The sequence below is a fragment of the Athene noctua genome, chromosome 6, assembly GCF_965140245.1.
Source record: "Athene noctua chromosome 6, bAthNoc1.hap1.1, whole genome shotgun sequence".
NCBI lineage: Eukaryota > Metazoa > Chordata > Aves > Strigiformes > Strigidae > Athene > Athene noctua.
The window spans coordinates 27,544,726-27,658,404 of NC_134042.1; the positions used below are offsets into that span (position 1 = coordinate 27,544,726).

The following is a 113,679-nucleotide window of genomic DNA, read 5'->3' on the forward strand; positions in this document are numbered from 1 at the left end:
AGTTGTGGTTTGGAGTCAGAGGCAGCCTCGGAATCTCATATGGCATGCAAGCACTGGGGATTTTTACCTTTGGGACTGTCTGTGGCTGAAAAAGTCCGTACTTTTAAAAAAAGAGGACATTGATTTCTTGCCTGGGCAACATCTATGAGCTTTTTATAAGCATCCACAATGTTCATGGTAAATTGGGAGGAGGGATGTGTTCTTTACCTGTGTGTACAATTCTGTGCTAGCAGACCATATATATTCAAGTGGACACAGAACATCTGTCAGCAGTGGCAATTGCACTGCCCTGGTTGCTTATTTAAACAGTACTGTTAGAAGTGTTTAACATTTGAGGGGAGCCTTCTATAAAAGCAGATGCCAGAGGTGATATACATGTCTGGACTGGGGTGGGGCAGGGCACGTATACACCAGGCACAGTTTGAGGGTACCAAGGAATTTTCATTCTGGGGCTCTCTGGTTGGCCTAAATTCTGGCTGTTCCTTTGAAGAGACATTTTGGAAAGGGGAAAGATTTTAGACTGTGTGCGCCACAGCAGTAGCAAATTAAAAACAGCAAACCATCTAACCCTCCAACAAACAACTTGCTTGTGAAAAAAAGAGCATCTTTCCCCCCCCCCCCCCCCTTTATTTTTTACAATGTTTTGAGATTACTATTTTTAAAGTCTTGGCATATGAGCCTGGGTTACGTTCAGGTCACTGTGCAGAAACAGGTGCAGAACACCCCAAAGCACTTCACAAACCACAACAGACAAGAGGTCCTCAGGATGTATCAGCTCACAAATGAATGGGCCCAATATGCAGGCATCCACAGATATTGCTCCTGCCCTGACCCAGAAACCATCTCTCAGAAACTCCAGTAAGGGAAAAGAGCTGAATGGAGACATCAGTCCCTCTGAAAATGGACTTAGCACCCTCTTTCCTTGTATTTGCCCACCCTCAGCAGGCTGGCTGGGAGCCTTGCAGTTTGCATTAGAAACCAATAGCCAGGATCTGCCAATTGAACTTACAGGTCTGGCAGACACAGTTTCAGTTGCAGGACTCTGGATCACAGCTCTGAGGAACAAAAGTCTAAGTGTATCTCTGAGCATTTCTTCTCTCAGCAGCTTCCCTTCTTGATGGATTTTCTTTCTAAAGAAACTTTCATGGTTTCCTCCTACAGGGGAAACCTCATTTTTCAGGCCAGTGGGGAAGGCTGAGGTCCTAAGATAGCTAAAGCTAGATTAGAAAACATCTCCCCATTTCCATTCCCCCTTTCACCTGCTCTTTGTCTTGCTTTCCCAGCTCAACCACCCAGCATTCAAATACAGAGCAGTTCCTCCACCCTATCCTTCTCTTCTGCACCAACTGTCCAGCCATTTTGGAGAGTGTGGCCTTCGTGTCATCAAAGTAACTCCCAGAAGGAACATGACACTGCCAACAAGACCAAGAAATGTTCCAGAAGAGATCCCCAAGGGCTTCCAGACCCTAAGCCACAGGGTTTGGCACTCAGCCCTCAGCATGCATAGTCTCTGACCCCCAGTTACTTTTGTGTTAGCCTGGGAGCAGAAGAGTGGGTGCTGACAGTTTCTCTCTTGGCTTTGGGCGGGCCAGGGTGCCTTTCAGCTGCACTTGCAGGATTTCACCACCATGTTGGAGAGCTGCTCCACTTTGGGGGTCCTCCCGACATAGTACAAGATGGTGAGTGGCTCCAGGTCCTGGGGGACACAGCAGGGTGAAGCAGATGCCTCAGGGTTCAGCGTGTTGTATAAGCCCAGCACCTGCAAAAACAAAGTAAATGTGGTGACAAAGTCAGGAATACATTTAAGCTGGTTGAGGACAGGAAGGAACTGCAAAGCCAACAGGTCTCTAGGTGTCTGGACTATGCTCATCAGAGTATTTCCCTGAGGTAATACGCCCCTGTCACTTCCTGATCATGGATTGCTTCTAAAGGGTCTTGCCTGCACTGGCCTGGCTCTTAAGACTTTTTTTTTAAATTGTAGTAGCCATGCGCTGTGGCTGATGCCTAAGGATTGAAGGAGTGCAAGTAGTTGTCTCCTTTCATCTCTAATTTGGTATAGTGGATAGTGTCACAATTTTTGCTTTTTAATAAGGCAACTGGGTGTAACCAGCCTGGGGCCATGTTGTTTTGGGTTCCATTAAAGAAACCAGAAGAAAGAACATCCCTGCTGCTTATTTCAACCAACATCTCTAGATAGCACTGGATAGATGCCAATCCTCTCGAGTATCCACAATTCCCTCCCAGCTTTGAACTGTCTGATGCCTTCTCCCTCCACTCCATCCTCCAAGTCATTACACTGTAATGCTGGAGCCAGCAGAGTATCCTGTGGGACCCCACTGGATTCCTCCTCCCAGCTGGCCCCAGCCCACATATGACTGTACACTTCAGCCATGTAACCGCTACAGAACAGTTGCCATGTTTCTTGCCAGAGGTGGCTGCTTCTCAGTGGTAAGCAACTTCTTGAGTTGTGGGGCCAAAACATGATCTCACCTGCACTACTGTGGTCTCATTAGTGCTTATCTGGTATAAACGACAGGGTCTGGCGCATTGTCTTTTAAGTACTTTACAGTCAGTCTTTGGGGATGAGGTGCTAAGGAAACATCCTGTTCTATCATCCAGATCCATGTAATCACAGTCGTTCTGGTAGCAGCTCCCTGGGATACTGAACAAAGTACTCCTGACTGTACCACAGGGGTACCATGTGAGAGCTCTGGGGCCGCTTTTCTCAACAGACAGTAGGTTAAACAGACTGATGAGTAATCTTCTTTTCACCATGTTTTGCCTAGGTGATGCTGGCAAGCTATCAGCAGCTATATCATTCTAAATGTTTCTTGAATCACCCAGCTGACCTTAAAGCTTAATCATCTCCTTTCTTGCTCAAGAAAAAAATATTAGGAACCATTCTAAAATCTCCTTTCTCTCACACTGATTCAGTCCAGTTATCTACTAGAGCGCTTCTCAGGACAACCAGATGGTAAAGTTACATGCCTATTACCCTTTCAAAGCTGTTTGATCCCCATCTGTTCACTCCTTCACTCCCATAGATCGATTGTTCCCACTGATATCAGTCCTTGAGCTTCAGCAAGCCTTGCTGCTGTGCAGACTCTCAATGTTAGCATCTTCTTTGTAATATCATCTTTACCTAGTTATCTATTCTTCAGCCAGATCTGCTTTTTCCAGGAATGTTTTTAGTGAAACCTGATGCTAAGTTGTTAGTAAGCTGTTGCATTGTCTGGATTGCTGCCTTTACTCTTCTGTGGACAGAAGCACGAATTTTCCTCCACCTTTTCTTGCTTCAGAAAATGTCTGCCTGCTCCTTAGTCTGTCTTCTCCCCTTGGTACTTTCCCATGCCTGTGCTTTTCTATTGCTTTTATTTTCTTCCACTCTAGACAGTAGCTAGGTTGAGGTAGTATTCTTCCCAAAGGCTGCCTAGTGTGCTCACGTTAGAGATTATGTGTAAGTTACCTAAAGACATTTGCCTTCTGCCAGTTTCTACACATGAATCTCACTGCCTAATGGGTTTCCCCCTGCCATAGGTGGGCTAGGATTTATACCGCTGGAAAGTATGCCTGTGCAGAAAGGAGAGTTTACTGCATTGGCTGTGTTCACTTCTGGACAGCGACACGGATTTCCCTTCTCTTTCGGGCTGCCCCTGTGGTAGCAGACGGCAGCTGCGTGCCATGGCACAACAGTTTTGCATGACAACCTGGCACAGAGCGTAGAAAAATCCTCTGTCCAGTGCAAACTGCAGGAGAAATTTAGGCAGAAGATAATTACCAGAGTTAATGTTTGATGTAAACAATTCAGTTAATACTCTGGCCACTACCAAATAAGTACCCTAAAATGGTCAGTCCTGCTGTTTCACATCTTATCCAAGAGACAGCAGCATCCTTCTCCTCAACATCTGGCTATTAGCATGGACTCAGTTTTGACTCCAAAGGAAGTGCATTTTCCCTGCTGAACCACCTAGACTCTTTTCTGCAGTTTTCCTGGACAGTTTTTAAAAGCATTGATCTAAACAGCTTTTGGTGCTTTGAAGAGACCTGATATGATCACAGACTTAGGGAGAAAGGGGGAGTCACAGCCACAAGCCCTAACAGGATCATATACGAGATGTACCGTGCTGTGAGTGGTGTCTGCGCTGCGGAGGTATGGACAAGGGCCCGAACAAAAGTTAGCAAAGTAGCCCTTAGGCTCGTGGACCCATTTCCAGCCAAGGTCCTGTCGAAAGTCGATGTACAGAGGACGCACGCAGCAATTCTCCTCCAGGTTCCTGAAACACAGTATTGAAACACGGTGAATCTAAAGAGGGGCCTTATATGCAATGGTGTGATGCAGCCTCCTGTTTGCCTGTGCCAAGTGCAGAGGAGCAGCACAGGCGAGCAGTGGTGGGCAGCTCAGGCCTGGCACTGCTCATGCCTGCTGGCAGGCAGCCTAACCACTGGCCCAGGGAGGTAGCACCCAGCTGCTCTCTGGCACCTGGAGATAGCAGGGGGCTGCTGCAGGTCCCTGCCCAGGCTGTGCTGCAGGAAGCTGCTTGCAAGTCCCCCTCTAGCCAGTGGCTCAGCCAGAAGCACATAGTGACTCTACTGAGCTGGCCAGCATCCCCTTCTTGGACACCACAGGGAACAACTGGCTGAGCTGTGCTCTTCATGTGGCTCCTGTAGCACCACGGTGACCCACAACCCCCTTGGAGGGTTCTGCCTTTCCCGGTGGCGTGAGTCTTGCCAGGCTTGCCCACCTCAGGCACGGAACCTGGTCACTCCAGGCAGGATTCTCATTTACCGGAAGCAGTAGTTGGTATCCAGGGCTCGTTTCTTTCTCTGGCCTCCCGATGCCGGGCTCTCCAGCCGATGTGGGGGTAACATCATCAAGATGAGATGGGGATTATGCAAGTCTTTCTGCTTCTTCAGGCGCCCCAAGTCCCCACGGCCATAGTCATCTTCACTGTCAATGCCTTCAGAGAAAAACAGGATCCACAAAGAAGAAATCAGTGGGAAAGTGGACAAGACTTTCCAGTGCATTTAACACTCTCATGTCTACCCTTGAACCAGGGTGAAAGGGGTTCAGGCACCATGTCCATTTACTCTGGGACGTCCTCCCTCACGGGGTTCCCTTTACTCCTGGTGAATCTGACTGCTGCAGGCCTGAAATAGAGGCTTAAGGGCCACCTGTTTTACCATTTGCAAACTGCTGGTGGGGCCATTAATCCATCCCGCTCACTCCTGGCTTTGGTCCCAGGACAGGCAGAAAGATGAATGGTTTAAAGAAGATGTCAGATCATTGGCACTCTGCAGAACAGCCTCAGAAATGGAGCCTGTGGGGGCCAGTGGCTGCAGCCCAGGGCTGCAAGCCAGGAGGTTCCTAGTTCTTAGGCCAGCCAAGCCACTGACTCTCTGGGCCACCTCACACAGGATGCCTGATTTCCTTGTGTTTCTTTCAGTCACCCTAACTGGAAAGCAGAGGCTCTGTGGAAATCTGAGAAGGCATCAAGCTGAACTTCCCAGAGAGACATTGAAATACAAAATTATTCCTTTCTGCAGACATTTGTGCAAACCCACACAGCCTTCACTTACTTTCTTCCATTTCTAACCTATGTACAAAGTGGATATAGCCATTATGCAAATCAGCATGCAAACCCAGGTGTGTATGCTTTAAGACAAATGTTATGCAACGTAAAATGCTCAAATATGCAAAGCAAGACCTCATTTCTTCTTTAAATGCTCAGGCTTTCCCCTCCCCTATAGCCTCCCTTAACCCAGCTCTTTATCACCTTTGAACTTGATCTCCAAGACTTCGTGCAAATTCTCCAAGATGTCCCCGTTGGGCTGAAAAGTATGGCAAGGACAGTGTATGCTAATTTCCAGGCCAAGGTTGGACTCTGCAAAGAAGATGACTCTGTGAGAAACAGTCTTCCTCAGCTGGGACAGCTCCTGGTGCAGGGGAGTTCCACTGAGGACACGTACTGTGGTAACTTCTAGACTGTGGGTTGGTCTCAAAGTCAGGGATGCTATCAGAGTTGGGGAACAGAGATGCTTTAGAAAAGGAGAATGGGAAACAGAACCTTGTGGCTTCAGCTGTGCCAAAAGCCTTAGTCTTACTGAAGGGAGCTTCCTGGGCAGGTAAGAAGGGTGCTCCTGGTTATATTTTTTAGGCTATTCAGCATCCAAAAGCATTTGTGAAATTTAAGGAGCTCCACTGGAAAACAAGTATTTTGAAGAGCCTGCTTGTGGTGTCTGTGTTAAATCAGTTTTGCCATTCTCAGTACCTGTGTACTTATCTGGCTTCTGGTAGTGTCTGAAGGAGAGATCTGAAAATGAGCAAGTTGGATATGGACAAGTAATTTCATTGGAAGCATTTTTCTCAGCAGCTGCAACCTCCTGTTCTCTTGAACTGCTAGCAGTCTAAGTCACACAGACTTTACAGAGGCAAGTCTATTTTCATAACTTCCTGGACCAGTCATGCTGTGTGGGCCTGACTAAGAGAACATAAGAATCTTAGGAAAGCTCCTTTTTTATGTTGTGTCATGAATTAAAACATCTGGCTCCCTGGGGCATTGACAAGGTGCCTAGCACCTTTTTTTCCTAAGTACTGTATCCTCTGTGATGTCTTGTCAGCTAGCATGCCTGCATAGAGCTTGCTGCAGTTCCAGCCCTGAACTCCAGCCATCAGGACACAACTTCGGTTGAAATAGGAGGAGCCTACAAACTCACAGCTTACCCTTCCAGGGAAGGGCTGCTTGCCAGTACCTGCATTTCAGTTTTCAGTGGCACCTAGCTTCTATCTGTGAGGCTGATCCAGCTGTGAGTCACAGTGCCTATGCTCCAGCTGTGAATGGAGTCAGTGTTCTTGCTGGGAGCTGCCCCATAACTATCTGTTGAGCTGCCCTGGGATGGCAGAGGTATGTTCTCTGCAGTGCTAAAGCCTCCATCTGTCTAGGTGTGTCAGCCTCTGGTATTTCCCCACCTTTATACCTGACAAGCTGTAAACAGCTGAAGAAATCAGATCCTTGCTGGTTTTCTTCCCTATTAGATTTGCTCTAGTCCATGTGAATATTAAGCCAGAGCAATCCTCATTTTCTATGTCTTGCAGATTATAGTTTAGACAAGCAGAGGGGTCCCCTCTGGGCTTAGACTCAAAGAACCAAAAGAAGCTCCAGCATCTCTCAGTGAAAACAATTTCCTCCTTCAGAGGATGAATGCTCACTCTGACTCAGCCCAAAGAGCTACACAGCGGGGACTCCAGGACAGAGCTAGGAATCTAGCAGATGTCACACACTGAGGTAGCTCTCTGGGGGGGAGGCTTGTTCTCAAACTGAAAGAAGCTGTCCTCTATGTAAGTCGAGCTCCTGCAAGAAGGGGAGCAGAGAGAGGCTTCTGTCAACACTGATCCACATTTCTATGGATGCCTTGACACCCGGTCCAGCCAAGACCCCTACCTCTGTGCAGAAGCCACTCACGCACAGTCTCGGTGACATCGAAGGACAGCCACTCAGGGGAGCCCCGTGTCTGCACATTCCTGCCACTGAGGTAGCGCTGCTTTGCTATATGCTCATCCGGCCGAAGGATCTGTGTCAGAAGGAGTGGTAGAGAGAATCAGCCAGTGCCATGCATAAAGAAGGGATAGGTTTGGGCCTTTTTTCTTCCACAGCTTGCTAAAAACTGATCCCAGCAGGTGAGACACCAGGAACACCCTGGCACAGGTGATAAGGACATGCTTCACAACCAACCTGAACTCCAGAGATCTACACAGTGCTTATTTTTGTGTCTAAGCAGCCCACCTCTCTCAATTCATCCCTGTTTTAGGGCACATATCTAGAGGCAGGATCTAATTGATCTAATGGGTGGTTTTGTTTCTGTATACACCGGCGGCGTATGGGTCTGGATTTCAGAGTAGAACCAGCGTAGGCAATAGAGCATCTTGCCACAGGTCCCTTGCCCAGCAACCCTACTGAGTCCTACACTGTGGTGTTTTCATTTGTCCTACACTCTTCAATTTCCATCAAAACACACCAGGGCTGATCCAGTTTAGAGACCTCTCCCCCTGCTCTGACATCTCTTCCCACTTCTAAAGATCCCCAGCCTGTGCACAGCGTTCCAGATCAAAAGCTGAATTCTGTGAAGACCTCAAGAGCTACCAGCCACGGGGCAATTTTAGCTGTGCTTTTACTGCAAAGTGCACAGACATCAGCCTGTGGGGATGCACTGCCTGGATGCTTAACTGTACAATTAGCTGGGTGGTTCGGCCCAGCCTAAGGCCACTTCCAAACCTGAACCAGACCTTATCCTGCCAGGGGAGTCCATGGGTTCAAAGCAAACTCCAAATAAGCCCGTGAATTAATAGTGCCACGAGTTGTGCCCCTGAGGAGCTGCTGCTGAAGGGAACATTGAAAGCAAGCATTATTTTTCTAGTAAATCAGTGACAAGACAGAGAGCTCCACCCTTTGGATTAGCACCAACTGTACTGCAATAGTCAAAGGAACAAAACTGCCAGGGGACCTAGCATGCTGATGTGAGAAGGGTCAGGGCTGCTCCCCTTACAATCCCCTTCTCAGTGCAGCAAAGAGCTGCAGTGGGCACCATACCAGGGTGGCCAAAGTAGCCAGCCAATGTGAGTGGGGAAAGGACAGCAGCACGCTCTAAAAGGAATGAAAGGTGACTGTATCATCATGTATGCTGGAAGAAGCCTGGGGTACAGCATGAGATTTCTCTTTCTCTCTCTCCTGTAGCCCTGCACATACCAATTGAGGTAACAATTAAACAGCCAAGCTATTCTGGGCTCAGGCACAGGGAAAGGCGAGAAGAATACTCACCTGGAAGAGCTCAATGCGCTGCTCGCTGCGTTTGGAGCTCGGGTTGGGCACACGCAGCACCCGAAACTCAGCCCGGAACAAGTTGGTGCTGTTCTTCTCTGCCGAGGACACATTAAAGCGGAACACATTGGAGGTGACACCTTTTGGACAAATGCCCAACTCATCTAGAAGAAAGAAAGATGGAAAGACTGAGAACCACCAAGTTATAGGGATGGGATCTCAAATAGTTTCAGAAAAAACTTTCCAGCAGAGGCCTGTCATTCAGACATCTTGCTATCTGTGAAGCATGGCTATCTAGCTAAAGGTAACACAGGATGACTTCACTCAAATTTGGTCTACATGGCAACATTTTGCAAAATCTTCCCACTGCTGCCACCACTGTTTCAATGCTACAAGCCAGAGAATCAGTACAGATCAACCACAGTAATTTTAGTATTATCTCTTCTAACTCTGCTCATCAAATGTTGCTAATGCTCACGAGTCTGCTGCATCCCAAATGACACCCCCAGCCAAGGCAATGGGGCAACCTCATTTGCAGCTAGTGGGGCCAATTCCCAGTAGTGGTGATGGTGTGACTCTCCTCATGCTGGAGCTATGAAGCTGCACAGATGATCCCACTGCTGTTGTATCTTAGTTTTACAAACCCTGACTGTCTCCCAGGATGAAAGCCAGCCAAGTCCCCACGAAGTATGAGGTGTGGAAGACTTTATGGAGCAGTGACTATTCAGTGTGTACTGAAAGAACTGGGGTTTAAGATCAATTCTCACTCATGACCTGGAGAAGGAATTCATGAATAGTACAAGGACAGAGTAATAGTGCTGAGAGGCCTGCGGGGATCAGACAGATGGGCAGGAAATAACACAGCAATTCTCTGCCTTGATGTGTGCCTGCTGAACGGAAAAATCCTTTTCACAGGTGCCCCGAAAGGGAGCAGGTAAAAGCAATGAGGTCCAAAACAGAGTCCTCAAGAAAAAACAAGCCTCTTTTCAATGGGATCATTTTGGTCCCGTGGAAAAATCTTTGTTATTGCTATTGTTCCTCTCCTATTGACTTCTGTTAGCCTTTGAGGCTCTAGCATCATTAAGGCTTCATGCAGACAAGACACAGCAGCTCCTGCTCTACATCCACATGCAAGTTTGTTTGCAGCCCTACAGAGTCTCTCACATGACATCTGACTGTTGTCCAGTGCAGCACAGGGCTCTTGTGTCAGCTATTGTTTTTAAACAGAAACAGAAAACTATCACCTGTTCCCAGCCACAGTTCCAGGCTGTGACAAACAGGCTAGAAGCCCTAGCTGAAGCAACCTTTGAATAAAGATTCCTAAAGTCTGCCCTTCACACCACCACTGCTCTCTCCCCAGGGAAACAACTTCAGTAGGTGGGCTGGTGTGAAATGGTGCCTCAACGCAGAGGTTCACCTCCCATGCCAGATTCTGCTTTGAGCAACACTGATGCACTTCTTGAGTCATATTCATGAAGGTGAAGTAAGCCGGTTTACAAGGATGTGTTCTTAGGGTGCTGAAGTTTGTTCTTAGGGTAAGCTAATGACCAGATGCTCACATTGGGCTTTAATTGTAGGGGGTTTTGTCATTTGTACTATGGAATGGAAAAACTTTCCCATACAGGGAGTCTCTGGCTGCTATTGAAGAACTGGATGTCCAATAATCCCAGGAGACCAGGCCCTCTTGCAGCCATGAGCTGCTGTGCTCAGCCCAACAACCCTGCAGAGCAAACAGTACACCGAGCCACACAAGGACACCCACTGTGGGCATTCCACCACTCTGATCAGTTCTAGGTTTTATGCCACAGAAAAGCACAGCAGAAAACCTGAGCTCTGATCTCATTAAATGTTCCCAAGGCATCTTCCTAGCTGAAGTCCAACTCTGATAACTGTTCTGTCTCCTAGACCTAAGCAGATACTGTGTTTTAATATCCCCTTAAACTGTTTTGCACTCTTGGCCCTATTAATAGTGCTGTTAACAGCCTGCCCTTCCATTTCAGACCTGCCTGCCTGTCCACGAGGGGTGTCCCAGTAGTCATCAGAAATGCCTTTCTAGATCGGACCAGTGGTCAGTGTAGCCCAGTATCTGTTTCCAACAGTACTGCTTTATCTAGCAATCTATTTAGAGACTGCAGATCTGGTCCTACAGCACAGTGCAAACAAGACAAAATAATTTATTGTTTATCATCTCCTTAAGATTTTTGGCTAAGTTAAGCAGCCGTGGTGGTTAGAGATTACTGTATCTACTATATTTTGCCTGCTGTCTCCACATTGCTTTCTACCTACTTACTTCACACAAGGTCCTGATGTCTTGGGAGACCTTCCTAGGGGAAACAGTTAAGCTGCATTCTGTGTTTTCACTCTGAACACTCTGAGATTGAAACCCGTTTCTCATAGCAGAGTGTCCAGGATACAGGTCTCACTCCCAGGAAGCTGACTGCTTTGGGGCAAAGCACTTTTTGCAAGAGGTCTGAGGTGAGGTGATTTTTCAGAGAGCTTGGTCCAGTCCCAGGTCAGATGTGTTAATCACACTGGAATCCAGACATGTCCACCTACCTGCACAGAACAAAGCCTGGAGGCAATATTCCTGCAAGCTCTTCCAGTCCACAATACAGTGGTTGTAACCACACCAGGAGACAGGGAATCTGTGACGCCCTGTGCACCCATGCCAGGCTGTGTCTGACATGACAGGATGCATCCTCATGATCAGACCCTGCTACAACTGTGGGGCCCAGACAGCCCAGAACTGTTGACTGTACAAATGATGAGACAAGTAGCCTCTTAGAGTGCACAACGTGATACACAGAGCAGATTCTTTTGGGAGCTTCCTTCTTCCTAACGCTGCTCTCCACGAGGTGCAGGTTCTCCATGTGCTGCCGACCCTATGCAAGCCCCAAGGCAGCTGATGGCTGTGTGGTTAGAGTTTGAGGTTGAGGAAGGGCAGGCTGTCTGTCAGCAGGTATTGTCTCAGTCCATATTATACCACTAGTACTTCAAGGTGCTTCACACCAAAGCTGCATAACTTTGGAGAAAAAAACCTGATCCTTCTGTAACTCTGCAGATGGCAGGTGTGGAAGAAAAGATTCTTGGCCCCAGTGACCCATGGCTTTAATTGCTTTGTCTCTCAAGCTGGCTTGGAAAATGGCATCTGTTTTTCCTCAGGAAGGTAAGCAAATCCATTTGCAGGACCACTGCAGATGTTCTCTGAGCTTGAATCTAACCAAGTCAGTGCTTAAGGGGGTCTGAACCCCCACAAGTTTTAGAAGATCCCTGAAGTGAATGGCTGGTCAAGAGCAAATTATTCTCTGAAAGTTAAGTCCCTTATAATTCAGGTTATGTGCCTGAGGTGCAGCAGAAAGACAATTCTATGAGTCAACAAACAGCTCAGAGTAGACATGGGGAACCTGGTCCTGAATATTCTTCCTTCCTAGAAGGATGGGGCTCTCCCTGCTGCTATTTTTGCTCCTCAGCTCTCCTCACTTTTGGGCCTTAAGCCTTTGAGAACAGTGAGTTCTGAGCCAACAAGCCACTTAACTAATAGTTTGGAGCTAGAACAGTTCGTGTGCATGCACACAGATTTCAGACTTGTCTGTATCATCCTCGCAGTTCCCTCAATGGAGCAGTCCTCCCTTTCCCCCCCCAGAGGAGACTGGCTTTGGCTCAGAGTATGCTCTGAGATCACCACCTGGCACAGAGACAAAGTCATGGGAAAATTGAACATCAGCCACTCCTGAAGACACAGGGCCAAATTCAGCCATGGTGTAACCAATGAAATTCCCCAGGTTTCAAAAGAAGTGTGCCTCTTGACACCACACTCTGTCTTGATCTAGTATCTCCCAGTGTGACCCAGTTCCAAAGTTCCCTCTTTCTCTGGGTAGTGGCATCTACGCTGCCCATTCCCAGGAGTTCAATTTCAGCACTGCTTGGTCTTTTGAACCCACTGCTCAGCACCTTGCCTCAGCATCCTACAGGAACATGGGACAGGTTCATTCATTTCCATCGGAATTTTCCCCAACTGAGTCCCTCCTCACTGCTCCTTCTCATGCACCACATGTCTTCATTCCTCTTTCCCCCCTATTTGATCCAAATCCACTCCTCTGACTTCATTTCCCGCTGTTGTGCTTTCCCAGTTTCCTTCCCCAAAATGCACCAGTTCCTAGTGTGGCTGTACTATTTTGCACAGACACTTGGTTTCTCCATATATTTTTAGAATTTCACAAGCAACACTTCAGTAGGTCAAAAATGTTGAAATACGGGCAAGCTGCTATACCGTGGGCACTTACTGTTCCTCAAGTCTTAGTGTTTCCTGAGCTAAGAGCTAATCATATAACCATATGGAGTGCAGTTTGCCAGAGATTTAGTGAAATTTGTTGCATTACCACATTGTAGCTCTTATTCCAGCTCATCATATGTCAAGATTAACGTAAACCTGGCAGAATAACTGCATTCTGAGGCTGTCTGCACCAAGTCACAGCTCCTCCCCAGAACTGCTGGTGTTCAAAATTGCGTCCCCAAGACTGCACTACATCACGGGAGGACACCCTGAATGGAGGTATGACTGCACACCCAGCATCTTCCAGTCCTAAGGAATCTTAAGCACAGACCAAAAGGACTGCTTGTGCCTACATGTGCTCAGCATCTGCAGTCTGCTTGGGGTTCATGTCTGCTCAGTCTCTGTCTTTGCATCTGCATCTGCTCAGCTTCTGCACCTGAATCTGTTTAGTGTCCACATCTGGGCCTGCTCATCATCTGCTCTGCACCTGCTCAACATCTGTCACATTTTCTTCAATGCCTGTGTTCCCTTGGGGGTCCCTCCGCATCACTGTCGGCTTTGCACCTGCTCAGCATCCCCCTTATCTTCCACTCGCTCTCTGCACCCTCGCGCTACCCGAGTAACCCCCCCGCCACTGTCCTCCAGGCAGCCGTCTCTTCTGCAAGCGCCTCTCCACCTTCTCTACAGCCACCGCGGGGGCTGCACAGGCCAAACAGGTTGCCTGTATCTCTGCGGCAGACGCCGGAGCTTCAGCAGGGAGGAGTCCGGCTGGCCATCTGCTCGCCACCCAAACGCGAGAGCTGTGCCTTCTCCTAGCCCGGCTGCCTCCTCTCCTGCCGCCTTCCCACCTCCCGCCTTCCCCCAGCTCTCAGGGCTCCCGACACGGGCCGGGCTCGCTATTCCCGGCTGGGCCCTGGGCCGATGGTGCTCCCGGACCCGCAACCCACCCCTCCAGCGCCCACCTCCTCCACCTGCGGCGGCGCCGCCCGCCGCCAAGCCCCGCGCCGCCCCGTCGGTGCTCCGAGCGCTCGCCACCCCGCGTCCCCCCCGGCCCCCGGCGTGCGCCCCCGGCGCGGGCAGGCGAGGACGCGTGTGTTTCCCCCCCGACACACCCGCCCTCCGCCGCGGCGGCCCCCGCCCCGCCGGGACAGCGGCCCCACCGGTGGGGGCCCGGCACCCCTCGGCCCCGGCCAGCCGCCCCTCCTCTGCGCCCGGGGGCCCGGCAGGCTGCGCCGCGGGCGCGGCACCCCGGGCCGCACGGGGGGAGCCCAGCACTTACTGTGCTCGGGGAGGCCCTGGATCATGTCAAATTTATGGATCTCTTTGGCATAGTACTCGGACTCGGTGTTGTCCTGAGAGCAGCTCTCCTCCTTCTCCTCCTCCATCTCCTCCAGCAGCTCCCGCGTGCTGTTATAGAGGGCCAGGATCTGGTAGGGCACATGGGCCGGCCCCACGGTCTCCGGGGGGCTGGTGAGCCGCAGCTTGCTCAGGATCTGCCCCCGGATGGCTTCCACCCTCTTTTTCTTGATGTGGTCCAGGTCCAAGGTGGTGCAGGAGGACAGCGCGAGGCTCACGGTGGCGAAGCTCAGCAGGGAGAGCAGCACCAGAGCCCTTTGCACGTACATCTTCATGTGCGAACGGGCGGCAGCGGGGGCCCCCGGGAGAGACCCCCGGGCGGCGGCGAGCGAGCGCGGGGGACCGGGCGGTGTGCTGGCGGCAGCCTCTCCAGATCCCGCAGGCTGAGGCTTGGCGAGGAGGTGCATGAACTCACTGCGCCGTGCGCGACTCAGGACTTCCAGGAAGAGCTGGCAGCGCTCCGCAAGGAGAAGCGGCAGGCGCCGTGCCTCGCCGCGCCGGGCTCCTTCCCCATGCGCCGCCCCGCGTCCCGCGGAGCCGGGGGCGCCCCGCCGCGCCGCGCCGCCGCACGTGTCAGCGGCCCGCGCCGCCCCGCCGCCGCGGGGGGAGCGCGCCGCCCGCCCCTCTCGCTGCACCATTCATGCCCCCGCCGGGCCCCGCGCCCTACATCGCCCGGTGCCCGACCCACGGCCCGGCGGCCGGGAGCGCGGCGCTGCGACGCTCCCCGCCCAGCCGGTAGCGGCGCCGCCGGGCCGCCCGCTGACCCCCGCGGGCTCCGCTGGCCGCCGTGCCCCGGCCGCGCCGCCCCTCCCGCGCGCACTGCCTCTCCCTCGGCCTCGCCGCTGAAATTTTATACCTCCCTCCCATGACGTCCCCGGGACGGGGCTCGGGCGGGGGAGGGAGCTCCAAGCCCGGCCTTCACCCGCAGCACCGCGCTAATGGCTTCAGCAGCCGCGCAGCCACCGCCGCCCGCCTCCGCCGCGCCCCCCCCCCCCCGCCGGGCCTCGCCGCCGCCCCCCGCGCGGCCGCCGGCGCCGGGCCCCTCTCGCCCCGGGCCGGGCCCCTCCGCGGCGGGGCGGTCCCGCGCGCCCTCCGACGTGGCCTCCGCGCGGCCGCGGCGCGCGGGTGCCCCCTGCTGGCGCCGGGCGGGCAGCGGCGGGCGCGGGGCGGCGGCGGCGGCGGCCGGGCCCTTCGCGGTGGTCCGCCGCGCGCTGGCGGGCGGCGCGGGGAGGCCCCTCCCGTTTCCAGCTGCGAAATCGCATTAAAAGCGGCTAAAAATACCCCGAATACTTTCCTGATGTGGTTTCTTTCCGAGAGAGGGAGGGAGGGGCCGGCCGGCCGGGCCGCCGGCGGGGGCCGGGCGCCACGCTGCGGGCGCGGGGCTGCGGCGGCCCCGGCGGGGCCCGGGCTGGCGGCGGGGCTGGCGGGCCCTCCGAGGTCCCGGGGGCCGCGGGAAGGTAGCGGCCAGGCGGGGTGAAGCCCTGCGGCCCTGAAGGCAGGTGGCCGCTGGAGCGCAGAGGAGTCTCCTGCCATGGCAGCCCTCGCTGAGGGGACGGGGCCGCTTCGGGCACCCGCTGCCCTCGAAGGGGCTGGGGCCACACGCAGGAGACAGAACACCGGCCCCACTTGAGCCCCTCGTCATCCATGACCTGGGCCTGGGCAGGCTCCTCTCCTGAGCCGTGCCCCAACCCCAGCCACCCCACATCAGCCTCTGCCCCCTGCCCTGGGCCGGGCCAGTGCCCACTGCCCTGAAGCCCAGAGGCTGCTGGCCCCTGGAGCGAGCACCCTTCTCTTGCCCTCACCTGGGCCCTGCCCCAGGTACGCAGAGGCTCCCCACCCCACCACCCAGCGCTTCTTCCTGCAGAGGGGGAGGCAGACACCCCTGGACTGAGGTGGGATGGCAGCATCGTGCCTTCCTGACCTGCCCACAGCGCTGGCTGCTCTGCCAAAGAAGGCAGCGGCCTGGCTGTGCTGGTGGGATGATGCAGCAGGGGCAGCTGCTGCGGGGTGTGCGAGGCGGGAGCAGGGCAGAGCTCTCTGCAAGTCCTGGGGGCTTCGTGCTCTGGGAGAGGTGGGTCCCAGGGGTGCGTGGGCCCAGCGCCTGGAGGGGTGGTGTCTGGCAGCAGCACAGCTGATCTGTGGCTGGAAACAGCGGGCATGGCTGTGGGGAGCCTTCTCTCGCCCACATGCTTGGGCGGCTGGGGCTGGGAGAGCATGGCCAGCTCAGAGGCGAGAGGCTCACCAAAGACACAGAGTGTGGAAGAGGTTCAGAGGAAACCCATGGGGCAGCTGGAGGTGCTGGGCGCCCAGTGAGCTCATTCCCTGCAGCTCTGAGGAGACCGATACGTGGGCTGCTCACAGTTTGTCTGTGCTTTGCTTGGGAAACAGGAATTAGAGTTCCTTGCTGGAGCAGAGAAAGGTGTAACAAGATCACGTGGCTCTAAGATAACGTCAGGAGAATCGCGACTTGGGGTAAGGTGCATAGTCTGAGGCTGCTGTTAACGATCCATGGAATATTTTTATGTGGATTGGGATGGAGGTTTCTAGAGCTCCCCAAACACTTCTGAAATGAATTCTGGATGGTTTTCTGCTCTGGGACCTCCTCTACCCCGTGTTGGGTTGGAGGTCACGCTAAATGCAGTAGAACTGATTGCTTTGGACTTCAGTAATCCATTTGCTACAGTGCCGCATGGCGAGTTATTACTTAAGATGGAGATAAGTACAGGAATTATAAGAGATTGCTAGAGGAGTTCTTCAGCGGCTGGTCCTGGGCCCAGTTTTCATTAATGATCTTGGCATGCCAAAATGAATGTGCTAATGAAATCGGCTGCTTATCCAAAGCTAGGAGGCATTGTCAATACAAGGGAGGACTGGGATATCCTATAGAAGGAGGTAGGCAATTCTGATGGCTGAGACAGTAGAAATGGCATGAAATGCAATAGTACAAAATGTAAGGTTATGTTGTTAATGGCTGAGAGCAGAATTTTCTGTTACAACTTGACAAGTTGACTTACCACTTGGAAATAATAGCGGAGAAGGATGTAGGTGTGGTGCCGGTTCCAGTATTGTGCCACTCACTTTCTGCTCTGGGTGTTGCTCTCTTTGGGTTGAGAAGACGGGGGGGAAGCTCTGTGGTCTGATGTGCACTGGAACCGCCGATGGTGGCTGCAAGCAGCCATCGCTTACAGGTTGCACATCTCAGACATGCTGGAATCCAGCTAGGCTGAGGGAGAGCCCAACAAGGCTACTGAACATCTGAGTATTGTAGGAAATATTTCACACTTGGCAACCCTGACTGGGATTTGACAGTCTGAGCTGGGGCTGATGTAACCTGAACAGCGTCTGCTCTCATGGAGATCAAGACAGGCAAATGCGTGGGCCTTTTCTGCCTATCAAAGCCCCTTCCACCTTCCAGAGGAAGGAACCTCTTGTTTGAAGCTTATCAATTGTTAGGAGATTTTGTCCTGGAACCTGCAGAAATAACAGAATATTTACAGTTGTTTCCCTCCTCCAAAAAACCTTAGAGATGGAGTAAATACTTTGAGGTATGTGGAGAAAAAAATTGCAAACAAATCAGAATCTGGTGCTTGGAGCTGCTGGTGTGCTGCTAATGTGGAGCAGGCTATGGCAGCAGTCTTTGCCGAGTGCTTTGCTTCCTAGTGGAAGCTTAATTTTTTCAGTGAATTGGCCCATATCAAAATCGGGAATGTGGCTGGCCACCTGATGTGAGAACCGGCTGAGGAAGAAAGGCACAGCGCTGTGTTACTGGTTGCTACTGGAATTGCCCTGCGTCTCATAAATCCTGCTGCTGCCAGAGAGCTGCCTAACAAAACCTTTGGCTGCTCAGAATAAGGTGGTCATTGTTCTCTCCCACAGTCGTGCCGCCATGTGGGCTTTCCACCATAGCTGTAGCTTTAACTATGCGTGTGTGCCCTTGCTCTAAAGGTGGTCTAGGACCAGAAGCATGTGAGACCGCTCAAGTGTGATTGCTTTCCCAGACTCTCCTGGCTTTCTCTTGGGTAGGAGGAGGACCAGACACAAGCTCTATTCATAGATCCAGTCAAGGAGTATCAACAGCAAAGAGCGCTGGTGGGGGACTCTGTTAGTCCTATTCTGCGTGATTGGGTTTGGGTTGAAACCAGATGGAGGAGTCCATGCTTAGGTGTGAGAACTTGTCCGTGAAAGGAATGCTTGCGTAGTTCTTACTTGATGTTCAGATGAGAGGGGGTAGCAGCAGTGTGATATATAGTGAGGACTGAGGACAGAACTGAACAAGTAAGGCAGACTGCAAGCTGAGAATACACCTGAAACCGTACACTGGGAAAGAGAAACCCTCACACAACAGACTTGAACTAGACAGGTATCAAGCACAGAAAATAGCTTTAGACAGCCACAGCAGCACCAGACATTTGTCCTGTTAACTGTGCCTCCTTGGTCAAGTGGGGCCCAGGATCAAATGTTGCCTGCAGCATCACTGGTAGAGCAGAGGAGAATTAAGCTGTTCATAAAAGGTAACCCCAACATTTAAAGCAAGCAAGATCCATTTTAGCCACAACATGAAACAATGGCTGAAAACTTTCTCCCCTGTTGCTCTTCCGAAGCAGGCAAAAATATGTTAGGGTGAGTGACAAACCCCATTCTGATGAGTGGAGGAATCCAGAGGGACTCAAGACAGGACAGATTTTAGGTTACATTCTCCCTGCATGTCTGCTCTTCTCTCTCATTGAGAATCTGTGAAGTCAGAAGTCAAAGTTCTGAGGCAAGGTTTAATTCCCCAAGTGCTTAGATGTTTTCTTTCCTGCATGTGGACTCTACCCTCCTTCAATTGGCCCGAGACTCCTGTCACTGGGGTGGGCAGCAAGCAGCACAGCATTTCTTGGGGAGAGCTGGGATGTGCTGGTGGCATGGGGGATGGAGACTGGGGGAAATTGTGAGGAGGGGCTTGGGGGGACAGTTCCAGATGGGTGAACCCAGGGCTTTGTGTTCTGTCCATCCAGGGCACCCTGTTCTGTTCCTACCTGGCCTCTGGCAGAAACACCCCTCCAGCTTGCTGTTTGGGGCCACAGCTGGCACTGCACTCCTACCCAAGGATCCCCACCCCAGGGATGCCCTCCTGCTTTAGCAGATGTTTCTCTGGACGCTATCACGCTCCTCTTAGGATTCTCTTCTGACCAAGAAGGTCAGCGGTAAGTGTATGCTTGTACTCGGACATCCTGCATTAGCTACTGCAACCTTGGGGCTACAGTCCCCTCCTTCTCCTGGTGTCTGTGTAGCTGCACTGTTGCGGCAGCTTTTTGGAGGAGCGGACGGGCAGTGGGAAATGCAGGGCCATACTCCCGTGGCCCCAGTGGTGGAGCATGGGCCTTGGTAAAAACTGCCATCTCTAGTTCATGAATACTCAAATCTGTAATTAAAAGAGAAGGGCAAAGTATCTGGAAGATCATACTTTCATAGAACATAACCAGCCTGGCTTCAAAAAAGGAAAATCACATCTCACTTACTGAATTCCTTGAACATGTCAAGGTTTGTAAAGGGAGATAATATCTTTTATTAGACCAATTGATACAGCTGGAAAAAACAGACAAGCTTTCAGGCACAGAAACACTTCTTGTATGTTTTTTTCCAACTATATCAGTTGGTCTAATAAAAAGTTATTACCTCTGCCCACAAATCTTACTTTACTTAATCCTTAGATCATCACAGTCACAGCACAACTACTTGAAAATGTCAGTAAGGAGTGGAAAAAAGGAGAATTATTTGACACAATTTATTTTAGACTTCTTAAAGTTCTTCAGCCAGACCATGAGTTTTCCTACAGCCAAACAGGTACAGAGTGAGATCTGGTGCCTTTAGAAAAAGGTATTCCTGGAAGGCTTGAAACTTTAGGGTTATATAGTCAATTTTCATCATGGCAAAGTGTTAACAGTGTACTTTGTGGTGGTACAGTTCTTGACTATAGCAGCAGAATAAATGGATGACAATTATTTAGGCTAATGAGGATGGGGGAAGATTGTAAGGAATGTCAGATACTGGAAAAATATAGGCAAATGGACAAAGCGTCAGAGAACTGAGTGTTTATTTAACATGTGGAGCAAAAACAAGAGAAACAAAGAAATTAACTCAACAATCAGAATCCAATAGAACTGTTAAGCAGGTATTCTTTTATTGGCAGTGCTGGGATCACCCTGGGGATTCTCCACCATAAGGGCTCCCAAGAATTAGCAAGGGACATCAGTTTACATACACACAATCCTACATATTCATTAGATTTCCTAGAAAGGGGTGTCTTATGATAATGAGTTCCCAGAGTTCATTTGCATAATCCGAGCATGCGTAGTGAAAATAGGGTGAGGGTCTTCGGTGGTTGGGGGAGGAAGTAAGTAGTCTTCTTCACAGTGTTCACTAGTTGACCCTCTTTCCAGAGCGTGCGCTGTGAAGTAAAAGTCCAGGTGCCTTCTAAGTCAGCAAAATCAGTTTCCCTATAATAGGGTCTCCGTGTCTCTGTGTTAGAGCCCCCCCTTATCTCATTCTAGGAGCTGCCCAAGTGTCCACTGAAGGCCTTGAGTCTGCTATCAGTGATTTACATAGGGAGCCTAACGACTGCTTCAATCTTACCTGAACGGACAAAGGGACCTAAGGAAAAAGTTGAGGAGTCAGGAGTCCTTGAGAAACAAATGAAGCAAAACAGAAGCAAAGCTTTCATACATCACAGTTTAGTCTTAATAATTGTTAGAAATTCATTTGTTTGAGCCCTTTCATTCCCTTTCAAAGATCTATTTACAATTAATCTGTCCAGCCAAGAAAGGGAGCAGGGGTGGTTTTATGCAGCTCAGTGGAAATCTCTGCAGAAGACATGCATGTGTGTAATGGTGGTTGCACTTACAATTTGATCCTTGGGACTGTCTCCTCCACTGAGTGCTTGGGGACCCGCTGCTCTGTCTGGAAAGCAGTGTTAGAGAGCTAGGGAGAACTGGGAAGAGCATCAGAAGCCATCAGGAGACTTGACAAAGCCCTCTGTGAGGTGACAGATCTCCAAGGCTCGGATTAACTGCCTTAGTGGGAACTTAAAAGGTGTATACAGTAAAGCGCCGGAGAAGGCAGAGCGGCAGGCTGGTTTTAACCTGCCCCCACTGCATGTAAAACTGAGAACGCGTAAAAACAGTACTCGCATGACGTATTGAGCTGAGCAATTGTAGCACCGCTGTCGCCGTTAGTCAGGCCAAGATTTTAAGCTTGCTAAGGGGGCTGGGTTTTTATTTATATTTATATGGCTACCAGGAGCACCCCGCGTCGAGATTCATGGCGGGCTGTCTGGCAGCAGCACCCGCCCGTGCTGAGCCAGGCGTTACCCGGCTTGCGGCCGCCGGCTGCCCCGGCCGCCGGCAGCGGGGCCGCCCCGGCGGGGCTGGCAGGGCCCGGGGCCGGGCAGGGCAGGGCCCGGTCGCTGGGGGGGGCCGTGGGCCCCGCGGGGACGGCCCCGGGCCGGGGGCAGTGACAAGAGGGCCGGCGTGGGCGCGGGCCGGGGACCAGCGGCGCGGCCGCGGCGGGCGGCGGTTGCCGGGGCGGCGGGGGCGGGCTGTCTGCCGGAAGCACCGGCACCGGCGGCGGCGGATGGAGCCTGAGCCGGAGCGAGCGGAGGCGCCGCGGCGGGGGGGCGTCGCCGGGGTGAGCGGCGCGGGCCGCGGCGCGGCCGCTCTGCCGGCCGCGGCGCGAGCGGGCCGGGAACGGCCGCGGGGCGCGAGCGGCCGCCTCGGGGCCGGGGCCGGCGCAGGCCGCGGCCCCTCCGAGCCCTGCCACCGCGGGCCGTTCGCACGCCAGCGGCACCGTCTCGGCGGAGGGGGCCGGGCTCGGGGTCCGCAGCCGCCGGCGCACGACGGCGGAGGCGGAGAAATGGCGTCGCCCGCGCCGCCGGAGGCCTGCCCGGGCTCTCCGTGGGCACCGCCGCAGCGTTAGGCTGCCGCGGGACACCGTGCAGCGGGAAGGGCCGAGCAGCCCGCCGGTGAGATGCGGGAGCCTGAGCCACGCACCGGCCCGGGGTTAATCCCTGCAGCCGGTGATGCGTTTGCACTGTGTGGGGGAAGGTGTGTGGCCGCCGGGCGTAGGGTCACTGCCCCGCTGCCTCTTGCATTGTTTCCGCCTGCTCTGAAGCAGCTTTCCTCAGTAACCGTGTGCCCTCTGCTCCTTCGCCTTTCACCCTGCGCTACAGGTACTAAAGATGGGCCGCCGAGCCCGCCAGGACTTCTTTCCAGATGAAAATCTCAGCAGGAAGAATTCCTCGTCTGCTTCTCTTGGAGAGGTGGGTGTCCTGTCAGGAAACCAGTCTGTAAGCCTGCTGGTGTCTCCAGGGGAGGAATTTTCGTTTCTTCTGAGACTCTTTCCCACATGGTATGCTCTGTCCTTTGAAGTTTATCCTTAGAGTTGGGACTCAGGTGATTGCCCTGTCCCTTTCCTGGTGTTGCCCTCTGCATGATAGGTAGTTTTCACACAGGGTCACACCTGGGGCTATGGTTTCTTACGTGTGAGGAGGTATGGAGAGTAGCATCAATCAGGACTTGGGGCCTCTCCCTCCTGTACATGCCTGTCTTCCATGGGAATTAAAATATGAGCAGGCACATAATTCTGTGACCAGTTTCACCACCATCTATGGTAGGTAGCAAGACAGAGTACAGGTAAGCGGATACCTTACATTTGCACTTTGCTTTTGCTAGAGTACAGTATCTGAGATAGTCAGTATGAAGTTTATATAGTGGCACTTTTTCCTTTCCTCCATGCACAGGCTACAGAGGTCATGCTGGGAGCTAGTTTTGCAGCATCTGAGACTTTGTCTTGTGAGTAATAATACGCAAACTCAGTTATCCCTTGGCTTTTGAGAAAAACTTCTGTTCAGAGTCTGCACTGTCAGTACATCTTCAAAAAGCAGAAGATGGTCTGGAACCCTTCTTTCACAGGAGAGTAAGGCAACAACCTCCAATACGCAGAAAGATGAGATCTTAACCCTTTCAATTCACCTGCTGGCTTAGGGCTGCAGAATGCTCAAATTCTACGTGGAAGTTTGCTCTCTGATATTAGTGTGGCTTCTCCACAGGCATATCCTTCTGGAAGGACCACCTATCAAGAAATGACATACAGATTTTGCTCCCTGACACTTTCAGATGGACAAAAGGGCCATCAGACTTGCATCTTACTGACAGTGATACTTGCTTAAAAGAGATGACACTTAGCTTTTTGTGCTGCCAGTAGTGGTCTCCAGCATACCATACTCCTGGCTTCTTTAAATTGCAGAACTGCTTTGCCCTGTTGGCCACCCTGGCACCAACTGTGCTTCAAGCTACTGTACTCAGAGCCCGGGGACCTTCTGTCTTGGGATGGGCTACTCCTTGATCCTGTGTGCCGTGACAAAATTACTATTACCATGAGTAGTTATGTCCCAACCCATCTGTGCTGAAACACTATTTTGTGGGGGATATTTTCTTGGAGTCCCTGTGGTGCTGTTGAAAATACACTGTTACGGCTTACAATAACACCTTGTAGAACAGGTTTTTTTTCTGGAGAAAGTATACTCTTTTCTCTTAATAGGCACAATGGAGAATCATCGTCAGCCTATACAGTCCCCCATCCCTGGGTATGCTTACAGGAGTTCGGGAGGGCTTCCATGAGAGAGTTTGCAGAAGGCATAATTTAAGAAGTTGAAATAACCATGGGCCTCATAGGTAAAGAAGGTCTTAAAGAAACCAGCTGGTGGTTTAAGTGGGTGTAATTGTTGGTTAGCCTCCAGATTAGGGTGGCTCACTGTCAGATTGTTCTCTTACTGGAACTGGCCGTCCTAGTTCATGGACTGATTCCCTGGTTAGAAAGAGACCAGGGTGTGATGTAGGGGCACAGCTGACTGACTGTAACTTACTGCAGTTGTACTTGGTGTGTCTCATATCACAGCCATTGTAATAGCTGGGAAGGGATCATAAAGGCTCCAGTCCTTGGGCACTCCTGAAGAGGACTAAGAAATAGTTATGATCTTCAGTTTGAAAGCAGTGAGCTTTTCAGCAGCAGAAGGGTGAGGCCTTCCACGCCTTACAAGATTCAGATATGTTATTACTGGATCTTAACCACCAGGAAGAACTGTTTGTGTCAATATTCTCCCTTCAGACAGTTCTTTGTTGCTGAATGTTGCTGTTAACTGAAAACCTTGGAGCTACTGGAGAAGAGACAAAATCCACTGTAAATAATCCTCAGCCTTTTCTTTTGCTCCAGAATTAGAGTCTTCTCATACACGATCATATTTGATACCGAAGTGAGCATTTAATATAACTAATACTGTTTTTTCCTTCACCCTAGATTGGCAATCACCTTTCACTTTTCTGGAAGCCTGGCCTTGGCTTGCCTCCAAGTGGTGGGGTCAGCTGTTACAATGGATGTCTCATTCAGCCATCTGGTCATCTTGAAAACTTTTCAAGGAACCTTCCCAAAAGAAACGCAAAATAAAAAACCCCAGTGCTTTTTTCTGGAACTGGCAGTAGTGGAGGAGGCCTCATGTAATTAATTTCAGCACAGGAGGTTTTATTCTTATTACTGGTTTTGAAGACAGAGGGGTTTGTCTTAGACCTTTACCATATTCACACCTTCGTGTGCAGTTTCACATTCAGGATGTTTTTTTTTTAATTCCTTGTCAATCCACCCAGTTTCCACCCAGCTCAAATTTCTGGTATGAACATACTATTTGTGCTACTGTTCAGATCTTTTCATGACACTGAGAACCATCCAGGATCTGTTTTTTAGTCAGAGCAGCTTCCTTGAAGGAAGCAAAAGGTACTTCTCTATGTTTCAACATTTGGGCTTATTACAAGGAAATTCACTGTGAACAACTTATTTAGCATAATTAAAAAGTCTTTGTTTTGAAGTCAATGGGCAAATCATCTGACTTGGAGCATAGATTTTATCAGATTACTGCTGATTTTTCCTTGACCTGGACTCTGTCTTCCAAGAGAGACTCCGAACAATGGTATATCTCCTCAACTGTGTGTCTTCTCTCACAAATGTCTTACTAAAACCTCCTTCCCTAGGGCACAACTGTAATCTCTTGTGCCTTGTAGCCTAACATACTTCCCCCAAGCTATATGAAAACAGCATGATATCTTAGTATATTTTCAGTGCCTGTTGCGTGTATGTATTTCCCACAAGAAGTCTCTTAACTGCAGTGGTCTATCTGTAATTCCTCTGCTCAAATCTCTATTAATTCCCATGCCTGTGTGGAAATATCTGTGTTACTTTCAAATTTAGACCTCTGATTTGTCTCCTCAAGGGTCTCACTAAGGGTCACAAAGCTCACAGTCTGCCATCTGACATGCAGAACATTCCTGCCTTTTCCGAAGTACAAGTACTAACAAACAACACTGCAGCTTTGTATTATTTCATGAGGCAAGAAGGAACATGATTATTTGCTGTAATTGGTGCAGTCAGCATCCTCCTACAGCAATGGCTGTGCATGTTCCTGGCCTTTAGAGCTCTTTGGCAAATCGGCAGGCGCTTCCTGGGCACCCAGGGGAATATGCTGTAAATGGGAATTCCTAGAGATAGATCTGCTTGCTGCATGCCAGAATTCTGCATTTCAAACATTCATTTTCAGAGGGGTAATGTATCCATTTTTCCATTGGGACGCCTTTCCCATCCCCTGGCTTGATGTGTTACTTTTTACTCATCTTGATGCTATCAAGTTTCTGACAAAATGGGACAAACTCAAGCTGGTCATGTTATTTGTATAATGGGAGGGGCAGATCATATAATGAGATCTGTTGAAGACCTTTGCTGTCCTATCCTACCAGGACTTCTGGACACTTTTATAGAATAAAAGTCAAACCTTTTGTCTGGCTCTACATCACTGCATCCAACAGCCTGAGTACTGGCTTCATGACATCCACCAAAAGAAGCTGTTTGGACAGGTTCGGAGCTCTTGAGGAGATTGATTTAGAAAGATGAGTGGAAAAGACTTTTTTTTGGAAATATATCAGGAAATTTTTCCTTTTCTGTGTTTCCTCTAGGCAAGAGTGAACAAATTGCTGTTCCATAAGAAATCGGTATGAAAAAATATTGTAGTGTTATCCTGCTCCCACAGTCTGTTTTCTCTTCATCCAGTGACAGGATTCCCTCGAGACCTTGTTCAAGACTTCCCTGGTTTCTGCCTCTTACAATCTCAATATGATGTTGTTGGTATCTATCTCTCTGACAGCACTTGGTAGATCCTTTGAGTGGAGACTGCTTTAATAGGCAATATGTCAGCCTAAAGGCTGAGGGTTTTCCAGGCTATGTTGAGAATATTTCCACACAGGTTGGATGGGATCAGTTTCATTTTATATCAGGGTTTGCCCCCAAATCATCTAATTTCTGTGCGTGTTCTCTTCCTCGCATTTCACCAAAGCCTGCAGAAAGGCTCTGTGCTTCTTCTTCTGAAAGTATGTTCTTTTGTTGTCCTACCTGGTATTTGTAAGTTTGCCTATGTAGTTGTGGTCCTTGGGTGATAATTAAAAAGTGAGCATTTCTGTGCTGTAAAAAATAACTTGTTTGGGATAAATTAATGTAGTCAGACAAAAGCTTGGGCCACCTCCACTGTATATGAGAAGGATGTTCCCGCAGGTGAATTTTGCAAAGCAGTTATTTGGACTTCCACCACCCAGCTTACAAACACTCCTGGTAGTGATTCTTTAGGCTGACATGCAGGCATCAGTTAAATAGGACTTGGTTATCTAACCCAAGTGAATAAACAACTGCAAATCAATTGCTGAGGGTGCAATCCACATGGAAGATTGCTCAAAGAAGTGGTTATTTAAATGCTTTTTCAACATATGTTGTCCCGCTGGATTTCCTTCCATGCTGCTGTGAGTCTTGTACCACTTGAGATCCATACATCTAGAGGAGCTTAAGTCATGTTGGGACCCACAGAAGCCTTCCTGCTCTTGGGTATTGGAACAAGTGGGTCCCTGACTGACAGGTACACACTTCCAACAGATTTTACCATTGTGCAAATTTGATTCCATTTATGCTGCTCAGTGATGAGGACACTGCTGTACCCCAGCTGCCCTAACCTGCATGTAGCCTCCATCTGCTCATGTCATGGTAAGACCATAAGACCAGATGATAGCACAGGCACTAAGTGGACTCAGATACCAAACCACTTTAATCAGAGATAGATGCAACTTCTGAATCACATGGCTTCCCTGTTCCACAGGAGAGATGATGCAGTCCAGAAGAAAATTCCGGTGGGTTAGTGTAGTGTTTCCAGCCATCCTGTGTGTACTCCTGGTGCAGGGTCATGGGATACCCTAGACCCTCCCCTGAGTGATTATGAACACTGTCATTTCTAGGATAATATAAAGATTACTGGGATCTTAATTGCCTCCTTCTTGCATTTGGTTCTTAACAACTGGCTGTTGCCACCGCTGGTGCTGGCAGTCTGCTCATCAGAAAGGTTCTCAACCAGTTTTCAGCTTTCACAGTGATTAACAGGTTGCTTTCCTTGAGTTACTCATCTACCCCATTGGGGAGTTAGAAGTTGTCTCTCACACCAAGCTACTCCCTTATAGTATAAGGTTACTCAGAGTTCATCTACTAAAGCTAATGCTCTTGTCAGCTATTCCTATCTTGTGCTAACTGCTACAGCTCCTGCTTGCAGAGGAGGATCTGAGTTTGCCTTGAGAAACAGTAGCTCCTGAAAAAAGGGCTGCAGCCTGCTACAATATATAACCCCTAGTATGACTGGTCCAACATAATTTCTGGTCTCTGACGTTGTTGCAGAGCCTATCCATACAAATCTCTTCGCATCCTGCACACTTGAGTAATTTGGGTTTTCTCATGCTATAGGGAGAAGGAACTAAGTCTATTCTCTTTTTGGTCTCGTTTTTTTTGTCTTTAGTATGTGTTTCAAGGTCTGATTGCTGGCAGACTTTCCTGCCACTGCAGTCAGATAGACCTGCTTTATATATCACACTTGGTATATGCATAAATGACTCTGGATATAAAATTTTACAACGCTGGCATCAACTTCGTTCAAGTGAATAAGGTTGCAAGGTGCTGCAGGACAGCCATTCATGTCAATCTTCAAGCTATTTTATGCAGGATTCCATAGTTCTTCCTTTTAACTTCTCTCTCTCTTTTTCCCTCCTGATCCTTCTAGGATGAAGACCCTGAGGAAAAGGTTGACCATGTAAGACTAGAGGCTTTCTAGGCAGATGCTGGCTCCTCTGAAGGGGACTTGTAGGACTAACCTATTCATGTGTCTGGAGACTACCTTAAGAGGGTACTCTTTTGTTGGAGAATAAGACAGAGTTTGCCTCAGATGCAGTGCCTTTCCTGCATCCTCTGTTGCTATTGCTGATGGGTTTTTTTATTACCTTTGTAACAGCTGCTCTTATCAGCTGCTGCATCTTGTTCTGAGGTCACATGTATGTGTGGCCATTGGAAGATACTCTTATTTTCATTTAAGAGTCAGGGCAGCAATTAGCTAATAGAGTACAAAACCTAACTGAGCCTAGATTTGCTGTCCAATATGGTTAGTTTGCTCCAATAACATGAAAACTTGTCTTCAGGGGTTATGAAGTCTTGCTGGTACCCCAGAGGAGAAGGCCAGCCAGTAGTAACAAGGATGTGTGCCTTTGTATTTTCTATGTCTCTTTATTGCACCAGCACTGGAATGCTCCTGTCTATGGTTAATAGGATGGCATAGTGCTTCTTACCAGGCTCCTGTTATACAGAGAAAAGGAATACACGTATCCTTTCTCATCCTGCAGCAAAGCTAAAATACATCTTGGCATTCATTTGGCATTAGAAGCTAGGGTGGTGCTGTTCAGAGCAACCTGAGAACTAGTACCTGTTTCTGTTAAAGTCTTTAGGCTAACTGTCTTGTACTCTTCCTAACCATGGAATTGGTGCTGCCCAATTTTTCCTGGATACAGTTGCTCTCTGTATGTGTTAGACAATTAAAGCACCGTCTCCCATACTTTTAATTCTTTCTGCTGAAGCACCAGCCCAGTACTAGTAGCATAGTAGATTAATTTGTGAACTTTAAAGCCCCGAAAATAAACTCTTACCACCCATCTCATTAATTCTGGCCTCAGAAGGGTATGCTCATCACGAGGAGTCAAGACTATTCAGATTAGCTCAGTTTTCTCTTAGTAGTACTAGAGATGGTACTGTAGGAAGGATCTACTGGGTTTATTAGTCAGTGATGGATGGTTCAGGACTGTGCCCAGAGCATTCCAGAGACCTCCCACTGATGGGCATAGTTTTGGGGACTGATTACTAATAGAGATTTTTCCTGATAATTGATCTAAACTTGCCTCCTGCCACCTCACTGGAACCAGTCCTTACACTCATTTCACTGGAACTGATTCCACCTCCATACAGTGCCCTAAATCATTGATTCCTAAGGTCTGCTGTACTGTGGTGGCTGGTCACGTGCCACAGGCACTTTCTTGCTCCTGGCTGCTAAATTTCATTAAAATAACTAAACTGATGTGACTCTTCCACATGAGCAATTGTTGTTGCTTCAGGGATATTATGCAATGGTGCCTGGCAAGGAGATTTTCCTTAGTATGAAATGATCCCTGCTTTGAAACCCCTCTTGTTTGGATAATTTCTGCACCCTTATTTAAGAGCATAAGCCTGAATAATCACAGTCACACTTTATAGTATTTTTCCATTTGTAAATGCCAGTGAAGGGTGACAAAAGGGTGACAAAATGGTTAATCGAGCGTTGAGAAATCTAACTGATCAGTAAACTGCTTGTAACTTAAAATACCATATACTTGCAAACTTCTGTTAATTGTATTGTAAGTCTCTTCCAAACCAATTATTAGTGGAACTTTATATTATAAAGTGTGATCCAAAACTTGTTGTGGTATATCCCTCCCTTAGTCATGCCTGGCCAAGCTGAAATACTTGGCTTCTTGAATCATTTGTCTGAAGTTGGCCCCTTCGTCCCCCTGATGGCTCATGTAACCCTTCTCTGAACTCCCTTTGGGCTGTGCTGAGTGTTACAATCTGAACTCTTCCTGGATTTAGTCCCTTTCCTTTTGCTGTGCTTAAGGTACTTTGTGGCTGCCTGGATACTAGCAAAGAGCCCCATCAGGGCTGTCGATGTGCAGGTACCTGCTGAAGTCCTGCCCTCCAGCCATCTGCCTGCTCTGAGACTTGTTTTGCATCCCCTGGCAAACCACTCATCCTGGATCTGAATTTTTGCCAGTTGAATCACTCATTTGGCTGCACCTTCCAAGGCTGCCTGGGACATTTAGCCAAAGGCTGTAAGGCTGATCAATGGTATAATAAAGGGTGTATCCTAATATCTCAGTTAATTTGCAGAGGCAGAATAGGCAGGAAGAGTTATGAACATGACTGTGAGCCAAGATTCTGCTGGGTTGGCTTCCTGGCTTTGCCATGGATTTGTTTTGGGGCCTTGGAGAAGTCTCTCTTCTAGTTAGCTTTAGTCCCTCTCTGAAAGGACAGCTAGAGCTTTATGCAGAAGAACTGTGGGGATTCCCTATATGTAGATCCACAGGGGGATTTAGATGTCTTATCCTCATAGTAAAATCCACAGTCTGTATTACGTGCCTGTGTAGTATGTAGACAATCTCAGGATGGGCCTTGTGGATCTACTGAGGTGGTAAAGAGTGGCTGGGGACTGCAGTGTGTATGAAACCCTGTCCTTCCGTGGAGTTCTGGCCCCATTCTGAGAACTCTGGGGGTGCATGTTCCTGCACTAGTAGTGAGTGATCCTCATCACCATCCTGTGTTTTGTAGCCTCAGCAGTGGAGCAGGGCTTTTCCTTGCCTTTGGGGACCTCCAGGGATGGTGGTGTTCATTTTGATGTTGAAGCCACACACTCTATACAGAAACTTAAAGATTAAACCCACCATCACTTTTCCAAGCTGGAAGATACTGATTTTATTGTCCTCTTCCTCCTCCTGAAAGATGTATCAAGTAATGTTTCCCACGTCCCTAGAGAATATTGTATGTAATGACAAATCTACGAGCTGTTCTGAGTCTGAGAAGGCTCTCAGTCCTTTCTCCTTAAGCCACTCTGCTTTGCAAATGGTGCTGAAAAAAATGGGCCACAGGAAAGGACTTTCTAACTGAAAGCAACAACATTTGAGTGGGAAGACGTCTGTTCCAGTCCTAATGAGTCCAGCTGGGACCTTGTTCTCTAGTGCTTTGGTAGACATGCCATAGGTAGTCCTTCATGGACTAAGGGGGGGAAAGCACCTGATTTCTGACTCTTAGCTAGGTGGCTTTACACTATTCAAAGTTCAAGTGATGACGTGTTGCTTTAAGGAAAGGGGATCTGAGGATCTGACCTTTCCAGAGGCAACCGAGTCCTTCTGTAATTCTAGTTCCCAGTGCTTTTAAAACAATCCAGGTGGAAAAATGGACTGTTGATTTTTAGGGTAAGACAACATGTCGGGAGCAATTGTTTGTTGGAAGAACGACTATCAAAAAAAATTAACTACCTGAAATATGAAGCCAATTGTGAACTTACGTTTCTAGGTTGGCCAGTTTGGTTGGGTTGTTTGAGTGAGTGTATTTGCATCCTAAAATATAGTGTAGAATGATGCAGAGATCCCCTGGTGAGAAGCAACGTGCACTCTACCCGGGGAGGTACCAGCTTGGTTACCAGAAGTATCTAAAGCTAGACCATTTCCAGACTCGAGCTGACTCACATGGATCCTGCTTGCAGGTGTGTCTGCACCTGTGGTGTAGACATGGCCTGGGGCTTGATATGATCAGGGCCTTTAATCAGAGCGGTATTTTCCTGACCCAGTTCTTACCCTCGCACAGTGGCTGGCACCCAGCTCCAAACTCTCATTCCATTGTCTGGTCTGGATTTGTGCAGCAGCCACCCCCACCAAGTGCTCTTCCTCACATCCCCTGAAACTTAGAAACATGCAACTGAGGAGCCCAGCACTGTCTGCACTCAGATGGATGCTTTCTGGGGGACCTTATTTGTGTAAAAATAATCATGGTGGTTTAGGTACTGTCCAGCCACTCTTAGGTCAGTGAGTTCATGACCCAAGAAGTGTAGAATTGTGATGCAGTCCTGTATAGCTCTTTTTGTATCTACAACTTGCATTGCACTAAGATCTAGAGAGTGTTGGGGTGTGGCTGGGACAAAGACTTCCTATTCCCAAAGACCTTACAGTCTGCCTGTATTGTTTTTTTCTAGCATCCTGTTCTCCCCTGTGATCTTCAGCTTGTAGAAGAGACCTCACCAGGGGCTACTTGCATTCTGTATACGGCATGTTGCCAGGATTTTGCCTTCTTAGGCATGCAATTGGGAGTGAGGTGGACTGCCATTAGATAGCCCATCTCTGAGAACCTGGGAGGGTTCTCTGAGGCAGAATTTCCCATAGCTATTGCATATTGTGAATGCTCTACCAGTCGTGTGTTTGTTCTGGTCTGAGCTGAATTTGGCCCTCCATGTCTCAGAGTATCTGTCATCTGTTTGGATTCTTGCATTGTGCTAATAAACACCCTCCACCCTCCACCAAAAGGAACCAGCATCCAAGGAGGCAGTGGCTTTTTTACCTGCTTCCATGTTACAGGGATTGCTTTTTTCACAGTGGTCTTCTGGTTGCTTGTAGAAATGCTGGACTCCCAGCGTGTTCCCGGGGACCGCTCAGCTGGAAATTGGCCAGATTCTCCAGGAGGAATCTAAAAAATGCAGCTGAACTTTTGTTCCCTAATTAGGCCAACTTCCCCAGAGTGAGCCCCAGCACTGCATGGCCTGGAGCTCCCCAAGGCCTTGTGCTGCCTCTCTCTCGTGCACCCCGAGCGGCTGGCCAGCAGGGCAGTTATTTTCAGCTTTCTGAGGTTATCTACTAGCCTTTTGATGACATCCACTGTAATAGCATTTCTAGTCAGCCATGTTTCCCAGCCTTTCTAGTAGTACCCTCCCTTCTTAGCTACCTTGATGTGGATTAGGGACAATCCCATCAAAAATAGTTTTATTAAAAGTTTTCCTTTTCCACACATTTATTTTATGTTTTGAGTGCTCCTGGACCCACCTGAAGGCACTAAAAGAACTATAGGAGTGGTGGAGATAGATGGGAACATGTCTAACAGTATGTAGCACAAGGTAGTAGCGAACTGCTTGAGAGATGTTGATACTGAGGGGGGCTGGAGGGACACTGCCCTGGAACAGTGGATTGTGAGAGGATTCTACCTGGTAACATCTTGCTCAGAGAATCAGATCGTTGTGTGCTGCTTCACTATTTTTCATGCAGGGGAGACCAGTAACTCTTGAGACAGGTTAAAGTGCCAAATACTGCAGTATGACAGCTTTCCTAGCAGGTGCACATGTAAGCTGACTAGGTAGTTGACCATTGTTTTAGGGAACAACTTCTTGATAGCTGTTTAACAATATGAGCTGCTCCTTTACCTGCTGTGATAGATGACAGAGTATATTTAAAGCTCCCTAAGAACTTTTTCTGTCTCAATAGCACTTTCCCTAGAAAAAGGAAGGTCAGTGACCATAAAGAAGGACGGTCTGTGGATGAAATGGAAATCCGGTATTTTCCACTAGGTATTTAAGACATGCAGAAGTCCTTAGAGGGGATTCATTAAAATCAGATGCACTACTTGAACTGTCTGTGGATGTGATGAAGTGGACTAGCAGAGATGGTCTATTCTTTGCAAAAAGCTGAGGTTTGCATAGATGTGGGAGCTGAGCCCTTTTTGATATCACATATGTTCTGAGATTGCTATAGACTGTTAGTGTTATGTGGCTGCTTGGAAACAGTGGGGCTATTTGACTTACAGCTCCTTAACCGGCAGCAGTCAAAACTAATTCATCAGGCCTGTTTGTGGAGATTTGCTTTTCCTCAGTCAGAGGAGCCTCAGGCAACTTGCTGGAGAAGAGGAAACTCAGGATTGGCCATACCTCTTTTTTCCGCTTCATGGTCAATACCATGGCACATACATACTGTATAAAATCTCACAGTGCTTGTATATTGGGCAGAACGTAGATCACACACACATTTTACAAGATGTATTACATGACAGAAAAATTGTGTGTCCTGTTGCATGCTTGAGTCTCTGCTTCCCTGCACAGAGTGCTTGCATATTTCCAGACCTGCCTGAGAATCTGAGGGACCCAACATGTCTGTAATCTCCCTGTGTTGTGCTAGGTCCTAAAGGAAAGCTGAGGGTCTGCCTCAGCATCCAGAGACACACGGGGTAGTTGCTTCCATGAGGGAAGCAACATCCAACTAGCACCTTCAAAACTGCAGACATGATCTGACAAGTGGCCTCAAAATTTCTGCCTTGCTAGGGAAGCCAAATCAGAATTCTACATCTGTCTGATAAGAAAGGGCCTAACTACTGCTTTAATGCAGGAGAGATGGAATTCAGGCCAATCATTTTTCAAAGATAAAAATAAAATACTGATTATGGTGGTAGTATGAAAGTGTTGGTAAGAAAGGCAGCCTCAGAAGTACTGGAAAAGTACCATCATAAAAATCGTGAACTGAATTTCTGAGAAAAAATCAAATTAAGTCCTGGACTGTGGCAACATTCCTTGAAAAAGTGAACAATCTGCAGAAACTAATGTAGAGGAAATCTTTTGGAGATAAATAACTGACAAAACTGAAGTGGAAAAGCAAACCGCAGCAAGCAAGTGGTCACAAATGCTGTGAAAGTGACTGAGCAGCAAGAGCTGAGAGAGAACGCTGTTGTCAGGAGCTGGTGGAATCTGTGTTTTGGACACCAAACCATTTGAGTGTGTATCTTAGCTTTTCATTTGGAAACGTACATAAAAATCATGCACAAGTATTACACAGTAAGTACCAACAAGTTGAGATCCCAGAAAGCCTCCAGTCTTTTTCACCAAAAAGGTGTGTTACGGAGCACATTTGCTCCATTACAGAAGAACAATGTCTTCTGTTTCTGCTTTGCTCTCTCTGGGGTTGATGTTCTTCCCACTTTCTGCTTCAAGCTCTTACAGCTGCAGCATCCATACCTGTCACCATATTATGGCAATGCACACACTGCATTCTCAATTGTAAATTACGCCGAGGTTTTGGAAATGTGAAAGTATATGAAGGTAGGTTTATTTACCTGACAAAAGTGCATGTGGCATGTGAGTTTATTATGGCACTTTCAAGGCAATTAACAGAGAAAAGCTATTTATTCTCAGCTGACAGTTAACGTTGCCTTTCCTGTTGCTAGTGCTCCTGTGGGCAGTTCAGAAAGAATTACCTGATTTATTGCAAGAGGAATAAAAGACCTGTAGGTATGTGTGAGGTGTTTGTCAGGGTCTGACAGACATTCAGGGTTGCCTGCTGTGTATGATCAATGGGAGGACGTTATAACATTGGCAAGACATTGGAATCAAACCCCTAGATGCCATGGAGTCATGCCCTGTGCAAGGCAATCATTCTCATCACCCTCTGATCTGGAGTGCCCAACTTGAGATATCTTGGGTCTGAAGGCTAGTTTTGATGATGAGGCAATTAAATTCCAGGTGCATTGGAAGCTCTGGAGATGCTGCATTTTCCCTCAGCCTTATGGCTCAGGTTCTTTGGTGACATTGTGTAACTCTGTGCACCTCTGTGAGGAGTTGTGAGGCTGTGTGTTGGGAACATGGCCTGCTGGCTATCTGGAAGATGGTGTGAGTGGAAGAGGGAGGAGGATTGTTTGCATGGGAAGGATCCATGTGGGAGGGAGTGTGTTTTTGAGGTAGGGGTGTGTGTAATGGGAATAGGGATGTTTATGTGGGCATGCACGCCCATATGTGGTGTGTTTTTCCCCTTTTTCCTGGGCTCTGGGTGTGTCCAGATCAACTGAATTCAAAATGCTCCTTTTTTGGCACTATAGCCTCTTCTCTGGTTTGGCATCTTAAGAATCTGGGGGAATCATTTAAAGATCAGAAAACTCCATTCACTTGGGCCCCTGAAGGCTTCACATTCTGTGACATGGTCATTCCAGTCGACTGAGCTCTGTCCCCTGCGGATGAGCCCATATAAGGAGGCTGTTTCCTGCATTTCATGCTCCCTGCCTGTCCCTCTGCCCTCCTGTGCTCCCTTTGCCGAAGAAAGCTGGTATTTTGGGACTGCAGCTCCTGCCTCATTCCTGCTCCCTGTTTATTTTTGGAGGATGACTATTTTTGCTCCTATCAGGGAGCTATGCAGGGTCGTGCCCCCTCCCTGCAGCAGGCAGAGGCTGCCCCTGGCAGGGTCTCTTCATTTCCCACACTCACAAACAATGCTTCTGCTTCAAGAAATAAACATGGGAGACCCCTACAATCAGGGGTTAGCTCAACCCCTTCCTCATCTGTGGCAGGAGGTAATTTGACTTTGGCTGAGGGCTGACCCCACCACACATGCAAGGTCCCCTCTGTCAAGTCAAAAATCCTCAGGAGTCACACAGCTCATTCCCGTTCTTAATAATAGCTGTGGGAGCCACCTGTCCGCCCACCCTTGCTCCAACTTAGGCTCCTTTGCAGTTAACCATTTTTCCCTGTTTTGGGACATCTTTTACCCAATCATCCTTTCTCGTGATGGACCCTTCACAGGTCCCTGTAACCCATCTTCCCTCACTGGGCACCATCAACTGGGAGCTATATAAACTGAAATTCATCCACTGGGTTCACCTTGCTCCTCTGCTTTCACCAGTGCCTGTCATACAAAACACTGAAGGCAGTGTGGTACGCGGTGCGAACAGAGCCCAAAACTGCAAAAGGCAACAGTCAGCTCCCACATGCTGGGAATTCATGGCCCCATTCTTTGAAAATTCCCATTGTAAGCCCCAAGCTGAATTCCTGTTTTCTCTTGCCGTGAGGCAGAGTGCCACACAAGACAATGCAAGAAAATAGCAGGGAGTGTCTTTAAACTCCAGATTAACTTCCCCTTCAGCATTTCAGTGGTGGCAGTGGTGGGATTCATCTCAACTAACTTTAGAGGTGTTTGGTATGTCTGACTGTATCTGAACTTGGCATCTAGCCTCTTATTCTAGGCAGTGGACAAAAGCAGACACTTTTTAGGAAAAATTCCTCATCTAAAGCAAGATATCTAAAATGTGCTGACTTGTACATTAGGAAAGATGTAACATGTCATACTTCCCACTGAAATGTGGGCAGCAGTGATGATCAGGTTCCCAGTGAACCATCTTTTGCCAGGAGAGTGCTTCTTCTGTGGATCAGTCTGCTACTGTACTGTGTGTCCTGGACAAGTCAAAGGCACACAACCTGAAACTTGTCAAGATACCAAGTAGAGTGATAGATCTTTTGCTTACAGAAACACTTAAACCTGTTCTGCAGTATTTGTCTTCCTTTTATTTTATGAATAAGCAGCATTTTAAACACTATGTCTCCATGTGTTATTTGGTAAAGTGTTACATTAGTATGTGTGGACCTGGTGTGTCAATTGTCTTGACTTTGCCTTGACTGGAGCTGGCTGTAATGTGTCTCTTCTCTTTTTTAAAGGGTCCACCACCTAAGCCCCCACGCCGGCAAGGAGGCTGGGCAGATGATCCTGTACTGGCACCTACCAAGTGAGTCTTCAACTCTTTCCTTAATAAGAGGGACTTAGGCATGGATTAAGTGAACATCACTAGTTTGGCTTTGTTGTCACAGACTTTGAAACAGTTTTTTCTGGATCTTATAGATGGCCTGTGTCTCTTATATAATTGTAACTCCTTCAAACCATTTGAAGTATTGCTCTTCCTTGGTTCTGCAGGCTAATGCTCTTTATAAATTGGCCTGGCAGGGCTCAGAACTGTGTACATGTCACTGCCTGCCAGAGGTAGTGTATTCCTTACTTGGTACAGTAACTGGAAGGAGTCAAAAACGTAATAAGCATGTTAAATGCAGGAGCTGGGAGGGTGGATTTGACGGGTTGCGTCCTTTCCAGAAGAGTGACATGTGACAGTGCCCCACTGACAAGAATGCAATGAACAGGTCAGGATTTAGTGATTGGCCTTGATAGTAAAGGTGAAATTTGTCAATGTTTGTGTGTGTATGGGGTTATGGTATAATGGAGGTGGATAGAGATGGTCAGCGAGAAAAGATGGGAGGAAAAAAGTATACAAATTGTAGAATGTAGGTTGAGAAGCCTAATGCTTATCAAGGACACCTAAGGGAAAGGAAATATCTGGACATGGTAACAGAATAGGTATGAAAACTAAAGGACAGTTCAGACTAGGAGGAGATGACTTGGTTTCAAACTATTTGTTATTTTTCAAGCTGTAAAGTTATGCTGGTGTTATATTTCCTATTCGCAGGGCTGAAGGGCTCAGTCATGGAGTGGTGTGAGATTGCCTGTATATATTAAGACCTATAATAAGTGTGTATATTTCTCGACATACACTATGGAGACACTCCAAGTTATGGAAAAGTTATGTATTTTCTTTCCTGGAACCCTGAGAATGGGAGAGGACATCCAGAAACCTGTTAAACAGTCAGTATTTCTTGAGTGGTGAGAAAGATGGTCTATATTCTTGGGTAGCCTTTCTGGAAAACAGTACTTTTCTGGGAAAATTATCAGTTTGTCTCTGAAGAAAAAAAATTAGATGAAAATCTGGAGACTGGAGTAAAGCAAAGGAATAAAGATCTCAGCCTGAACTACTCCTGTTCCTCTCCAGTTTGACTCTGATAATGGTATTATTTCTTGTAGGCTGACTGCAGTTAGAAATTGCTATTGAAAAGATGCATCCACCTCAGGGTTATAAAAAAATGCCACCAATGATCCTGGATCTTTGTAGGACTAAGCAGAAGCTTTATGGAAATATGACAGCATTGTTTATGAAAAATAAGTTGTGTAATTGTTGGATAGGTGAAGCATTGGATTGGAGGTAATTGAGTTATTCAGGGCTGTGCCTAATGTGCCCTGAAGGAAAGTGTACAGCTTCCTAATGTAACAGCACTGTGCCATGTGCTACTTTAGGATGTTTTCCATTGTTTGACATTAGCCTCCTCTGATAGATTTGGAGCAGCAGCTATCAGTGGTGCTTCTCCAGCATCCCAGTTGCATGGCTCACAGATGCAGCAGGTATCTGGAGTAAATACTCCTATGAGTTTGGACACAATTCAGCTCAAGAAGCACAACAGGAGATGGAGAGCTGCAGACCTTTCTACCTGTGAGACCCCGCACAATAGGACATGAGGTGAAGATGTGCCCCTTGTTACATACGATGTCATATCATATCTGACAGTATCCATTTGTATTAAGAGATTTTGTTGAATAAATTTTGTGAAGGGGAGGTTTGTTCTGACTTATTTTAGTCATACAAGGTACAAGAATTTTGTACAACTAGTTCCCCTATCTTTGTTTTCCTTCAGTTGTGTATTCTCCCCAAGCTGATCTCTCTCCCTTAAAAAATTCTTGAGATGTTGGCCTGTAAGGCTGTCTTTGTGATATATCCCAGAGTAAAGCCTTCATGTGAAAAGTATGAGTCATCGGCTGATGTCATACCAATGTTGCTGTAGCTTTGTTGTTTCTGTTTTCTCAGGCTCTATCTCCCCACAGCTTTTCAACCAATTGGACTCCGTTTGGAAGCCCATCAAGTTAACTTGCTCCAATTTTACTAGTGTAGATGTAGTTAGAATAACATGCTTCTATTGATATATCTGATGTAGGTATAAGCACTTTTATGCCAGTGTAACTGAGCCTACACTTGGGAATCATACGGCTTTAAGTAATTTGGTTTTCATAACTGACAGTGTTAAATTCTGTGATTTTTTTTTTTAACTTATAAGGAAGGATGAGCAGAGTGGCTACAGTTAGATTTTCTGTGTTGTGTAAATATATTGTGGGTCAGATAGGATACTGCAGCCATTTGTGAAATGATGTTGTAGCTGTTTATGTATTATTCTCTCCCCATTTGAGGTCTAAGCTTTTAGTTCTGTTTCTCATAGATTCAGCCAGTTGCAACTGCACACTTGTTGCTTTTCTTGCAGGGATACTTAAACTCTTTACTGTGTATTTCTAGTTCAGAGTCTTATCAATAGTAAATTATCACTTGAAAATGTTCTTGAAAATGTGGTTCCATTTGGCACATGTTAGAGTAGAATTTAATTTGCAACCTGTTTTTCAGTTTTTATACCTTTGCTGCTCCCTCTTAGTCCCTTACCTGCCCAGCTCTTGTCATACCTAGGTAAACTTGCAAATATTCTCACCGTCTTTTTGGTTCTTTCCATCAGACTACTGTTGTCTCAGACTGTTGCAAGATAGGAAGAGGAGGAGGGGCCTTAAAGTTTTCTATCCTGTAATTAGTTCTGAAATTAATTTTCCCAGATGGTGTGCAAGTAAGATGAAGTATTGTATCATGAGTTCCCATAGCATTTGCAAGTGTCTGATACTTAAATTCCCGAGAACTATTAAAATGCTGTCTTTTACTGTGTAGTTTGCAGAAGTCAAGCATGGAAAGATTACTTTGGACTCCCAGTACCTCTGTAGAACAGATGTCATTGTTAGGAGTCCCCTTTTGTAAATCTGGATAATGATGATGACTGCAAGTAAGTGTCTGAGCAAACCCTTGGGCTTGTCCTCAGCAACGGCAAATAAATGGTGCAGAGGAGTGATGAAATAATCTTTTTTTCCTTAGTTATGGGGCCCTCTGCACTTGAATCTGTTGTATTTATTTAAATTTGTACTCAGAGAGAAGAACCACTCTCTATGAGAAGAAGCAGTCCTGTTGCTGCCCCAGCAATACCCTAGTCCCCTAGTATTAGAGGAAAGGGGACCAGCCAAGAAGTGAAGCAGCCACTTGGGGCCTAGTACCCTGCTGAGATTACATAAATAACAGTAATTACAGCTGGTATTGCTACAGAAGTGGCTCTCTGACCACTGGATGGAGCCCAAGTGCCATTCTGAACGCTGTGCTGATGTCCTTAATGACATCAGTGTTGACACTTGTGACAAGCAAAGCAGAGATTTATTGTCAAGTTATCTCATGCATCAGAAGGAAGAAGCACAAAGTGCCTGACAATGGGAAAAGGCGAAGGGAACTCAGTTTTACATAGTGGTGAGGATTTGACAAAGGAGAGGTTCTTCCAGGGTCCATTTAATTCCAGCTTCTACTGATCTCATCTATCTGACTTTTCTTACAGAATTTCTTCCATTTTCTCCCTATTAGTATCTTTATTTCTTTGCTTCTCAGGACACTTCCAGTTTACTTGGGTCCTTGATCTTTAGTCTTGCAATCAGCCTTTTAAAATTCATACAGTTCTGCAGGCAGCAGCTAGGGTTGTTGTGGAATAAACACAGCTTGTTTCAGGTCCTAGTGCAACCAAACGCAAACGTTGCTTTCAGTAGGAAGTCTCTTCCAGTTCCTGCATGTGCACTTCCTTTCTTCTACAGGGATTGTGGCAGTCCAGCAACAGGTGCTCCAGCTACAATGACATTTCTCCTTTCTGACTGATAGGTCATACAGAGTTGGAATAATCAAGGCTTGTTTAGGAAAATGACAATGCTGAAGTATTTTGGAACAGAAGTGGTGGTGCAGTGTCCAGGAAGGCATTTAACAAGAAGGCAAAGGGACAACAAAAAGGGAAGGAAGGGAATGCAGTCGGGGTGACCTTTAGAGCAGGGTAACCCAGCCTCTGTGTAGGTATCATTTAGGGCTCTGGAGGGTGGGCAGTGGTGAGATTGCACCCTGGGGCTGGAAGAAAGTTATTTAAGAGATTAACGGGTTTTATGATTCAAGGTCTCGAGAGGTAAGTAAAGTTAAAAACCTCCTGTTTCAAAAATATGGGCTTAAATGATCCTGTGTTGTATCTATATGAAATGACCCCGGAGAGTGCCTGGTTTATAGAACCTCTAGCAATCCCTGTCTTGCAAGTGGGAGTAGTAAAGTGCTTCTCTTATCTGACATGGCAGGGAGAAGCTTGTGTCATTGCTTCTGCCCTCTACTCCCAGTCCAGGAGTGTTGAGGTAAATCTCAGTCTGGGCTTCCCTGTGACACCGTCATGTTAGGAGTGGAGCCAAGCTCCTGGCTGTGGGGAAGACGGCAGCCTCACTCTGCATCTTGCAGCCATCTGTGGATGTCCTCAGTGATTTGAAGAGTATAGTCACAAAGGATCAAGGCTGCCAAGTGAGGGGGCACAACTTAGAAGGAGAAGAAAGAAAAGGAAGTCTGATTAAGTTTTGTCTTGAAGTGTCTGTTTTTGGGTTTGTCCCTGCATTGATCTGCAAGGGAATGAGGCAAGTAATGGCCCCTTGGGGACCTTCAGGACTTTCCTCTCAATGTCAGCCGTCATTTTCAATCACCCTCTCCCTCCCAGCCATTAATTTTGGCCCAGGATCATGGGGACTTGTCCATCTATCACTCCTAATTGACACTAAATGATCTGTCAGTTTATTGATGAACGGCAGGAGTGGAATTGTCACAATATATTTTACTTTCTAACAACTCCTCCTGACAATTTTACCTTGTCCATCTCACTCTCCTCACATAAATCTCCATTGGCCTCTCATTCCTTCTCTTGGGCTGATCTGGTGCCAGCCGCCTCCATGCCATCGGCACGCATCAAGGACATCAAGATGGCGGTACGCTGCAATGTGCAGGCCCAGGGTAGGTTTTTTTTCCTCTCTCTCTCTTCCCATCTCTTTTTCTTTCTCCTTTTTCTTTTTCTTTTTTTTTTTTTTTTTTTTTTTTTTTAATAGGCTGGTTATTCCAGGAATGCTAACAGGCTCTAGGCTCTTGTCCTCTTGTCCCTCCATGTCATTGCTGGGGTGAGCTCTCTGCTCTCCATGGTGTTTCTGTTTAGACTCAGTAAAGATAACTGGCAGAAAAAGGAAAGTCCCTAAAAGACAGAAGAGTCACCTGAAAATCCCTCAGTACCATGACTGTGATACGGGATTTTTTTCCTTTTAATCCTGCTTAGTGTCACTTGCAAGAGTTTCCTGCAAAGGGAAAATGCTAGACTTGTGTCCATTCCTGTGTCTTTGCAGTGCCCAGAGGAACCTGGAAAAAGTTGGGCTTTTTTTTTTTTCCTTTTTTTTTTTTTCTTTTTAGCTAGATTTATGTTTAATTTGTTAGTGAAGTTTTCTTCGACTTCTTTTTCTTGAAAGATACTGGGCAATGGAAGAACTAGTAGGTGTAGCCTCTTGCTCCCCTAGAAAATGAAGCCTGCATGAGAAAAGTGGAACAGGAGTGTGACATATTTGGTAACAGTCCATATAAGCTGCTGAGGTGGCAGAAGTGTGCTCAGGGTAAATAATCTCTTTGATTTTTTTGATTGAGGACAAAGCATCTTCCTTCCTTAGTTCTCGACGTCTCCAAGGAATTTACCAGCAAATTCAGGGGATACTATCCTTGCTGTCCCAAATATTTCTAGTTTAAAAAAGCAAAGCCCTGTAACTTGCAACACTTTTGTATCTGACAAAGCCAAGACTAAAAACTTGTCTGGCCTTTGTAGGTCATCTCTAAATTGGCTGTGAAGTCTAGCTTAATGCAGTTTACCTGTGAAAAGAGACCTAAGATGACCTGATCTACTTGTTTGGCCCTGTTTCCCCCTCCCCCAGTCCCCCTCCCCATATAACCCCTCTACTATTCTCAAGTTCTTAATCCAAGTTCTTAAAATACCTTCTTTCAGAAGCTCTTTCTCTCAGATGACAGCACAAGGTGTCATTCTGTAATAAACACCTAGTTCTTTCTAGTGTTTTTCATTTAAATGTTTTCAGTGAAGCCAATCACAAGTAAAAAGTCTTTGGCCCTGTACTTCAGAATCATGAGTTTGCTCTCTGTTGTGGGATTTGAAAAAAACAACCTTAGATACTTTTTGCATTCTAGTTCTGTCTCCTTTAGCAGTCAGTTCTTGCATGTAACCATGAGGATCAGAAGTATGCCTTTCCCTTTAAATGGAAACTGAAATGCTCCTGTAAGCTCAAGAGCTGTTTGGTGTGAGTTGGCCCTGGTGCATACTGGAGACTGAAGATGGGATCACTTGGATTGGAGCCCCTGTTCTCAGGGACTAAAGATGTGTGGTGGATACCTCTAGAAACTGCAGCGCTGTTTTCCCACACAGCAGGAATTTGTATTGAGTGTTGTTGTTTTTTCTGTTGCTCAGTGGGAGCTCTGATCAGCTCTGCTTGTCAGCTCTCTACCAGTGAGCGAGTGGGGGAACCCTGGGAACATCTGTTACGGGGACGATGCAGTGAGTAGGCTGAGGTTCAGTGACCCCCATGAGCGCTCTCTGTCAGCTTGCTCTTTCGTGCCAGTTCCTAAAGTCTTGCTTGCCAGAGCTTTCCTCCTTTGTTGCTTCTGTTAAGCAAGCCCACGTATTAGGACGTGAGGAGAAACAACAACACTTTTGCTAGAGATTATTAGTGCCTCACAAGTTCATTTCAGCTGGAGCCGACTAGCTGCAGTGTCTGTCAGATCCCATCCCACAGAGCGTGCCTGCTCATCACTTCATCCTTTCTCCAGTGCCATGCTCTAGGGCAGTATGTTCAAGATGTAGAGCCCAGAGAGCCTGTGAGGGGCCAGAAAGTGGGTGGTGGGTCAATTACAGTTTAAAAAAATGTGTGTGTGCCCAAAACCCCATTGTGGAGATACAGATAGCCATGTGCCCCGGGGCATCTAAGTGGAGGGCTGTGAGGTGACACCCTGTGACAGAAATAAAGGCTCATAGTGGTCCTTGCTCCGCAGAAATCAGTGGCCAAACTTGCCTTCATTTTAGGAGATGTGAATATTGAACTCGCTGATTGAATCAATCTGGCTTTTCCAGGCTGCCACAGTCCAGGGAGAGGAAGTAGAAACTGAACTGATCAGAGAGCCCCAAGGAAGGTGCTGAGAAGACACCTTGTGGCAGTGCTTTCCAGCACGGGCTGCAGTTCTAGTTGGCATACAGCTTTGATGAGTGTTTTTTCTCCCTGTGCCTCAGTAAACCTGCAGTGATCAAGACCCACCTGGGGAGAGCCGGGAGAACCGATCAGTTAGCACTTGTGCGTCATTTTGGGTGTGTAACTTAGTTGTGTCTTAGGCTATTGAACAAGCCGCAACTCGTAGCTCACCACCCACTCACTATGGCGATGGGCACTAAAAAAATATTTGAGCAGAGAGTACAGTGTCCCTTTTTATCTTTTTTTCCCCCTCCTCTCTCAGGCCTGGACCGGACGTCTCCCCGCGGGCTGAGCCCAGCCCTGGGCGCTGGGGCGGGGATGGCTTTGGGTGGCAGCGCGGAGGCCGCCCGCTGGCCAGTGACAGCTGCCCGCGCACTCAACCCGCCTCCCTGCGCTGCCTTTGATCGCCCAGCTCTCTCCGAACAAAATGTATCTCTGAGTGCCAGGACGTCCCCGTTTTTCCCGTTTCATTTTTTCAGCAAGAGAGCCGCTTGAAGCAGCTTTCCGGCTCCACGTGACTCACAACGAGAAGCGGTGGAGACACGCCAGCAACACGCTAACACGCAGGCAGATGAAATTCTGCCCGCGCTGCCAGGCCCTGTCAGGTATCGAGACCAACCTGCGGTGCGGGCTGGCGGCCCCACGGTCCGGGCCCACCCTCCGGGGACAGCCCGCAAGCGCAGCGGATGCCGGCTGTGGCTGCCTGCCGACAGTCCCATCGCGGCCCGCGGACCCGCCGCCTCCGCGGGGGGCCCGGCCCGCCGCCGGGGCCCGGCAGAGGGCGGCCGCGGCCCGGCAAAGCCGCGGCGCCGGCGGGCGGCCCCCGGGGAGCGCGGCCGCCGCGGGGCCCGACCGCGGCCCGGAGCCGCGCCGGCTCGGCGGCACCGGGCCCTCGGCGCCGGGGCGGGGCGGGAGCGCCGGGGAGAGCAACGCGGGCCCCCGGCCGGGCGGAGGGCAACCGCGCCGGGCGAGGGGGCTGCCCGCCCTCCTAGCCCGCTCTCTTTCTCGGCCGGCGCACTAGGCCCGGCGGTCCTGGCCAGCCGCCTCCATGTGCGTTTTAACCTCCCACCGTAGTTGCCGCCCGTTTCTTTCAGCAGCGACGCCCGCCCTCGCACCTCCCCGGCACACAGAAGAGCCGCGGATCTTGCTCGCTGGCCTCCTGGTGCCTGGCTGTGGCTCTGTGCTGGATGCAAGCGTGTCTAGAGCGCTCATGAGCTGTGGACATTAAAAGGATTTCAAGGACATTTCCCCCCATTCATCCCAGTTATGTCCCCTGCTAAAATAGGTTAACGGTGTCTAATTAACCACTTCACATTGTCATGCTGCATAAAGATAGCATCCTGGCTGTTCTCTGAGCCCTGCTACTTTATCTCCATTTAGATCTCCGTGGTAGTCCATTAAATGAGAAAGAAACAGTTTAACAGAGATGATGTCTACATTAGAAATGCCTCTCACCCTTCAGCACAGAAGTTGCAGGCGGCTCCGAGGCAGCTCAGCTGTCCATTAGGGGTGTGTGTATGGGGGAAGCCTCAGTTTTGAGGTTTAACCCCCTCTCATTTAAGTGGAGGAAGGATTCCTGCTGGCCAGAACTGAGCTAAGACAGCACTGAAGAGCAAGATCAGATCCGTATCCTCTGTCCCAGGACACAGCTAGGAGAGAAATAGGCATTATGTACTGGGAGTTACCTAACAGGGGGTTACATGGGGTCTGTCAGGGTTTTCTGCACAGTTTCTCAGCTATTCAGCACCCTGAAGTAGAGAGGGCGTCAGCAGTTGGCCAAAGCCAGAGGGAATATTCTGAGATTTTGGTTATGTTTGGGAGCACAGCCAGCCTTCTATGGAAGAGAATTTAAATGGAGCTGTGCAGGTGATGGGGTCGGTCCATGTTCTTCGACCCTCCAGATGCAATGAGCTCATCAGAAGAAATGGAAGAACCAGAGGGATTGCTGTCTCACAAAACCTGGGGGTGGCTGGTGTATAATACAGCAGACTGAATGCATTTCTGAACACTGCTCCCAGAATTGTATTGTTTTGTTTGCCCTTACTTGAGTGGGTGTATCTGTAGTTCATACACAGTTGGTCATTTTGTAGGTGCTTGTTGCTGCCTTCCCTGGGCTGTGCCTCCAGCTGGAGCAAACAGACCAAGGCAGTGCACTTCTTGTTGCTGAGTATGTAAGGAAAGAGTAGGGAATCTGTCTGTGCTGGCTTGAGTTTACAGTCTGGTTTCTTCCATGTCTGCTTTCACTCACCACTAGAAAGCTGTGCCCATGTGGTGAATGAAGAGATGCTGGGTCCCCAGACCTGATATTCCTGAAGGATGAAGTGTTGGTCTCAACATGTTGCAATTGGCGTTGATAAACTGAGCCAGTTCTCATGAAGGGATACTCCACAGTGCTTAAAGCAGTGTGATGACTTCATGAAGAATGCCTGTGGGCCTTCCCATAGCACCTGGAGAACAAAGAGACAAGCAGGCAGCTGGTTCTGCAGAAATAGTATCTCCATGTATAGCTTAGCCCTCAGCTGAGCTTATGGAATGGACCTGGCTGGAGGTAGGGCACCTTTTGAGGATCTGTTAATGACTCGAAGGTTTTTAACCCTAGGACACAAGGAAAAACTTGACTTTTCTTTCAGGGTATCTTTGTTAGGTTGATTTAGGTAATGCAATTGGGCCAAAAAAGCAGAGGATTAGTCAGGAAGAAACCAAAAATATTTTGTGAATTCTTTTTTCCAATTTGAAACAAGGAATGAAAAGGTAATATGGCATCTCAAACAAAATGAAATGAAACCTTATAAAAAGGAAAAGGAAACAGTAGACTGGTTGGTATCTTCTTTACTCAATAGCTCAGTCATTAAGGTCCCAGAGAGTGTAGAACATGCATTTCCTTCCTGTGCTCCAGAAGTTTCATACTATATTTCCAGGATAGTTCTCTACCTGTGAGCTTATCAGCTGGTTTGAAATGCCAGTTTCATCAAATAATGCTATTCCAAATCATATATTAACATGTATCTAGTACAAGTTACTGGAAGCAGGTGTCTGACCTAAACAGAGCAACAGTCATTTCTAGCTCCTGCTCTAGTGCTGTTGGTATTTAAATGCTCTGCATAAACTCCAGGACTATCAGCATGAAAGACTGGCATCACCAACTGCCACCTTCGGACCCTGCAATATAGGGACTAGGGTGTTCTCCTGGGGGGCTGACTGTGGGGCTTTAGCTTGCACTAGGGAGAGGAGGGAACTGTCTTGTTTGACAGGAGAGTGTTCCAACACCTGGGCTCTGGCCTTAAAGGGGTCAGTACTGTTCTCCCCTCCTGTTTTATGAATTTGTTCCCCAAATTATTATTTTTTCCAATATAGTGCAGCTATTTCATAACGAAGTATTTGCTTATTGCCCTGAATAAGTCCTCTCCTAACATAACAAGAAAAAATTGAGAAAGCTTTAAGTCTCAGAATATGAGTAAAGTAGTCTCTGCCTCTAGGACTAACATGACTGCCTTCCCTGTGGGCCACCTGGATATCTGTCATATCAGGGAGCTGAGGAAAAAGAAACAGAAATTGCTTACAGGGATAGCAGGAGTGACCCTCTCCTGGGAGGTATAAACACGTGGAGGGTTTCACTCCTGCCTGGGGACAGGAGATGGGTAATGATGTAGGGAGTGGGAGTACTGAAGCATATAGTGTTATCTGGGGCTGGACAATTATCAAGAGTAACGGGGTCATGCTAAGAAGAAGTTAGATTGAACCTCCAGGAAATCATCTCACTGTTCAAGGCTGTGCAAAGCCATTGGGATGTTTCAGCTCAGTGAGGGCAAAGATCTGAAGACAGGGTGTGGGAAGCAGTTCTGTGAAGGCAGAAGGGAGGGATAAAATAGGATAAATCTTGCATCACCTTTCCATTTCTGTCTTCTCAGTTTCTAAACTCCAGTGAGAACTGGTGGTGGGCTCTCAGAAGCCATCCCTTTCTTTCTGCATAGTATCAGGCAGTTCACAAAAAGTGCTTTGCACTGCCTTTGGGGAGGAGGATGGAGCTGGACAATTACTCCTCACTGGAACAGCTCTTTCCTAAATTCCCCAGCTCCATTGCACTTCTGCCTCTTCTGATGAACAGAAGGGTGCAGGTACAGCTGAAAGCCCGTATGCAGATGTCACCTACACGGTTGCAGTTCTGATTATAGCAGTGGATATTACTGGGCTCAGATCACTGATTTGATGTAATCTTTAGCTTCTTACAGGCTGCAAGCTCCAGGAAGAGCAGTGGAGACAAGGGGCTTCTCTTCATGGCCAGACATTCTCTGTGCCCTGCTCCTTGCTCTTAGAACATTGGATTATTCACAGGAGGGTTAGATGAGGACCATAACCTGGTAGAACAGAGCAGATGAGGAGAGCATGGAAGTGCTTTGAAAGGAGCAGTGCAAGGCAATAAAGTAACTTCTCTTACATCTTGGTGTGTCCTGGGACAGCGCATGTGATAGGGGAGAGCCCCGTGCATTCTTTGTCATGGCACCCTGACTTCAAGGAAGGGGAGAATATTTATTCCTAGTGCATAGAGATGAAACTTCACTCTGCAAAATGGCCAAAGCAATCAGCGAGTGATGGAGTATCTGCTAAAAAGAAACCTGGCATTTAATTAACTTTTCAAAGTGCTGGTTCAGCAACCTCCATGTTTTACATTTTGAATATTGAACAAGCGTCCCTAATCGGGACTGAATTACTTCTGGGCTTGCTGGGGTGGAGAGCAAGGGTGCTACCATTTGCCAGTGCCTCCCCCCCACGTTATTATTATGAACTCCTGTTAACTCAGCCAGATCAACCCTGATTTACTGCAGCAACAGCACATCTGACCTGAACTTGGCCAGCTCAGGTGTGGCTCCTATCCTACAAAGGCAACCAGATAATCTTTATGCATGACCAGGGGGAGGAAGGACCTCCCCTGATCTCTCAGGGGTAGGTAGGCAAAGTATAGCATCTTCTTCACTTCTTACTGTGCCGACCTTTCTACTCAGGTAAGGCAAGCTTTACCTGCAGCTGATGGCAGAGAGGATGAAAAAGTATCTCAGAAGCTAAAAAAAAGGGAATATATTTCTTGCTGTATCTGGGCATGGCTGCCTTTTTGGACCCAAGTGGTTCTCCTTCAATCTGATGCACTCAGTGACTTTTTGATACACTGGTTTAATGGTCTCTCAGAACTTTTTAGGGGTGCGATGTGTTATACTGGACCTGGTGTAGGAACTGTTCTGCATAGTAGTGATGCAGGGAAAGGTGCAGTTTTTTAATTTTCTCTAGTCTTTTCTAAGCCTTTCCTTGTCTTGCAGGTCAGGAAGAAAGCATGCAGAAGAAGTAGAAGAGTAAGTTCCCATTGTTGCTGAGACTTCTTCCACAACTTTTATATCTGATCTTATGGAAAAGGGACACGCAACTCTAAGCACCAGTACACCAAGATCTGGAACTTGGGAAGGGTGCAGAGCCTGGCATGAATTCATGTTGTGTCCTGGGATGGGGCAGGGCTGGTCACTCTATAGCTTCCTGGAGTAGGTGATGGCACTGTCACTCCCATATGACAGAAAGAAGGAAAAGTAGAAGGCATTCACTTTCCTCCCAGACCCACCCCCGACCCTAGTGTCTGCAGCCTAAGGGTTTGTCTCAGGTACAAGGCCTTTTCCATAAGCACTCTAAGCTGAGATTTCTGCTGATTTCAGCAATGAGGGGTATGGAAGAAGGTCAGTCTGCAGGCTAAGTATACCTGGGAAGTCTCCCCTTGACAGGCCATGAGGCTTGTGGGGAGGAAAGGGACACACTAAGATGCTTTTCTGGCCTTGCAATTGAAATTACTTCTTTCTTGTGTTTTGCTGCAGCCATCGTCTCAGACAGCAGAGCCTGGAGGCATCAGATGATGGAGGAGGTAAGGCATCACCTGCTTGGCTGCAAGAAGTGCCTTCATGCTTTGTCTGGGGGTTCCTCAGTAAAGTGAGCAGAGGCACCCTCTAAGAAATTGCAAGGAAGTGAACCCCCTGGGAGTAAACAAATGCAGGAGTTGATTACATCTCCCCCGCTGCTGAATGAGGGAGAGAGAGCAAAGGAGATGGAGAGGAGGATGAGGAAGTGAACCTGTAGTCTAACTCTGGCTCTTCATTAACACAGAATGATAAAGCACCCTTGGGAGAAAGGAAAGTGTCAAGGACACACTTTTCTCTATGATTACCTCCACATGGAGAATAGTGGACAGGGGCAAAAAGACAGCTAAAAGAGCAATAAAATATTAAGATCAGGGAAAGAAATCGTTGCTGTCTCCTAGTTCAGGTGATAGTATGCTCTGCTTAAAGCTTCTCATGTTTTATGGTAACATGAGACACAGGGCACCACTCCCCTGGGGTCACTGTCATGAGGGAATTCTTAATTCAAAAAATACGCTTGCTCTAACCCAAGATCACAGATCGTAAGCTAAAAACAGGCACTGGTGGATAATCCCATCCCATCCCTGTACAGACTGCTGTGAAATCTTTTGGACTCCTGACTTAGCACTAGTTTTCTTTATAGTATATATCACCTGCCCTTCTAGGACTGGATGGGCTAAGAGAAATCTCAGGAAAAATCCACAGTATGAATTTTGAGACGAGCACTAGAGAACTGTGGGGAGCATAGAAATTCATTAAAGTCTGTAGGAGCTATGTCAGTTTTCAAGGGCTAAGAATTTATACAGTGTATAAAAAGTTGCATCTGTAAAATATCACCAAACATCAGAAGAATTACCAGGAGTCACAAAGGATCAGACATCAGTATGGTTAATGAGATTAAATGAAGACTTATTTGGGTCTTCCAGACAGATTAAGCATTGCAACACATGACTGCCAGAAGTGGCACCTTTATAGCACTGGCATCTTCAGAATAGACTTAATTTTCCCCCTGGGAAGTTTCTTAGGCTTCTTAAATTTCAGCGTATGTCACTGAGGCTGATAGTCTGTTCTGAACAGCTCTTTGACTGTTTGCATACGTGCTGTCCTTCTTGTTGAACCTTGGTCTTGTATTCCGAGTATTATAACTGTCTTTGCTAACCAGGCATAAAAATGCTTGCCGCATGTTTGCAGCATGTGACTTTTAGTGCTCCAAGACCTTGGGTAATAAATACAAAATAGAGTTGATGCAGAATGTGGTATGAAGACATGGAAAGTCCTAATACACTTCACTTATTTATCTGTGCCTAACCTGTGGTTAACAGTTGAATTTCGATTGTTTGCAAACCAGAGTTCAGTTTTAGATTCAATCTATGTGTTAGGAGAAAGATCCCACTCATCTGATTACGGTTTCTACCCAGGCAGTTTCTGATACAGTCAAATACATTGGGTTGTGCATCTAATGTGCATACGGAAAATCTCTAATGCTTGTGGTCCTATTTCTACAGGGAGATTAAGCTCTTCTGGGAGAGGAGTTTTCCATGTGGGCTCAGCAATCGCAGTGAAGAAAAGTGACATATAAGCAAACTCCAAAACCTGAATAAAATTACTTTTTTGAATAAGCAGAGAGATACAAATAACTGCCCAGTATAGAAGGCAGGGAGTAGCATGCTGTGGCTGTGCAGTAAGTTGAGCCGTGTCAGCCTCCCCTTTGCACAGAACTGCACCTGGGCTTGTGTCCTTAACTGTAGCAGTAAAACTCAGATTCTAAACATACAAAAATCAAGACATTGGTATATGGATTCCCAAGGATGGGTCACGGTTATTTTGTGCTGCATAATGTGTTAGCTTGTACACCTTAATATGAACAGGCGCAGTTGCGTAATGATTGCTGCTGTCAACCAATACATTTGGATCGCCTTTCTTTAACCTATTAGAAAGCTGAGCTGTACCATTCCATTAACATTGTTTGTCCGCCATCCAACCTTTTCATTAGAACAATGAAGGACAAAACTATATGCCCTTAAAAAGATATACTTGTTATTTGAAATGTGCTCAGTTGTGATCATTTATACATCATTAACACCCAGAGGCTCAAAATTTGGGGTCCATTGGAGAAAGTGTTAAAAAAGCATAGGGCCTGGAGAGAGCCCAGTTTAGGATGTGGAGAATGGAGGGAAGGTTGTACAGCCAAGTAGAGACCTTTGGCCTTGATATGCCTTGTAGTTTCAGAAATAAAAGTAGTATTATCTCAGTGCTCTTGGCCACCCTGTGCATGCCATAGCATCTGATTCCTCATCTCCATGGGAGTTTGGGAGAGGACAGTCACTTCTCAGGTGGCGTGGAAAAACTGAAGTAGTATGGAAGATTGTAAGTGAGTGGACCACCACATGCATGATGCTATCTGCAGTTTCAGCCATTCCTTACAGTTGCACAGGGAAACCCAAAAGGTGCAAATCATCCATACTGTGCAATACAAACTGCTGAAATACTGGCAGTGAGGTACCTTGGCTCAGGTCATGCTCAGAATTCATTTTCTCTAATCCATATTTCTTCTTCATAGAGGCCAGCCCAGGATGAGAGTGCCACTTTAAAGAGGACCCAGTTTTGTGATACAGGGAAGCAGCAAAGGCTTGTGATTGACTAAAAGCACCATTTGTTCCTGTGAAACTCCAGGATGGAAAGACTGTTTTCAAAAAGTGCAGTGTCTCTCCAGAAATAGCTCTGGAGTGTTTAGTTGATGAATACTGGGGTTTCCTACAGCACCCACTGTGAGTTTAGTTGCCCATCCTCCTGCTACCCATAGTAAATGGATAACACACCTTTGCTAGGTGGGTGTGTGTCCAGCTGAAACTTGTTATGGCGGGGTGAGGGCCCCTGCATGGTGGAAACCTGCTTTAGCAGGATTTAATGCATCACAACTTGAGGAATAATAAACCTTCACAAGCAACACAAAAGCATTTAATTCCTAAAGGACAGGCCTAGTTGAGTCACTTTTGGCCAGGGGCAATTGGGGGCTTAATGCTGTGTATGTAGCAATCTGGGCAATCTGAGAGAGGAGTTTAAGGGTAATTGCTCAATTTTCTGTCCGTGTCAACAGGGGAAATGGGCAGCGGTGACTGAGCTCTGTATGGCAGGAAAACTACATGAGATGGGAGATGTGAGACTATCAGTGGAATTTAAAAAGTGCTATCTGTAGAGCACTGCTTCCTTTTCTGTAGGAGCCAAGAGCTTCTCCCAGGTGCAGATTATTCTTTGTCATGAGGTGGGAGGGAAGACAGAACAACCCAGTTCACATTGAAGGGCTTTCCTCTCCCTTTGCTCCTTTCTCTGGTAGGGCAGTAGAGTCTCTGCTTCGACTTCGCTTGGGTATTTCATTTGGCCTTCGTCTGCTTGTGTGTCTTCTTTCTGGCATGCAAAGGGCTGTTTCCTGTCCGGGTGAGAAGTGCTGTCATTCCCCCCTCCTCCATCAGCAAACTGCTTTGTCCTTTTGTCTAAAAGTTTCTTTGTTGTTCCTTTCTTGTCCACCAGTTCTGCACTGCTATGTTGCACTCCCCCAGATGCCTGTCTCCTCACTACATTGCCCTTGTATTTTTCTCCTCAGATCTCTACAGGGACTTATTAGCTAAGGTTGTCATCTCTCCCAGCTATCCTTTCCCCATAGACTATTGCCCCATCTTCAGAAGTCACTTCCCCCCTTCTCTCTGTTACCCTTGGGATGCATAGCTCCTAGAACAGGGCTTTTCTTGGAGGACTGCAATGTGATGTATGATTCTCTGTCTGCAGGAACAACGGCTTGTTATTTTAAAGCAGATAGTGTGTGTGAATGAGACAGCTGATTGAAATGAAAGCCTGACTATGCTACACAGACAACCCAAACCTGACCTGCAGGTGAGGAAAGCTGCCAGGAGACAGTCACTAGATCTGTGCCCTCAAGGCAAAACCCCTTCCTGCCTGCTGGGAAGCTGCCTCAAGGAAGCAGAGCTGACGATTAGACCTCTCTATACAATGTCAAACCTCTAGAAGGACTTCTTACCCTTCTGGCGTGTGCCAGCAGCTCCTTTGCATTTGAACAGGATAGGAGTCTAGGGGTCTGTGCACAGCAGAGGAGGTGGGCATATGCCATGGTCTCCACATTCTTCTGGGGAGTGATGTCTGTCTGTCAGGTGGGAGACAGTCCTTACAGGGTATCTGGCACCTGGAATTAACAGCCATAAAATATCAAACACCTCTTGAGCTGCATGCAAATATGCACCAGTGATGAAATTGCTCCAAACAGAGCTGAAAATAGAGCTCAATGTGGGTTATTGTTGACTATAATTTCTGATAAAGTTTGCCAGTTGCTTCCCTGGTGAGCTGCTGTTTTTCAGAACACACCAAGTGCTAGTGGATTCCAGGGGCTGTGAGCTGCAAGGACAGTTGCATTGGTTGAGCATGAGGGTAAGGGGGGTTGGGGAGGATGTGCAGAAACAGCCAGGGAGATGGCCAGTGGATACTTGACAGGCTCAGGAGGCAGTGGTGGAATGGTTTGGGGAGAGCTAAATGGACAAAGAGTTCTGAGCATCAGTGAAATGGAGACAGAGTGAAAAACATACTGTTTTGGAAGTGTTGTGAAGGGGCTGAAGAGAGGGGCCTGGGGCAGAGAGTGACAGTGACTGTTGCTGAGTTTCTGGGATTCTGCACTGTGGCTCTGTGTGTGGGCTCTGTCAGCACACCACAGTCCTCCCCTTGTCTGCTCCCCTAACGCACTGCCCTGAGTCTCTGCGCAAGGTCAGTGAAGGGCAGACTCTGCCTAACCTGATGGTTTCCGCTGCACTATTGGTCCAGGCCAGGTTGAACTCCTCCAGTGACTGCTGACATTGTGGTCTAGAGCCTCTGGTGTTCAAGGAAAGCTCCCTCCTGACAGCCACAGTGGGTAGAGGGGAGCAGAGAATACATCCCAAGGGATATGTCTGAAGGCCTGTTGAAAACAGCAGACCATTGGCGAAGGGGCAGTGGGCAGCTTAATTGCAAGAGAGCTCACACAGCTTGTTGGGGGCTGGAAATGATGGTCCGGGTAAGCATCTTCCATCACTAAATTCTGCGATATGGTAGATATACAGTCATATTGGGTCTGTGATTGCTGAGTCCATAAGTGTAGTTGACGGACTAGGTTTACCTAAAATACCCTTTAAGAAAAAGCTCTTGAAAGATGATTACAGAATTGAGACACCATCATTTAAAACTGCCTGAGGCAAACTCCTTTGAAAATTGCAGCAGTGGAGGGACAGAGAGAGAACCGCGTAGCCCTTGATTGTAGTGTTGTTCCCTCAGGACCCGTCCCCCCTCCCCCTCAGTTTCTCATCTGATACGAGAGAGAGCAGCAGTAAGATTCCTCATCTGTCTTATGAAAATCTGATTCTGAGTGGCTCTGATCAAACCCGGCTGGCTGTCAGCAGCGGTGGCCTTGTGTGGAGGGAGGAGGCTTCTGAGGAGTTGCTGGATGTGGAAGTGTCATGGGTGCTGCCGATCAAAGAGGCATTTTTTAATAAATATATATAAGAAAAAATAAAAAACCTAAGGATTTAGCATAAAAGAAATGTAGTTTGTCTTGTTTTTCCAGCGTAACATGAAGAGGATGAAATAGAATCAGACACGCCTGCTCCTGAACATACTTCCACAGGAGCATCCTGAGAATCTTCTTTCCCTGCCACAGTAATGCTCTAATGCAAAATCACTCATCTCCTGCACTGTTGAGGAGGGTTTTGTGTCTCAGAGTTCACCAGACCCTCCCAGGGCAGCTCATGCCTTCTCATCTGCTGCCCCACCACCTTCTGAGTATGTTTCATGGGAATACTGCAAAGGAACAGGGAACAGCCTTTGAAAAGAGGAAAACATGTTACTGAAAAGGAGGGCAGACATAGTGCTCTGTCAGGGAGCTGTTGGTAAGGCTAGGAGGTGTGTTACCACTCTAAATGCCGATAACCTCAGGAATATGGTGGACTCCCAAGTCCTGAGCCTGGCCTCCAGTCTCCTGTCTTCTGCTGCTGGTGAATAAACCTATGCATTAAGAGATTCCCCATGTTTAAAGCCAACAGTGTCTGCTTTTACTTGCACAATGCAAGCCATGGATTACTGCCTGCTGAAGCCCTGCACTGAGCCCAACGACTCATCTGACAGGGCTGCTCTGTGCCCTGTATCTCTTCACACTTCCCAGGGGTTGAGACTGGGCAGAGGCTTTGTGTCAGTAGCAGCCTTGGGCAAATAGGCCTGATGCCTGTCCCCGGTAAGCCCTCAGCTGAGGAGGAAGCCATGCCACCCCAAGCAGTCTGTAAAAGCACAACACTATCGAAACAAGCAGCCAGTCATCCTGACAGTATTATCAGAGCTTGGTGGATGAAGAAAAAATTATTTTGTCTGATGCAAGGCAAATGCATAATCTTTTAAGGCAAGGCTGGAGGGTCAGTACTGAATCTGCTGCATGGCCTCCCCTAGATCCTATTAATCCTCTGGCGTCCACTCTCTGGGTGACATTTCCCATCAGCTTGGCCAGGTTTTGCTGTTGCTGTTCTTTTCTCAAAAGGGTGTTTTGGTACATGAGACACTCAGGTTATCATCTGCTTGTCTCAGCTTTTAAAGCAGTGCCCTAGTAGCAGTGGTACTGCCTGCTTTTCATTCTACTGTTTTCATCTCCCTGCTGGCTGATCAGGCAGGTACGCTGTTCTGCATAGGCCTACTGGTAGGGCAATTTCAGTCAGGAAAAGGCATCCCTATGAAATTAATGTCCAAGCATCCAAAGAAGTGTTCTTTATCCTCTCCATTTGCCTGCTGCTCTCCTGAGAAAGCTTCCAAGAGGCTTCAAGCTTGTTTGTGTGTTCAGCAGAAGCTGTCTGTGTCCCTTGTTCCTTATGTTTTTTTGAAGATTTTTTTTTTGCCTGTTGCTTTCCACTTTTTTCTTTTCTTTTTTTTTTAATTCTCCATTTTTCCACTTAGAGAGAAAAAATTATTTATTGCATTGAGATGCGCTAATTAAAGCCATTTTCTGGTATTTGGTTACTGAAGTGTTTGATGTCTCTCTGACAAGACCATGAAATGCACGGAGTGTCCACAGGGACAGAATTTGCTGAACACGGTGCTTTGTAAATGAGGGGACACAGTGTCGCAGCAGCTCATGAATATGAAACGCCCATGATGCTACCTCAGTGGACTTGGGAACACAGATGAATCCTGTCATGTGCTAAATGAGACCAATTTCTTTCACTTAACTTCATCTTCAATCAGACCTTCTTCCATTTGCCTGTTTAAAATTCCCCAAACGTGATGCAGAAGGTAACAGCATTCAGTAAAACAAAGTTTTGCAGCAGCAGAGATATTGTAATTATTTCAGTTTTACATTTTATGAGCAAGCAACTTAAACTAAAGTTAGTTTCATTCTTATGACTACTTAGTGGCAGAGGACTGCCAGCTCCAGAAGCCACTACCCTCTTTTGTGTTCTCCAGATATGGTGATGTGTGGGCAGGGAGGGCAGCATGGTCCCCACTGCAAGAATGTCCATTCTGAACTGGCCTTTGAAATGCTCACCCAGCTGGGGGAAGCAAATCAGACTACATAAGATGGAGTAATTTTTTTGAGTGTCAGTATGTTGGCTCAGGAGACTCTTAAAGCAGCTCAAGGAGAAAGTGGCAACCACACTGCTGACTAACTGCAGGCCTGACTTGGGACGTGATTTCTAGATCCAGCTCTGCCACAGATTTATTGCCTGACCTTGAACAGCTTCTGTCTTTCCCCACTTATGTGCTGTCTTGTCTGTAACAGAGAGCCTTGGGGCTGGGACCAGATCTTAGTATGAGCTTGCAAGATTTTAAGGGACACAGCTTTCAGGTGTTGGTACTAAACGAAAAAGCAGCTCTGCCTGGGAGGGGAAGTGTAACTCACCAATGTGTAGGAGCAGCTGGGTGTTAAGGTGGTGCAGGTTCTTCTACCTCCTGCTTGTTGCTTTCTCTGGTTTTCTTCCTCAGCTCTCAGTCAGTGAGTTATTTGCCAGGAGGTAAAAAAGGTGATGGTTACTGCATTTACTCTAATATGAATGCATAAAGCCCTCCTTTGTTTATGACTTGAAAAGCCGCTGTTCCTTGCTTATTGTTTGGCTATCTGCATGTAGTATGGGTTACTCTTGGTTTTTCCCCTCTATCTTTTCCTCTTACCATCCACACATTTCTGCCTTATGCTTCTGGTCTCTAGCCATAACTTAGTCATGAAGCTGTTTTTGTGTAGGACCTAGCTCAGTCCCTCTATTGTAGTAAAATTGCTATTCTTACTTATATGCCGGGATTTAGATGTTTTGAGATAATGTTTGGTGCAGTATAACACCCCTGTTAGTCAACATTTGATACTGGTGTCTCCTACCCCACCATAACTTCTGCATGGATACACTCATTTTGGTTTCATTCTTTGTTGACTCTTGTTCACTATCATCTGGGAGATGGAGGGGAGTTTGCATTCATCGCCTAGCATTTGGTGCTTAGTCAGCATTTCACATCTCTACCATGAGCAGTTTCTAAAGCAAATATCTTGTTTCTTTACGGGCTGAGAAATCCATGGGGAAAGACTTCCTGTTACTCTGTTCCCGGTCATTTTGAGCCATAAAGAGAAGCCTCATACATTCCTTTTTTAAGGTCACTACATGCACTGAGTTTATGTTCTTCCCTCCATCTTCTGTTGCATACAGTTATTTCTGCTGCTTGTAAAACACTACCTGATGTGTGTGTCTACCTATTCTCCCCTCTCTTCAGCTAAAATGAAAGCAGGATGCTCACTCTCAGGGGGAGAGTGAGTGTCATTTTTAGGAGCACTTACTCTGGGAATGTTATCTGCCATACGAAATGGAGATTCAGAGGAGTTCTATCTGGGGGAGGATGGTTGAGGGAGGTGGCATAGGTAACAGTACTTAGCAGCACAGTGTTCAGAGGCCAGCTGGGAGACCAAGGTTGGTAAGGTGATTTGTACTCAATTTGTTCCCCCTTTTCAGTATTTTTAACAGTAACTCAACTTTTAATGTTTCTTGCTATTAGTATCATATCAGTTTGTTCTGATTTCAAGGTCTTCAGGAAAGGATGTGAAAGTGGGAGAAAAACAGCTGAAGCTGTTAAGATTTTCACGTTGCTTCTGAGATTTGCCTGTTTTGATTAAAATTAGTTGATATTAAAGACAATATGGAAGCTGTTCTCCAAAATGCAGCCCAGTTATACAAAAAAGCACCCTCAAAACATTTAACTAGACAGCAGAGAATAATCTTTTGTTTCCAGGTTTTGAAACTACCCCTTCTGCTCAGCTGCAAAATGTTTTCTTTTTGTAATGCACAGGCCACTTGTTCACTTCACTGCAGTGACCTGTTATCTGTGAAGGTGTCCTCTTTTGCACACAGGCAGCTCCTTAGCATGTAGGTACATTGTGCAGCAATTTCTAAGGTTTACCTATATGGACACTGAATTCAGACATGAGAGCCTGGACAGTAAAGTGTGTGTCAAGATTCTGCACCAAAACCACAGGTTTATGGAAAATGATCTGAAGCCCCCGTATTGAACAGGAGGGGGAAAATTTGGGTCACAGAGCAAAGCACACAGAGTAGGAGTTTGTAATGTAAACTTGTCATTGGAAAAATCTGCAGTGCAAAACTGAGAGAACATGGTCCTGTGAACATTTCTGGATATATTAATGGTACATGTAAGTAGCCTCACTACAGCTAAGGGGAATATTACAAGTAGAGCATATGCCTACAGTCTTGCAGCACAATAGCCCATGTACTTCTCCCCCTGCAGTTGACATAGTGTGTTACCAGAGCTTTCTGGAGAATAAGATCTGAGTCCTAAGAAGAGCAACAGAAACAATTAGGGGGCTGGAGACTGAGTGAGGGGAAAGGTTGGCTCCTTGATGATAGCGTGAAAACTGAGACACTTTGCAAACTGTACAGAGAGAGAGAAGGGAAAGGGGTTGTGGAGAGAGAGGTGGCACCTTGAGAATTGGCAGAGGGAAGAGGAAATTCTGAGTAATGAGTGAAATAAAGACCCAAATATTTCAGGGCTGATTTGCCACTGATAGCAGGTAGCCTGAGGAACTGATATTTTCTTATAATTTGTGATATTTTTGTTCTGTTTCCTGTCAGTCTCTGGCAGTCCTAAAGGGCATTACTTCTGCCTAGCAATGGACAAATCATCTGCACTTTGCAGTAAGAATAAGCATGCACTGGCCTTTGTTGGAGGGGCTGGCAGGAGCCCCCAGAGCGTTTCCAGCTCTTCTGTCTGAAATATTTTCAAAGTGTCTATAAAATATCGGAGCCTTGAATTTCTTTTGGAAAGAGTTTCTATGTGATTGCCTGGATTTTTTTAATACAGAGTAGACGTAGCACTCTGCAAGGGGTTTGGGAATCTCTCCATGGAATTCAATGGCAGTGAGATAAAATCAGCACTGAAGAATCCAACAGTCTTCAGGAACCTGCAAAATGGGAGGAACATCACTGATGCGGGCCTTAAGTTTACAGGTTTTTTCTAGTACAAAAAGAAATCAGTGAAAGCAGAGGAAGAGGAGGAGATCCCAGAAATAGCTGCCAAAAAGAGCACTGCGTGAAGAAATTCAGTTAGCTGCAAACACCTTTCACATTTCTCCTGTCAAAAGAGGATAGGGATATGACTTTCTCCTTCTACAGGGAGTGCTGTTCCATGGGTGAGGGCAGCTCTGTTCACAGGTAGTTCTTAATTTAGTTGTGTTTGGTGAGCAACATTCATAGTCTTCTGCTGAAAAGAATAAATTAGCTCAGGAGAGATTAGACTTTCTCATTCCCATGCTTGTTTGTCTGCACTTAACAGGGCACTTCTGCACCTTCATTCCTCCCCTTGGACCAGTCTCACCAGTCTGTTCCCTCCTTGGTCTTTGTTGCTTATTTACAGGGACTTTCTCCCATATCATCACCAAGCAGGCTTTACCAGCTGCCTCCACAGGTCAGTCTGTCTGTCTGTGGAGATGCTTTTGTCCCGTAATTGCATTTTGCTACAAGTTCTACCAAGAGCTGGGAGGCCTACAGTGAAGAGCCAACGGTACTACTGTGTATTGTCCCTACAAGCAGAGCAGGGAGAGATCTGCCCCAAAGGCCCAGTGATGCACTGATAAGGCATTTCTTGCACATGCCTCCTCCATCTAAGGGACAGCCTGGGGGCCTGGGGTCTGTTGTTGTAGTTTCCCTTTAAATGTTTTGGGGAAGTTTGCTGTAGTTGGAGAGCTCTGCAGGCACCTGCTCCTTGGGCGGCTGGGGAGCCAGAAGGCACAGCTCTGCTGAGGCCAGCCAAGCTGTCACTGCCTTTTGCTGTGGCCAGGCTCTCAAGGCAGCCCCTGTCCCGCTCAGCCTTCCGCCAGGCAGCCAATTAGCGAGAAATCCCACTGTGTGGCCAGCTCCAAACGGCCACTGCGCCAAAGCCCAGGCTGACCCATGCCCTGCTGCAGCTGGACGAGGGCTGCCTTGCACCCCGCTGGCTGGTGAGCCGGGATGTGCAGTGGACATTGAGCGGGAGAGGGCAGCTGAGAGCCTGCGAAACTCTGACAGGCGGCCGGACAAGGGGCTCTTCAGGAAGACCCTGCCCAGAGCCCCAAGTGCCATAGGTGGGAACATCTCTCCAGCTCCTGAATATTCATCTCAGCTTGGGGCAGCAAAATGGGACAATGCCAGGCCCAGCCACCTGCTGCCATCCAGCAGTAGCATGGCCACGCTGACAACAGCCAGGAGCAGCCTGCTCGCTCCGGTGCCAAAGGGGCCAGCTCTGCCCATACACTGTGCAAGGGAAACCTCTTCCCAGAGCCAAACCACCAGCTTCTCCACAGTCTGAGGGCTCAGGGTCTCTGGAGAGCCTATGTGGCCTTGAGCCTTTAAAGGAGCCCTGTGCCAGTGTACTCTGTCCTTGCTTTGCGCCTCCAGCTACTTTCCCATTTCTTCCCTCTCCCTTTTTCTCTCTCCATTTCTAACTGTTTACAGCACTTTGTTACACCAAAACCCATGCAATGTTCTCAGAGCCTTGGTCCTTTAGTAGGATTCAGCGTACACCATGTTCTTCCTCCTCTCTCCCATTCTTTTGTCTCTAGCATCCTATTTAGTGGTGTAGCTGTAGTCCTTGTGCTGGGAGTACCCAGTGACCCAGACATCAGCCATTCCACAGTCACACTGGAAATCATGAAAATGTTTATGACATTAGAACTAGATGCATCTTCCCTAGTCTTTGTATCTTCTAGACCACCACCAGCATTTTCTTCCTCAGCTGTCAGGAAGGTTACAGGCCTCTGCACAGCCTGAGACCCCACCAGTAGCTCCTTCAACATGAAGTTTTACATGGCTTCTCTCTGTTTCTGTCCCACATTTCATTTCTAACAGTCTACGTGACTGGTGGCTGACCTGAGCAAATGATAACACATAAGAAGCAAATTCTTGCCAGTCTTAGGATGATGGCAAGTAAGCAGCAGGGTTTAGTGCAGCTGGCTTCTTTCAGCTTGAAGGTTGTGTTCAAGTGCATGGTCCATGGCCTATGGAGTCCTGCCCAGTCCGAATCTGCTTCTTTTGCAAGATTTCTTTTGACCCCAAGCTTCAATGGTTTATTGCACTGTTTTAATATTAAACAATATATTTTTAATCATTGCTAAATAACTCTCTTGTGTTTTCCTGTAATAATAAACAGGCTGTTTCATATCTGTGAAGCAAAGGAACCTTTGTCTCTAGTGAGAGGAGAGCACAACACTCCCCACTTACTGCTGCTGCTTTCTCTTGTTGCAGACATTCCTGTGATCCCTGACTTGGAGGAGGTCCAGGAGGAAGATCTGGCCATGCAAGTGGCAGCTCCCCCCAGGTAAAAGCACTGCCAGGTGCTCTTGAGGCTCTCATCAGCAGTGCAAAATGGCTGGTGAAATTAAACTCCACCTTATCTCATGCTTGCTGGATGTCAGCAGCAGTGCCATTCAGCAGGATTTGGTGCTGTGCATTGTGGCAGCAGGGCTCCAAGCTGAACAGTGCAAACTTCTTGTTTCCTGTTACACAGAGAAAGCAATTAATGCATATTCTCTCCATATATAAAAAACCTACATAACATGTTTGATGTTGCAAAATCAAACTCTCAAGGAACTGCTTGATTTAAGGTTGCCTGTATAACACCAGATGCCTCCAGTACACATGCATTATCACACACACTTTGATTATGTGTGGTCATAGGTTGCTTTGCCCTCCACAGGATATCCTTCACTTACTCAAGTGCCTAGTTAATTTGCAAAGTACAATCCTGTTGCTTAAAGGTGTTATCAGAGTAGTCTTGGGGTTAGGACAGCGGAGACCAGCAAGTTTTTAAAAAAACGAAGTTTTGGGGGTTTTATCTTAAACCTATCAGGAAAGTCTTCTCTGTTGGGCCTATTGCCAAGATCACAGACTGGGATTTCTGTTGACCCTTATTTGGAGGGTTGGGATATCTTACTGCTGACCACAGATGCCTGCCTCTCTCACAAGTATGGAGTAGTTATTGTAATTAAATAGCTGTTAACAAAAATAAATGACAATTTATAGTAGTAAATTCAAAATTACTTCATCTCTTACCAGAGTTAATTTCTGTGTTTTCTCTCTTTTTTATAGTCCCATCTGTTCCTCCTGTATCCATAGTCTTCCTGCAACAGAAAAGACAAGTGATTTTCTCAGACAAACACAAAAGAAATTAAATTAATAGAGGTCTTTTCTATAGTATTGCATCACCTGTGAAGGGTAGCATGGCATGACAGTATATTACCCACCTATGCCATGTTTCTCTTTGAAGGCTACATTTTAAGAAATGGTATTTGATAGCTGTGACTCAGCTCAGACACAGAAATCATAAAGTCCCTACTGTTCTGTAGCTTGTGTGGTAGGGTGCTCAGAGCCTGCTTTGCTATGGCACTGGGGCTGTTTGAATGTTCACTGTGTTCCTGTTTTCTGTCTGGTCCTTGCAGGTAGACTGTGGATCTTCTCTCCAGCATGCTGGCTTCTCTGAGGGAGTCCATGATTGTTCCACATCCTGTTTTTATGCACGTGCACAACAGATTTGTCAATGACTGTTCATTTGTTGAATGAAATATGCTTCCACCTGGAGACATCCATCTCAAGAGTCCACATAGGTGATGTGGACACTTGAAATAGGTGTCACCAGGCTACCGTTCATGACACCCTTTTGCTCAGATGCACTTCCACACTTACCCAGGCTTGTACTTTGACCCTTTCTGATTGCAGCGTGCAGGTGAACCGAGTGCTGACCTACCATGATCTGGACAAAGACCTAATGAAGTATGCTGCCTTTCAGACTTTGGTAAGTGGATGTTGCTATGGAGTGACTCAATCCCTCTCCTTCCAGGCTCCATTGTCCTCCACAGTGATACTCAGTGCATAAAATACATAGTCCTATCATCCAAACAACTTGCAGGCTTCCTGCAGTGTTCCTCTCTGCAGCGTGGCTTTCATGATTGTGTGTGTCTGTAAATAGTGTGGGTATGGTATCTGCTGCTCAGATGAAGCTTCTGCTGTTCTGGACAAAGTATATGTCCCTTATGAGGCAAATGTGCCTATCTCTAGCAAGACCTACCTGGTGAAACAATGCTGTCCACTTTTTCACTGTCCGTAAGATGGTGACTCTCTGTGTGTGTTCATAGGATGGAGAGGTTGACCTGAAGCTTCTTACCAAAGTTTTGGCTCCAGAGCATGAACTACGAGAGGTGAGTCTTGGACTATCAACAAGGCAAAAGCTTCTTGTGTGTCTCATACTGTACTTGGAAAGTAAACCTTTGTCAATGGGGTGGAGAAAAGAGGTGAGGAGGAGCTTGTCCAAACTGATGGAGATTGGATTTCCCCAGCAGATTATTTTAAAGATATATAATCTGTGTGAGGTTATGGCATCACTATGATTGGCCTCCTTCAGTATGAAAGAGCTAGTAAAGAAAATGTGAAGGACCTGGCACTGTCACGGATCCCTGCAGAAACAGTGCTGTGTTGTGTATCGTCTTTGGTAGCCACCATGAGCTCCAGGTGGTGTTACAGGGTGGTACAAAGAAACAAAGGCAGAAGGCATTTGGGGTTTGTGCAGAGGGATGTTTTAAAACAGGACAGAGCAGCCTCAATACAACTGGGCAGGCAGGAGCTCAGGACTTAAAACAAAGGATTTCTGCAGCTCAGAATTGCAGATGCCTCAGCAGAAGTACAGAAGGGTGGAAGATTTTTATGGCTCCTCTTTATGCCTTGCCAGGGAATATCTAAGGTTAACAAGTATCAAAAAAATCTGTCCTTTATGGAATTTTGGAACATGAATAATTCTGTCAACATCTTTAAATTGTAGCAGGGATTCACATTTCATTCTGACTAGGATTTCTGTTATAGCCAACTGAATCTGGAACTTCCCTGGCCAGGGCAGTTGCCATTTAGTTTCTCTCTTTCTTTGCTGTTCATCCTGAATATTTGGCATTGTTCAGAGACCTTTGGGTATCATCAGTAACATTTCAGCATGTTTGTCTTTTTCCTCTTGGTAGGATGATGTCAGCTGGGATTGGGACCATCTCTTCACAGAGGTGTCCTCAGAACTAGTGACTGAGTGGGACCTGGGACATTCTGAGAGAGAGGATCACCTCAGTCTGCCCTAGAGCACTGGCACACCAGACATACACATGCATAGCTGTAAATAGTTTAGCACTTTCATTTTATGTTCACTTGTTTGTATTAGAGGATTTATTTCAGACATGAAAATAAATAGGACCTTGCTTCATAGGAAAACTGGCTCAGGAGAAGTTTTTGGTATTTTGTAATAAGAATATTCATAAAAGAGATTAAGAATTCTAAACACAATAAAATATTTACTTATGAACAGTCACTTCCACCTCACTAGCACCTTTACAGATCACTGCAATGGTTGATCTTTTCTCTATGGAAATGCAGCCTCCAAATTGGACCATCTTACAATGGAGTGTGGTTTTTGGTGATGGCTATCAGCGAAACTTAGGCTGATAGGATTTGTTTGCCTAGGACATCAAGATTACCTTCCTCCTCACAACAGATGCTGCAAGTTGTCAGGATATCCATTTTACATTTCATCCAGCAGCCTCCAGCCATCCCCTGCTAGTTTAACCTCTCTCCTGGAACATTACCTCTGTATTGACTGAGAGGAAGCGGCATCACTTATTAAACTGCCAACACCACTTCTTACAGCACCTCTTTTTTCCCTTGAGATTTTCCAGCTAAATTCTGACCAGGCCTAACCCTGCTTAGCTTTTGCAATCAGATGAGATCACAGCCTGAACGGAGATAGCTTCAGGCAATAGGTAGTTTGCAAAGAAAATACTGTTTATTCCATGAATCTGAAAGAGTGGAGCCTGCTGCTCTGAAACAAGGTAACTCCCTGGTGGGTGTCTCCTTGGAACCAAGTTACCCACTCTTATTGTAATCTAAAGAAAAACCCATTTAGCTGTTAATGCCTTGTCCCCATAGAATCATGGTCATTATTTGCAGGAAACAGTAACATTACTTCTAAGCTAATGTCCTTCAAAACCTTGTCCTGTTGGAGAACCTTGCACCATACTTGTGGGGAGCAGTGCAGGTGCTGGGAGGAAGGCTTGCTGTGCTGTTTTTCTTAGCTTGTTTGGTCAGTCTAATAGAGCACTGCATCCCCACTCTTGTGGGGTTATTTGACAGCAGGACAGGTCATATAACTCACTGTGGATTTAGTAGTCTGCAAAATTTCAGATCAGAGCTGATATGCCAAACAATTCTAACAACAAGAGAGAACCAATTGTGTCTAACTCTGGGGCCGCCAAAACGAGGCGGGGAGTCATCGGTCTAAAGAAGACACTAAGTTTTTTTACAACCAAGAAATCTTCCCTATAGAAAGCTAGGTGAGACAGAAGCTTGAGAGGCCAGTGTATGGAGGGTAATTCCGAAGTCTTTCTCTGAGCAGAGAAACCTGTTTTGGTATGAGCAGAAACTTCCTAGCTGAGATAGCATCTATTTTTTGTGACACCTATGGTTCTTGGACAAAGAGAATTTAGAATGCTTCCCACATTCCAGGTAAAAAAATAAATTAACTTCAGCAAACTGAAATAGTTTAGTAAATCAGACAAACCTAACAAGCCAGTCTGAGAGGAAGAGAAGGATGGGATGGGACATGAATTTGCTCAGTTCATCTCTCAGAGATCACAGAGAAAGCAGAGGCACTCAATTTCCTCTGAGTTGCAAACTGTAGGACCATCTAGTGTGGATTCTCTTCCTTCTACTTGATCTGAGGCTCTAATCCACACTGCTCCTATAAGATGCTTGCCTGGTATCACCTTATTCAGTAGTATCTGCTTCAAGTGAGACTGGCTTCTTTGAAGCATGAAGCAAACAACTTTCTGTACCCTGAGAAAGGACAAACTTCGGTGGTTGCAGGAGCGGCCCAAAACAGACTGCAAGTCCCCCCACTCCAGCTTGGGTCTCTGCACCATGTCCCTACTAGCAAAGTAACTGTCTTCCTACTACGATGCTGCACTCGCCTCCTGTTTATCAAGGAGGAGGGCAGGAAAACAACATGAGCAGAGAGAGAAAGGAACATTGAGAGGTGAGCCCACCCTTCAGTCACTGTTGCAAAGCATAGGAGGCCTTGCACTTTTGGGTCACCTCATAAAACCAGGCAGTCATCCAGTGCAAATCAACCAATTTTCAATGACGACAAAAGCCAAGGTCCAAGGGACAAGAGTGGCTGAGCTATGTTTCCAGCATCTCTGGCCACCCAGCCTGAGGTATGGTGTGTGATATGTGAAATATTATGTGTTGCATTTTCTTTAAGAGCTTGGGGAGGTGGCATTGCTGGCCATGTGGAACATTAAGAGGGGATAACTAAGCAGTAGTTAAGACTGTAGCCACTGAGTGCTCCATGCAAGAGTCGTGCCAAGCCTATTGCTCCTCTAGCAGCTATGTGCTGCACCAACAATCCTGGGCTGTCTCCAGGAATGCGGGTAGAGCCATCTTCTCTCTCCAAGAGCTGCTCTCCTGGGCGGGCAGAGCACTCCTGTCTGGCTGCTCTCCCAGCAGGGAGGAATGAGAAGTGGAGCTGGGCTGTGCAGTGGTGCTCAGCCCCTCAGAGGCCACAGAGGCCCTTCAGGAGTCAAGAGGAAGATGAAAGCACCCCCTTGAAAACAAGAGCAGGAGAGATATCAGACCCTGGAGGTCCTCCTGGAGACGTTGAGGTAGGATTGGGGGAGGGCTTGGGGAGGGCTATTTGAGCAGGTTGTGGGGAGAAGGGGGCCAAAGCAAGATGGTTTTGTGGGAGAGGCAGGGTAGGAGCAAGGAGGTTGCATGATTTGGGAACAGAGTATGCATAAAATTTGGAGGGGATTGAGGCCAGAGCAGGTGCTGGTGGGGAGCCAGGAGAGAACAGAGCGCAGGAAGAGCATAGTGGGAGTTGAATAAGGCCTTTGCTGATGAGCTGTGGTCATGTTATGCTGGACAAGCAGCTCTAAAGCTGCATAAAATCTCCCAGGGGAGTGTGCTTGGGGCTGGGTGATGTTGGCTACCCACCTCTGGCTTGAGGCTCTAGGCACGGATGGAGTTGGAGGGATGGATGGAGTGGGAGGCAAGTGTGTGTGAGCCAGGCCTGTGCCCACTCTGGGACCTTGGGAGCCCAGCAAATATCCAGGCAGAGTTTGAGAGTAGGACTTGAAAAAAATCACAACCTCATCTATTTTAAGGTGTGAAGGGGTGGCTTTGATCGTTTAGCCTGGCCTGCTATAATACAGGCCAAGGCAGAGTCCAGTGAGATGTGCCTGAGCTTTGCCTGCCTTTCTAAAAGGCAGATACTATATTTGAAGGTCTTCTCTGGTTAGTTTTTCTAACAGATAATTGCCCTTATGGTTCAAAATCTACTTTATTTCTAGACTCAGTTTTTGAGTTTCATCTTCTGTTCCCTGTGCCTGCTTATGCTTTCACCTTCCCAGTTAAGCCGTGATGTCAGATATTTTCTCCTTGCTTCAGTATTTATGTGCACTGTGATCAAGTTGTTTCTTTAATTTCCTTCAATAAACTTAATAGACTGAGACTTGTTTCCCTGTCTTTTCAATTCCTTCCCCAGCTGGAGGAGGGGAGGAGAGTGTCTGGCTCCTGGCCTTCCTCCAGCAAACTGTTCCCACCCAGCTTCCTTCCATAGTCGTGTTTTGGTTGCAGTGCTGGGAAGGTGACTGACACCTATTGCTTCTCTCTGAAGTCCTGGTGCTGTTAGAGGAGAACCTGTTCCTGTTACTCTCCTTGCTAAAAAGAAACGATGAGATGTTTTTGCATGCCAGGCCAGCTCTTGGCTTGAGGTGATGCACCAGTGTGTATTGGCTGTGACAGAGCTGCCTCAGGAACTTGCATTTGTGAAAAGTCCCATGGAAAGAGCATGCAAAGGAAGAAATGGCAAGTGTCATTTTTTTTCTTGTAGACCGCAAAGGTGTAGCTCTGGTTGGTCCTCAGGTGAGGTGAGAAGTGAGGAGCAGTTCTCAGAACAGTGCACCTGGCTGCTGGGACTCGGATCAGCCCTCTGGGCTGTGCCTAGCCAAGGAATAGAGCAATAATCCCTTCACATCTCCACAGACCTATATCACAGAGGGGTAAAGTGAGGTGCAGTGGTGTGCCTGGGGCCACACAGCAAATCTGTGGCAGCAGAATCAGAGTTAGAAACAAGGAACCTCAAGTGCCTGATTAAAACATGGCTTTCATATACCTGCTGAGTGTTTCCCATCTCCAGTTTGAAGGTGGCAGTTCAATGGAGACAGTTGTGTCCTGCTTGCTCTTTGTTCTCTGTTTGTACATTGCTGAGGGAGAGCTGCAAATCTGTCGAAGCATGTGTTGTCAGTGAGCTGATCTGGGGTGTTTGCCCAGAGATTTGCTGGGATTCTGGATGAGTGTAAATATCTACCCACAGATAGCCTCTTGTAGGCTCAGGGCTCAATAGGCTACCCCAGGCCAATGGTGAGCCTCATCACAGACAAGGTAAAAGAAGTGCACAAAGGAAAAATTAAATGTAGGTCCTATCAGTTTTAGAAATGTCTAGTTTTGCTTATAATAATAGATACAATATTTATAGTCTTTCTTGGTGGAATATAGACTTTCTTGGTGGAGATGTTTTACTAGAGTAGAGTTTGTTGGTAGTGTGGGGATATTGGGGCAGAGAGCATACACAGTGATGGAAAAAAAACTGTAGGAAAAAAAGCCAGACCCAGCAACTTTCCATTAAAGAGCCTGCCTGCCAGCCAGGAGCCTCTTAAAGGGACTGTGGCTGGCTGTTTTATTAAGTGTGACAAAGTGATGGGAGGTGGGGGGGAGCTCCTATGTTAATAAGTTGGAAAGGCACCACCGTTCCTCTCTCTGGAGCGTCTCAGGGAAGGTGGAATTAATTCATGGCATATGCTCCCAGCATCTGCTGTGGTGACCCAGAGTGGCGGGAGCGCAGTGCCACTCAGTGCGAGCCAGAGCCTGTATTCCCTGCTCCTCTCTCAGACCCTGCTCGCTGGCCTGCCCCCACCACAGCCAGGAGCTGTGTCCAGCTAGTACAGGTGGGTGCACTGTGTTGTTTCCGTGCTGCAGCGATCTTTACCTGTGCTTCATGCTCTGAATGTGAGCTTTCCATTTTGGGAAGGGGGACTCAGAATCAGTCCTCCACTGTCTGCTCTTTCTTCAGCCACATCTTTCCACCTTTTTGGACAACTGCCTGGGATATGGGTCACTTCCCTGGCCTGGAGAGCTGACGGAGCCAGGAGAGTCTGGAGCAGTGGGTGATCCCCAGACAGAGCAGAGATGCCCCACACTGCTTCTGTGCTCTCCCAGCAACTGCCCCATACCTCAGCAGTTTCTCCCACTTGCGATCCCTTTCAGAATGTGGCATCCCAGTCCCAGGCTGAGACTGTGCAGTGCTGAGTGAGGGCCAAGGCAGGGCCCCAGCTGTGGGGCACCACGAGGGATCCACGATCTGCTGCCCTGGTGAGACCAGTCCTCCCAGGGCCATGCTTTATTTGGGGGGACGACCCACACTCTTGTGGCCACAACCTGGGAAGCATCCTGATTGATTCAGTCATGAATGCTGCATGACATGGACGTTCAGAGCTCCTGAGCCCATTAATCTCTCTGCCGTGGTCCCTGGGGAGATGAAACCTTTCCTCCTAGTGCCCTGCTACCCAAGTCTGCCCCAGCAGGCTGCTCTGCGCAGACCTCGCTGGGGCCGGAGCAGCTCTGGGCCACGGGCCCTCTTATCAGGCTCCATCTCCTGTCACTTTCAGGACCACTTCATTATCCTTTTATTAGCCCTCTTCTCCTGCTTATCATTATTAATAATCACGCTGGATCGGTTGGAGTGCTGACAGCTGCCCCTTGTCTATTCTTTCTGTCTATTTTAATCCTGCCTGCTTATCTGGAATAAACCTGATCCTTTTTCTTTTAATTAAAGAAATTTGGTCAGCCAGCCCCTCCTCCATGCAGAGAGGACTGATCTCACTAGTGATATGTGGAGAGCAGGAAAAGGGGCAGATTACTGGGTGACAGTGTTTTCCACAGCCCAAAGATATGGGATTTTGGAGTAGAGGCTGGAAGAGATTAAGGCACATGTGTGTGGAGACGCACAGCACTGGGGCACTGCGAGATGCTTGGTTTGGGTTCTCTGTGTCTGACCCAGCATATTAGTGCAGGGCTGTGCAACTATGTCTACTGCAGGCAAGAGGCACCACTGCACCAGCGCAAGACAGGCAGAGGAGGTCTGTTCACCCCTCTCTGTTTAGCACAGGTGGCAATAGCAATGCCAGGCTCAGAGCCTGTGTAGGTGGCACTGCCGAGGTTCCTGGGATCACTGCAGCTCCTACAGGGGCTAAAGGACTTTGCTTCTCAGCATTTTCTAATATTGCCAAGTGATGCAAGTGCTGGGCTTCACAGTGATGCTCCTGCTTTGTGCTCCCAGAGGCATTGCTTCCTGGGGCCACAGATCTCGTTCTAGTCTCTTAAAAATGCCTTGCCAGGCAGTTCGCTTGAGCTGAAATATTTGTGTTGTCTGAAGGGACAGGTCACTCGAGGAAGAGCTGTGCAAATAGGTTGCGGGAAAATTGTTGTGCTAATTCACACTTTTATGAACCCATAAACTCAAATCTGCATTCATTGCAATCTGTAAAGTGACTGGAGTGTGGGCTGAAATGCTTAGAAAGTGTTAATCAAGGGTCCGTAACAAAGCAAAATGCTCTGAAGTGCAGCAGCAGGAGCTTGGCCATAAGCAGCAGGAGTATTCAACCTTAGCGCTAAAAATGCATATTATTTGGTTCCCAAACGGTTCATTTCAGATGCACAAGTTGCAGCGTTGACTGAATGCGTATGTACCCTCTGCTACAGAATATGGCAACTGGCTCAGATTTGTAGGGCTGTTTCACCCCTGAGAGGCTGCGAGCCCAGGAAGGCTATAGGGCAGAACTTCCTGATGCTCAAGTGAGAGTGTAGCTCTGAAATCCTGTCAAGCAGAGCCACGCTGGCGTCTGTCCCTGTGCTTCTGTTGCTTTTGAGCATTTCAGCTGACTGGGATGAACGTTAACCTGCAGTTCAGATGTTGGTGAGGGAGCTGCCACAAAACAAATCCATGTGCGTGGCTTAGCAGATCCTTTAGAAACATGTGATTCTGTAACAATCACAGGCAAGAATTGTGCATGGTGACATTCATGCTGTTGCTTCCATGTGAAATGTCCTACTGCTCACAGAAAATCTTTTCATCATTACTTAATGTTGAACAAAATGTTTGAAAGATGAGAAAATGCAGGGTTCACTGACACACTAATAACTGTTCAGAGCTTTTATTATCTGACCCTGTTCCTTCAGCAAAATCACCTCTCCTTCAGATCCAAGTAAGGAAAATTCTCAGGATAGTTTTTGGCCCTGAGAAATGGTGAGGGACACTGGTTTTGGTTTTGTGGGACATTTCGAGTCAGCCAAAATGATGGACTTGCAGCCCACATGATAGGCTGAAGTCTTGCTTTGATCATTATCCCGATCAGCAGAACTACCCACAAGGCCAGAAAAGTACTTCAGGAAATTGCCCAAGAATTTGGTCCAAGTCAAGCAACCTTCTCAGCGCTTCGAGCTCCAAAGCCATACGAGTTAAGCTTGTGGCTCCCTGTGGCCTGTGAGGTTATGTGTACAGATGGCTGAATGGCTTGGTGAATCAACCTGCTAAATAAATGGGTGATAATAGCTCAGGCTATTGTAGCTATACCTGAGCGCACTCAAAGCTAGTCCAGATAGCAAACTCCGCCTAACCCAGAGGGATGAGAAGCAGCCTGGATTTGCCCAGTGGAGTGCTGTGGGTCCTCTTCTTCAGGGATCGGAGCTAGCTCTTCCAAAGCCATCTCTGGTATTGCCCCTCGGTACTGCTCTATGCTCCATAGAGATGCTCTTACTTCCATGGCTTTCAAACCCATGGTGCCCAAGACTTAAGACCCTGTGTGTTCCTGTGTGAAGGGGATTGCATGCTCTTTGTTTCATACACCAGAGTATGTGCTGATAATGCAAGTTCTCCAGGGTCCCGTGGTAAGACTGTGACACAGCTAGGAACTAAATCCAGCCCCTCCGAGCATCCATCCAATGCTGCAGCCACATTAGTTCACTGACTCACTGAAATGATGAACAAGGCCAGTGTATTTGTTTATTTTGATTTCCAACCAAAAGCTGGTTTCAGGCTCCTTCCAGATTTTCAGAAACACAAGGTGAAACTTTATAGTTTCTATACAATACACCTTCCCCAGGAACAGCACAGCACACTGCCCACCTGGTAGTAACCCTGCTGAGACAGAAAACTATAATCATCTCCTGCAAAAATGGCTTCCTGCCATAAGCCAGCTCCCCTCGTCCTGGAAATAGTCAGGGGAAGGGATGGGTTAGTGCCAAACTATTTTCAAGTGCAAACTCTGGAAGTCTGAATCAGATAGGGCTCTTGAGCCTGCTGATGTCTCTCTCTACAGAGTTCCTAAAATCCAGTTCTTTTACTGAGCTCAGAGAAGGGGAGAAATCTTCTCCATGCTGAGAGATGCAAAGGCTGTTCAGAATGGCTTTGGTAAGTCACATCGTACCCCATTGCTTTAAGATTAACCAAGCAAATGTGGGGATTTTTCCCTTTTTTAAGTCACATGATGGTCAAGAGCCTTTAACAATAATGTGGACCCTGTCTGTCCTAGGGCCTGTAGGCTCTTGTCACAGGGTACCCCAGCCCCAACACACTTAGTTCTTAATTGAGTGGGACTGGTTGCAGCACAGTCTGTGATGGCTTCTTGTGACATGACAGGCACAGAGAGCGCTTTGTAAGATGCCTATGACTTGCATGACATGCAGTTGAGTATGACCAGTTTGGACAATAATGTTTGGTACAGGCAACGTCACATTAGGCAAACAGACCTGGAACATCTATGGAGGTCTAAAACGTCTCGCCTTGACTTCTCAGATAAATGGGTTTTTTGCTTACATAAAGTGGGTATGTATCTGGGTCATACTGCATACACGTGTTTCTTTGGCTGGAGGTGTCTCTGTGCCGTATAGAGCATACCTATATCTCACCAGTTGAGAGCATTCTGTCCTGTTGGGCCCAGGGATCTGTTTGTCTATCTGTACAACGTGCACATGCACCAGTGATGGCTGAGGTTGGAAGTATTTATGGCAATTAAAATGTTTTGCCTGGAAGCTGTTTTGGGGCTTTTTTGAAGTGAGGATTTTCAGACTTCAAGGTGTTAACAGCCCCTCTAAACGGTTTTGTTTTTTAATTGCAGCAAATGACTGTGGAGCCATTAAACATTCGCTTCTCTGCAGTTGTTTCTAAGCCCTTTCAGTCCTTCTTCTATTTATTCTGTTTAATTCAGTCAGGTAGCTTCGGGGCAGTGAAGATCAATACTTTACTTTGATAGAAAAGAGTCAGGTTTGAAACATAGAGATAAAACTGACACATTTTGTATAAATTTAATTAAAAATGCACCTTTAGTGGCTTGTTGCAAGCACAAAGCCAGCCCTCCATCTAGCTATCTCTCTGTCTCACTCTCTGTTTCTCTCTTCCTTTCTTGTTCCTAACAGGAAGATCTCTGAATCTGCCTCACCAACAAAGCACCTCGTTTTATGATTTTTGTCTTGAAAGTTTAGCACTGAGGGAGCAGGATGGAAGGGATGTGAAATTCTAAACAGACCTTCTGCTCTTTCCCTGGTCCCATTCCTTTTGGTGGTGGCGGCTGGGGGGACGGAGAAGGAGCCTGCTCCCCAGTGGGGAAAGGAGGGGGATGAGGCAAAATGATTTTTTTTTTTTTTTTTTTAAACCCAGCAGATTGGACACCCTGGGGCACTTTCCATTTGGATCTGTAGCTTTCCTCCACTGCCACCCCCCTCTTCTTGCTTTGTTAAACTGAGAATTATTTTTCTGACTACATGTGCATCCCCAATCCCACTAGGATAGTGCTGGCCACAAGGCAGTGTCTTTATTCTCTCTTTCTTTTTCCTCCCCTGCCCCCCCTCATTTCTTCCCGCTCCCTCTTTCCCTAACCCTGCTGCCAGTGGGGACATTTGTCTTGTGTTTTATAATCTGGCCCCTTCACCCCCTTCCCCTGCATGTCTCTCTCTCTCTCTTTCTCAATCCTGTTTGGCTCGGTTCATTTTTCACTTGAGTGCCTTTCCTCCCAGACTCCCCTCTGCTCTGGCCTCCCTCTGCTCAACACCAATAAAACATGCACAACACAGGTAGAACAAGGTGCCAGGGCTCAGCGTGACAAACGGCTCACACACCACTCAATAACCATTGCTGTAAATTGCCCCTTCCTCACCCTCTGCCAGCTCCCAGAGACAGACAGTGGCTCACTCAGGCCCATGCAAAATGTGCTGCCCCACCACAGGATGGGATGGGGAGAACCCATGGGAGTATGGACACCGGCCGCTGCTGGGGCAGAGACCTTCCAGCACTGTCATTTGGGGTTGTGACATTTACTGTCCCCATTTTACTCCCCGGTGGGGCCATGCGGCCTAAGGGACCCCACGGAGTTGTTGGAAAATGGGGGTTGTGCAGCAATGGGGTGCCTTCCTGGCCTACAAGCCACCTATTTAAGTCATATTTTTTGGCCAAGAGTCTCAAGACTCATTCCATCCATGCAAGCTCTGGGAGGGTGTTAAAGGGTAAGGATGACGGTGTCTACCCAAGGGTCCCTCTGTTCCCAGGTGACAGAGCTGTGCTGGCAGGTCTGGCCAGGTACCACATCGCCTCTGAGAGCTGGGACCTCCATGGCTGATGTTCCCCATGCCCACGCCAACCCAGCCAAGGCACATCAGCCACCTACCCCTTGCTGCTGAGCATGGGATACAGCATCTCTGCCTGATGGGGAGGCTTGGCATTGCGGGGCTGCTCCAGCCTCACGCTCACCCTGCAAGTGTCGCTGCAGTGCTCACATGGGCTTGGTGCTGTGTACTCGTGTCTGAACAAACATACAGGTGAGAGAAGTAAAGCACCACCTGAGAAAAAATAAACCAGATGTTCAGGAACAGGCAAGAGGAAAAAGAGCAGACTGGGTAACAAAATAAATGTGAACAACACCTCTCACCAGCCAACAGCACCTGCAATCAGCTTCTTCCTAGGTGTGCAGAAACTCCATTGAGGGCAGTGGCATTAAAGAGGTGGAAAATGGTTAGTACATTATGGATGGTGTGGGAAAAGGGAGCGAGAGGGGACAAAGCGGAGGCTGGACAGAAAGGAAGGAAAGGGTCTGGAAGATGAGAATAAGCTTCAGGCTCACATGCAAGCAAGATGAGCCTGTGGAGGAGGCTGAAGGACAAGGAGGCACAGTCACGTATACTGATGAAGCAGCAGCAAAAACTAACGTGGATGATGGGGCAAAAGAGAGGTGGTGTCTGTCTCCCTGGCCGTGGGCCTGGGTGACCCTGGGGACATGTGTGTGGCTGTCGGTGAGTCAGCACACAGGCAGTGCCCCAGCTTGAGGCAGAGCAGGGTCTCTCGGATACAGCTGCAGAGAGCGATGTGCAGCGGCTGCACAGAAATGTACTCTTTGAATTCCATTGCGTTTGACTTTAGCTGTCAAAACTGCAGTCGCTGTGAATTTTGCTTGAGAACCAGAGGATGCTGTGCGGGTGGAGCTGCTGGTTTTGCGACAAGGTGCAAAACTGGGTCCATGCCCCACAAATTTCAGGCGTCGTCAACCCCTCTTGTCGCATATGTGTATGTCTCCTGTTACCACTTTCATTTGGCTCTGGGATTCATCACCTCTCCCTGTGTTAATTTGTGCCAGTAATATATGTAGCATTTCCTACCTTCGTATTTACAGGAGGCTGCATTTCAGCTGCAAGTGGATTGAGTGTATTTTGTAAATTGTTAACTAGTGCTTTAGCTTGCCAGTGCAAAATAAAAACAGTCATCTTTGCATTGCCCGGTGCCCAGCCCATACTGGCCTCTCTGCTCTGCAGTTCAGGCTGCTTGGGTTTACCAGCAGTAAAAGCAGACAGCTTCTTGCTAAGATAAGGCACGATGGGGTTAACTCTGTCAGTCTGTCTGCATAATATCAGCTGGAACATCAGTTAAAGTCCTTCTGAGCTGTTGGTGGAGGTGAGCAGGAGGGCTGGTTTCTCAGGGACCCTACCGCCAAGGAGCGCGTGCGGCGTGCGGCGCACTTCTGCAGACAGACAACTCCCGCGTCTTCTGCCTTTAATCACGGCAAATAAAAGTTTCTAAACAGGCAGAAGATGCCAGGCTTTTGTGTTCTGCCACCGGAGCTGCCTCTGCGCCGCCGTCAGTACCGGTAATTGCAGACAGAAGCCGCTTTGTGTTAAAATGGCATCAGTAATTGAAACGGAATTCAGAATCAGGACCCCGCAGGCACCGCTCGGCGAAGAAGAAATAAAGATCGTTTGGGTCACATCTTTTGTAATTTGCGTTTAATAATCGTACCAGGAGGTACATACAAAGGGAGAGGAGACATGAGACGCAGCCCACTCCCCCTCCTCGCATGCTCTGCCTCGCAGCCTTCCCGCGGAGCTGGGGGAGCCTGGTGGGGACCCCGCACCCCGCTTGGCTGGGCCGAGGTGGTGGGAGGGAGGGCTGCCGGCTCCCTAGCGCAGCAGCTCAGGGCTGCTTGAGAGGCCGAGCCAGTACTGCATGCTGCCAGCCAGAAGGAGAGAACGACTCCCTGGGTTTGTGTTAAACTGGATGCTCAAGTTCTGGTTTTATGGTTAGACTGGGGATTTATGAGCCCAGGTGCTGGGTCTTGCTCAGTGGGTCTGGCTAAGTCCTGAGCATCAGAGAGCACTCCACTGATTCGCAGCTTCTGAGTTTCTCTTTGAAATGGGCTCCCTTTGGTATCCTTTGATGGGCTTCTGTGGTTATGCCTAAACAAGTATGTTCAAGCAACCTCAAACTGAATGGTATGGCTCATGCTGAAATCTCCCAAACCTCTTCCATCACAGAGCAAAGAGGCCTCCTCTGTTCTGCTTTTGGGGGGCAGCGTGTCAGCTGCTCTTATAGTGTCCAAAGCATGCACTCACAGGTCTCTGCTCCGAAGACTGTATCAGCCAATACAGGGCTGCCTTGTTCCCCTTAGCCCAAGGAGCTAACCTGTCAGGTACCTCCCCTGTAATCTCTGGGATGACCAAGACCTATGACACAGCATCTAGCATATGTGAAACAAGAAGATCTGGTTCTATGGTCATATAGTCTGCTGACCTGCCCTGTGATTTCCCCTAACTTTGCCTGTGTTGAGCCCTGCCATAGTGCAAAAATAACCCAAATTTCTTCTTCACTAAAAACCCCACCACCACCACTTTTATTTCTTACACTGAACTCAACCACATCAAATGCATGCCTAAGGAATGGCAGTATCCATTCACACATTCCACGCTGGTCTTTCTAAAGGAGTGACATCTTGGGAGCCACTCTAAATCCAGATGAGGTGGATATGGATGTGAGCACGACCAGTCCATTCTATTCCTGAATAGTGTGTCCTTTACCCCAGACTTCAAGTACATTTTGGGCAACAAACTCAGCCCTGGTTACCTTCACTGGAGTGTCATGTCCCGTCTTGTCTCTCACATGGAGTCATGTTAATCTCAGTGGAAAGGAGCACATGGTACTGCCTGGGTTTCTTTCACACAGTGCACAGTTTCTCTATCATTAGGCTTGACTCAGGGACAGGCTTCATTGTCACCTGTGGTCAGAATACAAAAGAGCCATTGCCAATGTCCAGCAGCTCCCTTATGCTCTGTATTGATGCTGTAATGTCCCAGTTTCCCCTGCACACACACTCTGCATTTCTTCCTTAAACTGCTCCTGGCAGCTCACCATCTCACAGTTCTTGCCTATGGCCAGGAAGAGCATCATCTGTCAGCTACATCTGGAGCTGCCATCCTGCCTTCTCCCAGGGAGCCCAAAGGGTCCTTATCAGAAGGCCAGGACTGCAGTTGTGACAGGAGAAATTGAGGTTGGGGAGAGGTACCTTGGCTTCTTCTACTTTTACTTGCTATTACAAGGAAGAATCTTGTTAAATTTTAAGAGCAAATATCCTGATTTTTCTTTAACCTAGAGAGAGTAGTGATATGTGACTTGGTGTTCTCCTGCTCAAATGTTATCAGGAAGTACCCAGAAGTAAATACCCAGACACCTGAAGTCAGATGAGGGAAAGCGTCTGAAAGAGGTAAAGAAAATTAGTTTCTCAAGTTTGTCCAAGCCCTGTACATGATGACACCCAACCTTTCCATTCTGCCTGAAAAACTGAGGATGCATTAGCCTTTGGGTGCAGCAGCAGAGCTGCTGAGGAGGTCCATAACTGGCTGAAGGGGTCCCTAAGAGGCACTGTGGATACTTTGTCCTTTTTTCTCCAAACCTTCATCTCACCTTATGCATGGAAAAGACATAGCAGGCATCATCATGTTAATCCTGTTCCTTGCCAACACTTCAGGAAATGATTCACAGCCTATGTCCTGCAAAGATACCCAGGGGAGCTGGACTGCTGCATGTGAGTGGCTTTCTGGCTAAGTGTGCATGTCCTGCAGTGCTTATCAGCCCTGGTGGGGTGCTGTGGCAATGCTCCTCTGCTCTCTCCCCTCCTTGGTTCAGTCCCAAATCCTTCCCCAGGTCCTCAGTTCCAGTTTCAGCATCTCCATCCTCTTCCTCCATGGAGACCTAGGGATCTTAGATGGATGGTCACATGTTAGGTGATGGAGAGAAGAGAGATCTCTTGAAGAAGAATTTAAATGAGACCTCCTAGCCTTGCCTTGCTTTAGTAACTCTTCTGGGGGGACATTTCTGTGGGCTTGCTGTTTGGCCCTCTGACAGCTGCATCTCCTTTATGCTGTGCTATTAGAGCCCCTTTTGCATGCTGCAGAAGATGTCATTCAAAGGAGGCCATAAAATTATCAGCAACATCCTCCTCTGATCTGTACATCTCTCTCAACACATCCCTTCCACCACCACTGATCCTCACACAGTGATTTCACTTCCTGCACGCTATCCTGGGACCCCCATACACCCACACCTACACACACTCACACAGATGCACCAGACTCTTATTTTCTCTGTTCCCTGGCCTTCCTTCTCTCCTCCCATCTGTTTGTTGAATAATTCCTGGCTAAGTAAGTTTCTCTGCATGGCCCCCAGGCCGGGGCACAGGGACTTGCCCCCTCCTCTCCTCTGGCTGTCCGGGGGGCTTTTGAACATGTGTTTCTGGGAGGCAGACACCAGCTGGCTGGACGACATTTGCATAGTCAGCTAAAAGCCCCTGAGCTGAGCTGGGGACGTCTGGAGGAGCCCATGGCAGGACGGAGGGAAGAGGGAAGAGCTGGTCAGCTCGAGGTCAGTTGGAACAGATTTCCAAATGAACGGACAGATGGCGAAAGGAGACCAGGGGTGGGGGGAGCATGCAAAGGCTTCTACATCAAATAAATAAATCACTAAATGCAGTAGGGGAGTGACCAACGTGCCTATGGGCATGGCAGTTACTGTGCTGCTTCCTTCAGAGCCCGTGGGGTGGATGGATGGGGTGAGTACAGGCTCGTATTGCTCTCAGTGCCAGGTTGGGGAGCAGGGTGTACCATGGACTTGGGAAGGGGCAGGGAGAGGGTGGGGCACTGTGGGGTCCCAGTGCTGTGAAGCAGCAACAGGGAGCTGGAGGCTCCTCACAGCCTCCTGCAGTGAGCCAGGGGGGCTCTGCTGCCAAACCTTCACCCAGGTGCCAGCGGGACCTGCTGTGGCGGTGAGGACAGACCCCTGGTTCAGCCAGCCACACTGTGCTTCCAAGGCATCACCCAGCTCTCTGGGTTTGGCACTGGAGTTCGTGCAGCCCAAGCACAGGGCACCCTTGTGGTACCACCCATCCATCCCTGCTGTTCCTCCCCGCTGTTTCGTGCACTTCTCCCTCCTCTCCATCTAATTTCATTGGACTGAAAATAATAAAGCAATGTGTACAGTTTTCCTCCTGCAAGGACATGTCTTTGCCATTCCAAAGTAACAGCAAAACATTATATTTATGAGCCCCTGTGCTGCCTTTGTGCTCTCTGCTGATCGCTGTTCCGATCTGCTGCCTTGTTTCATGCTCTCCCGTCTGCACAGCTCACTCCTCACGACAGAAAATACACTTTCTGTTCGGTCCTGCAGCATCTTTTGGAGAGTGGTGGAAAAAAGCACTCCCTTAGCACATGAATTGCCCAGGCAGAAGGAACTGACTTGACTCCCCAGTGATTAGGGTGGCCACAATCGAAGACTTTAGGAAGAAAAGGGCAAGAAATGCTGTAATGGACAATTAGGGGCTTAAGCTACTCAGAGCATACTGTTTTTGTCCTTCCAATCTGTTCAGTGGTCACCACATGTCCTCAACCACGAAGGTTCACAAATTACATGTTGTCTTCAAAAACCTGTCTGAGGTAACTGTGGGTGTTCCCCTAAACTGCATGAATGTCTGAGCCTCTTCTGGGCTTACAACCTCCACACACCATCAACTAGCTCCTACAGGCTAGTTATGCACTACAGTAAGGTATTCTCATTAAAAGCCCCCCCCTTTTTTTTTTTTTTCTTGAGAAGTGGAAATGCATTTGCATTATTTTTTATGCAGTTTGAGGGAATGGGTGGTTTTTTAGCTTTTTTGGGGGGTTGCCTTTTTTTCCTAATGCTGTTGCCTGGATGGTGCTAAATCCTTTCCTGAGGGATGTAAACACATGTTCCCTGTTGTGAGTGCAGGCATACAGATGTTACAGGAGTGTATAAGGAAGGCTGTCGCTAAGGGTCAGCTAGCACAGAAGAGCAATTGCACATAAACTGCCTATGTGAATGATCCTACCCCATGTGAAGGAGGTCTGTACATTAAGCAAAACTGTCAGGGTCCTTATGGCACCAATAGGCTTTAATTGCCCTGAGTGGTCTCACCTGGGGGCCCCCCCACACCCTCTCCCCAGGGGCTCCATTTAAGCTCAGCCTGAGTCATTTGTTCCCTTCCTGAGCTTTGTTGTAGGTCTGCAAGTCTCTGGTCCTCTCTGGTCTCATCTCCAGATGGGCCTCAGACCTATGTTGTGGCAGTGTTTCCAGCTCCATCTCTTGTTGCTCCTGGAGGAACCCTGGACCTGGTTGACAATTTGGTCTTGCCTGGGCCTTTGGATGGATGCTGTTAACAGCACCCACCTTTGCCTGCCATGCTCAGGTGCTGCAGGACCGTACCTTTGTCAGTGTGAGTACCACTTGGTCTAGGATCAGCCTTGGCTCCCAGCTTACTCTCCCTTAGGAATAGCCTGTCCTCACTGCTCCATGACACAAATTCCCAACTGTATCTGGCCTGGTGAAGACACCAATTGAATGTGTCCTGCCTTGCATCCACCAGCATTTTGTGTGTCTGCTGTCATGCATCTCTGAAACTCCCTGCTTCTCTGGCCTGGATTTGTTAATACAGCTTGCCACTGCTCTGCTCACCCCCAATCACTGACAAATCTATCAAACAGCATCTCTATGAGGTCACATCCTGGCATCCCAAAGCTGTTCCTCAGGTATGCTGAGATTAGTGGTCTACTCCTTCCTCTTCTAATCCCATGCTAGAACTTCATTGTCACCTCTACCTTGTCATGGCTTAGCTTCAGCAGCAGCCTCTTAAAGATAATGAATTTTTTTGGGAAGTTCAGATAATGATGTCTTCCTTTCTCACAATTTTGCTCAGAGACTAGTTTCTAGTAGGCTAAGGATGGCTGGCTTTCTTTTAGAGAAGCATTTCTGATTTGTCTTCAGTTTCTTTTTTGCTTTTCCAGTTTGTTACTTCTAGCCTGGAGATGCTGAGCTTGAGGAGTTGATGGGCAAAAGCCACTTGCAGTTGAAGCTGATGTGGACATTGGTCTGTGGTCTAATCCTCTGCACTTTGAGAAGTAAACTCAGAAATCCCCAACTGCTTGGATCTTGCCTTCAGCTTCCCTAGTTAACCATAGAACTATTTAATGTAAGAACACCTATCAGGAAGAAATAGATCTTATCTTTCAACAACACTGGCTGATTTTCCAGTCTGTTCAGTATTTTTTTTTTGGCTAACCCATAATTTATTAAACAACTGACTTCTTCAAAGTACCAGGCAGTCTTAACTTGTCCCATCTCCTTTTGCATTTGATCTAAATGCCTCTGTCCTGGTGCACTGGGAATGAGCAAGCGAGATGTCCTTTGCAGTCAGGAAAGTGTCATGCATGTTAGGAAGAAATAGTAATTGTTATTAAAGCTCACTATATATTAAGCAAAATGAAGTGGTTTTTTTCAGAAAGTGTTGAATTTAGTCCTCGAGGCCTTATTTATCACTTGGAAATATTCACATGCCTGTTGGGATTTCATCAGAACACTTGCAAATCCCCAGAGTTGCCTGAATTCTCGCAGGGGAGCCTTTTCTGTCTCAGACTAAGCTGTTTTGCTGTTCTGTGCTTCAAAATGTTTGTCCTTTAAACGAGGAAGAGAAACATTCCATGCAAGCAGGCATCCCGTGCAGCTGTTAAAAAGTTGCCTTTCTGCTGTGCCGGATGCAGCAGGGTGGAGGGGGAGAGCACCACACAGGCTGTTCCCACCATCCACTTGCTCCTGTTTGGGTCAGATATGCTCTTCAGTCTGAATGCCTCGCTGAGTATGTGAAGTAACATCAGTGAAGCATGTAGGGAAAGAGAAAGTGAGCTTGTGCCAGCTATCTCTGCCCACACATGTGCACACACGCACGCACATGCTATCACAAACCCTGCCAGCTCCTGAAATCTCTTAGCTGCTGGCAGGTTACAGAGAGTTTGTCTACCTCCAGACTTTAATGTGTGCTTCCCGCTCCGTGGGCAGCTGCTGCCAAATGCCCAGCTCATGTTTTGTTTTATGAATCCCTTGCTTCTATGAGGCTTTTTTATTATTATTTGAGCTAAAATGGATTCATAACCTTGTGGGACAAGGACATTGGACTGGTTGGCAGCACACATGTTTTCTTGTGCCTGTGCTTTCCCTCCCCTCCACAATTACTCTTCATGCAGCACAGAAAATAAAACATTCCAGCAAAATACGACTGCCCCCTCTCCCAGCAGGAGGTCACCGAGGCTTGGACTAGCACAAGAAAAAGAAAGCCCAGGGAAAGAGCTGCTCCTTTTTGATTTACGTGCTGGCTGAGCAACAGGAGAGACCGCTGAGTTGAAGAAAGGTACTACGGGAGCTGCTAATTGAGTAATCGCAGCTCAGCTGTGGAGAAAGTGGCAGGAGCAGGCGAGAGAGGCCTTCTCTTCTGGCCGGCAGGAGCCCTTACTTTCTTTTCTCACCCTGGGTTTGAAAGCGATAGGACAGGTAGCACAATCACTGTGCCTCTGCCATAGCCAAGTCTGCCCCTAACATTTGCCTCTTCTCCTCATGTTTCCTCGCAAATCCTTTTCATACCTGGAAAGTTTAATGTAGTAGTTGTGGGTCTGAGCAGACTTAAACTTTTCTCTTGTCTCTGTGTCCAGCCCTTCTTGGTGCAGAGAGTTGGGAAGGTGAACCGTATTGTTTGCTTGCCTTCTCTCTCTTTGTGTTGGTCATAGGATGCTCAGCTTGAACATGCCCTTAGGTATGGTCCATCATCCTTTCTGTCCACACCTGGACACTGAATTCCACAAGAGCAAAAAAGATGCCTTTGTTCTACAGCTGAGTGAGATGCTGCAATTGTCAGGGTTGTGCAAGGGGGATATGGCATCTCCCGTCATGGCTGGGCTTAGCCAGGGACCTGCTGTTCCTTGCTCCTGCTTCTCGCCATGCTGAGCTGGCAGCTGCTGAGCTCCCTCTCTGCCTGAATGCAAACTTCAGGCACACGTTCCAAATTGCAGCCAAACTGCACATCATCTCCCAGCATTAGCAATTACCCACCTTCCACATGCCTGCTGAATCATATGCCTGATTCTAGGACCATGATGGAGCTTGGGCAGCTGCAGCTGAAGAGACAGGGTGTCCGCAAGACCTGAGCCCATTTCATTAGTTTTTCTGACACCGCCCCCCGAGTCTGGCATAATCACTCCTCTGTTCTGAGTACCACCCCTCCACCTCTTCCACAGATGAGCAGATATTCTTATGATCAGCCCTTGGTTTTCTCCTGCTCAGAAGGAAAGTGATTACTGAATTAGAGCAATCCAGATATTTGCTTCTGGCTGTGAGGGATGCTCTAAGGGGGAGGACAGGCAGAGTCCCTCCAGCATCACTAGAGGTCTCTCTTTATCTGTATGTGCTTGTCTGCAGGGCAATGGGAGAAAAATACACTTGCTCAGAATAATTTCTTCATCTGCTTCTTGACATGTCACAGCCTTGTAGAGCATGCAAGCCCAGTGAAGTCATAGGGCTGAATTCTTCTGGCTCAGTTTCTCTGGATGTCAACTGCTTGAGAATGTCTCAGCCTAGGATCTGCCTTGTGCTGCTCAGCTTTCCCAAGTTCCCATCTCCTCCCAGCACCCTGCTGAGCACTGTAGGGCTCTGCAGCTGGGTGGCATCAATAGGCCTTTGCCCTCTGTCAGCCCACCCAGGCACCTGCTCAGAAAGTGATTTGCCAAAACCATGATCTGAGCTTTCTAAGAGCTGGTTCTCTCCTGACTCCTCATTGACTGGCCTGGCTGTTGGCCACGGGTCTCAGTTTGCTCCTCTGTGCTGATGCCTCTGCAACTCCTGTGTGCTTTATGGGTGCTGCAAAGTCCTCCAGCATCCCAGCAAAGAGCACCAGCAACAAAATTTTGATACTACTTTGGAGCTGACACCAGTGGAAGGAGGTGAACAGTGTTACTGCTGCTAAGATTTTTGGAGGGTTGGTTGTCCACTCTCCCATGTCTCATTTCACTGTAGCAATGGTGAACAACATCCTCAAGCAAAATTTTCCTCTGCAGGCTGCCTGGAGCACAAGACCTGTTCAGGAGTTGGAGGTTCAACATTTATGAGAAACACTTTACTTGGAACACCACAACTTGGTTCTCTCTCACCACCACTTCCCTTCCATCTGAGGGCCTGGACCCAGTGCTGTGGTGAATGAAGCTTCAACTGCTTTCTCAACAGGGAAGGAAAGTTTATTTCTATACTGTGTTTTCTTTTCTGTGTGTAGTGGTATGCAGCAGCCATCACTGCTATGCAGGCAATGCATCAGTGTCTGGACCTCTCCAGCAGTCTCTGGCCTCAGGAGTGGTCTTGCAGGTGGTTTTGTCCAGGGAAGGAGTTACCCAGCTCCTGTAGCTGGCCTGGCCTTGCAGGCACTGAACGTGCCAGAAGCAGCCTTGGGAGTGGGCAAGTGGACTTCATGTGGCTTTCATTTCAGCCCTGCTGCCGTGTTGAGCTTGCATGTCCCCTGCGTAAAATCACTAGTAGCAGGGGCAAAGGGTGTGCTGCAATTTTTCCTAGCTCTGCCCAGCTCCTATGCTCAGCTTCTTGTGCAAGTTTCTCTTTTCTTTTCTTCTCTTCTGATTGTTTAGTTTATTTTTTAAGGTGAGAAGTGGGTGAAATGTTTGTGCTGATTAGGTAAGGCACTGATAGGATGAGGCAGACTACAAAGCCAGACTGTCCCTCAGAGCTCTGCTAGGGCTCCCCCAGTCTCCCCTGAACTATTTTCTGCTGGTTTAGCCCTCTCCACTGACACAGGCTTGCAGCTCTGAAAGTCCAGGCTAGGAGCCTTGCTGGCAGCCCCCAACCTGACCTGCAGCCCTTGGTGGCAGTGATTCAGCAAGGTGAGCTATGTGGATACAGAAATCTAGTTCTGGTGGTGGGAAGTGATTTTTGGAGGGTCCCTGCCACACGCTGGGCAGGTGGAAGTACTAGTGACAGAAGTGGTGTAGCCAATTAGCATGTAGCTAGAGATACTGATTCTGGGATATTCCTGACCTTTTGGAAGACTTTTAGATTAGATCCTTGTCTTGATTTGCATTCATCAACTGCTCCCCCCCTGATATATCCTTGCTAACCTTCCACTGAGCAGAAAGACAGACAATTCAGGACATGGCATGTGAGTTACTTGGGAAATGTGAATAAACAGCATGTCTGTATCTTTCTTGTGATGCATTTGACTTCTGAGCCCAGGAAGTCATTGGCTGAAAAAGACTGGTTCATTCATCCGTTATTTCATTTTTTTTCTATCATCTGCTCCACTGCTCTAGTCTTTCTTGCTGTACTAAACACCAGTGAAACCAGTGAGGTTGTTATTCCTGTGCCAGGAATATTTTCTAAGACAAGCTTACAGATGCCAGTCTCTCACAGATAATGAAGGCAGACATACCTCAGTCTGGTTCTTCACGGTGAGGTCCTGCCAACTGCTTCTCCTGGCTGCACATGAATCAAATTTTTTTTATTCTACCCCATCACTAAATTTGCTAAATTACCTACTGCTACCTTTGTTGCCTGCTGTGGGCTCTTCTGTGAGGGTTACAGCAAGGTGAGATAGTTAGGTGTTCCTGAGTGCTGGAGTCCTTTGAGGGCATGAGCTGTTTGGGGTCTGATGATCCAGAAACCTGCCTCAGTGAGCTGAAGGTACAGAGAAATGATGAAATAGCTGAGGACTGCTCCTCTGTCCTGGGAGGGTGACAGGCAGTGGACTAGATTTGGTCTTGCTGGATCTCTGCAGCCCAGAAAACTGCTCTGAGATGGCAGCAGAGTAGATGTTGGGACGTGCTGCTGTCATTTGTCTTTCTGATAGATTTTTCCCTTGGATAATCTCTGAGGGAGCTCCAAAGGAGAAAAGTGCTTCCCAGTGCAGCTTTTCTTCCACATACATATCGCCTCAGGTCAGCACTGGGCACATTTGCAGAACCAGCCAACTTAGTAAAGGCTGAGAAAATAAACTAAATCAGCAGAGGAGGGGCATGCTTTGGTTTCCCAGGCCAGGAAACATGCATAGAGGCTGCTGTGTAATAGCCAGTCCAAACACACCTCCAAAAGAACCACTGGCAAGCATCATGTCAGATGGTTTCCTTCCCTGTCCCATGAATCCCAGACTTGGTGTTTGGCTACAGCATGCAGGGTGAAAGACAGCTAATGCTTGTGATGCAGAGATCCTCTGAATTTGATGCTTGGGAAATGGACAGCTTCCCCATGGGGGAGAAACCAATACATTAACTGAGATCCAAAACCCAGAAAGGGTGGACACGAGGGATGCCACATCAGCTTTTCTCAACATGTTGCACTGGTATGTAAAACCTGAAATACATTTATCCCGTGACCTCTCATCGACCAGGGAACATGAAAAATTGAGCAGATACATTGTGAGCTGGTGGAGGAGGGGGTTTTCGCCCACAGACTAAGCATTTGCCTTCCTCTACCTGCTTTCAGTGCAGTGTGGTTTATGCATAGGTATGTTAATATACCTGTTATGCATGAGAGAAACAGAAAGAGTGACACCAGCTGCTGTTCCTGGTTTCAGTGGCATTTAGGATGCCTAAAAGCCTGGCTGTGGATACATTTAACCCTACTCTGCTGTGTCTGTGTATCTCAGATTACATGTTTACAGGCACACAGGCAATTATCTGCCTGCATCTCTCTGTATGCTCATGTGTTGGTAGGCACCTCCGTCTGTCCACGTACTGGTGTCTCTGCCTGGGGGTACAGTACAGTGCCGTAACCAGGAATGTCCTGGAGCGGAAGCTGCTGTAGTAATTACAGCAGATAAACTACTCTGCTTGAGGGCTGCTGTCCACACCAGGCTGCAAGGCAGGCAGCCTGGCTTCACCACCGAAGTCTATTCATTTTAATAAGAGGGACACCCTGTGTTATTAAGAAGAGTGTTTATTACTGTCGCTGCACGCTGACAGCAGCTTCCATCATCGTTAAAAGGCAGATGTGGGGGAGGAGGGTAGGGAGCTGTGTGTTCCTGTCTCAGAGGCTAGGACCCAGCTGGTGAGGAAGCTGGGGGCTGTGGGGCTTCTCCCTGGGCCCAGAGGGAAGTTGCTGGTGGAGAGGAGGCCTTCAGGAAGGATGGAGAGGGAAGTGTAGGGCCCTGTTCAGTCTTGTCTCCAGGGCTGAGCAGTTTTGCTTCCAGGTCCCAGCCTGGATTAATGCTCTTCTGTGTGGGAAGCAGCCCTCCCTGCCTTATGCTACACAGGGACTGGGGGACTGCAGGCAGAAATGGGAAAACTGAGGAGGACAGCAGGAGTGGGAACTCACTGAGGGAGGGGGATATGTGTAGGATGCTGCTGTGGCTGTGCTGAGCCCTCTGCTTGATCCCAGAGCAGGTATCAGCACCTCTCTTCTCCCCCTCATTTAGCTGCAACAGCTGCGCTGAGCTGTGTGGTTTGTACAGCCATGTCTGGGGCCTCTCACCTGGGACGTGAGCAGGGACATCTTAGTCTACAAGAGCAGGCCCTGGCCCAGTGGATGACACAAGCAGACCTTCACTCATCACTGCCTGGACACATCTCATTTTAGCAACTGGCATATCTTAAAGATTTCTGCTGCAGTGCTGCAAGTGCTGTGAGTTTGTAGGTCTCAGGGAAGTGCAAGGGGAGATGTTCAAAGGTGTTGCTTATGTGCAGTGTGAACAGCCAACATTGGTAGCTGGCTTTGCTGGTGTTTTTACCGTGTAGATGAGATCTGAAGTCTAGAGGAGCCACTGCCAGCGCAGGACAGGATGGGGACAGGGCATCAGCGTAAGAGGTTTGCACAGTGCCTTCCCACTGTGCCCCCAGTGCTTTCAGTTATGAGCACCTGAGACATGGTGGTTCCAGATAAAGATGTTTATGGAGCCAAATCCCTCCTGATTACTTGGCTTCACCTTTCTTACATTCAGTCAGAAACAACTGCACCCAAAGCTGGAGATGGGCTTCATTACTTTTCCCTTTCCACAGCGGAAAGTCATTGTGGTTTTTAGCTTTCAGCTGTGGAGCTATTATACAATTTCAGATACCACTTTCAGTTTTCAAACAAATGAAGGAAAATGTACTTAAAATTTCCCTGTCTTCCTCCCAGGTGTTTCCCTCTTGCTAATTTATCCTCCAGTATATTCAAAACTGTCCCCGGTTCTTATCTCTGGGCTTCCTTCTCTTTCCTACACCTTCTGGGTTAAAGCTCTTGAACTTTTCTCTGAAAGTGCAGCACTAGGGGAGTTATAGCACTTCTGGCAACATCTGCTCTTCCTTGCCACTTTCCTTCCTGAGAAATATGGATGAGGGGAACAAGATAACCTATAGAGATCCTGAGTGGTGACTGTCATAGTACGGAGTTGATGATCCAGATGGGTCCTTCTGATGCCCTTTGTCCATTGCAGGAGCCATCATAGCATGTGTTAGTGGACCACATTCCCTCCTGTGCTCTGTACAAAGTAAAAGGTCTCTGCAGTCCCAAGAGGAGCAATGGAGGACTGTTCTTTGGTGGAAACCCCAGATGTTCTGTATGTTTATAATGGCAGTGGCTGACTGATGCACTAGTGAGTTCACCCTGCTAAGCAACAGGTGAGTGTAAGGCAGCAGGTGGAAAGGAGATACATGGCGGAGGAGCCTGCAGGTGAGCAGAGGACTGGTGGGGAGCTTGGAGGAATGTGATGGAGAAGAAGCCTGTGTCCTGAGCCAGTGGTGGGCACTCTGATGCACAAATCCTCCTGCAGCCATGCTCACTAGAGGTGGAGAGGTACAACTCTGGGGTCCCCTATCCTTGTTCTGTGTGACTTAGTGCCTTGCTCTGACAGGTGAAGCTGCTGTTGGTCAGATGCCTCTGGTGGCTGGGGACTGCTCTGGCTGCTCCCCTGGCCCTAGCCCACCTTGTTGAGGCTCTCCAGCCATGCATGACATTAAGGCTCCTCTAGGTCTCTGCAGGTTTCGCAAGGTTGATTGGGACCAGCGCGTGTCACTCTCGGCCACTTCCTCATCACCATAACTCTGGGCTGAATAACAAGAGGCTGAGAATCTGCTAACGCAGGCCCCGGCAGAGTGCCCCATCACTCTCTTTTATTTGCCCTGGAGATTTATGCTGCCTATCTCCCTTCCCTTTGTCCACCAGCCGGGCCCTATAAGTCATGTCCCTGGGCTGACAGGTCACGTGGCTCGTGCTGCTGCCCTGTCAGAGTGACTGATGCCAGGGGGTGATTAAAAGAGAGGAAGGGTGAGAGGTCAGCAGCAGGCGGCATGATGCGAGCAGGGGGATGTAATTATCACTCCCGTGACATACTGCTGGGGGCTTTCATGGATCGTCACCCGGGCTGGAGGTGGGGAAGGAGGTGCTGGAGCAGGGAGGGGGAGTGGATGGACACAAGGCAAGAGCAGGCAGTGGGGTTATGGGAGGCAGGGGCTTTCCATTTTTGAGAGAAACTAGGAAGTGTGAAGCCTCGTCTGTTCCCCAAACGGAACTTCTAGCCTCCAGAAAGAGAGAAAGAGCATTTTGGAAAGCTGCAGTTATCTCTGCTGGGACCAGGAAGCAGCCCTCTGTTTGGAGAGGCTTTTGGCCACTTTAAAATGTTTTAAGTTCACTCCACTGCTGCATCCCAACACTGGAAACATAACTCAGGCAAGAATGCCTTCAGACATTCAAGAATGAGATGCATGTGTGCATCATCTGCTGTGGGAAATCTGACAAAGAGGTTGGCAGGCTCAGTCCCCCAGTGCTCTGTGCTGACAATGCCCATTTCCCTCTGCAATTCCCCTGTCTGGAGTCTTTTGTGGACAAGATGAAGCTGCCTGGGTAAACAATCTCCCAGATAGACCATGCAGGCTATATCTTTGAATGTCCCCTTTCTGGCTAAAGGTAGAGAGAGGATCTTCAGCAGAGCAAAAAATGAGGAAAAACTAGATGAAGGCTGATTGAGATGTACATATCTCTGCCCTGGAGAACAGAAATTTGGATGGAATAGGAGGACAGCTGTCATTTAGCCATATAAATGAGAAAAATAATTTAGATTCTGACAATGAGAAGATTAAGAATACTGACTGGTAGATAGGGGATGAGAGGCTAAGATGATGTTGAGAAACATCTTAGCATTGAGTGTAGCTATGAGTATGGTCACGCTCCAGCACTGCTGAGCTTTGGGGCAAGAACTGAGAAGATCCATGGGAACATTTCAGAGTTCACTGTTTCTGTCTCTGATCTGATTTAGGTAATTCCTGGGTATCAGAGTTTTCTCATGGATTCTCTTTGTGTCATCTTAAGGCTCCATTGCTTAAACTTGAATTTCTAGATTGGTCTTCTTGTTACCGGGAACCACTTCATCAAAGTGTTCCTTGGCTAGGACTGAGAGCTTCCAGCCTCCAGTTTCCAAGAATATACATGGGAGCATTTCCATTTCCCATGTTTTCAATGACTCAGACTGTCTTGGTGAGCCACAGATAGCATGAGCACCTCTCACTATAGACAAGCTTGAAGTTTAATATTAGGACCTTGGATTATGCATGGTAAGTGGTGAAGAATACACAGCACTGTGCTGTCGTGACCTCAGAATTGAGGGATGCAGGAGTATACCTGTAGAGTAGGCAAGTGGTCCATCTAGTTCAGTATAACTTCCTTCTCCAAGTGATAGAGGAGCCTATGAGGAGAGGTACTATTCTGGACCTCACCAACAAGGAGGGACTGGTAGGGAATTTGAAGCTCAAGGACAGCCTGGGCTTCAGTGACCATGAAATAGTGGAGTTCAAGATCCTTAGGTCAGTGAGGAGGCCACACAGCAAGCTTGCTACTCTGGACTTCAGGAGACCAGACTTTGGCCTCTTCAGGGATCTGCTTGGCACAATAACAGAGGATAAAGCCCCAAAGGGATGAGGGGCCTGAGAAAGCTGGTTAATATTCAAGGATTACCTCCTCCAAGCTCAGGAGCAATGCATCCCAACAAAGAGAAAGTCAGGCAAAAATGCCAGAAGGCCTATATGGATGGACAAAGAGCTCCTGGACAAACTCAAACATAAAAAGGAAGCCTACAGAGAGTAGAAACAAGGACAGGTAGCCTGGGAAGAATACAAAGAAATTGTCTGAGCAGCCAAGGATCAGGCTAGAAAAGCTAAAGCCCTGATAGAATTAAATCTGGCCAGGGACATCAGGGGCAACATGAAAAGCTTCTATAGGTATTTTAGTGACAAAAGCAAGACTAGTGAAAATGTGGGCCCTCTCCAGAAGGAAACAGAGACCTGGTTACCCAGAATATGGAGAAGGCTGGGGTACTCCATGACTTTTTGTCTCAGTCTTCCCTGGCAAGTGCTCCAGCCACACCTCCCAAGACACAGAAGGCAAAGGCGAGGACTGGGAGAATGAAGAACCTCTCACTGTATGAGAAGATCATGTTCAAGACCATCTAAGGAACCTGAAGGGACACAAGTCTGTGGGACCTGACAAGATGCATCCACGGGTCCTGAGGGAACTGGCGGATGAAGTGGCTAAGCCACTGTCCATCATATTTGAGAAGTTGTGGCAGTCTGATGAGGTTCCTGCTGACTGGAAAAGAGGAATATAACCCCCATTTTTAAAAAGGAAAAAAGGAAGACCTGGGGAACTATAGACCAGTTGGTCTCACTTCTGTGCCCAGCAAGGTGATGGAGAGTATCCTTCTGGAAACTACACTAAGGCACATGGAAAATAAGGAGATGACTGCTGACAGCCAACATAGCTTCACTAAGAACAAATTGTGCCTGGCAAATTTGGTGGCCTTCTATGATGGGGTTACAGCAGTGGTGGATAAGGGAAGAGAAACTGATGTCATCTACCTGGACTTGTACAAAACATTTGACACTGTCCCGCATGACATCCTTGTCTCTACATTGGAGAGACATGGATTTGATGGATGGACCACTCAGTGGATAAGGAATTGGCTGGATGGTCACACTCAAGGACTTGCAGTCAACAGATCAGTGCCCAAGTGGAGAGCAGTGACAAGTGGTGTTCCTCAAGGGTCGGTGTTGGGACCGGTGCTGTTTAACATCTTTGATGATATGGACAGTGGGATCAAGTGCACCCTCAGCAAGTTTGCTGACAACACCAAAATGTGTGATGCGATTGACACACTGGAGGGAAGGGATGTGCCATCCAGAGGGACCTGGACAGGCTGGGGAGGTGGGCCCAGGCAAACCTCATGAAGTTCAACATGGCCAAGTGCAAGGTTCTGCACACAAATCAGGGCAATCCGAAGCACAAAGACAGGCTGGGTAGAGATTGGATTGAGAGCAGCCCTGCAGAGAAGGACTTGGGAGTGCTGGTTGATAAGAAGCTCAACGTGACCCAGCAATGTGCACCTGCAGCCCAGAAAGCCAACCATATCCTGGGCTGCATCAAAAGCAGTGTGACCAGCAGGTCAAGGGAGGGGATTCTCCCCCTCTACTCCATTTTCATGAGACCCCACCTGGAGTGCTGTGTTCAGATCTGGGGCCCCCAGCAAAAGAAGGACATGGACTTCTCAAGTGAGTCCAGAGGAGGCCACAAAGATGATGAGAGGTCTCGAGCACCTCTCCTATTAAGACAGGCTGACAGAGTTGGGGTTGTTCAGCCTGGAGAAGAGAAGGCTCCAGGGAGACCTTCTAGCAGCCTTCCAGTACCTAAAGGGGGCCTACAGGAAAGAAGGGGAGGGACTTTTTACAAGGGCATGTAGTGATAGGACAAGGGGTAACAGTTTTAAACTGAAAGAGGGTAGATTTAGATTAGATGTAAGGAAGCTCTTCACCATGAGGGTGGTGAGGCACTGGAACAGGTTGCCCACAGAGGTTGTGGATGCCCTGTCCCTGGAAATGTTTAGGGGCAGGTTGGGGCTCTGAGCAACCTGGTCAAGTAGAAGGTGTCCCTGCCCATGGCAGGGGTGTTGGAAGTAGATGATCTTTAAGGTCCCTTCCAATCCAAACCATTCTGTGATTTTATGACTATCCAGCTTCTAACTGTGGCTGTCATCAGTGTGTCACAGGGAAGTTAATGAAACAGGCTGATGTGCCCTACCACCGAGGCTTTCTCCTAAACTTTTGTAGTTGGTGGATATTGATGTGCACAGCTGTACCTCATACCACTTTGAGCTTTTGACTAGTGTTTGATAGAACAGGGAATGACAGCCCTTCAGACTCAAGGGGTGAATATGTAAGTTAGAGTTGCTCTATTCCTCTTTAACAGGAAGAGATGGAACTTCTTGGTCACCCATCTCTCAGGGATATATCTTGTTCATGGTACCTCCTAATTACTGAAAATGAATGGTTACATATAGATGTCAGAGAGCAAAAGCTACCTGAAATAAAGAAAATGAAACCAATCCAAGCCAGACCAAACAAGAAGGAACCAACCAACCTCAGTGGCTTCTCATATCATTATGATTTCCACAATTGGTATGGCTCTAAGGGCAGCCAGAGGAATAATTTACGGTTAGAGGAAAAATATCACTGAATAAACTATAGTAAATATTTTTCGTGCAGTCTGAATTAAAGGATAAGTGTATTATAAACACTGTCTTTCTCACTAGCCCTGGACAGAACTACTGTAACACCTCATTGAAGCTCAAGGGCTCAGAACTTAATTTATCATTAAATTACCTGAACTTAGAAAGAATCACAAAACTCAGCAATATCTGCAGCAAGAAACCTTCAGTCTCCAAATTATGCATCTTGGTCTTTCATGCAGAGAAAAGGACACGTTCCTTCAGATTCTCAGCAGTGTCACGGTATGTGCATAGTGGCTCTTCTCTCTGCTTCATTTTGTCATAACCATGCTGGGAAGCATAGATAGGACTTAGCTAATACCTTGTATTTTTGTCATTCACATGCTAGTGTGGCTCCACTGCCGATTTTCAGCTAGAAGTTTATTTCTGGAAGGGACTATGTGTTATGGGTAGTCGCTGTCGTGTTAGCAGAGTGTCACTGATATATTTGCAGATTCAGAGAAAATACAGCACGAAATAATGCTGAATATTAATCCAGCCCAAAGATACCTGTATAGTTTCTTCCAAATGCTTACCTAAGTCAGTCTCTAAGAAAAATGATGATGCTACCACAACCTCTCTAAACAAATTATTTCAAGACTTTACATACAGTTAAAAAGTTCTCTGAGCCTTCTAAATTTCCCTTGATGAAGTTTAAGGCTACAATTCCTCCTACTCTCCAAAGACCCTGCCTCTTCAAAGCAGCCTGCTATGCATTTGAAGATTGCCATCGTGTATCCTCCAGTCTTTTTTCTCTCTAGACTAAACAAACCCAGTCACAGCCTTTTACCTACAGGCTAGGTTTTCTAGGTCTCTGATCATTCTTGCTTAACTTCTCTGGGTCCTTCTGGCTTGTCCACTTTTTTTCTTGAAATTCAGTGTCCAGACAGGAACAAGGAAGGGCCAAGAAGTTCAGCTCAGGCCTTATTAACACTAAGGAGAGCACAAGGATTAGTTGTTACACCTTACAGGCTGTTATCTTGTTTGAACAGCCCAGTATATTGTTTGTCTTTTCACAACAGCTTGGCATGGGGATTTGTCTTCAACTCGTGACCCACTGTTTCTCCCTACATCCATTTCTATAGTGCTTCTACCTACCTGATTCTTCTCCAGATCCATGACTGTGCAGCTGATTATTCAGGCTCAGATGTACTGGAGAAGGAGTATGCTAAAGGATCTTTAGCCCATCTCCTTTATCACTTCCAAGTGCAACATGCTGTGATATGTCCTGTGCTGAGACAATGTGGCTGTGCAAATCTCTCACCTTCCGTTTAGTTGTAGAGTTGCACCTACTTTTGTTCTTCCTACCTGATGGTTGAGTGTAGTGCTGTGACTGACCTGCCTTCTTTCTTCCAGGCCTTTTCTCCAATCTGGCAAGGTCATTTTGGATTCTGAGTCCATCCTACAATGTCCATTCAGTCTCTTCCAGCTTAAGTAATCTGTAAATTTGTGAGCAAACTCTCTGGTACAGTGAAGCCTCTCGTGATGGGTGACTACTCCCTGGAAAAGATTAAAAGATTAGTGGGAATCAGCTACATAAGTTATTGAAAATTAGAAGGGTGGGAACTGAAAAGGATGAACCTAACCAATGCACTGTCCACTGAGTCACCTCCTATTGGGTGATGCTGGAACAGTTGTCTTTTTAGTGTGACTTAAAGAAATCCTGTCACTTAAAGTACTAGGGACTGAAACTGAATGTGATTGGGAAATGGGAGACCAAGACTGACATAGAGTAGAAACTTACTTGGGTTAAAAAGAGCTATGTGAATACATCCAAGGTATTTTGCAACTATTAACTCTAATAAAAATTTGTATTCCTTTCCCTTGTGTTCCTTCTCCACAACAGTTATAGGTAGTGGGCATAGGCAGGAAATGTTTGGTGAACTGGAAATTTTAAATTAAGGAGTTATAGATGTGAAATCTGAGCATTTGTGTAATAAAGCCTGGTTGTAGGGCTGTTCTAGGATATTACAGCATATGGACGACAAAATGCTCTTCCACATCAAACATTTCAGTTGTAATCTTGCATACCAGGTGCAAAATCCCCCTTTGCTTCTCTCTTGCAGCCCAGATTTATTCCTCAAGACTATGTGGTGAATTCCAAACAGCAAATACTCTTGAGAGAATTCAACTTGAACAAACAACCCATCAATGAAGAAATAGGTTAAATTTGGTAAATAGAGTACTTGCTAGATATTGCTTGCTTAGCTTTACAGGGCACTAGAAAGGCCAAGCCAAAACAGCTGTTCCTAGAGAAGTTTCATTGAAGAAGGCATTAGGAGTCTGTTATTCTGGGACAGAAAAGACAAGAGAAAGGGAAGAATTTACTGGCAATGAGCTCTGGTGATGGTGATGGAAAGCAAAAGGATATGGTAGTAAACAAAGGGACTGGATGAGGATAGGCAGGGAGAATGAGCAACAGATAGGAGTGGAAGATACCAGAGGGGTGGGGAGCGTGGGGGAGGAGGTAAGGGAGTGAGCCAGGAGAAGACAGCGTGACTGTGCCTGATCTACACTGACGAGTACCAATGTTAACTGTCACCTCTCATCTCCAAACTAAATCACACCTGGAATTGGAGGCAGCGAGGAGCTGATAGAGTCAGCCTTAGAGAGCCGACAAGTCAATCAGAGCGGAGATGCGTGGAGAGACACCAGCTTTATAGGGCTCGGTGCCTTCATTCATCGCGGGATTTACACCTGTCAGCCTCCCAGCGGGGGGAGTGCGCTGGGACTCACTTCAACACCACTTAAAACGGGACAACAGGCACATTACTGCAATCACCCTCTGCGCTCCTTTCCTCAGGAGGGTGTGTTTTATATTACAGGGAGCTCAGCTGCCTTTGCTGGTTGCATTTGAAGCTGAACGCACCTCCTGCCATGAGGAAAGGACTGCCTGCATTTCAGGACCTGGAGGGCTATTCCCTACACAACTGCAATGCCCCAAACCGAACAGGGAGGGAGGGCTGTGCAGGGCAGGGGGAAATGACAGGGTAACTGCTCGCTAACCGAAAGGCTTCAGGACCCATGTAGGCTGTGCAAACCCATCTCATTATGTGAGTCTGTCATGATATTTATTAGAAGAGGTCAGCGGAGGCCAGACCAAGAGATCAGCCTCCCTGTCTTCTACCCAGCTCTTCTCAAATACCTGCAGTGCTCCATAAAGACCCTCCTCCCCTTTCAAAAGAGCCCCCAGATCAGAACTCTTCCCTGCTGGCTAAATCCTGGGTACCAAAGCTTGTGATACAGGCTTTGAGCTGCCTGATCTCTTAATCCAGCTGTGTGTATTCATTTGAAACTGAAAGCAGCTCCTTTTTGTCGTCTGCTTCTCAGCATTAACTTCTCTTTGATGTAATTCTTGCTTCCGATGCTCTCTCCCTTCATGGGGAAGATTAGTGTGAAATTGGCCTGCTTCTCCAGAGACTGCAGTGTTAAGCCTCCAACACTTGGTCCTTATTGGAAATCCTTAACCCACATCGAGAAGAGGGGGAGGGAAGGAAAGTGTAAGAGTCCCAGACCTGACTCTGCCAGGGCTCTGTTGCCTCCATTCCTTTCACTATTTTGGGAGCAGGGAGCATGGATGTAGAAGGTGGTAAGGATGTGCTCTGAGTGATGCAGGTATTTTAAATCAGGGACAAAGATGTCATTGTAGCTGCTAGACATATATCCTCTCAGGTTGAGAATAGAGGACGGCAGTGCAGCGGTAATCAGAGGGGACTGTGAGCATGCAAACAGTATGCCCATGCTGGTCAGAGTGACCATGTTTTTGGAGTTAAGCCACAAAATTGGTCATTGCTAATCTGCTTGGAAGAAGTAGGCTTGGAGATGGATTGCCTACTCCCACGTGGTGGGGATGGAGTGCAGGAGACAGAAGTTCCCTCTCCTGGGAGGGATGCGGCTCCAGGGCTGCCTTGTGCTTCATCTCAAGATTTTTTCTTGTGAGAAGAGCGATGGGCTCAGTGGGGATGAATGCCAGTGAGCTCCAGAACTACAGTTCCAGAGTGTCTGTGCCTTAGACAAGTTGCTCATGAGGGTCTACCTTCCCCACAGTGCCAGAACAGCATCCCTTGCTCTCCATTTCATCCTGCTTCTTGTGCCTGCCTTACATCATATGGCCACTCCCTGCTTGTCTTCCATCATCCCACCACTACATGTTCTTCAGCTTTACTCCACCAACCACTTCCACAAGCCCTTGGACCTGCTCCTGCTGCTTTTTCCTCCGCCAGCCTCTTCTGCCTACACTGTTCTTGGTGGCTCTTCCCTATTCCCCATACTCTCAGGTCCTGACATGTGCTGCACTCCAGCCCCACCATCCCTTCCTGCTTGGTCCTGCTCCGTTGCTCTCCCCAGAAACACACGGTGCCATTATCTCTGGAAGGGCCTTGAGCACCCCCCTTGGTTTAGCCTTGTGCTTCCTCTCGCTTGGTCGCCCCCCTCCCTTACCCAGGTCTGCAAATCACTCCTTCCCATGTCAGCCAGCAAATTGGTTTATCCTCCCCCCATCCCAGCTTTCATTACCTTGCCGAAATGAAGCGATATCTCCTCGGCGGAGGCTTCTCGTTGCTGCAGCCAGTACCCAAATCATGAGAGCTGGCATAATAAATGAAGACAAAGTGCCGGCGGCCTGGACCATCTCTCCCACTGCGCCACTAGCCGCTGCCAGCTTCATTATTCGCTTAAGTTGCCGGAGAAAATTACTTAACCCTGACCCGTGTATTAGGGCCCTGTATTAATGCTGCGACAGGCGTCTCTTACAGCAAAGAACAATTTATTAGAGCCGAAACAGGCTGCTTTTCTCTGTCATTTTTCCAATCTGAGCTTTGAACACACATCATTAAACTTGTCTGACTCTCTCCCCTTCTCCATCATTCCTTTTTTATTTTTTTAAACAGAAAGCGCTGTGGAGAATGGAGATTGTTCTGAACTTGCTGAGTGCCTCAGACTTTGCCCCCCTCCTTTTTCCCCCTATGCTCTTTCCTCCAAACACAGCCCGTGTCTCCATCTCTCTCTGTCTAATTCACCCTTACCCTCCTCTCTTTGTAGTCAAATTTCTGTTTTTCAAATTCTTCCTCTGGAATTCTCTCATATTCTCTACTTGCTGCTCTTTGTTTGTTTGCCTGTCCCTCTTTGTACAGGTGTCATGCTCTCTTTCACTCCACGAGTTTGGCTAATGTCACTTCTTTCTCTGTGCTGAACTGGAGGAAAGGTGCTGGCTGGGAAGTGCATGCTCCCTATGCCAGCACAGACTTTGTCCCACCTTGCCCTGCCCTGGGACTCCCTGGTACACCAGAGATCATCAGAGCACCTCAGAGTTGCCCTATGAACAGATTTTCAGCACTTTCACCCTCATCTGCTTCTCTTCAAGGTCTCCACCTAGTCACCGTGGTCCTCCTCTACATCACCCAGTAGTGCCCAAACGGTGTGAGCACCAGGAAGGGTTTCATCAGGACTGGTTGTGTGTGTGTGAGGGAGCTTTCTTTTTACTTGCTGAAATACTTCCACATGCTTTGGTGGGGTTGTTAAGCTATCTTTTTTATAGCTGACTCATTATAAGATCTAGAGTAATGCATGATAGCACAGAAACAGGTGGTCAAAATAATCATACTGCCCCCTTTTAATCCCATGGTGAAGGACCAAACACATAGAGGCAAAGAGAAGTTAGATGATGGCCAAGAAAGTAGTAATAAATAGGAACATTAGTCATTTTAGCTCAGTAGCATTGACGCAGTATGTACTGTCTTGTTTGGTTCCCCACCTTCCTTCTATTAATTTGCCTTTTTTTTTTCTCTTTGTATACCATCTATCAACTTCCATGTTGTTTTCTCACTGACCCATTTAATGAAATGATTGTTTAGCTCTTATATTTAATTTTTGTAATATTTAAGTTCTGTCTTTTCTTTTTCTCCTTTTCAGTGGTTTCCCCTCTTTGAGAAGCTGTAATCCTCCCTTCTCTTTCCCATCCATCTTCTTGTGTTACCTCAGTCACTGTCCTTGGTTCACTGTCACTGTTTGGCTCTTTTCCTCCCAGACAACTCCCCTTTCTGTTCCTTTTACATATTCCAGTCTCACTGAATGGAGCGAACCTTTCCCAGTCTCATTCCACTCTAGTCATTATAATTGACACTTCAGAGCTATCAATTGGGATGGATTTAGCAGAAGGCTGACCATGCAGTCTCTCCCCTTTTCTACTTTTTTGATGAACTGCACAGAGAGAGAGAGGGAGAGAAAGAGATGATGAGAAGCAGCCATACAAGCTGTTCCTCAGACCTCATTGCTGCAGCCTTGGAAGTTGGTGGCAGAATACTGTCTGAGGAAGAAAATAGCTAGTAGCAGAGGTTTTTGCAAATGTTTGATCATTTCATTTGAGATGCAAGGCCTAGGCTTCCCCACTTGAAGGCAACTGGGGCTATATGAGCAGAGAATGATAGCTCAGACTGGGTATCCAAAGCTTGAGGCTACCAGTTTATGGTAGTGTCTATGAAATCTCAGCTGTTTAAGGCTTGGCAAGGGGGCAATTTGTGTCCAACTGCCCAGGACTGGATGCTTAGTTCCTGGGTCAGGCTGCCGACCATACTATTGTGTGTCGTCTCCAGAACCCCTCTGGCCAGAGGTCAGAGTACCTGAGGGGCTGACATGAAGTCCATGTTGGCCTTATTATCTATTGTATTAGACCAGAGCTACCTATTAAAAAGAGGTCTTCCTCTTTACTTGTTAGTTGACTGGTGATACTAGAAACTCAAGGCTAAGCCCTCAGCATCTTTAGAAGACAACAATATGAGTAACGAAGACTTTCAACACACAAACTATTTATGACAAGTATTATTCTCCATTTCCATTTTACTGATGATTTGCACAAGAAATCAGCAAGAAATAGACACTTTGTTAAAGAGGAAAGGCTAAGTATACAGACTCTCACAAATCATTCTGGCTTCAAAGATTTCTAAGTCTGGCTCTGGGCCTACTCTTAACTGTTAACAATCTGCTCTTTGCCAGTAATTGTCCCATGGGAATAAGTGAATGAAGAGAAATTGCTAAAGATTGAACGTATTTTGGTGACCACTCTGTCCTCCAGCTAGCTTTCCAAGAGACCATATATTCCTGGACATGTCCTCTACTTGTCAGCAATGAAACTTGGTGCTAAATGGGAGGCCTTGCCTTGTGTGGAGGGTCTGCTTCTGTCTGGATCTCCCAGAGGAGCTGGAGATTACTCAAGCTCAACACATGGTCATGGGTAGATGGGATTAGACTAAGAAGAGGTAGGAGATCTGCCTGGGGTGGGAGCTAGGAGAGGTTGTTTGTGTTGCTTTATGCAGTACTTCACACACTGTGACAGTGAGCAGTTCTGTCTGCTTTCACGTTCTTCTGCATAATCTAGACAAGAAGTATTTCTGTTTTCACATCAATTTATTGTGAGTGCTGTTTTGGATTGAGTTTTCTGCAGTCTATAGAATGAGACAACGTGCCCCTCATCCTGAGCCTAGAAGAATGGCTTTTGTCAAAGGGAGAAAAGAGTTCAGTTCCCATATTTTTTTTCAATCTGCGGCTGCACAGCTGACACTTTGACTTCTCTGTTGCAGCTTTTCTCTCCAGTATGGACCTTGCCAAAGACCCCTTTGTCATCTCAGAAAAGGATTTTTGACAGTCTTAAGTACAGCATTAGCAATAGACAACAAAAAAATCCTAATAACTAAAGCATTAACTAATATTAAGTATGGGAGTAATGGGTTAGATTCATTTAGTAGAATCTTTATTATCTTCCTGTCCACTTCAAATTTGTCTGGGATGCCAAAGGTTTATATTGAAAAAAGAAATAAAATTGAAGTGATGGGTTTTTTTACATTGCATCATTCACATGCAAGGTGGAAGAAGTTCAACTTTTCATCCTAGTCCCATCCCCTAGTGTTTATGCAAGCTGGATGAATTTTCAAGGCTACTTACCTTCCCAAAGAGGGAGAAAGTTATTTCTAGCAATGTCAGGAATCAAGGGGATTATGTAGCTATTTGTCAGGTGAGTGATTGTGAGCTGAAGGACAGCAAATTCATGAAGACATAAACATGGTGCATGAGATGGCTTGGGGGCTGGTGGGCTGTATTGCAGCAGCGATGTCGCTAAAAGGGGAAATGCCTCAGAAAGAGACACGCATGGAAAGAGTAGTGCAAAAGCTGGATCACAGTCCAGTCCAGGGTAGCTTTCTTCCACTTGTACATCATTTCTGTGAGGGAGACGGTCGGGGATCCTAGTTTTTAGCCACCTGTTGAGGAATCAGCTAATGACAGACACTCTGAACAGTCATGCATGACCTCCTCATGTAGCTGGGAGGGAGACCAACACTTCTGTGCATCTTCTTTGTCCACTGGGGAAAGACATTTAAGATGGAATGTCAGCTGGGCCTTTAGGAGCTGAACAACTCCAGCAGGCTTTTGATTATGAGTATGCAGGTTCTGCCACCATGTAAAACATCTCTCCAGCCACTAAAACTGCGGATCTTTGGAACTTCTTCATTGCTTTTTCCTCAAATGTGAGTAGGGGGTCACTGGGGCTGACCGGGAGAGGAGGGGTGGAGGAGATCACAGTGAGGGTGAGAGGGCATGGTTGGTTGGTACAGCTGCCCTTCTGCTGGGAGTCCCTCCCGAATTCCCTGCCACTCTCCTGCTTAGCTTGATAGCTCCTCCAAGTTCTCTAATCACCTTCTTGCTGTAATGAGCCTCTCATCTCACTGATGGAAATCAGGGTATTTGGTTATGAAAGGGACACTGTTAATAACACGATCTCTCTCTTCCCCACTCCATCCCCCACTCCCCCTGCCAGCCCCCCTCCCAGCTCTCCACACAATTCTCTCAATTAACGATAGGCAGAAATTAATTTTTCCCCTGGACTGAAACAATTGCTTGGCGGAGGATTGCCAGCTCTGCTCCAGATAGGGACCTTTCCCAGCAGGGCCCAGAGAAAGGAGGAGAGACCGAGGCGATAAGCAGGGCCCTATCAGCAGCCACAGGACGCAGTAATACAAATGTTATCCTTAGAAATGTATTTAAAGAGGATATGTTTATAATTCGAAGGGGATTGTCAGGCTGCTCCCCTCCCCCTCCCCACGGATCCACGCTGCTGCCTTCTTCCTTACCATGAAATGCTCTCAACCCTCCGAAAGGTTTGGCAATGTCAGCACCACAGGCTCCCCTGGCCACAAGCATGGTAGGAGCGGGGGTGCCTGGGTGCAGTTCTGGGAACGGCCATGGAAGGCCACAGCACCCGGCATGCGAAAGCCAGGTAAGGCAGTGAGCAGGATCTGCTCAAGGGGCAGGGGCTTGCAGCAGATCTACTTGCATCTTGAGGAACAAGAGGCAAGGACCAGGCAAATACACTGTGCAGAAAGAAAGCAGTGGTAGGAGGAATAGGCAAGTACCTGGAGATAAGGGAGGAGAGCCCTAGCTGCAGGCTGGCCTGGAGGGCAGAGGGAGGGTAAGTACAGGCTAGGGCAGGGATCCAGCTGCTGTTGCATGCAACTGTGTTCCAGTTACCCTTGTGATTCAGAAAACGCTGTCCCCTTGGTTGCTTTCTAAAGCTGCACATTTATAGATCCTGTATGCATAATAGCTCCACGTTTAAAAATAAACCACATGGCCCAGCCCAACCTACGGTTGCCAGCCAACCTGCAGGGCTACTCCAATGAGTGTGCCCCTGGCTGAAACACCCAGCCCGGTTGTTGTGGTTTAAAGCCGGCTGGCAGCCAAACACCACGCAGCCGCTCACTTACCTTGCCCCACCTGGGTGATAGGGGAGAGAATTGGAGAGATAAAGGCAAGGAGACTCATAGGTTGAGATAAAAACGATTTAATAGTTGAAATAAAATAAAATAATAACAGTAATGATAATATTAACAATAGTAAATGCAAGCGAGTAACATACAGAGTGATTGCTCATCACCTGCTGACTGATGCCCAGCCTGTTCCTGGCTAGTGATTCCAGAGAAGATCCCGAAACCGCAATCCTGGAAGCAAGAGAGTGAGCTTCCCAGCCAACCCTCATCTATATACTGAGCATGACATTATAGGGTATGTAGTATTCCATGGCCAGTTTGGATCAGTTGCTTTGGCTATTCTCCCTCACAGCTTTTTGTGTACCTGCGCACTTAGCAGGACATGGGAAGTTGAAAAGTCCTTGATTTCTTAGCAACAATTAAAAACATCAGTGTGTTATCAACATTCTCATACCAAATCCCATACTGTATACAAAACACAGCACTATTCTAGCTACTAAGAAGAAGAATTAGCTCTATCCCAGCTGAAACCAGGACACCACGCATCCGGTGAGGAGAGCAGCTTCGTCCTTCCCCTCGAATAAGGAGTGACAATGCATCTAGTGAGGCCTTCTGGCAGCCCATGCTTGCCTGCTTTATGCAGATTTGTGACATGCCCTGCAATCCTGTATAAGATCTGCTGCTCTCCTGCATACCAGTTGATCTCACTGCAACAGGCAGATAATTGCAAGATGCAGAGACAGCAGGAGAGGAGAAAGAGACTCAAAGAGGACTTTCAGGAAGCAAAACCTGCAATCATTATAACTGCAAAAGGCATCATTTCAGCCTCCTTGAGGCTCCAACAGTCCTTGTGGGTCATCCCCACACTTGGCTGAGCTGGCTTTCTTTGAGGCCTATAGCTTTTTAAACACCACTTGTTCTTGTTGAGGGCAAGCTTGCACTCAGTTCCTGCCACCTGACATTAAGATCCACAATGTTCCAGTTCTCGCCAGCATCACTGGTGCCACTGCCAGCTCTCTGCTGCCATGGAGAATGTATTTTTTTTCTGAACATCAAAGCATCCTCAGAGAATTTAGTTGAGTCCCTGAGGCTGACTGGGAGACTGGGAGAGTGCCCCTCTGGGTCAGTCAGTGGCCACTGTTTTTACACCAGCAATGGCGGGTAGACAGGCACTGTAGTAAGAACCCAGACCATACCAGTCCTACAGAAGCCCTTGATCTATTGCCAAATAAAGTAAAATTATCAAATAAAACATGCTAGATAAGAGATGAGTAGCTTCATGACCAGGCTTTCAGTTGCGAGACTAAGGGGATTCCTGTAATTTGTTTAGTAGTTCTTCAGTTCCTGCCTTGCTTACCCTCAGTTTCTCTTTTTATTTAGTTCTTGCTTCCAAGTTACAGCATTATTAATGGTCTGTCTGCTATATTTAAATGTCCTTTCCATGGAAGAATCCAAGTAAAACTGATTTACCTAAATTTTTAAAATTTCTTCCCCAAGGAACTCTGCATCTGTAATATCTTGTTCTCGCCTGTCATGGTAATAATCACATTTGTTTTATGTTACCTCACACTTATATTTACAGTGTACTCTCCACGGCAATCAGAAGTTTCACTTGGCCATATCAGCAGGAATGGCACCTTGTCACAATTTCCAACCATGTACCCTGCACACAGTCATTGCTCAGCTGGCTGCTAGCAGCCACAAAGTCCCCGTGAATCCTAACTGGGGTAGGATCTGCATCTCTATTCAGTGCTCAGCACACAATACTGGAAGGAGTGTGGCCCTCATAAGCACTAGGTTCCACAAACCTCCTGGCTCCCCTCACTTCACCTCATTCTGTCTCCCCCATGCAGACTTTGTCCATCCTCCGCCAGATGTGTGAAGGCAGGCAGCAGTCCCAGAAGGTACAGAGCATCTCTGTGACTAGTGGGGCAGCAAGGGTAGAGGAGGTGATTTGATAGACCCTGCTGGCCTGCCACTGCAGGGGAGCAGTGTTAGATCATAGAAGATCTGATTCAGTAAGTCTAAATAAAAGATGCATGTTTTAAAATACAAAATTCATTTATTGCTGTCAAGTGTCAAAACCTCTTCCATTTGCTGTGTGCAAGTGAAGTCTTTTGGCTTCATGCAGAGATGCTGTGGGCAAACAATAAGACCTAAAGGCCAGCCTACATTTAACGGGACTAGCTTGATCCACTGGGAGATTAAAACGCAACATTTATAGACAAGCCAGCCCCACTTTCTAAGGTCACTGGAAATTAAGCACAGGTCTGTCACAGGACACTGAAATACAGGTCATCCTTGATTATGGGGACTATCAGGGACTTCAAAGTCCACAATATATGAAAACCAAAGATGTCGGCAGCAGATTACTCAGAGGAACATAAATGAAGGCCTGAGTTTCATTTCACCCTTAAAGACACTTGAGAACTAGAGCATATTAGGGAAACACCAGCTGATGCTTGTAGCCCAGTAACCAGAAATAAACTGACCCTCTCTGCCCACAGCCATTGGCAGGAGTCCTGATGTTGGGCTGAGAAAGAGCATTGACTGTAGAGAAAAAAAGTATCTGCTATCATGGTGTGTAAAAGAATGCAGACAGGATATCTGCCCTGCAAATGACATCAAAGAAGAAGCGAATGAAAACACCAAATTTTGTTTTTTTCCTGTCTCTGCCCACTCCTGTCCTGACACCCTCAGCAGCTTGGTTTCCCTCTGAGTTCCCAGTGCTGCTGGACAGCTGCCTCAGATCAGCATGCAACGATACTGCTGGTGGTGTGGTAACCTCTGTCACAGGTGAGCATGTGGCAATTTGCGCTTCCAGGGCCATGAGAGTCACTAATTTGAACGGTGGCTGACTTCTTTGGCAACACCCATGGAATGACACCAGGGTGTGAAGCTGGGATGGGACCACTGTGTGAGGGAAGGCCATGGAGCTGTCTCTGCAGTTGACTGATGAGCTGGAGCTCCTGTGTTCTTCTCCTCATGCCATTTGTTCCCTTACCTCAGCATCTCCCACTGTTGCCAACTTGACAATCCTCAATGAGGTTGTGGAGTCACCTGTTCTGGTGACAGTAGCATTCATCCCTTTTTTCCTTATATTTGGTAGTAGTAAAATAATCTTAATTGGTAGTGGCATGCTCAGCTACACAGAAAGGGCTGAGGCTACTACGAGAGGGCAAGACCAGTTGCATGACCTTTACTAGCAGGGGTTCCCATGAAGCCAGTGGTACAAAATGCTAGGAAGAGAAGCTAAGCTCTGTAAGCATGTTGGGTATTGTGGCACTGTCCTCCCTAGCCAGGTTCTTGGGGCTAGTATTCACTGATAGTAGCCCCATGCACAAGGCCACAGCCTGCATGACAGCCTCCTCCCCTCCCTGCCATCTTCATCCAGCTTTTGTTGCTGGGCTGTCCATGCTGAGCCAGTCTGGCAAGAGTCACCTCATACAGATGTCCATGTTGGTGGACTGGCATCTCCAGATGGGAGCAATCCAAGGCAGACTGTACCAGCTGCCAGTGGGAGGCACCAGGGAGAGTCTTGTCATGTGCAGAGCCTTACAGATACCATTTCTTTCCACATTCAGGTGCTGTTTAAGCTTGGACAGTGCTGGCAGTTGGGAAACTGGGCTTTGAAGGTGTCTGAGGAAGTGTTCTTACAAGACAAGTAGACACAACCCATTAGTCACACCAAGATGCTGGTTTGTTTTGGCAAAGACATGAAGAGAAGGTCTCTCCCTCTGGCCCATATTAATCTGTTTCTGATAACAGCTGGATCGCTGAGCCAGAGTACATCCCACTAAATCCATACAGCTTGACCAAACTGACAGCCTGAGGCTTTCCAATGGGCAACCCACAGCATAAGTCTTCAGAAACTCCTTCCGGGTGGTGGGGTGGGAGGGAAATGTGGTGAAAAAGCCTTGTCCACCATGCACTTCTTCACTCCCTCCCTTTCAGCCCTGTCCTTTCTCAATACCCAGGAAAGATTAACTCCTCTCCGTGCGCCAGAGAAAGTTATTATCATTAATGAAGAATTAAAAGGGAGCGATTAATAAAGGGCCCTTATCTGGCAGCGAGGAGGAGGCTGGACAATGGGAGGAAGATGGAGAAAATGAAAAACAATAAATATGAAGCGTAAAAGGAGGCGAGCACTGCTCCCACTTGTTAGATCGCAGCTGCATCTCCTGAGGGGGGAAGGCTCCAAATTGCTAATTACTGCCTCTGAAAAGACCTCGCTCTGATATGTTTTCTGCTGAAAGGTTCCCATTAATGAAGCAGCGATGATGCCATTTCCCTTTGACTTGCCTTCAATTCCCTCCCTGAGCTTCCTCCCAAGCCGGGAACAATGAGGCCCTGGGAGCTGGCGGCTCCCACAGGCCTCTCAGAGACTAGGCCGGGGGCAGCCGAGTGAGGGGATCCGAGCCGGCTGTGAAATATGGAGGGGGGAGATAAGGCAAAGACAGAGGAAAGAGGCTCGCTCCCAGGAGCCCAGGGAAAATTTGCAGTTATTATGAAGGAGATGAGACAGATTAAAAGCCCTTGTGTTCTGTGCTGCCCTTTTATTTAGTGGCTTCATCTCTGAGATGAAAGAAGTTGGAAATGACTTTCTCTGCATTTTGCTGCAAGAAGCTTCACGGCACATTTTTTGACTTTATTCCTCCCTTTGTCTCTTGTCCCCTTTCTGTCTCTCTTTTTCCTTTTAACCCCTGGAAGGTTTCACTGGGAAGAGCCATGGGACCAGGGAGAGCATTTGCCTGGGTAGAGCAACGACCCCTCTACTCTCCCCTTCCTAGCGGGCTGTACCTCTCCCACTGCTTGTCCAAGAGGGAACTGGGCAAAGGTGCTGCAGCAACACCCTGCTAGCATCCAGCCGAGCTTCCTCTCTTGCTTACCTCAGAAAACATCCCTCACCACTAATGTCTCCTCTCCCGCCTCCAAGCCCAGCAACAGTTCAGCACTGGTGACCGTAGCCTCTGGACAGGAAAAAGAAACCTGTATGTACGAAGCCCAGTGACTGATAACAAACCAGTTGGGATAACAGTGTTGAACATTTTGCATCCCTAGAGCATTTCATGAGCAAAACTAGTGCTGAGAAGATGGGCCAGTTTCCCTTGTGCACGCAGGAAACCTGCAAACTGCACAGAGAGTAAATATTTTGCAAGGAACATGGGATGAAGTTGAATGCAGGCAAGGATTCAAAACTTATGCTCACTGGCCCATGTCAGAGTGAAAGACAAGATAGAGATACCATAAATTGCTCTAAACCAGATTACTCCAACTGCCCCGTTATATTTCTCTAATTTGTATTCCCATTTTTTTGACTTTTCCCTGTACACATCAATATTCCTTTGCTGCATCTTTAGTTCTTGGGACTCTTGCAATTGCAAAAGAAGCTTCGCCTTGTCTTTTGCTTTTGCCCAATCCCTTTCCCAGAAAATCAACCTCACGCAGCAGTCTGTTGTCTTTACTCAGGCCAAATGCTTCCAACATCTGTTGAAATTTGGTTTCAAGTGTTGAAAACGGCAAAAACATTGGATGGGTGAAGTACAATTTATACCAGTTTCAAACCAGTTTGTTGTCCAATAGAAACAGCAGAGAACTAGTTGGGAGAATAGAGGGAAAAGAAGAGAAATTAGAGTGGGCATCTGCTGCCATCTCCCCAGGACATCCGAACACTGGTTTTCTTGCACACAATTGTTTGTCTGGTTTTTTATCCTGCCTGGAACGGCAGCCAGTACTGAATGCTTGAAATGAAGGGGTAAGAAGCTCTGAAGTGGATGTTTACAGAATAACCTTCCCATCAGGGGAGTTTCTCTCTAACCCAGACATTTTGTAGCTGTTTTATATCCCGAAGCATGAAAAAGGATTGCAGCGGTAAAACAGGATTAGATTTTAGGAGGGATTGGCTTTCAGATCTGAGAGTAAAAAGAAACCCCCTGTATTGGAAATAGGAAAGTGACAGAGAAAACAAAATACTGCAGGCAAGTAGGATGAGTTACTGCCATGGAAAGGGTTAAAAAGACAAAAGGACAGAATTTTACAGACAAATTGGTACGCAGAAAGTAACTTAAATGAAGTCAGCTATTAGAAATGGGATAAAAATGATCTACCTAATGACTGTTTTTCTTCTTTTAATATTTCTTTTCCAAGGAAATTTCTCAGAGAACTAAAAGGTAATGAAAATGTTAACATGACAGCTCAGACTGACATAAAGGACTAGTTAGAGAAACGGCATATAGAAAGCTCAGTGAAGCGAAACGATGACTGTCCTATTGGGGTGTAGGGATCAACGGCAAACTAAGGATTCGATTCTTTCTGAAGTATCTTGACAAACTAGGGAGGGTGCCAGAGGACTGAGGAAAAGCAAGCACCGTACCAGTCTTTCTGGGGGGAGCAGGGAGGAGGCAGTGATCTTTCCAATTATCACCCTTTCAGAGTAACTTCTGTTCCTGATGACATGATGGAATAGAGGCGGACAAAAATGTAGAAATACAAAGGATAAGAGATCTATGAGCAACAAGCAGCAGTGTAGATTTATAGAGAACAAATCACATCAGACAAACCTGATTACTTTCTCTGATTGAATTTACCAAATTAGTGACGAGAATGCTATGAACATAACATATCTGGACTTCGGCAAAGCCTTTGATATGCTGCCTCGTAAAAATGTTACTTGAAAAATGAACCGGTATTGGCTTGAATATGAATGCAGCCACCTGGGTTAAAAAAAGACACAATCAGCCAACCAGGAAAACAATATGAAAGATGAGAAATAAAAGGGAATGGTAAGCCAGACTGGGTGGTGGCAGGGTCACACCTGGCTTTACTCTGATGGCTGCCGGTGATGTGTAAAATGGGAGGGATGACAGGCAAAGAGGTGCAAGGCTTGAGATGGGGGTAACACTGTGAGGTTTAATTTCGGTGAGAACCAATTCCCGTCGTGATATATACAATCA

At 47.5% G+C, this 113,679-nt stretch overlaps 2 protein-coding genes across 6 annotated transcripts; one reads left to right on the top strand and one right to left on the bottom strand.

The window, feature by feature from the left end:
* Positions 1–261: 261 nt before the first annotated feature.
* On the bottom strand, positions 262–15,364 carry TGFB3 (transforming growth factor beta 3). Its single transcript, XM_074909994.1, has 7 exons — positions 14,366–15,364; positions 8,814–8,977; positions 7,440–7,569; positions 5,775–5,882; positions 4,787–4,958; positions 4,121–4,274; positions 262–1,759 (listed from the first exon to the last, which is right to left on the bottom strand). Exons 1-7 carry the CDS (start codon positions 15,078–15,080, stop codon positions 1,601–1,603), a joined length of 1,602 nt encoding a protein of 533 aa, XP_074766095.1. The 5' UTR covers positions 15,081–15,364; the 3' UTR covers positions 262–1,600.
* A 6,656-nt stretch (positions 15,365–22,020) lies between these two features.
* On the top strand, positions 22,021–67,027 carry IFT43 (intraflagellar transport 43). Of its 5 annotated transcripts, none has more exons than XM_074909995.1 (10): positions 22,021–22,107; positions 22,649–22,738; positions 28,604–28,633; positions 37,901–37,968; positions 50,570–50,602; positions 51,110–51,156; positions 63,934–64,006; positions 65,404–65,479; positions 65,820–65,882; positions 66,690–67,027. In XM_074909995.1, the coding sequence occupies exons 1-10, from the start codon at positions 22,054–22,056 to the stop codon at positions 66,798–66,800; spliced, it is 645 nt and encodes a 214-aa protein (XP_074766096.1). In that variant the 5' UTR covers positions 22,021–22,053; the 3' UTR covers positions 66,801–67,027. The 5 variants fall into 5 exon arrangements, with proteins under 5 accessions (XP_074766096.1, XP_074766097.1, XP_074766098.1 ...); XM_074909997.1 differs by lacking the exon at positions 22,021–22,107 and adding an exon at positions 22,189–22,523; XM_074909996.1 differs by lacking the exon at positions 28,604–28,633.
* Positions 67,028–113,679: the final 46,652 nt, after the last annotated feature.

Excerpts from the sequence above, each read along its gene's own strand:
- TGFB3 (XM_074909994.1), bottom strand. The coding sequence starts at position 15,080 with ATGGTGCAGCGAGAGGGGCGGGCGGCGCGCTCCCCCCGCGGCGGCGGG. Across the intron at positions 7,570-8,813 it reads AGCGCATTGAGCTCTTCCAG|ATCCTTCGGCCGGATGAGCA; the intron begins GTGAGTATTCTT and ends CTTCTGACACAG. Across the intron at positions 4,959-5,774 it reads CTTGGAGATCAAGTTCAAAG|GCATTGACAGTGAAGATGAC; the intron begins GTGATAAAGAGC and ends TTTTCTCTGAAG.
- IFT43 (XM_074909995.1), top strand. The coding sequence starts at position 22,054 with ATGGAGCCTGAGCCGGAGCGAGCGGAGGCGCCGCGGCGGGGGGGCGTC. Across the intron at positions 28,634-37,900 it reads CTGAGGAAAAGGTTGACCAT|GGTCCACCACCTAAGCCCCC; the intron begins GTAAGACTAGAG and ends TCTTTTTTAAAG. Across the intron at positions 51,157-63,933 it reads GGCATCAGATGATGGAGGAG|ACATTCCTGTGATCCCTGAC; the intron begins GTAAGGCATCAC and ends CTCTTGTTGCAG.